Raw genomic sequence first — 144,179 nt, forward strand, 5'->3', positions numbered from 1 at the left:
AAAATGGAAACGTTGTATGTCTCGTACATCTAAGTCCTTCACAAAATGTCTAAATCTTAATTACTATAAGTATTAAATTAGTCTTTCTTGGTTGTCGTGCAAAACGTATTGAGCGAGGAACATAACTTCATAGAGATAAGAGCCATTTGGCCCATCTGGTCTGCCCCTTCTTCTACCAGATGAGCAACCTCAAACCTTACCTAATTTCCTGGTGGCATTAACCTCTACAGCGTCTTCTGGAAAGACAACGCACTTTTCCACCACCCGCTCTGCGAATGAATGAATAACTTCTAACCCTTCTGACACTCCGCGGTCCACGGCTGCTTGACTTAATTGTAATGTCTGCTTTGTGTGTCCATTAGATTATTAAAATACAGGGTACTGGCCACACCAGACACAGCTAAGCAGTAGTGATTACGAGAGTGTCGGATCTAGAAGAATCAGAAGGTCAGAGAAGAGGAGGAAATGGTCCAAAACAATCTTAAGGTTCTCCTAGGCCAAAAGCAACGTTATCGACAGTAGTCTTCATCCTCAGAATTCTTAGTTCCACCACAATGCCTATGTGAGGCTTCATTCATAGACCTCGTTCTTTAGTACCCGGGGTAGGGTACGATCCAACTAAATCTTGGGTGCATCCAGCTAAGCTCAACCACTTCTTTCAAGAATTCTCCTGGCTTGAGATTCTCAAATTCAACAATGACTCGGGAGCCCAACTTCCGAGGAACATCATTTTTTTTTCGGTGGGTGTTTTTAATGAAAAAGCAGCCGGTTGATAATTCTTGGACTATGCTTAAGATATTTCCCACATAAGGCCTTCTCAAGAGTCTATCACCAGCCAGTAATCCAGGTCAGGAGAACCCAACGTCATCTTCAATGCACACAAGTTTATTCCGTAAAATTTACCAAATCGCTGGACAGAAACATGGATACCCCGCAGCGGGACTTCTATAGTTCACTAGTCCAGTCTAAGACTTCATTTATAGAATTCCTGGAAGGACTTGGGCATTTCTCACCAATAGGAAAGACGTTTCTAATGCTGAATTTATGAGTTAAGTTGGTGGAACAGCGCCTTTAAAAACACTAAACCGTTAAATATATACATGAAAAGTAAGCATTATTTGTAGAGATAGCACTAACAGACATCAGATGTGTGTTAAAAATATACAAATATATATATATGGGAAAAAGGCCCATACTGAGTGGTTTTTAACCAATACCGTCCTTTTATTCCACCACAAAAGCAGCCACCTGCCTCATACGGCATTCCCATGAATCAGACGCACCTGGGCGACTCCTATCTAGACAAGAATAGAAACTCACGTTAGGAGGATAACCTCTGGCCGCCAAAACCGTACACAGTTTCTTCCTTGCTAACTGAAGTCATCGAGGTCTCTGTAAATCAGAGGTGGTCAACAAACGGCCAGATATATTATACCTCTCATGCAGCCCCTTTAAGAGTATCGCTTGCACGTATATTTTAATTGATTTACACATATAGATTTTTTTTATTTTATTTTATTTTTTAATTAAAACTTGCCATGGAGTTTTGGAACATCAGCTCCCGACTTCTTGATGAATTCATCGTGACGCTGGGCGCTAAGCTACGGCGGCTTTTGCCGGCGAGCTCCTTTATAAATGCTAGAAGCCCCCTGCCCTGTGTTTAGAAAGGGGGGGGGATATGTTACTCGTAAGACTCAAATTGCTTTGCAGGAACAAAAATAACGGGCCATTTAAATAAATTAAAAAGTGTAACTTTAGACATGGAAGCATTTGGCGTTCCTATGGCCATCGGGGAGGGGGGGGGGATTATTGCACCGTCCGTTATCTAGGTGAGAGAGCGCAGAGCGAGAGGTCCCGCAGCGCAGGTTATGGGAACGAGACCCCACAGCCAATCGCGCGGCTATAAACGTGACCTACTTATCTGTATTGAGACATACGGAATGACGCATCCCATTACAATCACTTTCTCTGCCGCAGCCTTATAGGGGACGTATGACGACGGGTTCGGTGCTGGGACCGGACAGGCGGAAAGCAAACGCATCGCTCCAAAACAAGCCTGGCACGCATGCCCTCGCAGCAAGCAAATACCCCGACGTGATTCCCGACTAGACTGCCACAAAGCCCCGGCGCTAAGCAGCACTGCGAGACGCCCCGCGGCTTCACTGTGCACAGAACACCAAGATAAAAGCACAGAGAAAGCACCGGAGGCTCGTATGAAGCTTTATCGCAGTCATCCAGCCTTTCGTGGGTTAACCTGTCTGCGTCGCCATCGTAACAGCCCATTTCACAGACTGGGATATACTGGTGCGGGGTCAGCCGGTCGCCCCCGTCATCCGCCGCAAGACGCAGCAAGAGTGCCGCGTATAGATCTAATTTAACACTCAGATTCAGGCTGTTCATTAGGGGTGGATTTAAATGGCGCCATCATGTTCCGCAGCACTGTACAACGGGACTGCATTGTAAAAATATACAATGGTATCGGCCGTTAATATCGTCACGTTGCATGTAGATAGCGTACGTATAGATGCACATTAACCTAAACCTGCAAGCCTGAAGATGTAATATCTCACTGCAAGACGGGTGACACCCCCCATCCCGAGATTAACGGAACGAGGTCCCCGACATAAAAAAAAAAAAAAGCTACAAGAGAGGAGGTTAAATAAAACAAGAGTCATCGGGGGGTGGGGGTGGGGGTTATACCAAGATATTACGTCCGCTATACTGCCGGACGCACATTTATTATCCATAATCCGACCGGTGTAATGGGATCACCATACAAGTGTTCGGGTCTGCTGATCCAGCGATGTAGCCAGGAGCCATGCAAAGCTCCGACCTTACATGCATTAATATATTATTATTCCTCAGGAGCAGGGATATTTTAATGCTATTTTATTTGAAGCTGAAACATTTGAATCACTTTCGGCAAAAGGTTATGTCATTACAGCCATGCATGGATTCCGGTAGTCGCTGAAACGAAAGATCAAGCTAAGAGTTTCAAAAACAAGCCGCTGAAAATATAAATAGGCTTCTATTTTGTCCAATTCCACGCACATCATAATTGTTACATGCGCTACTGGTAGGAGAGTCAAATAGCTTCTGACATCATAACCTGGTTTCATCAAAGAGTTTGTGACAAAATGCTGCCATCTAGTGGCCGCCTGCGAGAAGGCAGCAATAAGAATTTAATATAATAACCCCAAATTCTATTTCCAGACCACCCGACGATTTTTTGGATCTGAAGCCCACAGGGGAGAGTCCAGGCTGTACTGGTACGTCCCAATGGGCTTCTTGCCACAGGTTTTAAAGGAGGTACTGGTGCATCCTAGGGGTACTGAAATGGTTAATTGCACTCTCTAGCATTTCAATTAAATACATTTCCGCAGATCTGTCGCTTTATTCTTAGCTCTGAAGTCTTAATCACATAAGAACAGCACAGACACTTTTAATAAGCTTTTTAAAGTTTCTGCAGCAATGCCTGTTTTTGTGTCACGTGACAATTAAGCGTTCCCTGAACAATTATATAGGGTGTAAAATGTTACACGGATTAAAGAATTGTTTTTGGGAAGGGCTTGGGGATTTAGGAACTGCTATAAACGTGTTTCCAATTCTGCATTTGATATAAAAGCGTAGAATAGTTGGAACGGCGCATTGAAGTTTCAGACCTTATGTACACAAAAGCTCGAGAGTCGGGCAGTAGCGGAGTTTAAATGAATGTAGCGCGGGCTGAGCTGGTACTATTTTTCTTGTTCTTCTACTTCGAAGACAAACTTAGAAGTGGTTCCTCTTGGCCAAAGTGGTAGGTAGTGCTGGCTGGCAGTATGTATGGAGGAGCAAAGGCAGTCGGCTCCTCTGTCCATCGTTTTGTCTTATCCTTCCAGAAGGGTTCCTAAGGACCCCCAATATGCTCACAGAGGGCTCAGCATCCGTAACATCCAGCTCCAAAAGCCAGTCGCAGGGTAATGAGAATTACAGAGGCCCGGGTGGTCTTTTCTAGCAAACATACACTGGATTTCCATTACGCTACTACGTTGTGGGTTAGTCCTGGGGTGGGAAGGCGATGGAATGAGGGACCCAAGGGGCTCAAGGCTTTTATTATTATTATTATTCCTGCCATAGTGAAGAATTCTTCATGAAACCTCCAGAGGTTGATGTTGATGACATTGTCCATGTTTTCCATGAAATGAGCTGAGAAGGACCACCTGTTGTCCAACTACTACCACCCAACGTTGTACAGATAATAATAAATAATAATAATAAATCTCCCGTGCTCTGCTTCACTTGTTAATAATAAAAAATGGCCGTGGGATTTATCAGCATTTTCATTATTGGGGTTGGAATCTGTGTTGGGTATATGATGGCACAAACATTGCTCGCCGACACCCAACCAGCCCCTCACTAGCTGCATTCAACTGGAGCCAAGTCCCTTTTAACGGCCCTGCTCAAAGAGCTTACAATCTAGAGGGCTTTAGGGTGTATCACACAATAGGTAAAAGGTGTAAGTGTCGCTGTTAGGGATGGAGCAGCCGCACTGGTATAATTACCGCAGGAGAGGGCCTGGGGAAGTGAGCTAAAGGAATATGGGGGCCGTTAATGTGCGATGTTGTAAGCATCCTTAAGAAGTGGGTTTTGAGGGATTTTTGGAGGACGGAAGGCAGGGGGCGATAAGCCGGTTTTGGTCCATATAACGCACAAAATGTTGTGTTCTCTTGAGACGTGCCATAATTCACAAAGTAAACCAGCGCTGAAGAGCTGTGGGGGCTTCGCTTAAAAACCGACCAGATAAAGGCTGAAGAAGCACTTAGCTGACAGAGCCCGACATATATTTCAGGTTATTAAAAGGTGAAAGGTAGTTCCGTCTAAACAAGAAGCAGCCAGGAATCTACAAAACACGTGCAAAAATACAATCCACTAAGAAAACGGGGCCGTCGCTTTCATTCATTTCACGTTCTGCATTTACGCAGAGCGGGCGAATGAATGATGGCATTTACAAAACAAGGTAATCAAAGGGTTAATATACTTCTCCCCCAATGCTGTTAAGAGGATGATTCTTACCTTCGACCAGTGCTGGTACTTTGGCTCCCTGATCTGGAAGACAGACAGACATCGTTACAGAACACGCCGCTCGTTACAAAAACAATTAAAGGGGATGCGTCACAATATCCCACGAATATAATGGCTGCTTTGATGTTCCGCGTGTCATTTAACTCCGCCCCCCAGCTGCCTCGGCTGAAAGGGAAGTGCTCGTGCGTACACTTCCTGCACGTACCCAGTAGCCGTCCCATTCTACCCAAAAGGGACTAGCAGCAGCCAATCGCATGCATACTATCCCAACACTGACGTTTTGCTAACTTGCATGCGATTGGCTGCTGCTCCGGGAACTTATACTGAGCGTGTGCAGAAAGTCTGGTAGACACAGGGGGAGGAGTTAAAGTCTCATTCTTTTAATTACATTTATATAGCGTCAGCAGATTCCGTAGCGCTGTTACAATAGAGGGGGGGCAGTGTAAATTAACAAATCAAATTACACAAATTGACAATAAAATGAAGACACACTGGAGCAGAATAGCGACAGAATGATATGCATGGGGCAAAAACGCACGGCTAGATTTGGTATATTTTTTAGAATTTAACCCCTTCTTATGTCAGCTACATGGGCTTCCTCCGTGAGCTTTTACGCTATTATAAAAAATAAATAAATCACAGCCTTATCCTAAAATGTGCTGCAGAAATCCCCCCCGCGGCTCGCGTTAACAGCCCATGGCCGAAGCTCATTCACGGGTCTGATTATACGCGGCGGGGGCCCTCATCCCTCGCTCCGGTACCATGCAGATTCCACCGGGCGCCATGGCAACCGCAATTTCTTCCCGCGCCGTGCGTGCAGCTACAAACCGTGGAACAGCGAGCGGGAACGGATGCGCCGCTGAGCTGAATCGCACATCAAAGGCTTCGTATTAGAAACGCAATGGCTTTATTAACCCATCGTCGCCCAGCATCCCCGCATCTGACTTTGCCTGGATAAAGAATTAGGTTTCTGAAGGCAGATTTGCTAATTTTCCGATTTTAAAAGCAGTTATAGTCTATTCCTCTTATTCACAAAAGCAAATGTACGTGTATGCATCAAAGCAAAAGAAACAGAGCAATTGATTTTATGACATGTGATGTCACTTCCGGTATGGGCTGCAAGGCAGTGACATCATATTTAACAGTCCTTTGATTCTTCGTATACATCCCAGTCAGATAGTCTTTATTACCCCCAAAATGCTGCGCCAAGGCCACTATGTCAGCAATGGGGACCAGCTCCGCGTAGATGGGAACCAAATGCCATTAAAGGGACTCTCCATCCGTCATGTACACGTTAATGCATATGATGGCTGCGTGTTCCCTTTAAATTGTCAAGGTGCCCCCCCCAGGCAAATATGCGTTTGCCCCTTCTCATAACCCCCCCCAGCTATTTTATGTGACGGAGGTGCGTCCCGCCAAACATTTCCCTGTGTGTGATCTATTAACCACCAGTAAGCTCCAGCGCTGACACTGTCATGGTATTTAGCCAGAGCCGTAGCCAACTCCTTTTCCGCCCGAGGCAAGAATGGAAAATTGTGCCCCCAGCTATTTTTTTTTTTCTGGGGGAGCAGAGTGGAGTTATGGGGGTTAAAAGGCATATCATGGAGGCAGAGTGGCATATAGGCAGGCATAAGGCATTTCTGAGGCAGAGTGGCATACAGGGGGGTTGAAAGGCATATCTGGGGCAGAGTGGCATATAGGGGGTATAAGGCATATCTGGGGCGGAGCAGCATAATGGGGGTTAAAAGGCATATCGAGGCGGCAGAGTGGCATATAGGCACATATAAGTCTTGTATTCAGGCCTTTTCTTTTCTAAATTTATATTCAAATTTTGGGGAGGGTCGTCTTATAACTGAGCAAATACGGTATTTACTTTCCTTTCGAGCACAAAATGTTTTTGTAAACTGCCCCCAGAATCAGTGACATCTTTGTCGCCCTACATTAACAACATAGGCTAATGAGGATCTGCTGCTTTTCCTAACCATTACATTTTGCATCTCACTACATAATTGATTAACACCACATTAAGTTAAGCAGTTGCCGGGACAAACCATCTGCCAGGCAAGAGGGACAGGAACAAAGAGGAAAATACTTCATGGGGAGGAATAATCTTGGTTTGCAGTATAACAACTGATATTGGTTACTTTGTTTCCACTAAAAATCTTTGGAATTGTGCAGTACAAAAGCACCGCCACTAGATGGCAGAAGACGGCAATCTATTATCATTCATTTATTGATTTATATAGCGCCATCATATTCCACAACGCTGTACAATGGGACTGTGGCTTTTTCAACATCATCCTACAGCTCCATACACTAAATGAACCCATGGAACGGTGTTAAAATAATTTACTATACAAATCTATACCTGTGGGTAAAGGGATCTACATGATTATTTCTCCTCGTTTAAAGTCTTCTCTCACCTCCTGCTAAGTTACCGGGTGACCGGTTAAGGCAGCCGTTGCAGGGGCTTCTTCCGCATCCAGCTACCGATCTTAAAGCTGTGACAGAAATCCGGAAGCGTCAGAAGAACACGAAGAAAGGAGAAGAGCTGGCATTTAATATCAAAGATGGATTCTACTTCTATTATCGATCAGAATACCAAAAATGCCCTGATAAAAATAAAAGTAACAGCCCGCATATTCTTTAAAGGGACACTTCGGGGGCGCAGGGAGACCCCTGAACAACGCAAACAAGTACTTTGTAAATACTCTCATATGCTTTGTTCAAATTGAGAAGGAGGAGGGGATTCTTACCATAGGGTGAAGCTGCATAGCTGCAGCTTCCAACCCCATCCATGTCACAACATTCCGCGCCACTGATTGGCTGCTTCTAACCCCCAGAAGTAGGCATGGGCCACCCACCTTACAGGAAAAGCCACCTCCTGGGTGGCTTCAGAGCATCGCAAGGTAGCCACACAGACCTCTAGTGATTTTGCGTCACCCTGGGGTGGTCGGGGGGGGGGGGGGGGGGGGTCAGAGAATCTCCCCAAAAGCCCTTTTTCCTTACTGCCTCGCAAAAGCAGGACAGCGGGGCTGCTATCTGGGACTGAGCCACAAAAACCAGGACTCTTGGGAGATATGAAAGTGCTGTACCCCTGTATAAATTGATCAGCACCTGAAAAGAATAACTCTTGCATTTAAAGTAATTACATTTTAGGAATTTTACAGACACCGTGTGCTTTATTTATTTTTTTGGCTCACGTTTTGCATATTCGACGGCTCGATAAGAACATAAAATCACAAGCGTGCCCTATGTGCCGACGCTTCTTTATATACAGCGTACAGACACAAAGGTACCACCGAGACAGACGAGACCTACAAATAAATAAATCTGAACCCCGTCTACATTCCTGGTTTCAAACGAAAAAGAATTCCCGCTAGACGACCTTCCTCACGGAAATCAAGGTCATGCTGTGATTAGAGTGAAATTCACATACTAAAATCCATACTTAGCCTCAGGCAACCGTCTCTATCTCACGGTACGGCGGAAGGAACTGAATAAAATAATCATCAAGTAATAAATAACAGCAACAAATAATCTTTTATGTGAAAATGTGTTCTATTTTACATCTCCCTTATATCGTCGATGCCATAATCTATAGGTGCCCGGCGTTCACATTAATTCGTTATACTGGAAAGCGTTGGCTATATGGAAGCATCGGTGAGGGTGGGTTTTAGGGACCCCCAAGGAAACGCTCACAAACCCATCATCCGACGTATCGCAGCCCCCTACGCAAGGACTCGGAAGTCCAGCCGCTGGGAGACTTTGGCTGCGTAATGCTGCCCAGACGTGATTAATTAGTTTAACGAGTACAAGGCGCTCGTAGACGTGAATTAAAGACAGAAGTCTGAACCCTGTATAGGTGACAAGTCGGGTATCTGACCGGGGCTGGCCCAAGACCTCACCCAGTAAACGCTGTAACCTCGTACTCCTCGCTTACCTTTCTATAAAGTGCAGTCAACTTATAGCCTCCTATTACCCTCCTCTACCATCTATCGGCCCATAAACAGAGCATACGGCCCAGCGAGGAGGAGAGCGCTCATGCGCATGGGGCAGAAGGAACCTAGACGTGGCCTCCAAGACAATGCGTCCTCCTCTTAGCCAAAGTGGCCATTGATCCAAGTACTTAGCAAGCGCAATTCCGAATGTACAATGATATTTGTCACATGCGCGACGGCTTAGTGTCCCTTGGCCTGCAGGAGATACTTTCTGCCACCGATTGCCAACCAAGACTGCTGCCAAAAGCGGCCAACAAAGGAGATGGAGCATCTTCTAAAGATTTTATTGGGGTGGGTGGGGGTAATAAAATAAAGTAAAAACGGGGGCATCTACTTTTGGAAAGGACTGAAGTGCAGTAAGGAAAAATCCGAAAACAGTGGCACAGAACTTGAGTTTCCATGAGCTGTACGATGGGAGGTCAGAAATTCAATAATCAATATCTCGGCAGGCATGTCTATCGGGATTAAATCCCCGCTTCTGTACAGAGTGTAAGAAATCCACGCATGGAACTCAAACCTTCCACGAGGTCTCCAGGAGAGGGGGACCGGATCCCCGCTGCCGGTTTATGACGCCGGGTAACTGCTCTATAAAAACCGGAATTCTCTGAACTATTAACAGTAAGACAGCTGAGCAAATATTTACCAGTAGACGAGGGCTCCTTCAAGTGGTTCAAAGAGGTCCACTTCACAAGACGACGGCCTGTGGCAACTCGTTCCTGAGGGTCTGGAGACAAAGAACACAAAGCAAACGTATCATGAAACCGGGACGTTCATCGAAGGCTCAGAGAGAACGCGAGGCGGCTTCCTCCGGCAAATCCCATTCTGCCCAATAACCCAACGAAAGGCTGCTCGTTTCCGCTGCAGAGGACACGCGTCTTACCCTCGTATGTTTTGGGGAGAGGAAAGAAGGGACCCCGTCCCGGGTTGCTAGTCCCAAGCATTTAAAGGCAGAGACGCACGATCATGACAGCGCCGTTTAGTTTATCGCTGCCGTCCCCCTACGGTCGCATTCTGTTTGCGTCTCTTCGAAGCACCTCGACGGCCCCGTTAACCTGTTCCACGCTGCAGAATCACGTCCTGAATCCTCCCACGGCACCAGAACAAGCAATCAAGCGCCAGGAAAATAAAAAGTGTTCCAAAGCGGGGAAATCAGAGTTTTCTATAACTATTATCTATTAAAATACGTTTTACAAATATTGCAGCTTTTCCATAATATAATGTACTCGGGCCGCTGCGCGTCAGCCATTGGTACGAGATCTCACTGGTATCAAAGCCCCAATCTACTAGGCAAACCCCCCACCCTACTCCTTATCATACTGCCTGTGGGAAACAATAGTATTGCTCAGTCTTAATCACCAGCTGGATGCTTTTAGGTGCCGCAAGGCAGCCTTTGACAAGCACAGCCTGGAGCCCTAGAATTCACACACACAACTAAATGACGGGTGAAAGCCGCAGCACATACAACATGTTTCACGGTTATGACATCATTCATCATTTAACTTTTAATACAGAATCTGAAGCAGCAAACTGAAAGCATCAATAACCCCTGCGGGGTCACAGCAGAGGCGCCATTATGTTTATTTATTAAAGAGGGAGTCTGCAGGAGAGTTGCAGTTGTATTTCGCTAGCTTCACTGTACAATATGAAGAGCCTACCGCAGCGAGCTTCTGCTACGAGAAGAGCTGGGACGGCCCCGTATAATGCATATTACAATCAGTGATAGCGCATAGACAGGCCAGCCCAGCCATTAGAGCGGAGAATATTACCAGCGACAGCCTTTTATAGCGAGGTTAAGGAGTTGGAACCTCAGCCGACTTTTAGTTGTGCTTTTTCGAGGTTCCTTTCAGTTATCTGAATTTCAGTCAATGCCCAGAGCCACCAGCAGGCACAGGCGTCCCCCTACAGACATCATGAGTGGACACTCAGTCGCCCACCTGGCTCGGTGCTCTTCCCGGACTGTACCGTGTAACATGCTATTAAAAAGAGCGAAATTCCAAAACGTGGGAGATGCCAAAACTCAAGTGAGATACGGGGTAAAAACAGGCAACCCCCCTCCCCCCCCAAAAAAATAAACCCACATTCCATTCTCTGCAGGAAGCATCTGCAAAAAATCCATATATCTAAAAGGGACCCTCCGGCCGTCACATGCAAGTGAATGGCCCCTTTAAATTTTCATGATGCCCCCATTGCAGAATCCCCCCCCCCATATGCATTTGCCCCTTTTCTCTGCATGTAAAGCACTCTCCTCCCGCCAGCTCCTGCACCCGCTCCGGGAGAGCTGCCGACGCTCATACATACGCGTGGAAAACACCCAGTGATTCAGAAGAGTCGTCGGTGAAACCAAACCATTCCTTTAAACGCAAAACAATGAACCATTTGCTGTCATCCCGCAAGTACCTATTATCTGCTCTTTAATATCAGAGAGGCAAACCCGGCACCAACCGACAGGAGCCTCACGCGTCCATCGGCGTCCGATCACACGTGAAGCGGGTATGCGGGCAGAGATGGCACAGGCAAGCGGTTTGGGGACAAAGATGGCACTTTGACATGCTGCTTTGCAATAAGACAGGTTCTTGTACACCATACTTGCTTCTGCGGTCACGCGCTGCACATGCGCAGTCACGGAGGGACATAAATTCATATTTTTATATTTGATTTGATCATTTCTACAATATATTTATCTGTGAACATGCGGGGCAGTAATTGGTAAGCAGCTGGCCAAAGATTAACCCACCATGTTTTCTTACCAATTACCCCACTCTTGACTTGATACTCTAAGCATTCCCAGAGGTCTCTGTTGCAGGGAAACTTGAGTCTTTGCTCAATCCTGTTCTCCGCTCTGAAGTAAACGATTGCATGCGCGGGAAGACTGCATATTTCACGTGGTAAAGGGGGTAGTGGCCGGTTACACGGCAGGGAGAGCAACTCTACAAAAGTCTACCGAGTCAAGCACCGCGCTCACTTCAGAACCAAACACGGGTCTGCAAGACTATATCACAGTCTAAGGAAGAGACGTCTTCCGGCCAAAGCCCCCCCCGGGCATAAGCCGGCAGGTCTGGGGGTCCGGTTATAGGCATTCTCTCTCTAACTCCTCCCTCCGCTGCCTCTCCTGAAAGCAGGCAGCGTACCTCAGTATGCTCCTTCCTTTTGTACACACAAAGTAGCAGCAGCCAATCACATACATTCTTTCTGGACGCAGATGTTGTGCTAGCATACGTGTGATTGGCTGCTGCTTTAATGACCTCTATTGGAGTGCTGCTGCAACGTGTGTGCATACTAACGCTTAGAGGAAGCAAGGGGTTAAAATGTTTGATTTTGTAAGAAGGCCTTGCAAAACGGACCAGAATGGGGGAAGCAGATTGTACAGCGCTGCAGTATATGTTGGTGCTATATCGATCAAAAAATAAAGCCACCAGCCACATTTAAGTAACACAGGGAGAAAAATAATACAAAAAGTATATAAATACCAGAAAAGCGAGAAAATGATGCTCTGCGACACGCTCTAGAAACAGAATCTGCCGGCGGATCAGAGCCGTTCCCCCAGTCTGGTCGCCCGTTCCTCCTGCTATAAAAAGACTCAGACCTTAATCAGTCGTCTTAGATTCAGGAGCCGTATGCCTATTCCATGCATGTTTAAATCCCCCTCACTGTATTACCCTCTACCACTTCTGCTGGGAGGCTGTTCTACTTATCTAATCGAATCAGATCCGTTGGCCTCTCTGCCTCAAACAGAATCCTGTTATCTTCTCAGATCTATTAGATGGCCACAAACCGTGGACATAAAGTAAATAGCTCTTCCTGTGTTACTTCTCATTACGCCACAACATCATGTTCTGCAATGAACCGGTTACACAAGGAGCGGCTACAGAAGACGCCACAAAAGTCACTTCCTAAACGCTCTTTGTAGACAAAAAGAATTTAACAGCGAAGAGGAACTTCAACACAAAGGCGTCTATCGACTAAATGGAGTTTGCAGGAGAGCCGTGGTTTCAGCTCCATCACTTACTACGCATCAGAAAGGGCCAACGCTGGCAGGCTCCTCCATCGTGAAGGGCCGAGCCGGCCCTGTCTAATCCATATACAGCATAACCCCACTGATTTACCTATGCATTATACGGGGCCAGGGAGCCTCTTCCTGCAGCAGAAGCTTATTGCGGTTCAGGGGGAATTACAGGTGCCCTGACCCACAAGCACCGCAAATTACTCTCCCTATTGCTGTGAAAAGGGTTAAAAGAGCAATTCTGTATCCACCCTATGCAAGGGTTTCACCTGCCCCTATCTATAAAAATGTATATATAAAAAGCTCATAAAAGATCACTCCTAGCACCACCGAGTGACCAAACCTTTACTCAAACATTTTAATCAACATTCAGAAATATTGCTAGAAAGGCTTAATTGTCACGTGACACAAAAGTGGGCACTGATAGGTTGTTCCTATAGCAACTGAAAAAGCTTTTTAAGAGGTCTTGGGCTGTTTTTAGGAGATTAAAACCTTTAATTAATTAAAACCTATGTTCCTGAGAGCGCCATGAATGTTTGTACGCGGTGCAGCGCCTCGAAACGCTTAGCCAACAAACGTGGCTGTTGTCCGCTTGCTGTCAGCCACCACAACTCTGAAGATCCTCTGCTGCGCCCCCTCAACCCAACCATTCACGCTATAATTCCACTTCTCCAAATCCAATCCCATAACACTCACCCGAGTGCTCCGGACCCCTAGTCCTTACATAGTTACATAGGCTGAAAAAAAGACCTGGGTCCACCAAGTTCAGCCTTTCCTATATCTTAATTTTTTTGCTGTTGATCCAAAAGGCGGCAAAAAACCCCAGCGTGGCTCTTTCCAATTATGCACTAACCAGGAAAAAAAATTCCTTCTTGACCCCAAAATAGTCAGATTTCTCCTTGGATCAATAAGCTGTTTCCCCCATAATTAAAGATTATATCCCTGAGCGGCATAGTCCTTGGTGATTGGCTGCGCGCGGGGACAGGGGACGAGCGGGGCGGGGTTAAGGGCAGGGGACGGGCGGCGCGGGGATGGGGGCAGGGGACGGGCGGCGCGGGGATGGGGGCAGGGTGACTCTGGCCTGTGACACTTCCTGATTTTAAGACATTACTGCTCATGCAGACGCTGAGAAAAAGGAAGTCAAAAGGCCTGTATGAGGAAGCATCGCAGCAACTCCTTCCCAGAAGGGCTCTGCTGCGATCAAACATTCTGTGACGCATTAATAACCAAGACCGGGCAAACCGCACGCACGTCTTACTGTACAGGGGGCTACGGGAGCCCCCTGTACTCAAAGGGTTAAGAAACAAAATCTGCCAATAAGTGAGCCGGTGCATTACCGGACGGCCGGAGACCCCCGCTTGTGCCTTAACAGAAAAAACCATTGCAAAGCTTCCAACGCAATGTAACTGGCGCTGCAGCCACTGTGCTCACGCATCACAGCATGACATCATCGGGTCTCCCTAACGGGTTTCCGCTCTTGTCTTCCACACATTGGCCTCTTTGCCCGCTGCCCAGTTCTTTGGGTTGTAGAAAAGACGTTTGATGCCAGAGATACTCCCTGCGCTTCCGAGAGGAAAGCGTTCCTATTGAGTCCAATGGAAGCACTTTCCGGCCACACAAATTTTTCCATCATTTTCTTGAAGGGGGAAAAAGTTTAAATACGGCCTTAAGGATTGTAGAAGAAGAAATGCAAACTCACGGAAGCTGGCCAGGTTCGGCCCTTTATCACGCAGTCAGTCTCACACATTATATATTTATATTCCTTATAGACAAAACACCACGGCCAAGAAATAAAGCGATCGACGGCCTCCATCACACCCCTCCCCGCCGACAGCAGAAGGCGAGCGCCGGTCGCGGTCTCGTTTAATCATCGGGACGTTCATTCCGTGGGTTCCATGATGCATTTTCCTAAATAAACACCGAAACAGGTTGATAACCCTTCATAAAAGTTTGTTGGGAACACAAAGCGGGTACTGATAAGTTGTTGCCGTGGAAACTGAAGCATTGTTTTAGGCGATTAAGTCGTCTGAGGGAAGAATGAAATGACGCGCCTGCCAAGGGCTTGGTTCGTTTTGTATAAGTGGAACGGCACCTTAAAAGATCGCCGGGAGGTTTTTGTGGTGTCCATCTTTGCATTCCATGGGGGGGGGGTTCTACAGAATCCCCTCATTTGCATTTTGCCCCAACCCCCCCCCGCTACCTTCCATGCCAGCGAATAGATCTCCCTGCCCATGATATACTCGCCTCCAGCTCCAGCGCTGCATCTTAACCAACGTTACAGACCCGTGTGCAATACTTTCCTGCCACTGATTGTCTGCGCCAAGAATTGTCAAACCACGGAGGAGTAAGGCACCTGCAGCAGCAGGGCTGCATCTTCTACCTCAGGTACGTATGTTCTCATAGGGTACGTCTTTATTTCTCCAAACCGATTCTCCGCTTCTGTACGTTTCCCCTAAACCTCCGTCTCCATACAGAAAGCGCCTGTTTAACAGCGTGCAGCCAATCAGGGATTTACAAAAAAAAAATTTGGAGTAAAAAGCAGGTTCTGCAACCCCTGGGGGCCAAAGCTTTGATGTAGAACGGGCTGGAAGAAAGCTGCAACCCCCCCCCCCCCCGCCCCCCTAATTAAATCTAAAGCATAACTGATCAATATTTAAAAAAAAAAAAAACACGTAAAAAGGCACAATAAATACAAGAAAACGATGCAAAAAATATGTTTTCAGGCAGCTGCATATCAGCCATTTGTTCTCGCTCTGTTATCTGACCCCCGATCTACGAAACAAACACCCCGACTCCTTATCATACTGCCTGTGGGGAACAATAGAATGGCTCGGTCTTAATGAACTGACTGGAAAGCCTATGGATGAACGGACTTCATTAGCATCGCCATAAAGCATGAGCTCAGTGTGGTGATTGAGCCGGGAAAGTCACCCAAAATATCACATGACTGACAGCGATGGCCGCCTCCAGGTCACACAAACACTGCACCCTCTCCAAATACCGGCACCCGGAGGAAATAGGAGCAAAAAAAAAAAAAAAGACCGCAAAAGATTTTCTTCAAACAAATACACAAAAATAACGGATCTCTCTCCCGGATACCAAAGCGCAAACAACGCAGGTTTATCCCAAAAAAATAAAAAACATATGTGGGAAATTCATGTCAGAAAGATATATTTGAAGTTTATTCCCACTGATATTTCATGTTTTTTGTACAACGGGGCGACTAGATAGAGGAAATTGTACAGAAATAGCCGGTAACACGCGGGCCACGCCGGGTAGGACCGGTAATAAAGCCGCGACGGGCCGTGTGGAGATTCACAGAGCGGGAATTGGCGCCACACGTATTACAAAATTGTATTTATTTTTAGAAACCTGTGGGTTTTTTTGTGTTTTTTTTTTTTAATAAAGATAATTTTCCGCTGATTTCTTTGCTCGCGTGCAGATATCCGCGGGGGGCTCTGTAGCCGTAACACCCCGGTTCATCTCGCTGCAATCCGGCCCTGAACCCTGCGCATAGATTTAATGGAAACATAAGAAACAAACACGTCAACGCCGGGCTGCGGAGAACCGCAAAATATTTAGTATCAGAAGATAAATGTTTATTTAAAGGGGGCTTCGGTTTAGAGACGGAATACCTCCGCTCGCTCTTTCGGGGGGATTTCTAGCCGCTTGCCGACCCGCATCTCCACGCGGAGGTTATATCACATCATTCTCAAAAAAAGCTCACATTTTATGTCACATTTCCACCTCAATCACGATTTAAGGGCATTTCCTTTTTTTTCAGTTGTCTCCCCCTTTTTTACAAGTTATTAAAGAAACGGGTTCCTTCGGATTGATTGTAACCCCCCGCCGGGTCTCAGCCTGCTCTGCGGATCAGCTCGGCTCTGTCTCTTTAACTAACGAATGGAAGGAAAGAGTAATAGATAAGCGGAACAGCCTCCCAGCAGAAGTGGTAGAGGGTAATACAGTGAGGGTATTAAACACGCATGGGATAGCCGTACGGCTCCTGAATCTAAGACGAGACCGACGACTGATTAAGGTCTGAGCTTCTACAGCAGGAGAAACGGCGACTAGACGGGGGGGGGGGGGGGGTCACAGCCGAGTCAATGAATGAACAAGAAAGCCCACCAAAGGGTTAAGTTTTTCTCAATTCTCCCCATTTCTGCCGTGGAGTAATCAGCGCGATCGCCTCTAGAGAATTCTGGAGAAATCACTGTCCCAGCATATCACGGACACGTAACACGGCAGCTACACGCAGGACCGCGTCCCAACACGCAGGACCGTAGCCGAGGGGCGCGAGCGCAGGCTTTTTCACCAGAGAAAGTATTCCGATGAGCCCTCAACGCCACGGATCCCAACGCACGCAGAGCGAAGACCACTCCACAGCGTTACACACAGCGAGGGCCAGTGACTCACACGCTGAGGCGTCCCTTTTAATAAATATATATATAATCCCATATGCATGCGCGCGGAAAGTAGTTTCATACACATTCGCTGTTCACGGGGGGGGGGGGGGGCTGTCATGTTATTCATAATTCTGCTGGGAACCCAATTATGCGACAAAGAAATTCAGGGATAGGCTCTTGCCATAGAAACTGGAAAAAGCTTCGTAGAAGGGATCAGACCTTTAGGGGCAGGAATAAAACGCGGAAACGGCACAAAGAACAGAAAGCGGGGTGATGTACGGACCCCCAATCATCAATACTGTGCAACTATAAACCACCCCGCAGCATAAAGAGACCGAGGAGGCTTCCAGCACAATGCGTTCGGAGAAACACAGAAGGTAAGAAAGGAGGCAGCTCCACGTATCTACATCCAAGCCCCGACCCCCTAGTTTTAGATGATGATCTCTGCTTCTAACATTTCTCCTCCTTTCGAATAACGCCCCCCCCACCTAGTCTTATAATCGAGCCACGCAAGTTCTTTATGGGGGGGCAGGTAACCTTTAGGAGTAGTTGCAGCTCCCGATCGGCGGCATCGCCTGCGCTGCTCCTCGTTATTTTTGGCTACTGAAATCAATGGAAAGGCTTTCTGCACGTATACGTATGTTAATAACCCTAAAACTCAACATGCAAGCTCCTACTTACCGGTAGGGAGCCGAGGGGAGGAATAAGCAGCGCACACACTAACAACCCTCGGCCACCCGTGTAAACACAGCTCTGTACCGCCAGCTGGATTTCCCCGCATGTTTGCTCCGGTCTGAGGACTTCGCACTGCAGGAGCAGCAAATAAAACCACAACGGGGAGCGGCAAGCAGCGACAGCCCGCAGCCAAGCGATATACGGGGTGCTGACCCTTGGCTACTCCTCTCACCCCCGATTATGCATTTATTATAACATCTTCGCTCCAACAACATCCAAAATACCGAGGAAAAGCTCGGATTGGTAAAAAAAGCGCCAGACTGAGACGGCAGGAAGGGCCGGACTGGGGACGGCGTCATCGCGCCCACCAGCTGGACACGCGCAGCCGCAAGTTATGTTTTAATGCTCATGCCCAGTGTGCCTGTCCGAGCCCAGCCACAGAGCTACCGGCGCCTCCATATGTTAAAGGAAGCAACTTGGCCTACAAAAAAAAAAAAAAGGGAGCTGCAGGGCAGGAGTCACCCGGGAACCCTCAATATGTGTAAAAAAAAAAACAAAAAACGGTATTACGACACAAGCAAACATTATATATACTATACAAGTCTGGAGTCGCTTAGAAATTTTCTTGTTCTTGAAAGAAATGCGGATTTTGTCCATTAAAATAACTTGAAAAGGATCAGAAATCCAGCGCAGACGGGGTTAATGTTGTAAATGACTATTGTAGCTGGAAACGGCTGATTTTTAATGGAATCTCTTCATAGGCGAACAGAGGCCCTTTATCACTCCCATCACTCCTGTGTTCCAATGGCACTTTATCACTCCCATCACTCCTGTGTTCCAATGGCCCTTTATCACTCCCAATACTCCTGTGTTCCAATGGCCCTTTATCACTCCCATCACTCCTGTGTTGCAATGACCCTTTATCACTCCCATCACTCCTGTGTTCCAATGGCCCTTTATCACTCCCATCACTCCTGTGTTCATATGGCACGTTGTGTTCCAAGTTTAAGTTTAAAAGGGTAATTGATGGTTAGAAACCCTTTTGTAATTATGTTACAGCCAGAAATGTCCTCGTTTTCCATGAAAACAGCTGAGTGACCCCAAACTTTTGAGGGGTAGCGCAGGTACCGATATCCCGAAGGCTTCCGTGCCCGGGGGCAATGATTAATGATGTCGGGTGCTGGGGGTACGTCGCTCTGCGCTGGTGGTTAGAGGTCCTGTTAGTCAGAACATGTGGTTACGTCTCAGCAGCGCTCTGACAGCTCAACATATCTCCCTTTCTCTGATATACGTGTAGAAACTTGCGCGGAGTAAGAGCCGCACGATCTGTAATTTCAGGTATGAAGAAGAAAAAAAAAAAAAAAAAAAAAAAAACTCCATCCACGTCATGTACAGATATTACAGAAAATAACACAAATTCCTGTCCTTTGCACATTGAAACACCAGGGGATTAGTGCTTTCTCCCTCTCACCGCTGGATTAGGGTCTGTGTTTCATTATGTGCTATACGGAGTTCACCAAACCCGGTTTTATCTCGTTTCCCCCCAATAATCTCCCTTTATCTGCAGACCCAGAGGCCGCCATCTCTGTCAGTCATGTGACATTTGAGTCACTTTCCCGGCTCAAACACCACACCGAGCTGATGCTTTATGGCAATGCTTACGAAGTCCGTTCCTCCATAGACATTCATTAGTCACAGGGTCCAGACGGGTAATTGAGACTGAGCTGTTCTATAGTTTCCCGCGGGCAGTATGATAAGGAGTTAGGGGGTTTGTATAGTAGTTTGGACGCTAGATAAAAAATCCCCTTTAAGGTCTCGAATAGCACAGTAATTAGTATAGTTTTTTTCTTCCAATTCCCCCCTTTTTGTTAAACAGAAAATATATATTATTAAGATCTTGTTTTCAAAACTAATTTTTATATATATAAAAAAAAAAAATCTGAGCTCTGAAGGTTTATAAAATAAAATTTAAAAAAGTTAAAGCTATAGAGTACACATTAACCTCCCATTTCAGGAGACGGGGGGGGGGGGGGTTATCCTATATAAGGACAGTATAGCTTCTTCATTTCTCCTCCTCAGACACAATACATAATCCACACGAGATTTATTCATTAACCCACGAGTGGCTTTGGTATTTACAAGCGCATTCCCCGGATCACAACGTGACGCCAGACACGTATGTTAACGTGAACACAAGGAACTGGGAGCGGACAGCGGGTCGCACTCCTATGATCTCAGCGAGGGACCCTAACGAGTGACAGCACACGGGGTTTGGAAGAACCTGTTAAAGGGACCCTCCACCCATTATATACCCTTCAATCCTTTTAAATGATTATCTTCTCCCCCCTTGCAAACACATAGAGGGATTTAGCAGAATCCCCGCCGCTGGCAAGAGTTTCAGGGGGTCATAGAAGACCGGCACACAAAGCGGTCCCATTGATTCCAATCGTAGATATCTGCATCATATTCCATTCCAGACAGAGACCACCAGAGGACAAAGTTGCTTGTTAGAGGGGTCTAACACCAGCTATATATATATATATATATATAAATATATTCATATAAAATCATTACGCACAAGATATTATCTCCCCATCACTGTGCATTAACCGCTAAGTCATTATACCGGGTACTCCGGTCTTACAGAAAAACGGAGCCAGGACCAGACAAAGAATAAAAATTAAACAAAAACCCTAAATATTAAACACAGAGCTGTTACTGATCACAAACAAAGCCAGTAAGAGAAGCCAACCCGGCGGGTCGTTGTCTGCCGGTCATAAAGCCGGGTCACCGACCAAAGCTTGTTTTTATGCTTCCGTGACACATCATCACATGTAAAGAAAGCACACGGAGGATATATATATATAGACACACACACACACACTTGTATCGTCGGATTAGGGGGGGAACGTACGGCTGCGGTTGCTTAATAGGTAAATAGCTCTAGCGTGCAGAGGAACGGCCGCCGGCCGCCGCTGTAATAACCACCAGAAATAATAGGTTGTGTTTACACAGCGTCTTTCAATTAGCATGCATGGCGGGCTCTCAAAGGCAGAGAGGCTTCCCGACCTGTAATCGGGTAATAATAAGGCAGAGGCGAATTAAGCCATTTGCCCGAGATCACACGGGAGCCGGCATCAGGACACGGCAAGCCCCAAAAGCCACCGCCGCTGGTCTGCGCTTCATCCGTGTCAACGACTCCTCCAGGGTGAAGGAATAAATAAAACGGCTCGCGACGCGTTAATCTGACCCTTTCACTGCCGCGCCAATGAGCTTTACGCGCCCCATCCTACAGTGACATGTCCGTCGATTTAAGGGTTAAACGGCACAGACGCTTATTTATGACTCGTATGAATGTGAACGCGCAGCATCGGGGATCTGGAATGCTGAAACAGTTAAATATATATGGGGGGGGCTGGTGATGGCTAGATGGTCATGTTAACCCTCTCGGTACAACCCTCCCAGAGGAGAGCCCAACAGACAGCGGAAGTTTGGCCATCGACAGGTTAACGAGGAAGACATTTTAAAAAAAAAGAAAGCAAAAATGAAAGAGAAATGGTGTAGGTGTGGGTGAGCATGACGGGGGGGGGGGGGGGGGGCGCTCGTGTGATTTACGGAAGAAGCTTCTTGGGGGGGCCGTCTGCAGAAGCCAAGGTCACAGTGAGAAATGGATTCCCCCCCCAGAAACCAGAGAATGCAATGGCTGGCGGGGAGCGTGAAAGGTGAGGAGGGCCGCCATCTAAATGAATGCGGGGTTGAGGGGTGAGAGGTAATGAAAGCCTAATTACGGCAGCAAGTTCCCAGCTCAAGAGGTGGATGGTGGGAAAGAGCGACATGAAAGGAGAAGTGAACAGCAAAGAAGGAACCAGCAGAATAGGATGTGATCAGCACCAGGCCAATAAATCTCAAAAGGGGAAGAACTGAAATACACCGACGGCTCACGGGCAGTTATTATGGGGGTATAAAAGGGCTGGGTTGAATAAGTTCAGCAGTGACAGCTTTGGATCAGGAGGGATTAGGGAAGTGGAGGCTTTTGGGGAGGGAACCAGCTAGAGGAGTCCTGATGGACCCCAAAAAACAGTAATGGGTAACATCCTCCATCAGGGTGAAAAACGAAGGAACAGTGAGCTGAGGAACATGGGGAGGAAAATGTGACCCAAGTGATGCATCCGAGATGGAGCTGGTCCTGGGTCCGGTGGTGGAGGAGATGAGAAGGGGGGAGGGAGAACCCCTAGGATTTCCACTGAAGAGGAAAGGGCAGAATGATGAATAGCGAGGGGAGTAGGAGGGTATGAAGCAGGGGTAAAGGTGGCCAGATGAGACATGCCTCGGGCAGAAACAGGCTATGTTGCCAGAGTTGAGTGCCGATGATGGGCCATAGTGAAGAGACGTGGTGGACATGCACTGACATGATGGAGCGCACATACCTTTACTTTAACAAAGGAGGGCCAGGGGGCCATAGAAACAGAATTTCACGGCAGATCTGCGGGAGGGCTGGGGGAAACATTGTGGTGAAGAGATGTAAGATGGCGTGAAAGGTTTGGGGTAAAAGCTTTCGGAGGTCATTAAGAGAGGCAGAAATGCGGATGGGGACACAGGTTAGGATGGTGGAAGGACCTGTTGATTAGGAAGGGTGGATTCAAAAGTGACTCCAGGGGCGAAGCTACCGGAAGGTGATGACGATGGCAGAAGTGAAGATGAGGAAGGTGTCAGAGGTGGGACAGTGCGGGGGGGGGGGGGGGGGGAGGATGGTGTCTGAGGAGATGATGGTGCCAGGGGTGATGATTAAGGTAGGAAGGGACCCCAGGTGAGGAGTTGTGATTGTGGACTGATGGGGTGAGAGATGAAGCTAGTGGGGGGGTGAAGCTGGTGAGGGGGAGAGGTGAGGCTGAAGGGGGGGGGGCTGAGGACACGGAATCTAGCAGCGCTGAGGGCGGATAGGTGCAGAACACCATTATTTGGGCAGCCATGAGGCAGGATTACAGCCATAGGTATGAGGGAATGGCTGAGCAACAAGCAAAAGCTGCACAGTCTGTGTGGTCAGAAGGCATTTGCCTGCGCGGCCCGAAGTCCTCTCCCTCTACAGTCCCCGAGGTGTCCCCTCACCTGATGGAGCGGCCCGGACGGGGAGGCAGGGTCCTGGGGCCTAGTGCCGCTGCAGCATCTCCATTCACTGCTTCCTCCTCATTGAAGCTCCCGGCTCTGACACACACTGCAGCAAGTGGGGGCGGGGCACATACATCCCACTTCCCTCCCACACCGTCAGACTCCGCCTTCCCGACCCTTACAGGAAAAGGGGGGCGGATGGCGGCAACTGCAGTGGCTCTCCGATTTAGCGCACGACTTCCGGCGGACATCTTGTGATTGGCAGTGAAGCTAGAGACTACCAATCTCGAGCGGTTAACTGAAGGAAGTGAAGCTGGCTCGGCCATATTGTGAAGGGCAGAGAAAAAAACATTGAAGAATGCTTTGAATTGGACCATCTTATCACCTTACAATCAAATCTTTCAGCTGTACAAGCCATGAGACTGCAGCCTGCTTATGTTATATATGCATGTACCATATACAGTTCTGGTGTTTTGGTATACATACAATGTACTGTATGTGATATGTGTGTAATATGTTATATATTTTCACGTATTTCTTCTCTCCACAGGATGGCGGTTAATAATTAGAGACAGGGCCCTTAACATATGGATTTGAAGTCATTGTCTGTGTGCAGAGAAATTACATATTTCATGAAAAAGGTGATTTTAGGGTGACAGACGTTACCTAACCGTCTTTGGACTATTTTGTTTTATATTTATTTATGGATTTATGTAGCGCCATCATATTCTGCAGCGCTGTACAATGGGCAGTGTACGGCCTATTACCTTTTCTGAACCCTGAAGACCCCATCACTTGTACTGTACATAACGATGTCAATTTCCAGAAACTAAAGGGTCGTAGTCGAGCTTTAAGGAAATGAAGAATTTCACCTTGCCCCAAACAGTCTCATAGTGCCAATCACTGGGCATGCGCACAGAAGTCTCATTATACCCCTGGGGTCCAGTGCTGGCCCAAGGCAAATATAAATAAAAACCATGAATTATAAAGTAACCCTGAGCCAGTTTGTGACATGACTGCTTCGTGTGGGTAATTATTCTCCTGCCCTATAAAATTATTCTAATTCTTCGCAGCCCCTGCCGCTGGAAAAGCATACAACCGTCAGGTACGCCGGACTAAGCGATGTAACTCAGAAACACGTCTTTATTCTTCTGGCTTTTATGGAGAATAAATGGTTTGCAATATCTATAAATACCTGACAGATGGTATATTTTATTTGTTTTTAACTCCTAAAGTCCAATGACGTGCCAGGCACGTCACAGAAAAACGGTCAGCTAACGATCGATGTCGAGGCATTCAGCAACACCGAAAACTGCAGCAATATGGTGTGTGTGTAAGCATGTTACTATGTGTGTGGGTTCGTTAGTGTATGTGTGTATAAGTCTATTAGCGTGTGTGTTAAGTACTGCTGTGTTACGAGTCAGTGTGTGTGTTATATATATAATACATACACTTTCTGGGCTCCCTCCTTGTGGGATGCTGATGTCGGTGGGCGGTCCCACTGATGTCACGAGGAAAAAAAGCCCTTGTTAATGGAGAAGTGGGCGTGGAAAGGGGCGTGTTCCCACGACAGGCAGTTTCCCGTTGGTGACCTGGAGACCCTGAGAAGCGGCACTTCACCCAGAGTCTCCGGCCAAAGAAAGTTTCCGGGTACTCTTCCACTGGCGGAACTTCACTTTTCCTTTAGAAGATACTGTTTTCTCTGAAGTCTTCTATACAGATTTAACCCCTTCCAGTAGACTATTATATATTATTATCATTATGTTTTATTTATATAGCGCCAACAATTTACATTGAAACAAATGGACGTGGAGTGAGGTTGGGATTCTATGAGGATTTATAGAATACTTTTAGTTTTTACACCAACAAAAATAATCTGCAAATATTCATTAATAAGAATTATGAGTAACAGGTACATGTATTAACTTCTCAAATATTTAACTATTTCATTCCCGAAGCCGTCAGCAGTGTAAGCGAGGTTTCAGGATAAGCGGGCGCTTTGGAACAGAGAGGTATGGAGCTAGGAGCCGGTGATTTATAGTTCAATCACAACTGGTTCCGAATCATATAAAACTCATAACTGGAGCCGGCTCGGACCGGGCGACCCCAATGTGTTTCTCTGACCCGTACCATGAGCAGAAATCCCTGCATGAGAACAGAAGCAGAGGAGGACTTTGGCTTTTTTATTATACACTATTATTACACACTATTATTATCACTCATAACCTCCGCCATGATCTCACGGTGCCTGTGCATGATCTGTAATGCATACAGACACCCCTGAAATCCCTGTGTCTTCCATTGGGATGGAGGGAAGAGAGTTCGCTCTACATTATGACGGACTGACCCCAGTGAGCTTCTGCTGCAAGCAGAGCTTTGGCTGGCCCTGTATATGTATAAATAAATCCAGTGACACATAGTTACATAGGCTGAAAAAAGACATGCGTCCATCAAGTTCAGCCTTTCCTATATCTGTTAATTTGTTGCTGTTGATCCAAAAGAAGGCAAAAAAAACCCCGGTTTTGCTCTTTCCAATTTTGCACTAACCAGGGAAAAAAATTTTCTTCTTGACCCCAAAATGGCAGTCAGATCTCTCCTTGGATCAATAAGCTGTTTCCCCCATAATTAAAGATTATATCCCTGAATATTATGTTTTTCCAGGTATCCATCCAGTTGCATTTTAAACGTCTGTACAGACTCAGATAAAACTACCTCTGCAGGCAGAGAATTCCACATCCTTACTGTCCTTACTGTAAAAAACCCTTTCCTCTGCCTTAGACTAAATCTCCTTTCTTCCAGTCTGAACGCATGACCACCTGTTCTATGCATAGTCCTGTTTATGAACAGATTTCCACACAGTGGTTTGTATTGGCCCCGAATATATTTATATAACGCTATCATATCCCCTCTGAGGCGACGTTTCTCTAAACTAAACAGATTTAAATTTGTTAACCTTTCTTCATAACTATAGTGCTCCATTCCTTTTATTAATTTTGTAGCCCGCCTCTGCACCCTTTCTAGTGCTATGATATCCTTCTTCAGAATAGGTGCCCAAAATTGCACAGCATATTCAAGGTGCGGCCTTACCATTGATTTATACAGAGGCAAAATTATATCTTTATCCCGCGACTTGATGCCCCTTTTTATACACGACAACACCTTACTGGCCTTACCAACCGCAGACTGACATTGCACATTGTTGCCTAGTTTGTTGTCTATAACAATTCCCAAATCCTTCTCATTTGTCGTTACCCCTAATTCACTACCGTTTAGGGCAGACCTGGGCAAAGCACGGCCCGCGGGCCACATCCGGCCCGCTGAATAGCTCGGACCGGCCCGCAAAGAGTGTCCTGGTGACTCACCAATGAGTCCGGTGTCCCCCCCCGCCCCGGTCACTTACCTTAAACTCCTGTGTTGGAAGCGTTTGTCTCGGGTGCCGGCGCTTTACGCTGGGCGCCGGCATATGACGTCAGACGCCGGCGATCAGCAGTGAAGCGCCGGCACCCGAGACAAACGCCTCACGCTTCCAACACAGGAGTTTAAGGTAAGTGACCGGGGCGGGGGGGGAGATCCTGAGAAGGGGGGGTTAGGGAGTTAGAGGGGAGATACTGAGAAGGGGGGGTTAGGGAGTTAGAGGGGAGATACTGAGAAGGGGGCTTAGGGAGGGAGGTCTTACTGTGTGTGTGTGTCTTACTGTGTTTGTGTGTGTGTGTCTTACTGTGTGTGTGTGTATCTTACTGTGTCTGTGTGTGTCTCACTGTGTCTGTGTGTGTCTTACTGTGTCTGTGTGTGTCTCACTGCGTCTGTGTTGGTCTTACTGTGTCTGTGTGTGTCTCACTGTGTCTGTGTGTGTCTTACTGTGTCTGTGTGTGTCTCACTGTGTCTGTGTGTGTCTCACTGTGTCTGTGTGTGTCTTACTGTGTCTGTGTGTGTCTCACTGTGTCTGTGTGTATCTTACTGTGTCTGTGTGTGTCTCACTGTGTCTGTGTGTGTCTTACTGTGTCTGTGTGTGTCTTACTGTGTCTGTGTGTGTCTCACTGTGTCTGTGTGTGTCTTACTGTGTCTGTGTGTGTCTTACTGCGTGTGTCTTACAGTGTTCATAGCTTATTCAGTTATTGTAATAAATATTTTAGCCCATTTTTTAGCTCAAAATATTTTTTCCTTTTTTTTCTCCTCTAAAATCTAGGTGCGTCTTATCAGCAGGTGCGTCTTATAGAGCGAAAAATACGGTATGCACTCCGAAGCCTTGTTCATTTTGTTCACTTCTGTGCTGTGCTAATAGTTATTCAGGCCTTACTTATTCAAGCACCTCTACCAATGACGTAGGCTTGAATAACTTTATTAAACAGCACATAAGTTAACAAAATGGACAAGGCTTCGGAGTTTGTAGTTTGTAGAGGTCTGGCCCTCTAAAACCATTCCAATTTCTCATGTGGCCCCATGGGAAAATTAATTGCCCACCCCTGGTTTAGGGTGTAGGTTGCTTGTGCATTCGCTACCCCGAAGTGCATAACTTTACATTTATCTACATTGAATTTCATCTGCCATTTGTGTGCCCGGCCCCCCAGTCTATCTAGATCCCTCTGCAGCACTGTAATATCCCGCTCGCCCTGTATAACTTTACCTAGTTTAGTGTCATCTGCAAACACAGAAACATGACTTTCAACGCCTACTGCCAGGTCATTTATAAATATGGTGAATAAAATTGGTCCCAGAACAGAACCCACTTTTGACCAGCTTGAAAATTTACCATTTATAACAACTCTCTGTTCTCTATCTCTAAGCCAATGTTCTACCCAAGAACAAGAACTTGCATCTAGACCAATTTCCTTCAGTTTGAATACTAACCTATTGTGTGGAACTGAGTCAAACGCCTCGGCAAAATCCAAGTAGATTACATCCACTGCAACACCCTGATCGACACTTCTACTTACTTCTTCATAGAATGCAATTAAATTAGTTTGACAGGACATATGTTTCATAAAACCATGCTAATAATACTGTTCTTCCCAAGGAATTCTTGAATATTATCCCTAAACAGCCCTTCAAATACTTTAACAGCCACAGAAGTTAAGCTCACAGGTCTATGATTTCTGGGCACAGAGTTTGAAACCTTTTTGAAAATAGGAACCACATCTGCTTTCCTCCAATCCTCCGGTACAATTCCTGAAAGAAAAGAATCCCGAAAGATTAGGAACAGAGGTTCACTTATTTCCTGACTCAGCTCCTCGTACTCGTGGGTGAAAACCGTCAGGCCCCGGAGCTTTGTTAACATTAATTTTCTTTAGTTGCTGCAGCACCTTGTCCTGAGCCATCCACTCACAGTCTGACTAAAAATTTTTCTCAGTGGTCCTATGTATATCCATTGCCATAGGTTCCTCCTTCATATATACTGAGGAAAAATAGTCATTTAAAGTTTCTGCTTTTTCCTGGTCCTCCTTAACTAGCACTCCCCTCTCTGTTTTTAATGAACCTACGTTTTCATTTTTTGTTTTTTTAGAATTTATGTACTTAAAGAATTTTTTGGGGTTAGTTTTGCTCTCTTTGGCAATCACCCTCTAATTTTCTAGTTTAGCCCATCTAATCACCTTTTTGCATGCATTATTGGCTTCCTTATATCTTATATAGGATGCCTCTGATTCGTCTGATTTAAATGCTATAAAAGCCATTTTCTTATTTTTAATTTAACGTCCCCACTAAGCCACATCGGTTTCAATTTGTTTCTTTTATATTTGTTTCCTAGCGGTACATGCTGAGAAGTGTACCCTGCTAATATTTGTTTGAAAATACTCCATTTTTCCTCAGTATTTTTATCCCTGAAGAGTTTTTGCCAGTCAATAAGTTGTAAAGCTGCCCGTACATCCTCATACCTTGGAACTCTCTAAATGAGCTGACCCAGAGAATCTTGAATTATTAACCCTTTAATAATAACATGACAAGATCTACTAAGTTTTATTTAACCTACTAAAGGTTGCAATTAATTTTCTAATCCACATTCCCGGGAAGCGAGGGGGCTCCGGGCTTCAATATAGGGGACATAAATCAGATTATCTCTACTTACTGACAAGTCGTCATCTTCATAAGAACAGTCGTTTAGGTTTTGGTAGATTGCATGAGAGACGGAGAGATAACGTAGCTGTCATGTGCATTAAAGTGATGGCCGGAGGGTCTCTGCCCCGGACAGATCAGATCCATTTACTAGGTTACATTGGCCAGTGAAATGCCGGAATTTGGATTAACATGTTAAGTGCCATAGGGACAGCGAAATGTATTGCACCCCCTCGTAAAGCCTTTAAAAGTAGCTTCATATTTAATATTAATATTTAGTGCCGCAGCTGTGTGTAGGAGGCTTCGTATCTGTCTCAGCCGAAAGAGGCGAATGCAGAAGCCCACCACGCGATTATGAGGAAAAGGGGGCCAAACAGACATTTAAAGGGACAGCTCGGCTACCATATGCATTCGTGGCTATAATAACCGCAGTGTCCCTTTAAAACACTTTAAAAAAAGTGTACCCTGGTCAGCAGAGCTCACACTCTACAGAAACGCGGATGGAGTTTGTGGAGGGGATTGAATTGTGCGGCAGGCAGGTGATAAAAGGGTCGAGGCTTCTGGACTTCTACCGCGAACATTCAGCACTCCTAAGCCGTCTGTGGAAACCGGCACTCTAGAAATGCCTGGAAAAATCACAGTGAGCAGTCAGGCGCGCTGCTCGATCAGCCCGCGGCCTCCGGAGCGTCTCTGTTTATTTCATAAAGAAGTGCTGACTGCGGGATAAGCCTTTCTGGAGCGTTATCTGTTCTAGAGCCGCACGTGACGCCGTATTTAGTGCTGCCTGCGGGTATTACGGCTGTTGTGTTTACGGCAGACTGCATTGCTTTCCACTTTAAAAGAGAAAGCGCAACTTATAAAAGCCGGCCATTAGGGCTACCTTAACCCCTTCATGCCCAGGTTTGCTTTTTAGCGTAAATGCCTGTTCTGTATATGTACGCAGGCCCGGGCCGGCCATATCTGCGAGAGCGGTAAACTGTAGCACCCGGCGGTGGCACTTATACCGCGAGACAGCCGATGACCCTAAAGTGCCTGGAGCGCCTCTTTATCCCCGCTCCGGCCCGTATGTATATCGTTATTTATTTAGCACTAATTATCATTATTGTTGTTATGATTATTAGCTTTTATTTATTAAGCACCAACAAACTACGCATGGTGGGCTTTTGAGGTCCCTGCTTGTGAGCTTACAATCTAACGGGATAAAATATAGGATGGAGAGAGCTGAAGAGCTCCTAAGGTAAGAGGAGAGGTTTTTGCGCGGTATAGTGAAATGCACATTAATACGGTTGACTAGCCATTTATGGCTATAGCCCCATATTCATACGGAGCCCCCCAAAAGCTTATCACCTAGAAGGGGTCCTACTGACAAAATAAACAATAACAACAAGAAACAATAATCTTATTTGGGAACTTTCTGGGTATACCGGACCAATATTCCATTATGCACTGCGATAAAGGATTGGGGGGGGGTGACACTCATCTCTGCTTTGGGGGACGGCGGCCCAAAGTTGGTACTGTCCTGTATGAATCGAGACGGTTGTGAGGTACGACGCCGGTAAATAGATTTTGTTTGGTCACTAGCTATGGTGCACGTTCTCAACACTGGCTCTAGAACATTATAAAAGTAGTTACTAATATCACGCCAAACATGGAAGCGCACGTATTTAACCGTATTAGACACACATACTATTTTATATTATTATTAGAAATCCTAATATATGTAGAGAATATTATCTCATACAAAAATGTAAAAAAAAAAAAAATGTGCCGAGTAAGCAGTCTGAGAATTGGTTTTTATCCCTTAAAAGCTCTGGCCGTCCAATAATATCATCGCTGGTCCCATGTCAGGTGCGATTGTAACCAAGACATAAAAATGTAAAGAAAAATAAAATAAAATAAAGAAATGAGAAAATATATAGAATAAAGGGCCTGTGTTTTGTTTGTGGAAAATGCTTCGGTGTGGATAATTCTGTTGCGTCGCCATTGATTACGTGCGAGATCAATGTGTTTACTCGATCCATACACTCGCTGCCTGGCTAATACCCCAGCGCTAAGCAGAGCCGGCCAGCCTAAATTATTCATCACCCAGGGCTGCTTCGGCAAGCAGACGGGATCCTAGCTTCTTTCTAATAATCTTACGGAATCGATCAATTCAGAGTAAAGCATAGACGTGGTATATAAAATAGTATATTAGAAAGAAAAGCACATTACTCTAGATTGTAAGCTCAAAATGGTTACGTTATACACTACTTGGTAAGTCTGTTTGTCTATTGTACAGCGCTCTGGAATATGATGGCGCTATAGAAATCAATAAATAATAATTACTCATTCTCTCTTTTTTTTCTCTGCGTCTCCTCATTATTTATTTTGTTTTCTTACAACCCCCAGGAAAAATACAGCAAACCTAAGAACGAAATCAATACGTAACAGCTGTCTCAGCAGACAGACACTTCTATTATCATCATTATTTATTTAGGAAGCGGAGGATACTGGCCTATAGACGCCAGAGCTTACGATCTAAAGGGAGGGGAGTACCTGATACGCAAGAGTTAATATTGTTTAGGGCGATGCTGACAAAGTTCATATAAGAACCATAAAAATGATCCAGTCACTTCGGAAAAACAAGCATTTAGATGTTTAGAAGCAAACAGAAGACCAGGGTCCCAGAGTATTCACATTAAGGTATCTTGGGGGGTTACCCTGCCCTTACCCCCCTCTGGCAGACCTCCATCTCCAAGAGTGGGAACATATGGGGTAATTGCAGATATCAAAACCCCCATGCAAGCTACAACAAAACTGTTCTAAAAAAACACTTTTTAATTAAAAAAAAATATATATATTAAATTTAAGTTTGGAAAATTCAAGACATAAGAAGAGTTAACTAAAGATTATCCCGGGTATTTATTACAGAAACATTCTAAGGCACAAGATCTGCAGGATTCTACTAATCCGGAACATTAACAAAAACAGCAACTTTGTTGCCAGGCCACAGGGAGGATACATGCGCGGTAACATAGGTAGAGATTTGAGATGTGAGGGCCAAGCAGGGCCAGTTGGGTTCAGAGCTACACTTGGTCTAGCGTGGTGCTTCTGCTAACACATGCCATTAAGAGAAGAGATTGTCCATCTATCTAGAACCATACGGGTTTTGGACGTCAGAGGAAAGCTCGACAGATTCATCGTGTCCTTCTCATGGCACTGAGATTTAATATTTTGGGTGTTTTTTTTCAGGGGTTTAGGATTGAAGACATCACCGTTATTGCCATATTTTTTAGATTTTTCATATCCCAACGCTGTCAATGAGAGGCTAATATTTGACTCTAATACAACTGGTTCACACTATGAGTAACCCTTCCCAGAGTGTAGAACGGTGTTAGTTCCTCTCCAAGCTCTTAAACTACTCTTGTATTGATGTTAAATAAATGTATTCACGTAGTTTCTTGTTGAAAACCTTTCTGCGAAGCCTCTCATATAGTTCCCTCTGCTCTGGCTGCCTGCCAGTTTTTGACCCCCCAGTCCACCGAATCCCACATTTGCTTCAAGGTCTTCTGGTTTACAGGGGACTGGGACTGGTGGTAGGAGGCCATACTGCTGTGATTTATTACATATAGGAGGAGGGCTCTGTTGCTAAGCAGCTCAATAAATGCTTTATAAAGTACCAGAGTATTAAGGACATAGATAAAAAGGATGATTTTGTTAACGTGTTTTTACATACCTGGGAACTTCTCAGCTCCGGCTACCCGGACGCGGCCAGAACTGCACACTGACGTCGGTGGGCGGTCCTGCTGACATCGGTGGGGAACACCCCCACGTAAAGGAAAAATGGGCGTGTCAGGACCCCGCTCCCGTGACCCGGAGGATTCGGGTCATGACCCGGAGAACCGGAGGAGCAGCGCTCACCCAGCTATCTCCAGGTCAAACCCGGAGAGTTCCCAGGTATACTGATACGTCACGTATCTGGTGATATTATATGGAGGTGGGCAGCACCTTTAAAGATGAGCAGGAACTCAAAACTCCTAAAAGACAAAGTACAGAGACGGCCAAGGTGGTCTTACAGTAGGATTTAAGCTTTCAACATTAAAATCTGACTTTTTTTTTTTTTAGCTTATCAGGAAAGATCTCAATATGTTCGGCTCGGAAATATTTAAATACTTAAAGTGATTTAATAGAGTAAAGGAGGAGAAGTACCCCTGTATGGCGAGTCCTATAAAATTTTTCACCAAACTTGGGGTAGTTTGACGTAGTGGCGGGCGAAGCGATTTATGGCCGTATAGTGTGACGGGATCCCCGATGTTTATGCCGCAGATCTTTGAACGATATTCGCTGGGCATGCGTTGAATTCTTGCTTCGTTTTGTGGATTTATCGGTCATTATTATTCTAGCGGCATCTGAATAAATGGGAATCTCACTTAAGTCAGGACAGTTGGAAGGTATGATTATAGGGCGCAGGGATATATATGTATTATTTCCCAGTTGTACTTTTAAGCATCTCCGAAACCAGAAGCTGACATTCTTTCTCCTTCTCTTTCTTTAACGAAACTAAAACCACCCTCCAAAGCCAAGAGCAACAGACAGAGAACCGCAGTCTGCGATCACTTGGTGCCAAAACCAAACCAGGCAGCCTTTCTGGAATAAAGAGGATCGTCGGGAGCACAGAAACCGTGAAAAGAATCAAAAGAATGCAAAAAACGCGAAAACCTTACAAATAACCGGGGAATGCAGATGTTTGACACAATTTACTAGAAATAGATCAACATTTTACATTATTAATAAAATCTTTGTCATTCCAGTGATTGGGTTTTTTCATTACATTACAGAAATCGGGCCGTACGTCTGTCTCAGGGGGGACACGGCAGCCACCATGCGTGTCGGGCACGATACACGCTACATGCACAATATGTCTTTAACGCATACGATGCCCTTGCCCCCTTTAACTTGTCGTTTTGCCCCCTTGGAAATGTGCGTGTGGGATATTTATAAGTGTCGGGCAGCACAGAATGCGTACAGACGATGCATGCATTCTGCCGACCGTATGATGGACGTTCATCAGATCGGTTTTATATTTCATTTTGGACAATAACGTTTAATCAGCGAGATTCCTGCATATTCTGTCCTAGGAGTTTAGTTGTTAGACTTGTGGTTAACCCCCGAGCTTCCGCCCAGCCACGGAGTATGTGTGGGTAGGTTAGTGTGAGAGTCTGGATGTCTGTGGGTGTTAGTATGAGTGTCTGGATGTATGTGTAGGTAGGCAAGTGTGAGCATCTGGATGTCTGTGGGTGTTCGTGTGAGTGTCTGGGTGCATGTGTGTTAATATGTATGTGTGAGTAGGTTAGTGTGAGAGTCTGGATGTCTGTGGGTGTTAGTGTGAGTGTCTGGGTGCATGTGTGTGTGTATGTATGTATGTATGTATGTATGTATGTATGTGTGGGTAGGTTAGTGTGAGAGTCTGGATGTCTGTGGGTGTTAGTGTGAATGTCTGGGTGCATGTGTGTGTGTATGTATGTATGTATGTATGTATGTGTGGGTAGGTTAGTGTGAGTGTCTGGATGTCTGTGTGAGTTTCTGATTGTGTTAGTGTGTGTGGATGGGTGTATTAGCATGTGTGTCCCTCCTGAGATCCATCATACAGGGATACATTATTTATCCTATTTTCACAGCCATATACCTTGAAATTTCACCCAAGCACCATGTGACATAACTTTGGACTCGCTGGATGGCTTTGTCTGAATTCATCACCCAAGTCAAATAACCAAACGTTGGAGACGGCCCCACTTTGCCTAAATGCAGTGAATGCTATGCCTCAGCGCTCAGGGGATTTAACCCCTTCCCTGCTTCAGGGGTCACTTGGGCAACAGGGCTTCTAAAAGTAAGATAACTTGACTATATAAAGAAAAGGTTAGGAAAAGTTACTAATAGACACAGAGATTGCAGAAATGACATCATGGATCAGTTGGGGGCAAATATAAAAGCCCTATAGATATGCAAAAAAAGGGTTTACAGAAAACTGTATTTTCCCTTTTTTAGTGCATTGTTTCCAACTGATAACCTGTGGTTAGGGTAAAAGCAGAAGATCGTCATTCCGTCGTCTGTTTATTGCCAGTCTATGCACTTCGACCGGGCGCGGGGACGGGCTGCATGCGCAACGCGCCCTCCGGGGCCCAAATCGGGACAAAGCACTTCATCCTTCATTAAACTTTTTGTGCAGATTTACTGAGCAAAAGAACAGAGGTTTCAAAATAAAAAGCCTTGTCCGGCGGAGGGGAAATCGGGCCGACGCGCGGGTTCGAGATGTAACGTTTACACAACAGAGCGTACGCGGGGATTACGTAATCGGAGGAAATTGCAGAAAAAAAGAGCCGGCGGTAGAACTGAAATTGAAGATTTTCTTTCTTTTCTCGATGGTAAATGCAGTAGGTTTGGGGGAAAGTTCTACGCGAACAGAATGCCGGCGACATAAGAGAGACGGGTGAACTTTTATTAGACTTTTCTACGAAGCAACAAACATCGGGTATCAGTAGACTTCGTCCTGAAGGGTCTGGCGCATGCCCAGAGGGATGGAAGCGTATACCCCGCAGAACGAGCAACGCGCCTTATCAGACGGAGCCCTAATCTTGTGGCCAGAACATATTCCGCGTTAACTGCCAAGAGTTTGTCTCCTGCATGTGACTCCCTGCCGCCCCGCGAGTTATTACATCACACCCAACGATGCCTATCAAGTGAAATGACATTAAAGCATTAACCCCTCCACGACCATTCATATACAGATTGTAAGCTCCTTTGAGCCGGGCCCTCCTCACCTGTTGTCTCTGTAAGTCAAATTGTTATGTTACATACTGCTTGTTATGTCCTGTCTACCTATTGTACAGAGCTACGGAATTTGATGGCGCTATATAAAAGAATAAATAATACTATATAAAACATACATTGTATTGGTATATGGTCTGTCAAACAAGGAGATTCTGACCAAAAACCCTTCCAATGACCAATCCACCCTGAAACAGAAAAAAATAAACTCCTCCCACTTCATGACCTCGCGAAGCGGCTCCATATGCAAATAAAATAATGGCAGAGAATAATCGTGATGTCATAGAGACAGAAGAATCAATATTGTTGCACTATTGATTTCTTTGTAATGATTTTTTTTTAGAATTGGGTCAACATTCACAGTGTTTGGGGAATTAAATAGATGCCCCCCTCCCCGCCCTACAGGGGTATATACTGTACATTGCACCAGAGCTAAAGCAGAAGTACTAATTAGAGCTTCTTCAAGTACCACGGGGGGGGGGGGGGCAGCAGACACCAATGTAGTCTTAGCAGAGCGACCCCTGTTCTGGTGGGGTTAGACCCCCGGCTCTCCCCGGCCAACTACTGAATACCTTCCTACACGCAAAGCCCTGCCCCCCCCAACCAATCCGATCGCCACGTCCAAAACTACATATAGAATGTTATTAATGTTAAAATTAACGATTTTAATGCCAACCACAGGGGATCTTCAAAAACAAACACACCTATATATATATATATATATACATACATATACACCTATACACACACACATATATATATACCTATACACACACACACATATATATATATATACACCTATACACACACACACACACCTATATATATATATATCTATACACACACACACCTATATATATATATATCTATACACACACACCTATATATATATATATCTATACACACACACCTATATATATATATATCTATACACACACATATATAGGTTTTTTGTCTTTATACAATATTTTCGAAACACTTTTTATGCAGTTTACGTAACATTTTAACTGCCAAACGTTATTGGTCGGTGAGATTTAACGTGGAAAAAATAATCCCAAAACGAATTGAACTTGAATTGACTCCTAGGACCGTTGCCTCTATATATACCATGACGTACTATGGGGTCTTTAACCCTTTCTCATCTCAGCGGACGCCATTTCTGGGGCACATTGTTGACTTTTTTATTGGCTTTTCATAGTAGAAAACGACAAATGACATTGGAAGTTACGTTATGGCCGGTCACCCGCAGTAGGCCTAATGTATGTAAAGTTTAATCCCGCTATTCTTTTGCTATGGCGATAAGACCACTTTTATAAACTCACAGCGTCTGTAACGAGGACCCCACATAAAATCATGACTTTAAATACAGCAGCCCCCCTATCTGCCCCTCCGAGCTCTGCGAACCCCACTGGACCTTCTGCTGCCCCCTTCACCGCCCTGGCAGCTGTATTTGGTTATTGATTATGTTTTATATTTAATACCCATCCCTAACATGTTCAATCTCCCACATTGTATTAACCTCTACCACTTCCGCTGGAACGCAGCTCCATTAATCTACTACCCTCCCATATGCAAAATCAAGTTATTTGCCAATCTTTGCCAAGTGAATGGGTTAATAATACCATAGAAGGCATCAGAAACAAAACATTACACTAACTCTTTCAGTGCTGGATGGAAGCGAACCAGCGTCAGATCTGTGTAGATGGGATCCCCTGCCAGATCCAACATAACACCGTACCAACGACACCAGCCAATGGCCAGCGGCAGCCGCCGGCCCCCCAGGACCGAGCCATCCACCGCATGCAGTCGCCCAGCCGCCCGCGCCGCGTGTCACCCGTGTATCACCCATCACGCCTTCTCGCTGCACCTTTAGTTTTATAATTACACGTCGCCGTGTCAGCGTGACATCACAGAGAAATATATAGTAATTATGGCATCAACCGCGCCCACATAAGAGAGAAGGGCGTGCTGAATATATGCCCCATTACTGAGAAGTCGGTAGATAAGTGGAACAGCCTCCCAGCAGAAGTGGTAGAGGGTAATACAGTGAGGGTATTAAACATGCATGGGATAGGCATACGGCTCCTGAATCTAAGACGAGACCAACGACCGATGTTCCATCTAATTTGTCTTAGTTGGCGTGCGCAGAAAATTTGGGCTGCGCAGGTGGCTCGGCACATGGCTCATTACGCTGACGGCTCCACCTGTTCCAAACTCGTCTGAGGAGATCCTGAAAACCTGCGCCATACACAGAATTCCCCGTCCTCAGCCTCTCCGCCAGAAGCAAATCAGTGACATATACTGTGTGATGTAGTTAAATCAACGAGATGCCCTGTATTATATGTATAACGAAATCAATAAGCTGGCCCTGTATAATGTATAATTAAGTCAGCCATCAAAAAGCCAGCTCAGCCCTGCTTGCGGGAGACGCTCAGCGGGGTTGTTTTTTTAATCTGCAGCTAAACGGGTCACATCATCACTGCATTCGGATTTATGTAGACGCAGATCGGCCCCATTCGGCCCATCCAGTCGCCCGTTTCTCCTGCTGTAAAGACTCAGACTTTAATCAGTCGCTGGTCTCGTCTTAGATTCAGGAGCCGTACGCCTATCCCATGCATGATTATTCCCCTTACTGTATTACCCTCTACCACTTCTGCTGGGAGGCTGCTCCACTTATCCACCACCCTCTCAGTAAAGTAATGCTTCCCTACATTCCAGCTTCTTGTTCTAAATGCTCTCCTCCTTTGGAATGGACGTCCCTCCCATAAAATTATTTTAAAATATACCTTCTTCCAACAAATGCTAAACGCCGGCGTCTGAATCCCAGCTTCCGCGGTTAGAATGTCTACCTATTGAAGCGATGGTTCGGAAGTACATTCTAAAAAGTAAAGCCAACACACATAGGGTTAAAAAAAAACAAACCCGTTTTACATTTAAAGCCCCCCCTTATGGTTTAATAGGTGTTTTAGCTGCAGGTGTTTGCGGGGGAGGGGCAGATATACAAATTATCTGAAGATTGTAAGTTAGGAATATCGCTGAAAGGTTAAACATTTTCTTCCCCATCTAAATTGTGCAATAAGAAGGGCTGAGCTGGCCCTGTATAATGCATTGCTAAATCAGCAAGATGACCGTTAATAATAAATAAAAACCTCTTCCATATTAACTATACATTGTACGGGGCCAGCTCAGCCTTTAAAGAAGTTTACTGGGGTCAACCGTTAATAAAGCAAAGTGGACCAGAATTTTAGATCCTACAAAGCACAGTCTGGCTGCCCTGAGCATGTATAATTCATACACACAACTGATTGACATATAGTTCAGATTATACATGCTGCCCCGCACGGGCATGCCAAGGATTGCTCTTTAGTAGGTATGGCAGCCATAACTATTACTTTAGGTTAAAATAATATAAAATAATAAATTATAAGTCCATCAAAGTTTAATGTCGCTGTTGATCCAGAAGAAGACAAAAGCCCCCAAAATCATATTTGCCCCTAAATCTGCCCCATGCATGTTTAACTCATCTCACCTGCGCTTCACATGATGTATGATGTATAATGATCTATTAAATAATACGCCCCTTATCAGAATTCCTGATCACAATGACAATCAGCTGGGATGAATGCGGCTCATGCTTTATAAACCCCCAGGGCTGGGAGCTGCCCTGCTGGAGAATAGGAGAAAGCTGAAGCGTGTGGAGCTGCAGAGCGAAGGAGACCTTGGGCATCATGACTGACAAGTGCAATCAGAAGCCTCACCTCAATGTGGTCATCATTGGGCATGTGGACTCGGGGAAGTCCACCACCACTGGGCACCTCATCTACAAGTGTGGGGGGTTTGACCCAAGAGCCCTGGAGAAGGTGGAGGCGGCTGCCAGCCAGGTGGGGGGGTCCTGTTACATTGTAACTGGTTAACGGTGTCTTTATATTCCCCAGGTTTGGGTAAGAGTTACCATTAAGAGCTACTGTTTGGGGTTATTTAATCTGGAGCTGGTGTGTAAGGGGTGGTAAAGCCTTCCTGTGTGTGATAGGAGTTGACTCTAAGCATAAGGGGTTAAATTAATGTGTAGCTTATGTAATTCTTATTGGTCTGTGGGTGCACAAACTGGTGAGACTGGCTTAATGGGCTGGGAATTTAGGTTATGGTGGCTGCTCAGGTGCTTTACACCTTAATTGCCCCTGTCTGTATACCCCTGGGGTGCCTCCGGTGCATGAGCTGATAAATGCCCAAACCCTACAAACCCATGGCTGGCTAACGAGCCAGAGAGTTATAGTTTGACCTGTAATAATTCTAGGTAATCTGCATATAATCCACTACTGCTTGTGTCTGGTTCCTTCACTTGTTGTGTACCCTTGGGTAGCTCAGTGGCCTGTGTTTTTGGGGTGTTGCGTACCTGCCACATGCTCTACTTTGGGGTGAAAGGTTGGTATTGTAACATAAATGAGGCTTCATACCCTGTACTGGGTCCATGAAAGCTTTCTCAACCCTGCCTTCCTAGTTTTGCTTCATGGGAGTTGTGCCGCTTGTGGACTAACTCCTTTACCGTTCTATCATGGAATCGGGGGAACATGTATGTTCTAAAAGCTCCGCTGGTTATCTCTACAAACCATGTGATGCCCGTTCTCGTTCTCTTCAGATTGGGAAAAGCTCATTCAAGTTCGCCTGGATCCTGGACAAGCTGAAAGCCGAGCGAGAACGTGGAATAACGATTGATATCTCCCTCTGCAAGTTCCAGACCAACAGGTTTACCATAACCATTATCGATGCCCCTGGACACCGGGACTTCATCAAGAACATGATCACAGGAACATCCCAAGTACGCCTGTGTCTGGAACGCGTTGGGTTTGTAACCATGGAATGAACTTCTGGGAATCCTAAGTAACTGTAGCCTTCTTCTTCTAGGCCGATGTCGCTCTTCTCGTTGTCTCCGCTGCCAGTGGAGAGTTTGAAGCTGGCGTGTCACGAAACGGCCAAACCAGAGAACATGCGCTTCTGGCGTACACCATGGGGGTCAAACAGCTCGTCGTGTGCGTCAACAAAATGGACACGACTGACCCTCCGTACAGCCAGAAGCGGTTTGAAGAAGTGGTGAAGAACGTGACCGTGTACCTCAAAAAGATCGGCTACAATCCGGCCACCATCCCGTTTATCCCAGTGTCGGGGTGGACAGGAGAAAATATAGTGTTGCCAAGCCAGAAGGTACCACTTTTCGTAGAGCAACTAAGTTCCAACTTTAAAGAATATTCAGTCATTTGCATGAATTAAAACTTATGATTCGATCCTAAATTAAGTGCGTAAGGAACGATTCTGACCACAATTATCTAAATTACCTTCCCAGATGGGCTGGTTCAAAGGTTGGAAAGTAAAACGAAAGGATGGCTTCACTAAAGGTCAATCCCTTCTCGAGGTCCTGGACTCTCTCGTTCCACCGGTGCGCCCAGCCAACAAGCCGCTGAGACTGCCTCTCCAAGATGTCTACAAGATAGGTGGTAAGAATTCCTCCAACTGTGTAACCTTAAGTTACTTAAAAAGGTCTCCTTCACGATTTGGGTCAGGTATTTTTTATCTATTTGACTCCCCATGTGGTAAAGATTTCATGGAATACTATCGGGTTCTAAGAATACTTGGTGCCTCATCACAATTGTGGGGGGAACTGGGATTAAGCCCATCGTGGTGGTCTATCAAACGGTACGTTGACCTGGTAGGTTCAGGAAACCTTTGCTGGGAACATGTTGGTCCTGATTTCTTTACGTGATGTGGGATATATTCCAAGGTAGTGACAGGATGATACCAGGTATGCTTAGAAAGTGTGGGTCCTAAACTGCTATGATGATCCACAATTGGGGGCCAAATATGTCCTTCTGATGGCTGGATCTAAATATAATTGCCAAAACTAGAGGGCACCCTCTGTAATGGGTGTATGTGTAGCTTATCCGAGTATGAAACCTTATAGCAGCTGAACTTCAACCTGTCCATGTTTGTCCAGGAATCGGCACGGTCCCGGTGGGAAAGATAGAGACTGGGATTCTCAAACCTGGGATGACCATCTCATTCGCTCCATCGGGCTTCACTGCAGAAGTGAAATCCATAGAGATGCATCATGAGCCGGTTCAGACGGCGTTCCCGGGTTACAACATTGGCTTCAACGTTAAGAACATCGCTGTCAAAAGTCTGAAACGTGGCAATGTGGCTGGGAATTCAAAGAGTGACCCCCCTACTGATGCCTCCAGCTTTACTGCCCAGGTACCTCATAGTCTTGGGTCTAATGTATCCTTTAAATAGTGCGGCCAAATCTAACCTTGAGTCTCCTTGTGCTGCTCTAGCTGGGAAATGCTCAGGTGTAAAATAGAGCATGGTAGCCACACACTAGCAGCAAACTGCACCAAGGACCCTCCATGCTCAAAGCATGTGATCTCCTGGATAGCCACAGCATGCTTTCTCCACCATTGTTGGCAACTGGGCACCACCGCCATTAAACGGCTTGAATGGTAGCGCCAGACTACTACAGTCTGTATCTGACTGCAACTTGCTTAGAGCTCCGTTGTTGTCTTCTGACTATTCTAGGTGATCATCCTCAACCATCCTGGGTTCATCAAGGCTGGGTATTCGCCGGTCATAGACTGCCACACGGCACACACAACGTGCCAATTTGCCGAGCTCCAGGAGAAGATAGACAGGCGGTCTGGTAAAAAACTTGAGGACAATCCTTTAGCTCTGAAATCTGGCGATGCCGCCATTGTAAGACTGAAGCCCATCAAACCCTTCTGCGTGGAACGCTTCTTTGATTATCCACCCCTAGGTCAGTGTCTCTCATAGGGAAACCTGAAAAGCTGTCTCGAGACTAGCAACCGTTACTGAGCCCCAGGTTATTTGGCTCTCATTCTTTTATTTCTTTCCCAGGACGGTTTGCTGCCCGAGATCTGAAGCAGACCGTTGCCGTTGGGGTCGTGAAGTCTGTGGAACGTAAAGCTAGCGCAGCGGCAAAAAGGCAAGCGCAGAAACCGGTGCTGGTGAAATAAGCCATATCCTGAAGGGCTAACGAAGAGAAGCCCAACGTGTTTAAAGCCGGGCTGGCTATCCTTATTTTGGTTCTTTCTAGAAATTCTAAAGGCTGGATGTAGTGACCGGTGGGAATTACAGCCGGCATCATTGTTTTCTGTAAGCGGGTACAGATATTTAATTTGATGTAAGAAATCTCCACATTGGTATTCTACATGTTTGTTTATTTCATTCAATAAACACTTATAGCAAGAATCATGTTTCCAGTCTTCGGTGCACCTTTTCTTGAATTTCTTGAGTTGTAGTTTCAGCAGATCCACGCCGATAGACTTTATGAAGAGCCAACCATATTGAGCTTCTGCGACAGGATGAGCTTGGCTGGCCCTGTATAATGTATACTTAAATCAATGCAATTTCTTCATTCTACTATACTGAATTCTGCATTGGAGGGTCAGCTCTGTCATTCCCGTTGGAGGAATCTAAGTGTTGGCCCTTCCAACAAAATGGTGACAGGAAGGCATTAGAACTAAAACTCCTGCCGCTCTTAAGACTAGATAACGGCCCCGTTTATTAAAGAGCCTCTGATTGGCACGGTGGGTTTCATGTCAATTATATGGGAATTTGGTCTTGGATTGAGAAAGGAGTTTACTTCTCGGCCATGCAGGAACAAATGGTGTTTCTTGAGATTGATGCCAATGACTATCATGGCACAAAATGTCGGCTTTCGCTTCCTGCATCTCACAAAACGATCTATCGTAGCTTTAAGTCACAGGCACACGCATGTACAGCTGCATTCAGAAACACGCATGTGATACTCCGGCCCTTCATACCCTGCAGCCTCAGCAAAAACCACCAGTGTCCATCAGCCAGAACAACCCTCCTACAGGGCAGATCGTCGATTTGGGCCAAATCACTCGTTTCACATGCAGGTGACCCGCTATCTGCCCCTCCGACCTGGTGCTGATTACCCCAAAAATCTCATTCTTAACCTGAGAACGGTTGCCGAGGATATGAAAGTCATGCCGGGGTATTTGATCAGAGCCTGAGTGGATGCCTTTATTTAGAACCCCAGCCTTAATTAAGGATTCAATTTAGCTGGAAACTGTCTCCACTAAAAGACTACACCAGCGCAAGACTAGATTGTAAGCTCCTGTGAGCAGGGCCTTCACCTGTATGTCCTGTCTACCCTTTGTACAGCACTGGCATATTTATGTTATACAATCCAATAGCACTTGCTGGGTGAGTTGTAATGCCTTTATAGAATGGAGGTCCCTGCTTGCACAAAGGTGTACATAAATATCTAGGCAACGTACTTACACTCAGCCATTTATATTATACAATCAGGGGCTTTTCCAATAAACTCCCTTTATTACAGCATTTAAGTGATCTAGAAAGCAAGTCCTTCAGAGGATGGTGTCGCCCTCTTGTGGTTATCAGACAAGTTCATCTGAATAATTTCTTTGGCATTAAGCACAAACAATAATATAAAGCATCAGGATCAAATTATTCTTGCAAAATGTATAAAAAAAAAAACACATATAGAACTAACATTCCATACTATCACAAAAAGATTGTAAGCTTGCGAGCCGAGCCTCTCCACCTAATGTATCTGTTTGTCTTGTCAGACCCCTTGAATATATGGATTGTATTAAGCGCTGCGTAAACTGTTGGCGTTATATAAATAAAAGAAAAAAAATTAAATCCAAGATTTTTTTTTAAATCCCGTGATATTTGTTTTATATAACTTCCTATACATCACGCCCTGCTTACCCGCTGCGGTATTTACATAGCGCCATCACGTTAGCACTGAAATGCTTCAAATCGTACAATGTCACATTATCCGTCACTGCAGAATAAAATAAAATAAACTTCTGCGCTTTTAATTTAATCAAAAATGAGATATAGAAACAAACTGAGCTTTTTAACCCCTTAATGACAAAGCCCGTACCATGTACGGACTCAAAATGCATGGTTTCCAATGGGTTTAGGGACTGCCCGTTGTCCTTAAGGGGTTAATAATATACCGTATTTTTCGCTCCATAAGACGCAGTTTTTTTCCTCCCAAAGTAGGATGAAAAATCAGCCGCGTCTTATGGAGCGAAGATGCAGGCAGGGAGGGCAACGATATACCGTATTTATCGGCGTATAACACGCACTTTTTTAACTAAAATCCGGAGCTTAAACCCTACCTGCGTGTTATACGCCGATAAATCCGGGGTCGCGGCGGCGGCGGCGGCCGCCAGCAGAGGAGTCCTGGATTTCTGCCAGTCAGGGGGGCCCAAGGGGTGCCGAGCGGTTGCTGAAGACAACCGCTCGGCAACTCTCGGGCCCCCCTGCCTGACAGATATACAGGAATCCTTTGCTGGCGGCGGTGGCCGCCGCCGCCGCCACCACCGCCTGCCTCAGCGCTTCAACTCCTGTGTTGGAAGCGTTTGTCTCGGGTGCCGGCGCTTTACGCTGGGCGCCGGCATATGACGTCAGACGCCGGCGCTCAGCAGTGAAGCGCCGGCACCCGAGACAAACGCCTCACGCTTCCAACACAGGAGTTTAAGGTAAGTGACCGGGGCGGGGGGGGGGAGATCCTGAGAAGGGGGGGTTAGGGAGTTAGAGGGGAGATCCTGAGAAGGGGGGGTTAGGGAGTTAGAGGGGAGATACTGAGAAGGGGGGTTAGGGAGGGAGGTCTTACTGTGTGTGTCTTACTGTGTGTGTGTGTGTGTGTGTGTGTGTGTGTGTGTGTGTGTGTGTGTGTCTTACTGTGTCTGTGTGTGTCTTACTGTGTCTGTGTGTGTCTTACTGTGTGTGTCTTACTGTGTTCATAGCTTATTCAGTTATTGTAATAAATATTTTAGCCCATTTTTTAGCTCAAAATATTTTTTCCTTTTTTTTCTCCTCTAAAATCTAGGTGCGTCTTATCAGCAGGTGCGTCTTATAGAGCGAAAAATACGGTAAAATGTTCATATAAACGAAAGCCTCAACTATTGCTGTTATAGATATAATTGTAATCTCTGTTGCCCACATTGTTTTGTGCTACTTGTGATGTCCTGTTTATCCATTGTACAACGCTGTAGAATGTGGTGGCGCTATATGTATCAATACATAACATTTCATAATAGATTAAGCGATACCGACCCCCCACACACACACACAAAAAGCAATCTCCGTTGGTTTCATGTAATTTTAAAACAATTTTATTAATTTTTAATACGGAATGATTAATAAAATCAGCTCTCGACTTTGCACCAAAAACAGCGTACGGTACCATGAAAAACCGAGCCAGGCGATAATTACCCAAAACCTCCGTTCACCTAATTTGCAGTTTTCCCGCTGGGTAACGTTTGATATGACACGGCCGCTGCGTATTGCTGATATTCTTGCAAATAAATAATTCTGGATTTTTTTTTTTTACGTTACTTTTTTTTTTTTCCCATGCAAAGTCTTAAAAGACGGGTTATGTTTTGGTTTTATAACCGGAGCCAAATGAGCATTCTATGAATAAAAACTGAAAACTAATCCAATGTCTCCTCGCCTCGGCTGTTAAAAATGTACTAGGAACTATAAATATATATTTTTTTACATGCAGAAAGTTTTATGTGCATTAAAAACAATAGTAAGTATATTTCCTCAAATGGATTTAAAAAAAAAAAAAAAAAAAGTGCACATTAATTAAAAAAAAAAAGCAGAAAATTACCAGCGGCTAATATTTAAAATAAAAAAATAATAAAAAAAATCTAGTGATTGTAACACTGTCAACATGACAAGGAAATTAATGTTTTTCCATTAAGTGGATTCCCCCACCCCCCTGCTAGCTAGAACATTTACCACAGATCAAACACATCAAGGATCCAAGACATTTCACGATAGTCCGCCTAGGGCCGTAGAATCCGGCAACAGCCCTAGGGGCCTATTAACCCCTCGCTTCCTGCCACAGAGCTAATAATACAGCGTTAAAAGTATTTCCATAAGCTTCTATTTGCCTAACAATATACATAAAAATTCAACTTAACTTCGAATCTATGAATAATTTATGGTACAGATTAAATTATTTATAAAAAAAAAAATAAAAAAAAAACACTAAAAAGAAAAAAAATACACTTTAAAAAAAATATAAAAAAAAAATAAAAATGTACATAGGCATAGTACTTGAGCTATTTATTTGGGGGGAGGTCTGAGGAGCTTCCCCGATCGGATCCAAGCCGGAGATAAGTAATACTGTTGTCTATTTCACAGAATTCCCTCGGTTGGTTTCCTTTTGACGGCCCAAGACGAGAGTACGACTAGTTCTGACCCTGCTTGAAAGGCAGGTTTCAAGTATTCCGGAACGGTCCTTAGAAACGCATGCATAATGTACACAGACTAATATCGTTAGCGATCGCTAGTTTAAGGTCCGATGAATCTAACCGGAAATGTCATTTTTATATATATATGTATATATTTATATGTATATTTTATATGTATATACTTCTGATAAAAGAAGCCATTAGGTAGAAATATATTTTCTTTCACTACTAGTAGCAAAGTAATAAGGATGTCGCTCAAAGGCAGAAAAACCTCTTCCCCAGCAAAAAAACAAACAAGAACACGCGGGCACATCGATACGACCAATACTCGAAAAACTATACCTGAACTTGCCTTTTCTTATTAACTTTGTTGCTGGCGGGTTTGCAGCGCCCGACGCGTCCTTCCGAGACACGTCTTTAAACTATAGACGCGGACGCCATTAAGGACCGGAGTGTTAAAGGTGCTCTATAAAGTAATCTGTATTAACCCTCTGGAATATAAATATAGATTAGGAATACTGTATTGGGGGGGTTATAGGCTTTGGGAGACCATATATATCGGGCAATATCCCATTCTAGCACGATCTGTATGCGGTACCACACGGCGAGGACCCAAAAGACACAGGGTCGTTATTTAGTTTTCTCTTTGATCCGTACACTTGCTTGTTAGGATTTTTAATTCGGACGCTGTTTAGGTAACAGAGCCCTTGCAGTCTGTCAGGCGCCAAAGAGAAGTGCAATTAACACAACGTTAAGCTTTGCTTACCTCCCCGGCACTCGGGATATATATATATATATATATATATATATATATATATATATATACACACACATATATATATATATATATATATATACACACATATATATATATATATATATATACACACATATATATATATATATATATATACACACATATATATATATACACACATATATATATATATATATATACACACATATATATATATATATATATACACACATATATATATAGCGCAGAATGAGGCAGCAGGTGCTTGGATTGCTGGCATTACATATACGCAGAGCATGAAGACGTGAGGAAGGAATGATAGGAGTTTTTGAGCCCAGGGAGATGCCCTCATCCCCATCAATGACTTTCTTGGGATCTATTTTAATACTGGCAAAGGCAGAATATAACATGGTACATTTACAACACGTATAGAGTGCGGCACACTATGTAGGTATTGGATGAAAGCGGACTTTGTAACAGCAGCGTATATACAACATGGACCACAGGAACGCGAGGAAACACAGCCAGAAGCTAAAACAAAGGAGGACGACACGCGGATCTATCTACTCTGACAATATGTGGACGAACGACACCGGGAAGACTCCTTTTCTATCTGGATGTCCTTCGACGTGGCCGATCTAGAAGAAAAGAGAAATCGGTTACACGGGACGCTCAGCGAACCAGAGGAGGAAGCTGGGAGGACCGTACTCGGCATCCGGCGGTACGTACCCACCACTCCTGGTCCTCCTCGCCGGTAACTATAATCACTTCTCCCTCTACAAACGTCAGCTCGTCGTCGTTGTCCGCCTGGCAATCATAAATCGTTTTCACTCGTTTCAATTTGCCTTTCCCCTGAAAAGAAAAAGAAACGTTAATACAAATAAACGATAAATAAGGCTCATTGTCGCATATCGTGAATTAAAAAAATACATGAAAGGGTTACTGCGCCCATCATTTTTAAAGCATGCGATAGCTGAGGGGTCTCTTTAAATTCATGCGGGGTCGCCCGTTACAAATGCATGGGAGTATTTATCTTCAAGCAGCCAATCAGTGGCAAGAATCACCGGACCAGGGAGGAGACAGGAAGCTGCAGCTTCTCCCTAAGGATAAGTACCCCAAAAATAGCTTAATGTGCATTCCGGCAGAGTCATTAAACTGTCCCTTTAATGTTTGGGCTTTCAATGGTCTGTGACACCAGTTGATAAACACAACATTTTTTTTTAGATTTGACTCATTGAAAACTAATTATTCCTCCCAAAACAGCAAAGATCACAGTATATATATATATATTTAACATATTTAGTCCCTGATCTAATATTCGATGTCTATTCACACTACAAAGTATAAAAAAAATCATAATAATACATTTAACAAGCTTTTCTGGATTAAAATGCGGGGTGTCAGAATTCCTGTAGTCAGTGGCAGCTTTAACACCGTAACAAAAATGTTTAAAAGAGGCCATTCAAAAAAATAACAAATATGGTATAGTCTGGGTAATGTGGAGATTATCCCCTTATAATTTTAGGGTGGAATGGTCTGCGGCTCCACTTATGGATATGAATTGCTCTCTCCGGTATGTTAATTAGCAGATCTGTTATTTCCGCCAAAGGGTTAATAACGCAGAGAAGTCCGTTTACTAAGGGGTGAGTTGACAGGACAGTCGTGGTTTCAGCTCCTTGGTTTCACTTTACATTATGAAGCGCAGACCCCAGTGAGCTTGGCTGACCCTGTAAAATGTATAGTTAAATCAGTGAGACTTCTTCAAGGTCTCTTCTCCCATTGAACTACACATTACACAGGGCCACAATTATTAACGTGGCACGAATGCGACATGATTAGAGAATTGTTTCTAGAAAGTGTACTAGGAATAATATCAATTCATTCTGCAGAGTAGGTGGGATGATGCCTTCCAGACAATCCACCGATACCCAGCAGAGCAGGGATCGTAGAAACACACCGTGTTGATTTTTCTGGGCAGTGGCACGGGGGTCTCTGGAAGAGGTGGCGGACCATCGCTGGAAGGCTCCCGGACCTGCTTCTGGACGGGGCTGTGGTCGGCCGGCTGAGAGTTTTGATTCCCATCCACCGGCTGAGAGTTTTGGTGAATCTCCGGAGGATGAGGTTTGGGATGGAAGTCTGCCACAGGCGCCTTGGGCAATATGTCACCCAGATTGGGCTTAGGTGGGAGATCTTTCAACTGCGGCTTCGGAGGCAAATCCCCGAGTTGTGGTTTAGGGGGCAAATCTCCTAAATGCGGTTTAGGAGGCAATTCTCCCGGCTTCGGTGGGAGATCTCCGGCGTGGGGTTTCTGGACGATTTCCGAAGGCTGGGGTCTCTGGACGATTTCCGAAGGCTGGGGTTTGGGTGGAAGATCGGCAAGTTGTGGCTTCTGAGGCAAATCTCCAGATTGTGGAGATTTCTGGAAGATGTCCGTTTGCTGGTTGTATTTGTCCATCGAGAGATGATGAGTGGTGTCTATTTTTCTAAGGGCCACTTTACAACAAAAAATAAAGAAAGAAACGTTAACGTCATTATCACAAACTGTCTCCCGAAATAAAGAAGACATTTATTGTCTCTAATCCATGTGACGATACATTCTATGTAAGGAGTCGCAACAGATCACACGACTCGTTCTTGTACTCGTTCTATAATTTAATATTTAATAATATAAGATCTGTTATTGGAAGTACAAAAAAGGTTTTATGTTGATTATATTATATAATGGAGGTATTCCATTTAGAATCATCACTGCGTAACTAGGAAACTCAACAGATAACGCATATACCGTATTTGCTCGATTATAAGACAAGGGTTTTTTTCCAGAGCAAATGCTGTCTGATTACAAGACTAAGATCCAGATCCCCCGCAGCGCTGCAGGGACCTGGATCCCCCTCTACGGCAGCCAGTGGAGGTCTGTGCGATGCGCGCAGACAACCCCCGCTTCTGCCAGGGAGGGTATAAGGGCTTTCTGGAGGCAGAGTGGCATATAGGGGGTTAAAAAGAATATCAGGGAGGCAGAGTGGCATATAGGGGGTATAAGGCATAACTGGGGGGGCAGGTTGGCAAATAAAAGGAAGTTCTTTTAAAAAAAAATAATTTTTCTCAACCATAGTTTTTATTAAATATGAAAAAATTGTTAACAATTACTAATAAAACTTAGTTTAAACAAATATTCAAATTTTGGGGGGGTCGTCTTATAATCGAGTAAATACAGTATATATATATATATATTACTCAACAGCATTATTTATTATTAACACTCACCCTGGCGACATTACGTGGAAAGTCTACATAGCCAAGACTTACCTTTTTGAGGTAGTTTTGGCAGAACTCTTGGGCCCAAAGCAGTCTTTGCGCTACCGGTGCTAAAAAATAATAATAATCAGATAAATAAATATTTTCATCATTTAGCTGCTTAGTCTATTTTCATCATGATTTCCGTTGAGAAGGTTAAAACCCCTAAACATCTTTTCAGTAGATCCGTCACGAGAGTAAATAAGGACCGCAAAGTACTTTATCTGATACGATCTGCCGCATCCGCCGCTCGTCTTCTGGGCCCCGAGAACATAAGCCGGGGCTGTAGGTCGGTTTAGTAAATGAATTCAGTTTCGCTAAAATCTGTAGACGCGACCCCTTCCCTTAAAATACTTTTTTAACAGGGCTGGTCCTATCATAAAGATCAACTAGGCGACTGCCTAGGGGCTGAGCCGATAGGGGCTGCCGCCATGAGGGCCTTTCCCCTGTTAGTGGACCCTGGGGAATGCAGAACGGAGGGTGTGGTAAACATAGTTCGCCTATGGTATCAGAAAGCCTAGGGGCCGGCCCTGGGCCTTATATACAAATATCATTAAGTGCAACAGATAAGTTTCTGCTTAGGGTTAGCTGTCTATTTACCTTCAGGGCCATACTCCGTGTATCACCATGACATTATTATCGGAAACATACACCCCGTTACACGCTATATGAAGAGTACACCAACTTACCTTGAAGAATGAGACAATCGTTCAAACTTATTCAGGCTCTTTTCTCCCGTGTCATTGCCTGGTGATCAGAAAAAAAAAAAGAAAGCTAATTACTGAAAAGCCTGTAATTTCCTTCCATTCCACGCAGACCACCAATGTTCTGGTGACATCTAGGCACCAATGGGTTAAAATGAATACATCGGTACAAAGAAGAAAAAAAAAAAAGAAGCAAAAAGACAGCAGCGGGAAAAAAGTAATCTCAGCAGTTCCTGATTTAAGCTGTTTCTCGAATTGATGACTATAATGCGAAAGAGATTTTAAAAAATGCAATAGATTGGGGGCGGCTGTAATTTCTTTCTGTGCTTTATATATGTATAGATACATATATATTATATACATATATATATTATATACACACTGCCGTTCAAAAGTTTGGGGTCACTGGGCTATTTTCATGGAAAACAAGGAAATGTCTGGCTGTAACATAATCACAAAAGGGTTTCTAACCATCAATGACCCTTTTAAACGAAAACTTGGATCAGCGAACACAATGTGCCAATGGAACACAGGAGTGATGGGAGTGATAAAGGGCCATTGGAACACGGGAGTGATGGGAGTGATAAAGGGCCATTGGAACACGGGAGTGATGGGAGTGATAAAGGGCCATTGGAACACGGGAGTGATGGGAGTGATAAAGGGCCATTGGAACACCGGAGTGATGGAAGTGATAAAGGGCCGATGGAAGTGATAAAGGGCCATTGGAACACGGGAGTGATGGGAGTGATAAAGGGCCATTGGAACACAGGAGTGATGGGAGTGATAAAGGGCCATTGGAACACAGGAGTGATGGGAGTGATAAAGGGCCATTGGAACACAGGAGTGATGGGAGTGATAAATGGCCATTGGAACACAGGAGTGATGGGAGTGATAAATGGCCATTGGAACACAGGAGTGATGGGAGTGATAAATGGCCATTGGAACACAGGAGTGATGGGAGTGATAAATGGCCATTGGAACACAGGAGTGATGGGAGTGATAAAGGGCCTCTGTACACCTATGAAGAGATTCCATTAAAAATCAGCTGTTTCCGGATTTCTGATACATTTCATGTTATTTTAATGGAGAAAATCTGATTTTGTTTCAAACACAATGACGTTTCCAAGTGACCCCAAACTTTTGACCGGTAGTGTGTACCTATAAACAATATTTCCAACTTCAAGCCCGCTAGCTTGTGTTTAGGATAATGAGCAACTCACGCCGGCTCGGTGTTCCTAGTACCAAGCTACAGCAGCCGTGGCCCCGGTAATAAACCGACTGCCCCGTTTCCATGTGTTCTGGATAATCAGGCATGACGAAGGTGATGACACACGCACACAGACGGAAGGACAGACATGTATAAGAGCGACAGAGAACGGCGTCTCTCTGAATGAAAGTATCTTCTAGGAGCGCAGAAGAAAAATGGTAAAAATCCGTACATTTTACCAACCTCTATTAACAAATTTAGGAGAAAAGAGAATAGTTTATCCCATAATTATAAAAATATCCCCAGCGTATCGTCCATGTGAGAGGACGGATATCTGATACGCGTTATTTATCTCCCAATGGCGCAGTCACGAGAACACAAAAACAAGAAAAGTTGGCTCTCTGTAACCAAACGTGGCTAATCGCAATGTTTTTTATCCGTTCTTCATCCATCGGCTTGGACAGAAAGAATACCGTGCAGTATGAAGTAAAAGAGGAGACGTCACCCCAGATCGTGGCCGGAAAGGGACAGCGAGGTACGTAGCGTATAGAAGGGGGGAAAACACAGAGCAGAGTCACAGATTCACACCTCGGCAGGAGAGCGGATCCGCTGCGTTTCAAAAACTCACCCCAAGAAACCGGGCCCTTACTGTGGGGGCCGTGCGGCAGCGGGCTTGGTGGGTCGGAGAGGGTTCGTTTGTGTCCGGGGGGAGGGGGAGGTGGTTTCTTCTTGGATAATGTGGAGTTGCCACTAGGGGATTGGGTGCTTATAGGGAGGGTTGTTGGAGGGCCGCTCGGAACTAGAAAAGCATACAAAACATCTTACTGATGCAGGGTGAGCAGCACATCACGCCTACCCACATTTCCCAACGCATTTCACTCTCTGTCTTGGGTGGGCAACAGAATGACGCCAGACCTAAAGTTTAAAGGGAAGCTTGTAACTCCCAGGCGGTCGCGTAGAAGGGCTCCGGGCTTCAACAATTCATGATGAAACCACATCACTTATCTTTTTGGTTAAGTAGTAGAGTTATTATTATTTATTGTTTTATATAGCGCTATCAAATGCCGTAGCGCTGTACAATGGGTAGACAGCACATAACAAGTAGTATGTAACATAACAATTCGACAACAGGTGAGGAGTTGCGGGTTAACGACTCGTCAATGAGACAGGAGCCTCCGCAGAGTGTTTCCCATGGAAATATTCAACACAGATTATGGAGGCCAGAAGGGGCTTCAGATGGCAACATCAGATAAATAAAGCAGCGGCTCCTTTAAGAGGAAGATAATCCCCCCCCCCCCCCCAATGCACTGAATCCAAAATGGAATTTGAAATATTTAAATTGTATCGGGTGAGAAAACGTGAATTTACGTCTTTATGAGACTCTTTTGCTCAGGAGCAGATGGCTTCCCTGTTCAGATAGGGACCAAGTTCCTCTTAAAGCCATTAGAAAAGAAGGTCAAAGCTTTTAACTATTTCAGGGCGAGGGGAGAACGACTTTTTGTCATTTGGTGACTTGCTTTGAAAAAATAAAATCTCTTCCAGCTTGTGACAACGCAGAGCATCGCCCTAAATTCGTGTTTGAAAATACGTTAATAATTTTAACCCCTTTAAGGACAATGGGCGGTCCCTAAACCCATTGAAAACAATGCCTTTCGAGCCCGTACATGTACAGGCTTTGTCATTAAGGGGTTAATGATACATTCGGAAATTAGTATTTTCGCCAGTACTTTTATGTGGATTTCTGCATAACGGAATCTCAAAGGGAGAAGCCTAACAGGTTTCGAACACTAAATGGGGGTCTCATAAAACATAGTAAAACATTAAAGCATGAATAAATGTATCTATAAATTAACGTGATTGGCATTATACCCATTTAAGCACATTTTGGGGTTTTTTTGTATATAGTGTTGGATTAATGTTTTGAAATAATCATCATAATGAATAAATTATAATTATGAAATCATAATTAATAAATACATATAGCAGGAACACGCACCTTTGCCTGCATTTCTCGGGGGCAGCGGAGGGGCATCTGTTATAGGAGACGTAGGGGAGTCCGTGCTCGTGGACATGAAGATCTGGTTGGAGAAGGCTCCGTAAGACAGTCGCTGCTTGTCCCGCGGGGTACTGAAACCGGGCAGCGAGAGTTTGTCTTGAGGAGAGATGCTGGACGAGTGGCAAAAGCTCTGGGGTCTTGGAGAACGTTCCTTCTTAATGGGGCTCGGCTTTGTTGTTTGAAAAATAAAGACAGAAAAGCTGAGGTCAAGGACTGCGACGAATTACATTTACACAAGAAGATTCCTACGTCAAATAATAAAATAACGACAGTACAGTAACGGACCTTTACACCATGCCCCGGCCACTCGGCCCATCTAGTCCGTCCATTGCTTTTTCACAAATTAAAGAGAAACCCACCAACCTTATCGTCTAAATCATCGTCGCTCTCGTCGATCTCTTCTTGCCGTAGATTCCAGTCGTACTCCACGTGGACGTGAGGATTCAGTTTTCCGGCCAAGGCTTGTGAAAGCTACAAACACACAAGAGTTACCACTGGGGTGCAACAAGGCCTCCACGGCCCCTTAACTACCCCTTACTGACGATGCTTTACCGGCACAATACAATAACAGACGAGTCACTTTAAGACACTTAAAATATGCTAGCGTTTTTTTATTGCATATTGAAGCTAAAATGTAAATACTGCGTTGAGTCGTAGGAAATGTTGTACAAATAAAGCATTTACTCACCAATTCGTCACACTGGGCAGCTTTTAATTTCTTTGCAAGGTCAACCGCGGTCTCGCCAAGCTGGTTCACTGTTTAAAAAGAATAAAGTCATTAAATCAGAAGTTACCAGCATCGCAAGTGTTAAAATCTGATGTGAGATCTCATGTATTAAACATGTTAAGAGACACCTCCACGGTCTGACCGACGCACAACTTTCATTGTATGACGCCGAAGTGAAACAGGAATGAATGAATGAATGAATGATTATTTAAAGGAAGCACCACGATGCTTCTCCCAAAACATGGCACGCGAGCGTCCGTCGGTTCTTTGACCGAAATATGTTAGTAAAAAAACATTCTTCTAATGTACTGAATTTCCCATAAACCAAGACAAGTAGGGCCAGGATAATTATTATTTTCTGAGTAATAATCTGTGTTCTAGAAAGAATGTGATTTTTTGAAGGGTGCCGAACCTTACCGATCTCCATAGTTGGCTTTCCCTTTAGGAGCAGTTTCAGGACCTCGGGCTTGTTATAGATGCAGCAGTAGTGGAGGGCTGTGTTGCCTTTTCCCGTCTGCTTATCTACGTTTCCACTGTCACGAAAAAAAAAAAAAATAAAGCCGATTAACAACACGGCGCGCAGAACGGGAGCCGGTAATTCACGGCATCTCAGATCGATATTCTCTGTATACGCAATCTATTATTCACAAGGTGAGCAAGAGTAAATATATTTTGGCCAAATACAGAGAACGCCCGCCGTATTCCTAATCCGACCAGCCATTAAAGGAAGCTTTTTCAGTTTCTATGGAAACAGCCTATTAGTGCCTGCTTTTGTGTCACATGACATTTTAGTGTTTTCCGACAGAAAATTGCTACATTTATAGGTACAAAAGTTTGCACTCAGTGACTTGATTTCAGTTAATAGTAATAATAATGCTAATAATAATAATGATAATTCCTAACAGCCCACCAGTTTTGTACCAGGAAGTCAACAAGGGGAAGGCATGCGGGGTCGGCAGTGCGGACGGCGAAGTGAAGGGCCGTTTCGCCGGGTTCCTGTAAAACACAAAATAACAATAAAGCTACAATTAGAGGCAGAATCAAAACAGCTCAAACCCCAAATCTAGATATTTTAAAATTGGCGCAATTATTAACATAAGAGACAAATAAATCAACCCAAAACTCTACAACGGGTCTCAGGGTCCTAAGTACTTAAATGAACAACTATCATGCATATTATGTGTCAGTCCTGATATATTATCATGTATGTATCACTTCTCATGCATACCGTAAGGCCCATGCTCTCTGCTCTATGAAACGTACGGCCTTGAGAATGTATTTAGTATGGAAGATGCATGGCAATAATATTATAACTGCGGACGCCATTATTTTAATTATTTTGCCTAAAAGTACTTTTTCAGCATATTTCAGGACAAAGCTATGAGACTGCAATTAAAGACCATAGTATTCCAGAGAGGGCTTTACATCGTAGGAGAGTCTCGCTGAGTTACCTGTCCGGATTCCGCCAGTGGTTCGCTTATCTCTACTCCTTCTGCGTAGGCTTGGATTAGTGAGAGTACGTCTCTGGACTTTACTGCCTCCAGCAGCTCGCTCAGTTTTTCTGCCCCCGAAGCACACGACTTCCGGGAGAACTTGTGCTCCACGTACTTAGCGGTGATATACTCCTTCCGCGCGATCCTGCAGAAGATTACAAACAGTATTATAATATATCGTATTATTTATATAATATATAGTATTATTTATATAATATATAGTATTATTTATATAATATATCGTATTATAATATATAGTATTATTTATATAATATATAGTATTTATATGATATATAGTATTATTTATATAATATATAGTATTATAATATATAGTATTATAATATATAGTATTATTTATATTATATATAGTATTTATATGATATATGATATATATGATATATAGTATTATTTATATAATATATAGTATTATAATATATAGTATTATTTATATAATATATAGTATATGATATATAGTATTATTTATATAATATATAGTATTATTTATATAATATATAGTATTATAATATATAGTATTTATATAATATATAGTATTTATATGATATATAGTATTATTTATATAATATATCGTATTATAATATATAGTATTATTTATATAATATATAGTATTTATATGATATATAGTATTATTTATATAATATATAGTATTATTTATATAATATAGAGTATTATAATCTATAGTATTATGCTTCTGGAATATTATGGAGCAGCACGTGTTAGTCCTGGTGCTCCAGGCGTAGCGCTGTATCTGTTACCGGTACCAAAAGGTAACTTGTGACAGAACCAGAACCTGGCAGCCATTCACAACATTTCAGCCCGTCTCATTTGCCTATTTTTTTTTTCTTTCTTTGGTTTATTTGGCTCTCTTTTGCACTTATTACTCCTGTAGGATATGGGTGGTAGGGGTACATCCAAAGGTGCTGTGTATGTATCTATACTAATGCAAAAAAAAACAAATAAATCCAAACCAAAATAGCAAATAATTAAAAAAAATATATATATAAAATATATCCCTAATTCCCAAAGTGCCATTTCTTTTGTTACGGTTTCTTGGGGCTCCAGATATTTTTGTATCTCCTTTTAATGATGGGATGGGGATCCCTGGTCTACTATGACTTCCCCCCTCGAATGCAAAGAGCTGGATCCGTGGCCGTGTTCGTCGGACCCACCCATGCTCCAGACGTACGAGGAGAAGGAGAAGAATTTTTAACCCAACCTTATTTGTGCGAACAGGAGGAGGAATGAACGGTCCATAAACACGGAGCGTTATCCATCACATATACACGGCGCCGTTACTTACATGTCACTGGAAGGGCTGGGTTTTGGTGACGGACTCGGTAAATTCCCTTCCATAATTTCATTGAAGCTATTGTTTCCTACGTTCTTGGCCAGCTGCAAAAAAACAGAAACATCGCTCGCTTGTTTTTTGTTTCATTGAAAATGTAAATTTCTACGAGGTCTTCGCCAACACGGGACTCAAAAAAAACCCTAAAACTTCTACTTCTTTTTATTAAAGGATTTTGTTTCAAGATCCGGAAAAGTAAATGACTGTATCGTGGGTATTTTCCCCCTTTTTATTTTGTGCATTATCGCATATTCTTGGCACCAAAAATGATCAGAACGTCCCACAAAAGCTGATAAAAGGGACGCTGGGTGAAGAAATGTCACAAAAACACAGAGAATCGTGGCCCTCAACTCCACGCAGAACCGAGCATTACTCGTTTCTGGTTCTGCCCAGATATCTCGATGGGTTCTAGTCATTCCAGAACATTCAATTAATTGCCCCCCCTCCGTTCTGCTATAGACTTGCTTGTGTGTTTTGGATTATTGGGTGGCTGCATGATCCCGCTGCACTTCATGAGACCAGATCATCCCTGGTTCCTTTATGGCAGTTCTTTCCGGGTCCTGAAGCAGCACAAAACCCCCGGCCCAGGACACTGATTACAGGCATAAAACGCAATGTACATCTCTTGAGGAGCATCCAGGTGCTTTTTGGCAAACTCTGGATGAGCGTCCGTATTCTTAGAGCAGTGGTGTCCTCCTCGATATTCTGCCATGAATTCCATGTTGGCTTTCAGTTGGTCTTTCTGATGGTGGCGTCACGAGCTTACGATGGGGGCTCCTTGGTGGTTTAGCATCTCCCCCAAACCATCCCCATTTGGCCAGTATGGCTCAGGGGAACTCCAAGTAATTGCCGTGTAAGCCCCTTTCCCGGCTGATACGCGGCGGCTGTTTTCTGGGGGTGTTCAGGAATATCTTTACAATGTGGCTTGATGTGGCTCTAGAACCTTGCGCTCTGATAACCATAATCTAATGGCAACATTAGTGCGATTTATGTCGGGCAGGGCTTGGCCTGAATCAGGCCCTTATACCAAAGGCAGTTAACTCCTTGAAAAAAATACCGAGAGGTTTATAGGGGGGCAACAACCTCGTCACATCTAAAGACTACATGGCTGATCGCCCAGCTTTGGGGTAGGTTGTTCTTCCCGACTTCTCTATATATTAATACAAAACACAAAGCGATCCGACCAAAAGCAATGTTGAATACACGCAATGTTTTCTTGAAGTGTTGTTTGGATAGAAGCGTTAAACACCAACTTATTACAGCAACATCTGAGCTTTAAGGCACACATTTCATTGTGTTAGGGAAGAATAATGCACTCACCAAGAGTTCAGACGTCCCTAATTTATCCAGTTCCAGAGACTGGATCCTAGAAATGTGAACCCCCATCTCCCGATGTATTCCCGAACACTCTATACAGGTTAATATCCCAAGGTTTGTCGAGAGCCATGTTGGGTCTGGGGGAAAAAATAGGAATCATTCAGGCAACATATACAAGCATTGTGTCCCTTTAAACGTCCAGAAGAGAAATTCCTAATTAGAATCCAGCCAGCAGGGGGCAGCATTGAGCTACGCGCTTAACCTATCTGCTGGAGCCTAGAACTCGCGATGACCTCATATTTACATATTATATGCATTTTCTAATTAAACCAGGGACGCGTGTAGTGTATACAGCGAGGGGGGGCGTGCCGCTACACGGAAATCCGCAATATAATAGCTGATGGGGCAGGGGCTTCCTTTTGGCCTTTTCCTGACCCGAGAACGTTTTTCTGAAACAAACAGGAAAAAAAGAAATAGACACGAAGAGTCCAGAGACACGCGGCACCCGGAGAATGTTTTAGGGGAAGGGGGCGCTACATATCTACATCGAACACAACGTCATAGAATTCACATAGCGTCTTTAGATCTGAATACTTTCGATAAATTGAAAATATTTAAAGGTAGACTTCAACCCCACACTGATAGCGACAAAGTGTCCCGCTTTTACCGAGACAGCCCTAAAAGTCAGAAGTCCTTGGACATTTAAAAATGTCAGGAGGAAACGTACCCGGCGATCCGCAGTCGCAGCAAACATCATTTCCGGGAGTTTTCTGAACCTCGTCGATGATGGCTTTGGTCAGATCCTGCAGGCTACTCTCGCCGGTGCTTTGCTCTCCCCGGAAGGCCATGTTGAGCGCTTCTTCTTTGCTGTTTGTTAACACAGATATCCACCTGTTTGGGAAAAGCAGAGGTTTCCGAGGGTTAAAGTGACAATTTTCATCCTTTTCATCGAACTGTTCCCTGAAATAAAGGCGACGTGGCAGGACTGCACCTTTAGAAACTGCCTTGGGGGGGTAAAGGTTTTGTGTTCTACAGAGTTTAGGATGATAGAGAAAAGTTCTTACGCTATATACTCCTGTTCATCCTCCGCCTGGAAGTGATACGTCCGGTTGTCTGTTAGAAGAGAAGAAAGCAGAGCGCGGTTACAAACGCTTCCATCCTAATTTGCAATTTAAAGCTCATTTTGTGCACAGTGATGTCATTTTTACCAGAATACGGCTGGACATATCTATAGGATATTATATTGCTGTGATTTATAGCGGGGGGGGGGGGGGATTTTCACATACAAGTCAATCCAACGTACGAGGGGGACGAACGAAACGCTTGGAGCGGCTGCACTGAGAGAGTTTCCCGGACACTTTACCGACAATAAAGAAGCACAAAAACAACCGGAAACGAAGGAAATAACGCAAAACGTACGCGAGATGAGATCGAAGCTTTTCTTTTCGTCCGCGTTGGGTTTTACTTGGCAGGTAAGCAGGCTGAGTTTCGCAGGCGGCCTGTTAGACTGGAGAGATGAGAGGACGTTAGGCACCATTTAACTAAATACAGACACATACGGCACACCTGGCGGTAGCTTTTTACACTACGGCCCTCAGCCGGCGTGGAATTCCCGTGACGTGAAGCGCAGGGAACCTTCGTTTTATCGCGATGGAGAAAACGCCGTAATCAGAACGTCGCACAAGAGTCGATCCCTGCCTATTTTTAGGGGTTTATCCGCTGAATCCGATGTTTACAGACGAGTCGTGGCTTCAACTCACCAACTTCACTCTGTATTACGAAGGGTTAAGCCTGGTAATTTAGTTCTGGTTAAAGGGCTGGCCCTGAGTAATGCATAGAGAAATCAGGGAGACTCAATCCAATGAAACCATACATTAGACAGGGCCAGCTCAGTATTTCTTTTTTAAAGGGTCCAAAGCCCCCCCACAGAAAGAAATCCCGCGAGCCCATAAAGACACGGTGTAGAGATACGGGGCATTTTCGGGGATCCGTTCTGTTATTAATGCAAAATAAATATTTTAAAACGTGTTATTGTGCTAATAAAATAGATCCTAATAAAGCTGTGTCAAGGAGCCCCAATGGACTTACAGTGGAAATGCTAGGCAGCACACGCTTCTGTTTTGGTGACCTTTTAATTCAAACCCCGGTGGTAGCCTCAGCTATGATTAAAGCCATAAGGATTTGAACCTGCGTGCCGCCGGCGGTCTCAGGACACATAGCGGCATTACATCAAGCTCCATGCTGACCATCTAGACCAGGGGTTCTCAAACTGTGGCCCTCCAGCTGCTGCAGGACTACATCTCCCATAATGCTCCTTCAGCTAAGGGGCTGGCTGAGGAGTATGGGAGATGTAGTCCTGCAGCAGCTGGAGGGCCGCAGTTTGAGAACCCCTGATCTAGACGGTCACTAGTATTGGAGATGCATCCAGTGTCAGGGGCCACTGATAAAACTTTGGACCAGTCCCATGTGTATAAACAATAACAGCAACCCAGACGCTACGACTGCCGCGACCAGCACCTGCCAAAAGCCTTGATGCCAGCCGGTGACGACTACGATGCCCAGCACGCTTGCTATGTTTACGGGAGTGGGAGTCCACAGCAGAAGCGACCCCAGGGGTCTGCCATCTCTGGTCGGACGAGGCATGGGATGGATCCCCTTAAGGACACGCGCGGGGGAAAGGGAGCAGCTGTTCGGAAAGACCGCGCTCCCTCGTCAGAGCGCTCGATCGCTGTCAGTCGTAACAGCGTCCCTGTCTGCCAACTCGTGGCAGCTGCTGATCTAATCTAGCAGGAATATCGTGCTTTGTTGATGGCTGTGTGTCATCCGTTCCATCGAGCAGATTCCCCGTACTGTCCCCCCTTTATGCCGTAAAGAAAATGATCCGGTCTGACTTTTGCCCCGTAGGAGCCCAACAGAAAATGCTCTCGGAACGATGGCTTTTCATCCAAGGAGGAGTGCTGTAAATATATATATATTGAGCAGGAAGAATGGGGGGCGCTGACTTACTGTCGCGTGAGAGATGGTAAGTATCCCGTTCTTCACCATGCATTTCCTTCTCTGCCAGACCTTCCGCAGCCTGAAACCAAAGAACAGAACAACACCGTCATCCTCATCCGTGTTATCAGCGCACATCGCTAGGAAAAGACAGGGTTAAAACGACGACTTTATTGGTTGATGGGAAAAGCCAAATATGCAGCAAAACGTGGCATTTTCATCATTACGGCGATCTATCACATACCTGGTGGACAGAAAAAAGATATTTTCATCCTCTTTTAATGAATATATAATTATATACAAGCGATGCAGCCCCGTATAATGTTTAGTTAAAGCAGTCATAAAAATCTTACTGATACAGACTGTTCAGAAGTTTGGGGTCACTGAGAAATGTCATTGGTTTTCAAAGAATGGAATCTCTTCATAGGCGTACAGAGGCCCTTTATCACTCCCATCACTCCTTTATCACTCCCATCACTCCTTTATCACTCCTGTGCTCCAATGGCTCTTTATCACTCCCATCACTCCTTTATCACTCCCATCACTCCTTTATCACTCCCATCACTCCTATGTTCCAATGGCTCTTTATCACTCCCATCACTCCTGTGTTCCAATGGCCCTTTATCACTCCCATCACTCCTGTGTTCCAATGGCCCTTGCAATTATGTTATAGCCAGAAAAAGTCACCCCCAAATGCGCGTAACTAGAAACCACAGGGCCCTGGTGTGAAAATTGCGATCCAGGCCGGAAGGGCCCTTTCTTGATTTTGAACTGGTACGAGGAGACACGAACAAGGGGTCGCACCGGGACCCCGTCGCACCTGCAACCCCTGTAATTACGCCGGTGCCCAAACCTTTGAACAGTGGTGTAATTATACAGTTTACAGGGCTCACTGGGGCTGGCCCTTCATGATGTATAGTAACTGAAATGTTCAACTCTCCTGCAAACTCCCTTTAGAGAAAACCCCAGCAATGCTTGGAGAACACAGACTCTCTGCACGGCTGGAGCGGCGGTTCACAGGATAACCCCGCTTGTCACGGACCGTGTATGACGTAAGACGTTCCCCCGGGCGGCGATTAGAGTATGGGGGCTAGAACACCGCGCAGCACATACCCATCGCTCTTTTTCAGGAGGTAGCCTTTCTTCTCGCTGCCGTACTCCTTGTTCCCCTGCAGCTGGTGCATGCTGTATCCTCCTTGCTTGCTCTGGGAATCCTGGAGACATTAGAATCAGACGTTAATCACGGCCAAGCATCTCGTAGGAGCTCGCGGTAACGGCTGGCGGCAGGGATTGCTTCCGCTCGGCGAACGTGCGCGGCTTTAACTCCGGCAGGAGGAACCTCGCCATTTACCGAGGGGTTCAGCATAACGTATTTACTAAACCAAGAGGGACTACATAACAAACCCCCGGTAAGAGACTAAAGGAAGCTTTTCTCAATGCCGTGAAAGTTCCCTAATTCCTTACGTTTGCACAGCCATAAGGGAACATGTAACAATCCTGGCTGAGAGTCATGGGAGTTGTCAAGCGACTGCAGCACTGGGACGGACACCCCCCTACTGTCACATTCTAGCCCTGAATCTGGATGTGAGCGACCTTTTTCTATTTTAATAGTGTCAATGGCGGCAGCTAGCGTCTCGGTGTTGATGGCGTCTCGTATGGCGTGACCGCCGTCGTGTCAGTGTATGGAGAGGTCAGTGTGTGTGTGTGTGGGGGGGGGGGCACGGATAATGGGAATCACAGTCATCAGCGAGAAACATGGATAGTGTAAACTTACTCTCCTAGACTTCGTTCAGGGAAGGCAAAAAAACACAAGGAGAGAAAAGCAGAACATAAATTAACACAATCGCAAAGACTCTTATAGAAGCGTACAGCGGCGCACACTACGGGCACAAGCGGGCTGGCGGGGGGGCTATCCTCTGAGCCGCCATGAAAACACTTTAATTACATAGCGCCATCATACGCCGCAGCGCTGTACACTGGGTATACAGGACATAACAAGCAGTGCATCACATAGCAGCTTGGACTTACAGAAACAAAAGGTGAGGAGAGACCCGCTAAAAGGAGCTTACAATCTAGATGGCGGCCGGGGGAGGGGGGGATACGTTACACATATTGTGGGCATTTATATAGACATTTTTACATCATTTTATAAATAATAGAAGAAGAAAAAAAACCTTTTCAGTTTTTACGGCAACAACCAATCGGTGCCTGAGTTAGTTGTCACGTGACAAAAATCATAAACGATGCAAAAATCTTATGCGGTTAAAGAAAAAGCTCGTGATCAGCGAGCAGAGAAGCCGTCGTGTATCTGCGACACGGCGTAAACGTAACGCACGGTACACTGTATCACAGTGACGCTCAACGCACCTAAAGGGTTAACCAAGCGGCCGGTTAACGGTGACTTTCATCCGAACCGCGAGATAACACGTACAGGGTTAAACAACAAAAAGCGATGAATCGCACGGCGAGTAACGAAACGTCTTTAAACGACACTAAATTACTCGGAAAACGTGTTATATTCTTTTACTTTTTCCATCTTTAAAGGGATTTGATATTTAGTGGGAATACGCAAGAGGTTAATCCACAGGCATCGTCCTAACAGCTACACGGGACGCTATTCCGTCAGCCTAACCCCTCACATAGTAACAAAAGCGAAATCTTATTGGGTTTTTTTTTAAATAAAATTCTTTAAAAAAAAAAAAAAAAAAAAGCTTTTAGGTTTTAATCGAGAAGAAGCTGCATCGTCAGGAAGTCCACGGAAGGAATTTTCAGAAGCTTTACAAGAAAGAACAAGCAGCGCGCTTAAAAATAAAAAAAAATATATACATTTTTTGAATTATTTTAGCTGAAATTCCAACTTGTTTGAACAAATTCATGAAAAATGCTACCATGACCTTATTCTGAAATAGAACTTTCTATCTTTACAGTTATGGCCGCGTGGAGGTGGAAAGGACGACGGGCATTTGGACACATATGGATTTTATTAAATACCATAAAATACCATTACATTTAGGCCCCAAGGCCATGTTGCCCCCTATATATAATGGACTATAGGTGTCGTCAGTGGGTACCTGGTAGTGATCGGGTCAGGGAGACTCCAACACCCTCCAACCCTGTAAGAACAATAATGGGGGGCTCCTGCACCCCAGCGCTGCCAACACACCCCCTGAAGTTCAAAAGTTTGGGGTCATTTGGAAATGTTATTGTTTTTAAAAGAAAAACAAATTTTGTCCATGAAATGGATGAGAAACCCAGCGCAGACGGGGTTAATGTAGTAAATGATTATTTGTAGCTGGAAAGGGCTGATTTTTAATGGGATCTTTCCTTAGGCGTACAGAGGGACCCACAAACTATTAAGGGACGACGCATTTCAATCACCCCCACGACCACAAGCTGTGAAGAGGTCAGCCCTGGTATAAAGCGACGCACCCAATTCTTCTTTAGTCATTTATTGAGGGCCGCGCACTGATGTGCTTCACGAGTTATTTTTAATTTATTTATTTTTTTAACATTTTTTTTTCATAGATGCCTAGTTTGAGGAGTGTTTTGTCTAAGTGGAACAGCGAGCTTAAAATGTTCCATACACTGAACGGTATGGTGAATATTATAAGCTTGATAATAATAATAATAATGACCCCCCCCGGGGAACCCCGCTATATAGGATGATAGGCACACACTGAGCGGCCAGGGTGGCACAACACTGGCTGCCAGGAACCACGTGTAACTACACTGGCTACCAGCATGGTACAGCACTGACAACTCCAAGGTGTGATTGTGCGCTAAACTACCCCATAGGAAGCTTACAGCCCCCAACTACTCTGTGCATTACATGTTACATCCACAAAGACCTTTTCCTTGTTTTAAAGACGGTGTTCCATTTACTCGGCCGCACTTAACACTCCTGGGGGGAATGCATTAGAAATACGCATCGCATGGTACTGCGGAATGCCCAAACCCTTACGTAGAAACATCAAAGATTGAATCTGACGGGATATCAGACGCACCCGGCCCCGTCTAGTCGCCCGTTTTTCCTGCAGTAAAGACTCAGACCTTAATCAGTCGTTGGTCTCGCCTGTCCCGCGCATGTTTAAATCCCCTCACTGTATTAACCGCTAATATAGTTACTTCCTAGTGTGGATACAAGTGTCTAGTGGTTCCTCGGGGGAGTGGCAAAGGACATTGTAAATATATCTGCCCTTAATACGAAGCAGAGCATAGATCCAATTGTTAGGAGTCTGTCAATGGGGTCATCAGACCACCGTGACAGCCCACGACTCCCTAAGCATTTTAATTACGTGACTAACGCTCACACGGGATACTTGGCGGTGATAACCGTGCACGGCTGGCACAATACACTAATATCACCAAGCAGAATGCCCACTCGGCCTGTCTGTACCAAACACAGGCTGAACCGTGCTGGGTCTGCGGCACCCGTGAACCCCTCATTATTAAATCCCCAGATACAGCGAGAGGCGGCAATCGCGGATCCTGACCCAACAGTATTGGAGACTTGGGGAAAATCTATGAAAAAGATCCGGAAGTAAATGTTCTGTTAGCCGCATCCTGAAATACCACCTACCTCTTTCTGATCCAGCTGGAGAGAAGACTTGATGAGATCCCGCAGAGCCGTCAGCTGCTTCTTCTCTTCGTCTTGTGTTTGCTTTATCTGGAGGTTCACAGAGGTTTATTTTATAAATATATATTATGTGCCATCATATGCCCTCACTTTATAGAGACGCTTTTCACTTTCAGTCTTTCAAATATGGGAGGCATGAAACAGATTTAGATACAGGTGTTACCGCTAAGGTGGGCAGTGCAGCAATCAAACAGTTAAAATAAAACCACTGCTATGCAGGCAAATGGCATATATATATATATATATATATATATATATATATACACATACACACACACACACATATACATATAATATTTATGTCCATTAGCTCACTGGTACTTTGCAACCTGCATTACCAATTACTAGTTTACTCGGGAGTAACAGACAATTAACCCTTTCTATCGCTCGCTCTTTAAATTAATTAAAAAAAAACATTTTTAGGGGGTTGAGAATTGTAGAGCTACTGCAAAAGACGAGAAAGAGTCTACCGGTCGCCAAAAAAAAAAAAAAAGGATTTTCTTGGTAAATGGCGACTTACATTGTAAAGGTCCGCGGCCAGCTTCTCGATGTACTGCTTGAGTTTATCAGCTGTTTTCAAGCCGTCCTGGAAGAAACTGGAATGCAAAATGACCTTAAAGGGCCGTGTATAAAATATACATATATATACAGCAGGGGGGGGGGGGGGGCATGTTTTCCCGGGGCTGGGGATGATAAATGGCGATCATAGATATTCCACATAAACCTAAAGACTGGATAAAAACGACTAAATCTACGACTGACGTCCTCGCTCGCCCTCAAAGAGATCGGCGTCCATACGGCGGCAGAAGACATTCTCCTTCATGCCGTCCGATGCTGGACTTGCTACATTGTAGGGGATCCACATTAATATAAAGGACCATGTTTCCGATCGATAAACCCAGCATGTATTTTTAACATATTTTGGGGATAAAAATTGTTAAAGCCAATTTGGTCAGCACGGGCCCCACTCATACGAAATATAATAATAATAACACAATAAACAATGGGAAGGCCAAGATGGGGTGTATATATATCTATATCTATATATATATACGAGGTTACCCAGTGCTGAACATCGTATCAGTTCATGTGTGTGTATATATATATATCTATATATACACACGTACACAGAAATCATACATTCATTGGAAAAGTGTTACATTAAAAAGACCAAAAAAGGGACTTCTAATGGCGCGTTGTGGAGCGCTGTGGCGTTATTACACTTCCCGGGTATCCAGGGTCGATGGTAATTGTGTATGAAAACAGCTCTGAAAAGAGAAGCGCGCAGCAGGAATTATGATTTTTAATAAAGCGTATTTGGAAGAGGACGCTTTTTACCGGAGGGCTCGGAAAAGTTTTGTCGGCCGATCTGGCAGCGGAAGAAAAAAAAAAAAAAGCTTTCCGTGGAAGTCAGAAATATAACCACAAATCTCACGTAATATTGAAACGGTTGTCACAGCGACAGATTTTATAAGTATTCGAGGGAATGTCCGTTACAGATCCATCTGGTCGCCCGTTTTTTCCTGCTATAAAGACTCAGACCTTAATCAGTCGTCGGTCTTGTCTTCGGTTCAGGAGCCGTATGCCTGTCCCATGTATGTTTAAAATCCCTCCAGGGCCGGCCCGACAATGGAGCCGAGTGGGGCAAACGCTCCAGGCGGCACTTTTGGACGGGCGGCACTTTGCCGCCCCAAGCCCTTTTTTTTTTTTTTTTTTTTAAAGCGAAAGAGAGAGAAAGGGGCGCCGAGTGGTTTTCGCTTACCAAGCTGTCAGTACCCGCTCGGCGCCCCTCTCTCTCTCTCCTCTGCGGCGAGTCTTCCTGTTCGGTGAAGATTTCCGGCGCTCAGCATTACAAGCCGGCACCGAGACCGAACAGGTAGACTCGCCGCAGGACTGCTGAAAGGTAAGTACAAGGGGGGGGTAGATAAGGGGGGGGGGCGGCAGGGACGGAGGGAGAGGAAGGGTAGATAAGGTGGGGGGCGGCATTTTAAAATTCGCCCCAGGCGGCATTTTGCCTTGGGCCGGCCCTGAATCCCTCACAGTATTAACCTCTACATCTTCTGCTGGGAGGCTGTTCCATCTGTCTACCACCCTCTCAGCTTCATAAAGCAGCCTATATTACCTTGCAAGAATGCTATGTGGCTACGATCAGCTGGTATAAAACGCACACGCCAATAATAACATGGAAAGAGCACTTACTTGCACTGAGCGTGATAATACTTTATAAGATTTTGGAGGAGGTCTACGCCTTTTTTCGTCTTGATTTCATTAACTTTAATGAGATACTGCCAAAAAGAAATGGAAAAAAGAAGAAGCGTTGGTTTGTTGGTAATTATACAGTGTACGGGGTTTAGCGTTAATTGAATTTCCATGCGGATAGTTATTGGGCACCGATACAGAAACAATAGGATGATCCGTGAATCGTTTACGTTACGGGGAGACGGCCTCTAATCTGATTTATAAAGCTTATTATTAAAGCTGCTAAAAATCTGGATACATAAAGCAGCCCAAAGAGTCTCGAGTGTCCTTATCTTTAAAGAAATTGATTTGAAAAGGGGCGCTATATGATGTCATAGTTATGAGATCATAAGCCTGTGAGCCAGACCCTCGTTACCGAATGTATCGGTTTGTCTTAGCCTGTCGGTTCTAGTTCTGTCAGACCCTTTGAACGCAGGGACTGTAAGAAGCGCTGCGGGAATAGTTGGCGCTGTATAAATGATAATAATGATAATAACAAGGCTCTTTGTGTAATGATTATAGAGCGCGATGTTCTGTATACAGCCCCCCGGCTCGAAAATCACCGCTGCTGAAAATGTGGTATTCCATGCCGTTATTATTGGGGCGGCACAGAACATTGTGCAGCATGGAAGGGGTTAAGTCGACGTATGAGTTTGTGTCATTATTTTTACACACAACGTGCGCAGCTACTCACTTCACACATCTGCAGCTGGAACAGCCGGCGCTCTTTCTCCATCTCCTCCGCGATCTCCGCGCCCGTGATCTCCGTGCGGATCATCCCATGTTGCTTGGCGTGCTCTCGCTTTTCTTTCTCGATTTTTGTACTGAATAGGATAAAAAAAAAATAAAAAAAAAATTGCTCATTTCCATCCAAAGCGAGAAAAAGCTGCATCGCGCAATCGTCACAAGCGCCACCTCCCGGGACCCGCCGCAAGAACACAAAACAATCAATGATCTAAAGTGACCGCGTGAGCACCCAATGGAAGCAACGATTTACCGGACGGGGTTAAACTTAACTTGGAAATCCGCTACATCAATTTTGCCTCATTAATATTTTTTTTTTTCCCGGGAACACTTAACTGTCATATGAATCAGAAGCCAGGCACTGATAGGCTGTTGCCATATAAAAAGTTTAATCTGTTTTTATTTGATTAAACCTTTTAGAAGAAATAATGGAACGGCACCTTTAACAGGGTTAAGATCATTAAAGGGGATCAATGGCGCCCCTCTCCGCGCATGCCCATACGCATGAACATACGAGGCAACAGGAGACTTTGACCTATACATTGTGCTAAAAACGTGGGTCTGGGGATCGGCGATGATGCAAATTGCGTACGATTTAGAATTTATAGCAGTTTTGGCATTAACGAGGCTTACAATTTGGTCTCGTAATCCTTCCAGGCTTTATCAAACGGCTTCTTCAGGTCCTGCAGAAAGAGGCGACACGGAATGAATGCGGAAGCCGATCCTTTACGGACATTTATCCATTCCCGGGGTCTATCGGGAACTACCCCAAAACGCTCTGTCACTTACCCCTTTCACTCCTTTCAGATCCCCTTTCAGAAGAGAATCCAGGGTAAAGATGACATTGTGGCTTAAACCCTGAAGCTGTCGGGGAGGAAGGAAAACAAAATCGACATAAAAAGAACGTGAACGTACGTGGCCTGGCAGCTCCAGAACCTAGTGGGTTAAACATGCCCCTTACGCTTTCTCTTCCACCCATGGAAGGACCCTAGTCCGGAGAGCTTGCACTCAAATACAACGCAGCGAGACGGCTTATTACCATGGTTACTGCGCTGTGTTAAATAAGCGCGGGCGGCAGAGAATTCACCGGATTTGGGTGACTTACCAGGTTTTTCAGTAACGTCGACAGCTCCTTGGTGAGAGTGGAAAACTTCACAAAAGCCGTGCCCAGGTCGGGGTTATCGCGGCTGAGGAAATTGCTCCCGAATTTATCCAGCGCATGGGCGTAGTTCTCCTCGTTCTGCACGTGATCTGGAAAACAGAAAATAACGCCCCGCGCGTTATTATTCCGCCCCAAAGAAACCACGTCTCTGAAACAGGGTCATTTGTGTCATTTAGCCGTCAACAGAGACATGTAGTCAAGGTAATTAACATGTACCGGCGTGTGGTCACGTGACTGGCTTCGGTGTGTCTTCAGCCAATTACAAGGCAGCTTAAAACGTAATCACGTTTATGGATGAAAACATAGAAACGGGAAGAAAGTATTGGCCCCCGCGTCTGCTCAAAAAGGGGCCACTTTTGGCCTGTATTATATACATACATATTATATATATATCCAAGTCTCTTGGGGGCCTTAAAGTGCCCCCGTCCACACTTTTTCAGGGAAGGGTTTTTACCGTCACGTGACTAAAAGGACACCAAGTTCGTTGCCATAGCAACTGAAAACATCTTCCTTACTGCCTCTGCGTTATTTCCGTGAGATGAAACCGTCAGATAACACGATAAAGGGACAGATCTGCGCGTGTTCGCGTGCCGGAGAGCACAAAGGCTTCGTTAAATGTTACGGGGGGCCCTTATAACACCCGCCTGGGCTGTAACGTAAAGGCATCCACAGGAAGACGTGGAGTACATGCACCCGTTCCTCCTCCTCCGGGCTGATTTAAATGATGAATAAAGGCCGGAAATGTCCTGAAAATTATTATGATTCCATTTCATTTATTAACCGTCATGATGCTCTATGCACGTGCCCAAGAACCTAGCGTGACGGCGTGGAACATCATGGAGGACGTAGCCCCCGGACGTTCTCCTTCCCCACGCCGGGGGTCCTGCGCGATAACGCCATGTGGTGAAGAAGACGTGTGAACGGAAACCTTGAGTTTGCAATGAGGGATCGTGCAGGGATCAGACATTGTGGCACGACTCGCCACCCCCAAAAAATACTCGGCAACCACATTGTGCAACTTTTTTTTTTTTACATTTTTTTAATACATTATTCATACTAAATGTTGGATTATACGTCTAAAAGTGGAACCAGAAGAAAGCTCTATTTGTCCTTCAAATTAAAATAGGGGGGGGGGGTAACAGGAAATCCGAGTCTCTGGTCCTGGGTGATGCCTTCTATTGGGCCGATATAAGAGGCTTTAGGGGTCTCGGAGGTCCCTCGGATTTGTTTGTAGGCATCGGATTAATGATTAGAAGTTATGGCGAGTCACACTTTTCAGTTATAAAATATTTTTAGATCTGGTTTGCGCATCATTTTCACAGAAACCTAAAACCGAGCTTCGGAGAGCGATGGCGAGAGCCAATCATACTCTGATTAGAGAGTGGCGGATGCACAAGCAGTCCAGGTGGGCCAGATACCATCCATACGCTCAAATAAGGGCTACGGAACGACCGCCAGCAACGCACCCAGAGAGGTACATCGTGCCGCCAGCAACGCACCCAGAGAGGTACATCGTGCCGCCAGCAACGCACCCAGAGAGGTACATCGTGCCGCCAGCAACGCACCCAGAGAGGTACATCGTGCCGCCAGCAACGCACCCAGAGAGGTACATCGTGCCGCCAGCAACGCACCCAGAGAGGTACATCGTGCCGCCAGCAACGCACCCAGAGAGGTACATCGTGCCGCCAGCAACGCACCCAGAGAGGTACATCGTGCCGCCAGAGGTAGCAAACCATCGTCCCATCTCGCTTACAGACGTATAGACTGAAAGCCGTCATAAATACGTTAATTCATCCAGATCACGTTGGCTTTGTCCCTCGTAGGACTTCCAGTTAAAATAGTAGAAGAATTATAAACGTTCTGGATGGGGATCCTCTACTGACAATAGCTGCCGATTGCTGAAAAGACACTCAACAGGGTCAATTGGTGTTTCTCAACGACAACGCTGATGGAGTTTGGAATACAGGGTTGGATATACAGAGCAATTATGTCTCCGTATGACCATCTTATGGCCCAAATATCTGTGTGGGATGGTTGACGTTGAGTAATGGTCCCCGTCAGGGATGCCCACTGTCTCCACTCCTCTACATTCTGTCTATAGAGTCCTCCGCCATCATTATTAGGAATAATGTTCCTATCAAAGGCTTTATATCGGGCTCGGTAGAATCAAAGATCAATTTATACGCAGATGATGTCCTAATTAAAAACATCAATCCGGCTACATCTCTGTATCATGAGGGAAAATGAAAAGTATGGCGCAGTTTCAAATTTTAAAAAGAATATATAGTAAAAAACACATATAATGGGAATAAATATAGAGACTGCAAACAAGAGATTACCCAAAAGTATGAGGTTACCCGGGTCAAAAGAGAACTCATTTAGGAATCTGTATAATTAAGGGTATCTCTAGAATCATGGAGGTAAACTTCATGAAGCTGTTGAGGCAGACGAACCATCTATCGAAGGAGTGGAGACGGGGGGAGCTCTCCTGGTGGGGTGGGATTAATACCTTGAATGCGTACATTGTCCCAAAATGGCGCCACTAAATAGCTGGTTAGCGTTGATCCGATCGGGTTTTATACTTTTTATTTGGCAGGGTAAGAGACCTAGACTAAGTCAACAGATTATGGCGCAGAAACCAGCAAGCAGTGGTTTAGGGGCACCAAGGATTAAACTACTATATCTGGCAAATAAATTGGTGCGTGACCACAGACTCCAACCAGTCTCTGCCCAAACTGAGACTTCATCCAACACAGAACGAGAAGGAACACGAGGAATAGAACCTAGTTTGCTGCTTTTGCTTATAGGAGGGTCAAATAGAATTACAAAAACAATTGAAGAGAACATGATCTTAGAACAGACCCTCCAAAATTGGAACAAAAAAATATATATATATATATATCAATATACAGAACAAGTTACCCGATTTCTCCCCAGTCGATATACTAGAAGTAACCTGGAAGACTTAAATCTCAGGTCTTGAAAACAACGTGGAATTTCTCTGATTAAACAACTATTAAACGGAGACAGGCCGACGACCTTTCCCCAGACCCAACAAGAATAGGACCTCCCAAGTAAGGAGGTATTTAGATATCTCAGGATCAAACATTTTTTTTTTGACCCAATACACGGTTTCCTTGCCGAAAAAGTTAGCCAGAATTTAAAAACTTTTTTCAACGGAAAGAGTCGAAAAGCCGCTCTCTAAGGACATTAGGTTTCTTAGAGATCAGAATTCGACCGAGATAGCACACAATTTAAATCTACTTGAGACCCAATTGAAAGTCTCCCATAGATGGTATCTAGGTGCCTACTAGAATTGGCAAAATGTATCCAGCAAGTTCTTCGATGTGTTGGAGGAGCTATAAGGCCGCGGGTTCATATTTACATACGTGGTGGAGACGTGAAGACATGGTATGGTCCAGTGCCTTTAAGCTCATAGAGGATCCGACCGATATAAAATTAAACACCAGCCATACCCAAACTCTCCTAAAAATAGGAAATTTGGAAATTCCGGCAGGACTAAATTCAGGCCGTGGCGCTGACCTAATATTTTGATTAGCTAACTGAATATTGATATAAGATTGTCTCTTAGGCGACATCCTCCGCCCCGGGGGGGAATAAACACGTCTTAATCTTGTTTTCTTATTTATTTCATGTTGAATTTACTCTTCCGATTCGTCCTTTGCTATTACGTTGTTATACACAATGATATCTGAAGCGTTTTTTTGTATCACGTTATTTTTGTAACCATCATTCAAAGCTTTCAAATAAAGATTTAAAAAAAATTTTTTTTAAATAACTCAAATTTAATTAAATAGATTGTAAGCCCTTTTTTTTTTCCACAAATGAGCAGCACCCATGACTCTTAGCCATGCTACTGATGAAGATGATGGGAGTTGTAGTCAACAGAAGCAAGGGCGCCAGAAGAGCAAACGTCTGGCAACTTCTGGCCTTCCTGGGGCAGGTAAAGTCACGTGGCCCCCATTACACTCTCACACTAACACACAAACATGCTTAAGTGATGCTTTTTCAATTTATTTTTCTTTTTTTAATGCATTATTCATACTAAATGTTGCACTATACATCTAAAAGTGGTATTTCCCCCTGAAAATAAAATGATGTAGAATTCGTATGGGTTCAGTAAAAATGAAGAATGAGGAATCATGGATTAAAAAAAATATATTGTAAAAACAAAAAAGCTCTTGGCTTTTTTTTACTCAAACAAGGAATTAAATTCTAGTTTATTGTGGATTTATTAAAATATCTTCTATATTACAAAAAAAAACCAAAAAAACCCCATCTTCATATCTCACTTAAGGAGCATACAGGCTGCGCGCAGAGAGGAGCTTCACTGGAGAGGATTTTTTTGTAAGGTAAGTAACTAATAAGGAGTAACGGGGGGTAACGGGAAACCCGAATGAGGTACATCGTGCCGCCAGCAACGCACCCAGAGAGGTACATTGTGCCGCCAGCAACGCACCCAGAGAGGTACATCGTGCCGCCAGGAACGCACCCAGAGAGGTACATCGTGCCGCCAGCAACGCACCCAGAGAGGTACATCGTGCCGCCAGCAACGCACCCAGAGAGGTACATCGTGCCGCCAGCAACGCACCCAGAGAGGTACATCGTGCCGCCAGCAACGCACCCAGAGAGGTACATCGTGCCGCCAGCAACGCACCCAGAGAGGTACATCGTGCCGCCAGCAACGCACCCAGAGAGGTACATCTTGCCGCTAGCTATGATGATATATACAATAAATGTTTAAATTAATGTTGTTATTAGTGATGAATTCTACCGGCTCCCCTATTCCTCCCCGCTGTAACGGGAGCCCGGCAGGCCAGAGGGCCCCCTCGCCGGCACAGTTATACACTTCTCTAGGGAAAAAGGTCTCCCAAAGAACCACCAGTCATGGCACGACACAGCAGTCTCTTTATTGGGACCGGGCATGGTTTACACTTTACCGGGGGGGGGGGGGGGGGGGGAGCACAGCAGGAAACAGGAACAGATTAACAAACAACACAACGGAGCATCCGGACAATCTTCATGCCGCTGTTTGGCCACCAAGATAACTCCCGGCCCTTTTCCGCCAACACTCCCGCGCGGCTTCGGATTTTTTGCGCAGATGATGCGTTACGGCAGAGAAATCCAGTCAGACGTGTAACGCGTCTCCCCATCACGGGAATACCCCGCGTGCGGAGGCTTTTTTGGTTTTCTGATACTGTGCCAATTTAAAATACCCCCCTTTTCCAGAGTTTTTCTGTCATGAGGGGGGCAGCCTTTGTACAGATGGGGAAAGAGAAGACCCCACGCCATCTTGTGGTTTGGGAGTCTGGGCAGTCTTTCCCCTCATAGAAACGAGACGGCGTGTCCCCGGTACACTTTCTGGAAGCTCATAGAATCTCACCCCGTGCCCAGGGGCGCTTTGGGGGGACGTACGGTCTGAAACGCAGTCTGCCATCGAACAAAAGAACGGATCCGGCGATGCAGACAAAATGTGGGTGACCGCTAGGGGGCATTGTCATTAAAATGGAGATATTTGAGCTCCAGTACCTGAACCTTTTTTTCTTTTACAATGCCCATCATTAGGGTTAAAGCCCCCTTCAAAAGGGTCAGTGGGGTGCCAGGCGTGATGTGTGAACCCTTGCTCAGCCGCCAGGCACTGAGCAGCATAAATGTTAGTTTGAAATGGCAGTTGGGGAGAAAAAAAAAAAGAAAAAAAATTAACTGTCTCACTGCCATCAATACTGCGCGTGATGCCAGGAGTGGCAGTGAATGGGGGTAGTTCTGGGACCACCATTTTGGGGGTACCCGGCGTTCGCCCGATTCAGGTTCCATTCGCCTCATTTTAGGTGGAGGGGGAACCCCGGCACCAGCGTCAGATATCGGCTCACTATGCGAATCCGTAAGCGTGGCTTCGTCAGACCCAGAACATCACAGGCTTCCTCAGCACTAAAAACGTGCCATTTTATCAAACTTAGCCTCCATGGCCTACTCTGACCCCAATTCTCTCTAATTACCGGCCAACCCAAAACCTAAACATCCAAAATCAGCTAAAATCTATTAAAATGTATTTTCTCACTTTCTAGCCCACTCTGTTCCCATTTCCCACTAGCCACCCACCAACTAAAACCTTATTCAACCCCAACTAAAACGTAAAGTGTTTTATGGAACTTACTCCCTAAAGAAGACCTGAGCTGGCCCTGATAATGTATAATTCAATAAAATAAGGAGATTTGAATGAGATGCGGCCAGTAGTGCTCATCCTGCAGAGGAACCTTATTGGGTTTAGATTTTATTATAGTATAGTGCAGTCATGGTGATAAAACACGACTCTCCTCCCAACTCTCCGTTCAGCGAATAAAGCCCAATGAAGCTGCTCTGTGGTGTACCGAGCCTCACATAAATAGCCCCAGCCTCACGGAGACAGAAGGATAAAGTGTTCGCAAACGGTTCGCAGAACTTCCCAGCCACCGTCTCGGAAGTCCGGACAGCAGCCATTACTGAAAATATAGACATGGACCAGGTTCATGCTTTACAGATAATCTCTGATGATTATCACCCGTGCACAACGGTCCTAATACACGCAAAACAAATGCCAGTTCCTTACATTCTAATGTAGGCTTCATGTAAGGGGTGCAAAAAATTCGAAAAAACAGCATGTCGGTGCCATCTTAGCCCCCCCCCCCCCCACAGCTTGCTTGTGTCTCCCTCCCTACGTGCAGGCTAATCCTGCATGCTGGAAATGGATGTGATGTCACTTCCTGCATGCTGGAAATGGATGTGATGTCACTTCCCGCACGCTGGAAATGGATGTGAGGTCACTTCCTGCATGCTGGATCAGACATCAGACCGATCAGATGATCAGGTGTTGCCCGCAGCTTTTAAAGGAGCGGTCACAAGGGCTCCCCAGGCCCCCCCTAGAATGGAGGGCCTGGACCCAGTTGCGGCCATGATTGTTTCGGCCCTGTTTTAGGTAGAAAGATGTCAGCACAATGTCCAGACTGCGTGTTTCATATTTTAGACACCAGCGTACCTCTATCTATATGTAAAGTAGTATATAACGCCGTACTGGCAGGGCTTCTCTCACTAAACCAGCAACTGATCTAACCCCAAGACCAGGACTGGTGTTCAGTGCGGATCTCTGATGGTTTATGCAAAATATGAACCAACCTGCAATCCCTATTAACCCCATTCTGACACAATATCTAGAACAAGGGCCTTCCTATACGCCCCAATGATCTTTCACAGTCAAGCAGCCAGCAATATGAGGGATAATTTAACAGAACGCAGTAACGGACCCCACTGGCGCCTTATTAACCACGATACGATGGAAATAAGTATATACTAGACTGAGCTTCCACACTACGGATCCTGCATTCTGAAGTTCTGGGTCTGTCAAACCTTCGTGACCTTTATTTCATTCCTTCTGACCCCCGAGGTCTATGGAAGATGTTTCTAATGTCCCGTTCGTCACTACAGATTAATAATCTCCTTGTGGTTATGATTGTTAGAGTTAGGATTATTTTTGGTGTTTTCGTACTGTTTTTATGGGTTTGTATCTTGAATTGAGTCGTCCGCACGCTGCTTACCTTGCCCTGAATTATAAATTGCTTTCACAGATTTCTTCACTTTCTGTAGCGCGGTCCGATCTTGATCCAAGGCCTGGAGAAGAAAATAAAAAGGTATAAATATACAAGAAAATAATGCTAACCACATTCCTACAGCACAGACAGCCGGTCAGAAATCCCCTGTGTGTGTGGATCCCCCCGAGAGACCCGCTGGGGGTGAGGAAAGGGTTAAATGCATTTGGCCATTCTCAAAAGGGGCAACCTGAAAATGTAAAGGGCCCACGCCGCTATCGTATGGATTAAAGTGCATGTGATGGCTGAAGTGCCCCTTTAATGAATATTTAATTTAAAATTAGCATTTTATAGTATAATTAATAAAAAATGTATGGAACCCACACAGAAAACGCACATCATTTGTTAAAAACAGTTTTTAGGTCGGAGGGGGCAGCCGAGGTTAATGAAGAGAAGAGCCGACAGCGGGAAACGGCTGCAGCATTTAGTCGATCATTACAAACAGCGGCGTTAAAGAAAAACATCGGCTTCGCGCGAACGGGGCGAGAGGAAAGCCACCCCGTAATGAACGCTTTTCACAGGGCCGCCTCGCTTAACGTAATAAGTGCATTAATAGCAACAATCACCGCTAAAGACACCGGCGCGGGGCAAACCGCTATAACAGCAACATTACAGAGGCGGGGGGGCACGCGGCAGAGAGCACCGCCACGGACACCGCCGGATAACACGGAGACGGAGACGGAGACATGTATACCGGGTCTACAGCACCATAGCAGTCACTAAAGGATCCCCCATATCATGTGGAGGAAAAGAGAGAGGAGACGGAAAGAGTTAAACAGCCAGAGTAACAAAGTAATCTGAAACATATAAATGTATGAGTATTATATATACGTATATACATTATATCCATGTATACACATTATATCTCTGTATATACACCTCTATGTCTACAGTACGCGTACCTCTGTCTATAGCATGCTTACCTCTATGTCTATAGTATGCTTACCTCTATGTCTATCGCACGCTTACCTCTATGTCTATAGCATGCTTACCTCTATGTCGATAATATGTGACTGCGTACCTCTATTTCTATAGCGCGCGGACCTCTGTCTGTGATGTGTTAATGAATCGGATCACTGACATGGATAGTTATGGGAATGGGTAGCGCCATCATATTCCGTAGCGCTGGGTAACGTCCACTATAAATGAATACTGTTTAAAGAGATACAAGGGATCAGGGTGCCGAGCATCAAATATTTTGAGATTTTTGTTGCTTTAAAATGTTTTACAGACTTTGAATAATTATTTGTGGGATATTTCAGGCAGTTTTAGGCATTCAGAGGCTCTGGGAATGATGCTTCTTTTAGTTATAAAGGTACAGTGTTCGGTGGAACAGAAGCTTTAATATGATTTGCGTGGCCAGAGAGACTTCACATCTCCCACGACAAAGGTGGCGCAAACCGATTCACCAAACTAAATCCTTTATTAGACAATGAAGGTTTATTATATATAACATACGGACCGTTCATAGAACATTCTATACCAAAAACTGCTAAAATAAATACACGGGACAATCAGGGCCGCGCGATTCTAAGTGTAACGAGCCCCGGGAAGCGGTTGTGTTTATATTTGGCTCGGTTTCCAGGCTAAGACAGATTGCGATGCTTTTCGCATCCAATTTCCAAACATATTGTTGGTGGCGCTTATTAAACGGCCGTCTGACAACAAATCCAGAACGCAGGCGACGCATTCCGCTCCGCGCGATACTCCGGCTTTCTGTGCACGCGACACACACAAACCACACACACAACACACACACAACGCCCACGTCTGCACAGAGCCACCGCCACAGAAGGGTTAATTCAGCAAACCGGCGTTAAACAGGTAAATGTGACGCGGTCCTCCGGGTCCTCCTTACAGGAGAAACTCACTGAATCTTCTCAACGGAGAAAAGAGCTGAAATCTATAGATAAATTATACGCATACATATTACATATATATATATAAAAAACACACTCGATGGCATTAGTGAAAGCGGAGAAGGAGGCATAACGAGAGACAGAAGATGATGATAATTGTAACGTTATCCGTGTCGGCAGCCGGGCCGGCGTTGCACAGATCACCCGGCGCAGCGTCTTGTTTTTTTTTTTTTCTATACGTCTCTCCAGTTACACGTTAATGTATTCTGTGGTGCTGAGAGCGAAGCGTTTCCATGGTAACTGAAGGCTGCCCCCTGCACCAAACAAACGTCCGTTAGAAAGCCCCTGGGCTGAGCGCACAGACGTCGCGGTGAATCTACCAGCGCGAGTAACGAGCTCACCGGTGAAACCATCATGAAAAAGGGGCCGGGGATTCAGCCATCATAAACCACATATCTACCCCCCACAAGCAAACGGTTTCACTGCTTTATATAGCGCTATCCTATTCCGCAGTGCTGTACCATAAATAATCAAATACAAATACCTATCTGCAAAAGGTGCAAGAATCTGAACCAGACCCCCCTCCCCCACACTGCTGAAAACAAATCTATATGAACCGACCCCTCGACCGCTGTGAAAAAGATCCGCTCACCACTATCACTATGTACCGCAGCGAGTCCGCCTGCCGCTAAACGAGCGGACAGAGAGACGGATCCGGACAGACCATCATATCGTCAGCACAAAGCTTTGCAGGGCTGGTGAAAAAAGATAATCGCTGTTATAAGTGATCGAAGCGCAGGATTTGGGGGGCTAAGAGGCTTTCACTGAACGGGGGGCATCAGGTCCGAGGAGGAGGGACTCCCTTTAGACACATTAACTATGGAGGGACTGTTGTGTCGTCACAGCATTCATAGTCACTTCTGCCGGCTGCTTTAAGGGAGAGTACTGGGTTATTACATCAGAGGCGGGAGAGTACTGGGTTATGACATCAGAGGCGGGAGAGTACTGGGTTATGACATCAGAGGCGGGAGAGTACTGGGTTATGACATCAGAGGCGGGAGAGTACTGGGTTATGACATCAGAGGCAAGACTGTCTGGGTTATTACATCAGAGGTGGGAGAGTACTGGGTTATTACATCAGAGGCAAGACTGTCTGGGTCTTGCAAACGCCGGCCGCTGAACTCTCTCTAAAAATAATTGTGCCCGTATGGTAGTTTTTCGAATGATTTTAATGCCGCTGATGATGCAAACGCGTTCTCGCAAACAGTCTGCATGCAGTCTACAACACAAATGATCCTTTATCCAGTCCACTAAATTACATTCATTACGTGAACATTATCGCTCGGTCCTAATCACCCCGCCGGACACTATGACTAATAAAAGTCTACGGAGAAACGGACTTCATTAGCATTACCATAAAGCATCAGCTCAGTGTGGTGTTTTGAGCCGGGAAACAGCACGTACGTGCGCGCGTGTGTGTGTGTGTGTGGTATATTACTGTATACAACATTGGGGGGTAATTACTGTACACAATGCTGGGGTTAATGGTCATGGAGATTTTTCCAAGCGCCGTCACCTTTAATTTCTAAACCCAGTTATTTGGTTAAGTTTGCATATATATATATATATATATATATATGTATTGGAGTCTAAAATAAAGAATTCCACATTTTTATTTGATAGAGAAGTCAGTGGAGAACGAAGATCATTCGGCAGCCTGGCGTGTAACTGTGGCATGCATGTGTCGCGGAATGAATTGCGATGTGATGTCGTGGAGAACGAAGATCATTCGGCAGCCCGGCGTGTAACTGTGGCATGCATGTGTCGCGGAATGAATTGTGATGTAATGTGGTGGAGAATGAAGATCATTTGGCAGCCCGGCGTGTAAGGGTGGCATGCATGTGTCGCGGAATGAATTGTGATGTGATGTCGGTGGAGAATGAAGATCATTCGGCAGCCTGGCCTGTAAGCATGGCATGCATATGTCGCGGAATGAATTGCGATGTGATGTCGTGGAGAACGAAGATCATTCGGCAGCCCGGCGTGTAAGCGTGGCATGCATGTGTCGCGGAATGAATTGTGATGTAATGTGGTGGAGAATGAAGATCATTCGGCAGCCCGGCGTGTAAGGGTGGCATGCATGTGTCGCGGAATGAATTGTGATGTGATGTCGGTGGAGAATGAAGATCATTCGGCAGCCTGGCCTGTAAGCATGGCATGCATATGTCGCGGAATGAATTGTGATGTGATGTCGTGGAGAACGAAGATCATTCGGCAGCCCGGCGTGTAAGCGTGGCATGCATGTGTGGCGGAATTAATTGTGATGTGATGTCGGTGGAGAATGAAGATCATTCGGCAGCCCGGCCTGTAAGCGTGGCATGCATGCTCTGCGGAATAAAGTGTGATGTGATGTAGCTGCCATCAGCGAGAAATGTCAGGCTGCCAAGATGAGACAGTTATATCTTGTGATGTTCAGCTGCAGAGGCTGCCTGACATCTCTTTATTCCCGTTCCTTCAGGAGAGTTGGCAGGTGTACGTCGCTCGCATATAATCATCTGTTTGTTAAACTAAACCCACAATTTGCTAGAAAGACAGAGCGCTCGTTAAGATCTCTGCTCACCGCAGAATAGTGAAATCACTCGTCGCCGCATGTCTAAACATACCTTCCCATCGCTACGCCGAAGGAACAAGCCAATGAGTGCTGGATTAGGGGCTGCGTAGCATTTCCTTATAACGATGTGACATGTAACGTAGATTGTAAGCTCTATGGGGCAGAAACCTCCTTTACTAATGCATTCATACCTACTGCACCCCAGTAAAAAGGTCTGTACCTACGGTACTTATTGTATCCCCCCTTTTATTACCTGTAAGAAATCTATCTTTGTATTAGTTACTACGCACGAGTGAAACACGAGCGCACAGAACGTCAGAGGCTTAGAAGGAATGGAAGGTATATAAGTGGAACAGCCTCCCAGCAGAAGTGGTAGAGGCTAAATCAGCGAGGGGATTTAAACAGGCATGGGATAGGCATTTGGCTCCTGAATCTAAGACAGGAGTTTTAATCTTTACAGCAGGAGAAATGATCAGAGCGTGGAGGGATACGGCTGGGAGTGATAAGTGTCTGGTGATGTAAGACGCTGCAGCTGGTAGAGACTTTGTACCGGTACGGCCTGTCGGGTGAGCTCTCTATTCGCACCGAGTGATGATTTCTCAACCGTTTATAACCCATTCTTTAAGGATTTTTCCAAAACAGATAATAATTGCGTATCCGATCTTGCTGAAACGTTGTGTGCTGGAGACTAAGGCACAGAAGAGGTTAAAAGACCCCCCTCTGGATGGGGCAGGGCCGATGCGGGAGATTCTGAAGATCTCCCGGAATACGCGTTATTTGCCGGGGGTATCGTGTATTTAACATACTTCAAAAACGTAATTCTAGACAATATGTATTAATTACACCCTCCGTCCAAACCGCAAATCCTAACACGTAACCTCATCGGCGGCGCAGCGGAGTGACCTTGTGTGCGGGCCGCAGACGTGAGCTCGGCAAGCTGACAACGCCGAGCCCGCTTCCCGGCAGCTAGAGGAAGCGTCCGCGGACCCGCAGATAATCCCGCTCCACGGAGAAAGGGAGATCGGGGACAGGCTGCCAAAACACATCAACTGAAGTGGAAGCGGCTTTGTGCGGAGAGTCGGCTTCCGCAGACCTTGAAAAGTACTTGTGAGAGCGCTCTGCGGAGAAGCATTATCCACATTATCCACTATTCATAAAGCGCAATCACCGGGGGCGTATTCACTAAATGGAGAGTTGGCGGTTCAATGCAGTTACTTAATTTTTCCAATATGATGGGCCAACCCGGAACAAAGGGCTGAGCTGGCCCTGCATATTATATAAGTTGGGAGGGGAGACTTGGAAGAATTTCCCTGATTTAACTATACATTATACAGGGCCGGCCAAGCGTTTTTCCCTACAGCAGAAGTTCGCTGGGGCTGGATCATTCCTAATGAACGGTGAAGTCATGGGACGAGGACACAGCTCTCCTTTTAGTAAATAAACCCCCAGTGCGTCTGGATCAGATTTCATGTGCTGGAAAATAACCAGACGATATGAATATCGGAACGGGCGCACAGGGGCCAAAGCACGAGATCCAGAAAGAGAGCGTTGCAGTGTGAGAGAATGAAGGAAGGGAGCGCTGTGGCGCAAGAGAAGGAAGGGAGTGCTGCGGCGCAAGAGAAGGAAGGGAGTGCTGCGGCGCAAGAGAATGAAGGGAGCGCTGCGGCGCAAGAGAATGAAGGGAGCGCTGCGGCGCAAGAGAATGAAGGGAGCGCTGCGGCGCAAGAGAATGAAGGGAGCGCTGTGACGTGAGAGAATGAAGGGAGCGCAGCCGGTGGCTCGTAGGCACACGCTCACCCGTTTGTACCGGGTATTGTGTGCACTCAGAAGAAGCGCACACTATGGAATCTGTTTGCTTACAAGCGACAGCCGCGGTTTATTCTCCAGGCATGTTCTAAACCGTCCCGAGGAGAACTGGAACGAGCCCCGCAGCGAGATGTATCGTTTCTTCGCCCCCGCAGGGGGGACAACAAGAGCTTTTCGTGAGAACAAAAACTATTCTGAAAACCCTGCAGCTTTATTTACCGCAGTAAACAGACACAGAACTCGCTCCGGTAGCAGCAAGGAGGACAACAAAAAAGGAAAGAAGCAGGGATCCGGAGCAGGCGACCCGCGGATTCTCAGACTCGGCACTTTTAGGTTTATTGTTTGTACTTTTTCAAGAAGCTCTTTACTGGGTGGCGTTTCAATAGAAACAGAAAAAAAATCTGCAGGTTTCCGTGGCGAGGGAACTTAAAACAGAAATACTCTGCGGGTTCAGGGGTGAAATTAAAGCCAGATGTGCCAAAAGTGCAGAGACATTTCTCATATCGGTGCAACGAGAGAGCCGGGCTGGGATCTGCCTACGCAAGACCACAAAACCAATTGCTTGCAGTAAATGTGCTTTCTGCCGGATGTGTACAAAATACGTAGTACGTACAGTTGCCGTATACCCTGCGGCAGCTCTCGATGACGGGCAACTGACCTGTATGCAGTCCCATATCCTCTCATTAAAGCTGCTGTCCTGCATTCTATGCTGAATTTAACACTTTCACAACTAGAAGCGCCATTCTTTGCACTGCTGAGCACAATTCTTAATAATAATAATAATAATAATAATAAATTATTTAATCAAGTAAAAAAAAAAAAAGAGCGATATTTGGAGCGGCTGTCAGAAAGAAACATTCCATGCAAACCACGGAAATTGTGGTAAATGTAGCGCTCGGCGTATATTATAAGACAGGGCGGTCCTGGCGCTGCATGCCGTTAGTTGCCATAGTTACCGTATTTGCTCGCGCATGTGCTGTATTGTCACTACCTGAGCTGGCCAGGCCAAGACTTCCAGCGGCCAATCTAAGCTCTGAAGCTCCAGCTTCCCGCTAAAGGTAAGCATTTCTTCATTCAGGTCAAATAACTCCCGTTAAGGTACATTCATTCGCATTCTTCATTGGCGAGACGGTCCGGTACATTAAACCGTCCCTTTAATTCTCATCTAGAAGTCCCTGCGGAGGTATTCCCCCGAGTAGCTGACAGCGCTGAGCAGGCAGGCATTACTTCTCCCCGATATAAAAGGGAAAACAGGCAGATATTTATGGCTTCTCCTTTATCTTTGTTAATGAAGCACATAAATTACTGGGGGAGATTATTGCAGAGCGCGGCAATATCCCCGATTACTTTCACTGCTACGGCTTCACGCCCCGCGGGGATCTTTGCAATCTTCACATAACTAGCAATTTTCAGATCTGTAGAAACACATAATTTTCACCCAATGTGAATGTATATTTTTTTTGTTTCAACAAACCCTCCCACTGCGTCTACAAAAAAAAAAAAAGTGTTTCTATTTAAGCCCAGAAACACAACTAATGATCAATAAACAAAGCGCTGCTCTTAAACTACATGCTGATCCATTTACACAAAGCATTAAAAGGGACAACCCAGCCCTCATAGGCACTTTATTCATTAACGTGAAAATATATATTTTTTCTGCATTAAGATCCTCTCCGTGCGTTCGTTCACTTTCCTCACCCACCGGGTATTTGCACGCCGGCCAGATCCAGGGCTGCATCTTACGGGTCCCCATGGGCACGTGCAGAAAACTCTCCCACTAAATGCGATCAGAATGCTTCCCTGACAGTGATTGGCAGCCAAAACTGTTATGAATCAAGGGAATTTCGTTAGCAGCACCTTAATTCCTATGGAAGCAGTAAGAGTGCACTTAGTTTTTTACACATGGCTTCTCCATTTTGGCTTTATTTTTGTTGAATAAATCAGGACACTGTGTAATATGTCATGTGTTGCTGTTCATCTGAGGTTGTATTTACCTAATCTTTAGATCTGCCAAGGAACAGATGATCAAGTCCCATCAATCATTAGACTTATAGTAGAACATTCCTGGAAAATCCATGAAGACCAACTCTCCAACCAAATAACTCTTCCGTTCCATCAGTGGTTCCGTAACCAAGTAGTCAGAAAACGGCATGTTCATACAGGAGGTACGCACCATTCCACTTGTTCAACATTGTTATATATCATGTTACGCAGTTTTCTAGGTCTGGGTAAAAGAAACGAACGTCCTCCAGGGCAAAACGAGAGACATCTCACCTGTGGTTATCTCTTCCCGGTTAAACATTTTCTAGGTGAAGAAGTATGGCACCTGCCCGGGAAGAACTAGTGCCCAATGTAACCTTCCATAAATGATTAGATCGGAGCTCGGGGTCCGCAGGTGTAGCTCTTATGAGAGCGTCCAGAGGTCTGGCGTGAAACACCATCTATCAAACACGAGCACGGCAGAGACGGAAGCAAATAGGAGCCTCGATAAGAGCTGGAGTTAAATAAAGCCGCGAGGGATTTTATGTAGACTTTTATATGACTTTAAACCATCAGGTTAAATTTAGAAATTGTTGCCTGGTGGCTTCTGCGAGCACGGCCTCCCCGACCCACCGCAAAAACACCATCTACGCTCCAAAAATAACACCCTATCTACGGGAAGCAGGAACACGCTTACCAAGCACATTAAAGACATCCACGGTCATTATTTCACCTCGGGCCGTTACACAACGCGTTTAATGACATCATCAAAGGCTCCGGGTTAAGACGTCAACGCACGGAATCTATAGGTCTATACATATAACTCTCACGTACACAAACACTTTTGCATCTGAAGAAGCATGGCAGGGTGCTGGGTTGTATAGACGCCTTACAGATCTCCGGTCAGATCTCACCTAGAGTATTGGAGGAAGTTCTGGAGACCCCCATCTTTAGAAGGATATCGACACAGTGGAAAGAGTCAGAGGTTTAGATGTAATATAAAGTTCTAGTTTACTGAGAGAGTAGTAGATAAATGGAACAGTCTCCCAGAGGGGGAGGATACTACACTGAGGGAATTTAATCATGCATGGGACGGGCATGAAGCTATCCTCACTATGGGCCCAGACTAAGGACGGATAAGGGTTTGAATCCCTTACATCAGGAATGACGGGCAGACGCTTTCTATGTGTTTATGGCACCTACCGCCCGATAAAGTTACACAGGAAGTTACTTCATGACATCAGCAAAAAGGAAGCAGTAATCACACCTCCTGCCTGTTAACTGTACGCAGGATGGGGGCAGCCACACGGCGGAAGAATGAAACACATTTGCTGCCTGCTACTCCTGGAAGGCCGATGGGGCCACAGCGCTATGGCGGCTGGGAGGAGGAGGCATTTAACAGGTTAACCCGTGCAGCCAATTAAATCCCATTCGGAACTATTTAAAACACGACTAGTTTGGAAAGTCATTTAATCTTCAAGGACCAACACAACGGGTACACCGGCCCCCATAATGACCCAGGACTGATTTAGGGGCCCAGGCAGTTACAGTGTTTGAGACTCAGTTCTCTATAAGGAGAGAAGAGCTTTCCATCCTAACGTGAGGATGCCTTCTCTGTCTCGCTTTATGGCGCTGTGTAAAGCGCATTCCGCATGACATCAGACAGCTTCCTGTAACTCGGAGACTTTCTCGGTTTCATCATCATTATGTAAAGCAGCAGAACATCTCATGTGCAACACGCAGAGGGACCATGAAAAAAAATGAATTACCGTATATTCCCACGTAATAGCCTCTCTACCACTTCTGCTGGGTGGCTGTTCCACTTATCTATCACAATGTAATAAATAAATCCCACAAAAGCCATATTTTGAAGCAGGATGAACTATTTAAGGTATATAAGGGTGAGAAACTGCATGCACACAACGGCCTCCCAGATTAATAGGGAAAGGGGCAAACGTATACGGGGGGCTTCCCATTTAAAGGGGCTTCATGCTATCATAGGCATTTAGGTGTATATGACGGCTGGAGTGCCCCTTTAATGGTTGGCCCTCTCCCCCTGCATTGCATGAGCCCACAACTCACGGGGGCAGCACAGGGTATACCCAGGGGAGAGGGGCAGAAACCGCAGGATTTATCTTCACATCCGACATGACACTTCTGCTTTTTGCATAAGAAAAAACGTAACGCTGTATTCACTTACAGGCCATGCTGCAACGATGTCACCGCACCGGTACTCAGAGGGTTAACGCTTTAAAAGGGAATGGAGAAAGGTACCGTATATGCTGACATATAAGAGCAAATGCTCTGAAAAATATCCCTCGTCTTTAGAGGTCATCTTCTTATCAGACCTCAAATAGAGGTCTGACTACAAGACTAAGATGCAGATCCCACGCAGCGCTGCAAGGGGACCCGGACCCTCCTCTTCGGCAGCCGGACACACAGGAGCTGAAAAGCAGTCAGGCCTTCTGCCAGGCAGCGACTTAATATACTTGAGGGGGCAGAGTGAGTGTAACCCTGGGGTTGTTCTCCGGGGTATCAGTGTTGGTAATGGGGTAAGTCCGCTATTGCTGGTTGAGACAGCTGCACAAACTGGGCATCCATTGCGGAGGGAAGTGAAGGTTAACCTCTGGAGGGAGAGAACAGGGAGGAAAACTGAGGTCTTGCGCCCAGATCCTGTGGATGGAGCCATAAGTCGGGGTTCAACGAACCCCAGGTTGCCATGACAACCAACAACACCTTCCCAGCACCTAGGGTAATAGGGATCGCTGTCACCACTGGTATGACTGGGTTCCCCAAACATCAGCACCGCCCAACCCTTCCTCGCCATGCCGCGCTCAGTCCCCGCAGGATGCGTGTTCCCATCTAATGTGTGTAAGAAGTATGTTACTGTCTGTGTGGGTGTGTTAGTATGTGGGTGGTAAGCATGTTAGTATGTTAATGTGTTGACATGTTACTGTGTGTGTTAGTATCTCACTGACCCTTGTGTGTTAGTATGTATGTGTGTAAGTATGCGTGTGTGTGTAAGCATGTTAACATGCGTGTGTTAATTATGATGTATGTTAAGTATGTTTGTTTGTGTGGAGGGATGACTCCCGCTTCACTATCTGTCTGATGGATGAATCTGGGTTTGGCGGATGCCAGGAGAACGTTACCTGCCGGAACGCATGGAGCCAGTTGAGGAGGAATAATGGTCTGGTTTTCAGGGTTTGTGCCCCTTAATTCTAGTGCAGGGTAATGTTAATGCTACAGGATGCAGAGACATTTTAGACAATTGCCCACTTCCAGCTTTGTGTAAACAGTTTGGGGAAGATCCTTTTCTATTCCAGCATGACTGCCCCGGCGCACAAAGCAAGCTCCACATGGTTGGGAGAGTTTGGGGTGGAAGAACTTGACCGGCCGCACAAAGCCCTGACCTCAACCCCATCGAACACCTTTGGACTGGAATGGAGATTGTGAGCCGGGCGTCTCGTCCAACATCAGCGCCTGACCTCACAGACGCTCTACTGGGTGAATGGGGAAAATTCCCACAGAAACACCGTTATATCTGCAAAGGGGACCAACTCCATATTAATGTCTGTGTATTTAGAATGCGATGTCCGACAATCTCATATAGGTGTGATGGTCAGGGGTCCACATACTTGCTCGTATAATGTAGGTACGAAAGTCTGGGGATTTTTAACACAAGTCCCAGGAGATAAAAAGAATGTCGGCGTGTTCTATATATAATATATATAGATATCTATGTGTGTGTTCTATATGTGTGTGTATCCCTTTACACATATATATACGAATAAGGGATGAATGCATTCTTTTGTTAATCTTCACCTGTAAGGGATGGAAGTTATTAGGAGAGAGCGGGCAGACGGCTGTTGTATGGCATAGGAATGGAAATCGCACGGAATGATTCGCGGGGAGAAGGAGATCTAAGGAGAGGGTTTTATTTTTAGGTTCGATTGCAGGATAAATACAGGCCCACTACATGAAAACGCAGACGTCCGAGGGATATATCGGGTCGGTGGGTGATGAGACCGTCCACGTGGCGCGGCTGTACGGGAACCTGTGGGTGAGCCCTGACGCGCATGCACACATACAGACACATTGGGGTCCAACCTTTCACAACGCTGACCCCTGGAATAAAATACTGTGACTGCTCCTTTACGGAAATGTCAAATTATTTTGCAAGTATTAACCCTTAACTGCCACCAGCATTTATTTGAGTCCTGCTTGAAGCAGCCAATCAGCAGCGGGGAAGCACTTCAGTGTAAATCAATGGGAGCACTATATACGCATGTCACATCTCCTGCACAGAAAGTATCGGGAGCGGGGGGCACAACTACATATGGGAGGGATCCATGCATTTGCAACGGGGACACCACAAAAATGTAAAGGGATCACGCAGCTATCACATGCACATAGCGGCTGGAATGTCCCTTTTACGCGGTCTCTTTGTATGTATCCTATCACGTGATGCATGTAATGAGAAATTGAAGCCGGCCGCTCCTCTGGCGCTGGAAGGGTTAGACACGCCATTGCTATGTATGTAGGTCACTGCGGGGTAGAAGTGCCTTCTCATAGTTTCCTATTTCTGGAAATTTCCCCGTTCATTCTCCCACAGGCAGAAGAATTCTCATTCATTCAGCAAGCCGCATTTCCCCCCAAGGCGCTGACAGAATGCGACACCTTCGCCCGGCACGCAGCTCATCTGTCATTTTACATTTTAGACACATATATTATTTTACTCAGTATCACCAAAAAGCTGCTATTTACTCTTTCCCACCAAAACGTCGCCAGCCAGAGATAAAAGCCGGCTGACGAACCGTAATGTGTTGCCGGGCTGTAGACACCGGTTGCTCACCGTGGTTAATTGACCTTTTTATGTGTCAGGAACCAGAAAGTAGACTGCGTCAAGTAATCTTGTGTGACGGGAGGACGCAAAAGGCTTACCATCTATTTCACTCTGCCCAACGCAGCCAATCACTGCGCAGGAAAGCGATCACAGCCAATAAAATGCCCCGTACCTTTCCCAAAGCCAAGCCGTGCGCTCCATGAGAAAGGAGTCTCTGGGCATCGTCTTCTCTCACGTCTGCTTCCGCCACGATCTACGCCACGGACGGGAGAGTCCCTATAGAAACCATTCTGTGTTTCTGAGTTTGGGGGGGGTTCCTTCTGTTCCCCAAAACCCCCTGCAGGCCATCCTGATATATTGATTCGATTTAAGAGCCGCCTCTGCCTTGAATTTAACCCCTAAACTAGTTGGTTTCCATCCATAAGACTCCACCAAAATCACTAACGGGAAGTTACATTGTTATGTGATGCTCTACTTATTGTTTACCCATTGTTTGTACAGCGCTACGGAATATGACGGTGCTATATAAATCAAATACTAATAATAATGTGAATTCATGTCTTATCCCAACACGCTGCGTCACTCAGACTCGCAGAGACCACCAGCGTAAGGGAGGGTGGGAGCCACACTCGTTCCATTCCAAAGGACCCCTGCTAAACTCTTCTTGCCCCGGACCCCACAGCCTGGAAGGGAAGTATTCTGTACACTCATAGTCTAAGACTATAGGGCTGTGTAACGCTAGGACGTTTTACTTCACAGAGAGCAGTAGGTGAGTGGAACAGCCTCCCAGCGATGGTAGAGAACAATTAAACACGGTGGGATAAAGTTTGAGGGTTTTTTAAAGACCTATAACTCCCATGACCCTTATAGGTAACATAACAGCAGGGGTGACTGGCAGATTGGATGGGCCAATCAGTCCTCTTGTTTTCTGAATACCGTTTAGCGGGCGCTTCTCCTGCCGCCCCCCGCTCTTGCTGTAACAGGGGGCATTGTCTGGTAATTTGTTCCCAGGCCAGAGAGCCGCGGCAATAAAGAGAGCCGGGAATTTCAGCCGAAAGGCTTTGTCAACGACCCTGCTTCTGGCTGACCGAACACAATGGGAGTTGTAATTCACCATCATGTGCGAGGCACACGGCTTAGAGAAGACACGAGATATACACGTCAAGGATCAACACACTAATATCCGGAAAGCATAAGCACCGGGAGCATGTATGGAGACGGCGTTCCTTACTGTGTTTAAAGGGACGCTTCCCCCATCCTATAAACGTTAACGCATACGATAGCCGGGTGGTCCTTTACATTTTAGTAGTGCTCCTTTCACAAATGCATGGGGGGCTTCTGCCCATCCCCCACCTCCCTGCTATTTCGCATGCGGGAGACGTGTTCTGGCGAGCCATGCAGACCTCCGAGCGCACTCACAGCAGGCACTTGGTTTCGGGGGTTATGACCTCGGGGTCTTATTATCCATTATTTTTAATGTATTGTGTTTTTGATAGATTTTTCTTTTACTTTGGGTGGGGTTTTTTAAATTCTTTCAAATAGTTTTTTTTGGTCCGGTCCTTCTGTGTGGATGAGAATGTTGTGCGTGCGCCCGCGTGTGTTTGTGCGCCCGCGTGTGTTTGTGCGCCCGCGTGTGTTTGTGCGCCCGCGTGTGTTTGTGCGCCCGCGTGTGTTTGTGCGCCCGCGTGTGTTTGTGCGCCCGCGTGTGTTTGTGCGAATAGAGTGTGATCTGCCTATTCTGTGTTTTCATTTCAGAGAAGGTGAGAGGGAGAGTGCTAAACACAAAAGCAAAAAAACGACATTTGAAATAAAATCTCAATTCTTACGGCTGAAGACCGAACTCATATCACGGTCGCTGACCAGAAAACGTGGGAACGATAACCCCGACGGGTTCCAAAATCTGACCAGCAATACTGCAGCTTCCCAGTAACCGCTGGATGTAGATTTAAAGCTCACGGATCACACGCTGGACACGGGAAGGACACGCAGCGACCTCTTCCGTGATAAAAGGCCGAGTCGTGCAGGGAGTTCGTGGAGGATAACCCTGCCAAGCCATGCTCTACAGTCACTATATGGCGTCCGCGCGGCCCCCTCTTATCACATGAACCTCACAAGCCAATAAACCCAATTAGCTCTCTAATCCTCGTCGTTTTGCTGGGTAAATGTTTACTTTAGATTACGTCCTCAAACAGCGGGGCCGTTCGATGCATGCGCATCCCCTCGCTTATCAATAATAACCTCCAACGCCAGACGCAAATAACTCTGACTCCGGAACGCGGATCCATTCCACAGCAAACCCCATCGGTTCCAACGAGAAACCCACAGACGACGACGGCCGGAGGGCGAGACGTCTTTATAAAGGAAGAGATTTCTGCTTCTTTTAATTAGAAATTGAGGCTTATCTTGTACCTGTTCATTTAATATCATTATTGATTCTGTTTAATTTATTATTTATTGTTTTATAAAGCATTTAATGTATTATTAGTATTTTTTTTATAAGGCGTTTAATTTAATATTAGTATTTATTGTTTTATAAAGCATTTAATTTATTATTATTTATTGTTTTATAAAGCATTTAATTTATTATTAGTATTTGTTTTATAAGGCGTTTAATTTTATATTAGTATTTATTGTTTTATAAAGCATTTAATTTATTATTATTGATTGTTTTATAGAGCATTTCATTTATCTTTAGTCTATATTGTTTTAAAAAGCGTTTAATTCATTATTATTAATTGTTTTATAAAGAATTTAATTTGTTATTAGTATTTATTGTTTTATAAAGCGCCATTAAATGCCGTAGCGCTGAATTTGAGCATTTACTCATCTCGGTTCTTCGGTGGGTAATCATTTATCATCTTACCCCGTTTTGGTACAGCGGATATTTTTGGGCATATTTGACCAGCCCCATTGATGGTGTCCAGAGGAGGCTTTGAATTGCAGGAGAGTCTCGGTGTTAAAGGACAGTGCAGTCCCGCTGATTCAGCTCCTTGGTAAGTATTATAGCCTGAAAAAGTAGATAGGACTCGCCAAGCTTGGGGTACTTGGACTTAGTGAATGGGGTAAGCGATATATGGCCATATAGTGCGACGGAATAAAATTGCACACGCTAAAGACGTGTTATTGTATTAGAACCATTCAACTCCTCTAGGCGGCCATAAAATCTCCAACCAAATACTCCCCTCCTGTTATATTAACCTGTATAGCCAGGTACCCCAATTTAAGGCCTTTACTCAGCACTGCGTCAGCACATATCCACCGCTTAGTCGCCAACGTCCCAGGGTACAGGGAAACAAGGTGATGTCCTGAGTGGTAGATGAGTTGAACATCCTCCCAGCAGAAGAAGCAGAGTTAAATACAATAAGGGAATTTGACGTGCGTGGGACAGACATATAAGACTCCTTAATCTAAGACGAGACCAACGACTGATTAAGGTCTTTACAGCAAGAAAAACGGGCGACTAGATGGGGAGAATGGGGCTGATCTGCCGTCAAAATTAGGTTTCAGTGTCTAGCCATATGCCAAAGCCATACGATAATATCCATATAACACGGCCCTGTGCTGTTTGATCCACAAGTAAAATATTCAATAATTATTTGGATTAAAGCGATAAATATCCGCTTGGACAATGCAGGGCATCGATATAAAGGGTTCTTTCGTTTTATAGCAGATTCCTGTATGCCCAGGAGGAAGATAATAATAATAATGTTCCCTATAAATTGCGTAACATACCCCCCATATTTATTTAACGAGTCCGCGGAGCTGCCACATCACGACTATCTGTCTGCGAACTTCTTTTCTAACAAAGGACGGAAGAAAAAGCCAAGACCAATAACGGAATTTTTGGGTGTAATTACGTGACTGGGTTTGGAGGCTGGAATGCCAAGCGCTTGGTATCTTCACAAAGCAACGAAAAAACAGTAAAAAGCAGTGGAAAAGTTTAAAAAAAAAATGTAAAAACCAGTGTGGGGTCCTGGTTGCCAAGCGTGGAAAACGTTTACTTTCATCCAAGCTCTGAAACGATGAGATTTCCTGTTTTTAAGAGAACAGGCAAAAAAATAAAAAAAAGGAGTCTATGGTTTAACACCGCTGGTCCGGGAGGAATCATCCGGTATCTTTCAAGGTGGTTATTGTACATCGCTCTAGCATATGATGGCGCTATTTATGGTATCTTTCTTCAATCGTGACCCCGGCAGGAGAGAACATGGCAGGAAAGCCGGAGCGTTTAGAAGTGAAATATCAGACGCTGAAATAAAACATTCGCTATTTTACTGATACCCGAAAAAAGGAAGGGGGGGGGGGGGCATGGCTGCCCCTTTATCTCATCATCCTCATCCCAGCTGGCCCCCGGCAACCTACCGAGCGCTATCTTTCTACTCCTTTAACAGACATCACCAGTCTGCCCCACTGTCTATTCCCCCCCCCCCCCCGTGTATTGGAATCACTGTGCTAATGCAGCACACGCTAATCCATTCTCTCAATAATATCGCCCCCGATCTCCGGGCGAAGGGGCAGATTCTCCCGGTCACACAGTCTGACTCCTTTCTATCCCCCCACGCTGTGATCATATCCAAGACTCCCAGCTGGTGCTTTTCCTATCAGTATGTTATGGCTGACATGGCCCTGCTTGAACACAGGTGACTCACTTAAGTGTGTCTTTATATAATGACAGCTAAAGTATTCTATGAGGGCCGGTATCAGAGCCGTTTGAGTAACCTATTTGGCGAGATGCTACACAGACTCTTCACAATGAGCTATTTAAGGGTTAAGAAATCCAGAGTCTCGGCGGGCCAACAAACTTCGAACGCTCCCAGGGATGCAAAGCAGGGCATGGCAAGCAGCGGCAGCATTCACCAGCAGCTAAAGACACAGGTGAACCTTTCCCGTTAGGCCGCGGGCTTGGCATGGTGAGAGTGGTAGTTTTTAAAACCATGGGAGGGCTAATCGGCTACGGAGTGCAGGGGGGGGCTTTTATGACCTATTGATGAAGGTACGGTTTGTTTAGGTGATCGCTCCTCTTTAAAGGGAGGTTTTGGCTGCACTCCCCGAGTTTGAATGAAATCATAAGACCCGCTGTGACGGAGCGGCTGCCGCTCGCAGAGATTTCCATTTCATAATCTGTTATTCCGCTTGGTAAAAAAGCTTCTAATAAGCACTTTCTGTTCTGATGACTCCATCCCGTGACCCGGGGTCACAAGACCCAGCAACATCCATCAACGCCAACTCCCATCAGGCTCAGCCAGCCGACACGGGCGAAGCCAGCCCTAAAGCACCAGTTAAAGGCACGCGGCTCGGGGTCCGCAGAAGAGACCGCCAGAGCGGACATGACATCTATCACGCAGACAAATCGCAGGCGGCGCTCAACTAAATGGCTTCGGCAGAAAGGAGCGAGCGGACGACTCTGCCCGGTGACGGAACGAGATACACCACGGGGCGCCAAATGAGACGACGCATTCAGTTACTGGAGATTAACCCCGTATAAGCCTGGTAATGTAAGCTTTTGGGGCAGGAGGATGAGCAGAGGGCTGTGAGGGGGAAATCTAAACATTTAAAGGGACGGTACGGCGTCCTTCACAGCCTCACAAACAATGCGTATTAAAGTGCGTCTGCCGTGCAGAATCCCCCCACGCAGCCAATCAGCGAGAGGAATGTGTTCATTGAAACCAATGGGAGCGCTTTCTGCGCATGCTGGCACAGGGGGCATTTGGGGGATCCCACAGAACCCTGTTATGGAATTACAAGTACAAGGAGGGGCCGTACACTTAAAGGGGCCACTCGGCTGACATCTGCATTAAAGTGCATATGATGGCTGGAGTGTCTTTAAAGGGCTACATCACGCCAAACACGGCATTCACTCCATACGGATACATTAATATATACACACACTGTGATGAGGACACACACACACACACACTGTGATGAGGACACACACACACAGTGATGAGGACACACACACACACACACAGTGATGAGGACACACACACACACACACTGTGATGAGGACACACACACACACACACAGTGATGAGGACACACACACACACACACAGTGATGAGGACACACACACACACACAGTGATGAGGACACACACACACACACAGTGATGAGGACACACACACACACACAGTGATGAGGACACACACACACACACAGTGATGAGGACACACACACACACACACACAGTGATGAGGACACACACACACACACACAGTGATGAGGACACACACACACACACACACACAGTGATGAGGACACACACACACACACACAGTGATGAGGACACACACACACACACAGTGATGAGGACACACACACACACACAGTGATGAGGACACACACACACAGTGATGAGGACACACACACACACACAGTGATGAGGACACACACACACAGTGATGAGGACACACACACACACACACAGTGATGAGGATGGCTGCAGGCCGGGCCTTTAAAACACATTTCTTTTAATGACTTTAAAACAATAAAAAAGTAAAATTGTGATTTTTTTTGAAGCCGCGGTTGTTACATTATAACGGGGGGGGTTATACGTTCCGACGCATTTAATCCCGGGGCATGTGACGTGACTTTGCAAGCGGCCAGAATTCTGTGTTACCTCCGAGACGTCCCGTTAGCCGCCGGGACTATTGTATTATAATAGTCAGACTGTGGAAGAGGAGGGCAGCTGCAGCAGCAGGGCTGCATCGTCCGTCGGGTGAGTTTATTTCTTATTTATTTTACTGTATACAGTACTTTAGTGCACATTCCTTTGTGACAGTTATACGAGTCATAAAAAGACAACACGTAGCAAGGCGGGCACATATATGCATGCACACGTATGTATCATTCCATACATTGGATACATTCCATACGCTGGAATCTACCTAGACCTGCCATGAACCTGCGCATCCGCCTTAAACATGTATAAGAAAGAACTTTAACTCTTTGCATTATTTTCTGCTGTAAAAAAAAGAATTAAATAATAATTGGTTTTTAAGTGTCTGGCTGCTGTGTTGAAGATAAAGCTTCGATACAATGTATTGTAACGCGACCCGCGCACTTCGAGCCCCCGGAGCGTGCGACGGATTCCATCTGCTCTGTTTACACATTCGGGATCCTATTCCAAACACCGCCACGTTCCGTAAACACGGCGCTATTAACGGGCAAATCAATGCACGCCCCTAAATAAAACCGCAGACGGCGGCGAATCAGTGACTCCGCCCCGTTACCGTGGCGCTGTAGGGAGCAGGCGGGTGAATGAAGCCGCTCCACGTAGACAATGTCACGAGTTAATAAAATCCGGAAAATGCTAACTCAGCGCCGGGTCGAACATCGGCAGCCGGCGGCATACGGGACAAATCTCTTCCACGGACGCTCACAAAGATCTACGGCCAGCACGCTGCATGTTTCATAAATCAATAGCCTCATCTGCCCTTTTACCGGGTATCTCCCCTCCCCCGCCCGCCGTTACAGAATTACACACCAGCAGCATCCATTCCGTGCATCCACAAAAGCCACGCTCACTAGGGATCATCACTACTGGTGAATTTTCACGGTTTACACCTGATTTCAAGGCCCCCCCCCCCCCCAATCTCAGAGTCTACGGGCAGATAAGCCGCGTCACAGAGATTGATTTATTTAATAATTGCGTTTCTCGCTGTTACATCACCAAAATCCCGGCTTCGATATCGGCGACGTACTTTAGGGTTAATATCTGAAGCTTCACGTCGCCAGCGGGATCACAAAGGCCTGACAGAGATGCCATAGGAGTCTCCATTCACTAACACTGCCCCCTACCTCACACTACAGCGCGGCGTATTAACCCTTTGGCAGCCACTAACTGAACGGGCAAAAACAACTGTATTAAAGAAAATATATGGGAGCCACAGATAAGCCGCTCCTCGGAAGGGACATCCCCCGACGGTCTCTGCCCGTCACATCCGCTCGCCGGACTACATTCAGCCCGTCTCTGGTGGGAGCCGAGCCAGAGGGGGGCGTCCGTCAGAGGGCCGCCGGCTGTTTTTCTTGGCCGGGGTGTACAGGAATGATAAGCGTGGCACGGGCCACGCACCGGAATGGCCAGGCTTCCTCCCGTACAAATAATTAATAGTTACAGAATTTATGCTTAAAAAAATAAAACATTGTAGAAAAATGTATCCAACCCCTCCGGGTCACAGGGAACTCTCCGAAGGCCATAATAAAAGGTTTTTGGGGTTTTTAGCCATCATGGTAACAGCGGCCACAGCTTGCACTTTTAGGGAAACGACCTCAAAACATCTGAATGTTTTTGTAACGGAAAAAAGAAGGAAGAAAACCAAAAGGTCGCGTCGTACTCGCTGCGGTTGGCAGGCGGCTCGCTCCGCTTGCACAATCATCTGAGTCACTCTCTTAGCGTTTTGCAAGCAAGCGCTTCCATGAAATGTACACGGCAGACGGGTAAACCGATGCCCCGCGGACCCCTGGGGCGGGTGGCGATGGGGCAACTGCCCCATTTGGGGGGGGGTAAGTTAGGCTGCGGTGTACATTGAGCAGTTCGGGCCAAATGCCATGTTTTCAGACACACGGCATGCGCAGCTCCGCATCATCACGTCTTTAATCTTCTGCTCTGTACACGTGGATCTCCGCATCAGCGTCGCCCTGCTTAGCGTCTCATGCTCCAGCACAGAAAGAGTTAAAAAGCAGTTGCGCAAAGCAGGGAGCGATCGCCTTTGACTGCGATCCTCATCATCCTCCGCTCAGTCACACGCACCCGTCCCCTCCGCTCACCTGCCGCGCTTTATCCGGCTTATCTGCGACGCTCTCACGCGCATAAGTCACACGAGTCACCCTGTGCTACGCAGAGCGCTACGGAGCCGGCCGCACAATAACATTAATCAGCGCGGGGCGAGAGACCCCACTCAGTCTCTGAACGCCGGGCGGTTACCCGAAACTTCATTCGTGCAGAAAACGGGGGGAGTTTAGGAGGCAGACGTTCTGTGCAGGGAGCCACGAAGGGGTTACGTGACAGAATTAAAGGGACAGTTTATCCAAACAGTCCCACGATGAGCACCGAATCAGCATCATTACTGATCCTTTAAAGCAGTCAGGGATACGGTAATATGTATTTTTTATTATAAGATTGGGGTCACTCGGCTGTTTTCATAGAAACCAAGGAAATTACAAAAAAAGGTTTCTAACAATCAATTAGCCTTTTCAACTTAAAACTGGATCAGCGAACACAACGTGCCATCGGAACACAGGAGTGATGGGAGTGATACAGGAGTGATGGGAGTGATAAAGGGCCGTTGGAACACAGGAGTGATGGGAGTGATAAAGGGCCATTGGAACACAGGAGTGATGGGAGTGATAAAGGAGTGATGGGAATGATAAAGGGCTATTGGAACACAGGAGTGATGGGAGTGATAAAGGGCCATTGGAACACAGGAGTGATGGGAGTGATAAAGGAGTGATGGGAATGATAAAGGGCTATTGGAACACAGGAGTGATGGGAGTGATAAAGGGCCATTGGAACACAGGAGTGATGGGAGTGATAAAGGGCCATTGGAACACAGGAGTGATGGGAGTGATAAAGGGCCTCTGTACGCCTATGAAGAGATTCCATTAAAAATCAGCCGTTTCCAGCTACAATAGTCATTTACAGCATTAACCCCGTCTGCGCTGGATTTCTGATCCATTTCATGTTATTTTAATGGACAAAATTAGCTTTTCCTTAAAAAACAAGGAATTGTCTAAAAGACCCCAAACTTTTGAATGATGGGGTAACACTCAGCCATCATGTGAATTATGTGTTATGTGTTCCAATGGCCCTCCCATCACTCCTGTGAAACGCACGGGGGGGCACGCGATATGCATTTAACATGAAAAGAGGGCGAACGCGCGCGGCTCAACCAGCTACACGCCTGTGTTCTTACAGATCGGAGGCGCTCTCGTTAGATAGTCCTGGTCGCCGGCATCTCTCCGTACACATCCGGGAATATAAACCGAACGCCGTCTCGCAGCACACGCCACGAACCCCGCAGTCCCCGCAAACATGAAAGTGTCCCCCCCAATCTATAACACAACCTTGCAGATAAACACGTTACACGCGGTAACGAGTCGCCGGTCTCTGCGCCGACGCCGGTTACTGGCACGACACGGATCGCTACCGGTTACACGGGAAATTTCTCATCGTGGGCTTTATTTTAACTAGTTTGTGACCAGGGGGAGATGTAGCGGGCTGCTGATCACACGAGGGCTGACGTGTGCGTGTGCACAAGCGTAAATCTATCACACCAAACCAATTCATGGCATCAAGATTCATCAGTCGTTGGTCTCGTCTTAGATTCGGGAGCCGTATGTCTATCCCATGCATGTTTAAATCCCCTCGCTGTATTACCCTCTACCACTTCTGCTGGGAGGCCATTCCACTTGTCTACCCCCCTCTCAGTAAAGTAAAACTTCCTTCTGTTACATCTAAGCCTCTGACTCTCTAGTGTCAGATGACGACTCTCGGAACGTTTCTTCTGTTCTCTGTTAAACCCCCAATGTATCCCCCGTGTGAACCACGGGCCGGCTCTACACGCCACGTTTATCACCATATCCATGCAGAGTATCCACACACAGGGCACCGATCCCCTGCTGCCTCAACATACAAAGATGATAAATACACGCCGACGCCGTGACGACACAATAGATCAAGAAAAAAAGCCGGGACACCTGTCCTCAAGCAGCTATCAGACATCTATTCCCATCATCCTCTGTGACGCGAGAGACCCTCGCGGGGGAAGAACACCTAAGGGGCTGCTGTCCGACCACAGATTTACCAATACAATGAGGCTTCACGTTAGCATCCGTGTTACAGCACACGGAGTTCACACGCACACGCTTCCCCCGGGGGGGGGCACATACCTCCTCCAGCACGGTGACCGAGTTCCGGCAGCTCTGCAGCCTGGTGGTGAAGCTGGACGTCGTCGGGGAATTATAGTCCTCGGTGGTCTCGGAAATAAACTCCGACACGGTGATCTGATCCGGCATCCTGGCCATGGGGAGAAAAAAACACGGGCATGTGAAACGAGGAGCGGCGGGGGGGGGGCGGGGAGCGAGGGAGAGACGGGGACAACAAGAACTCAACAATGCATCGCACAAGACGGACATGGGAGGAGAGAGCAACAACACGCCACGAGCACACCGGCCACACATGACCAGTTGCTGGGGAGGAAAAATCAGCCGACAGCACTCAGATCTCTTTATTACATTTTATTGTTCGATCCGCAGACAAAATCAGCTTAAAAGACAAAGAAAAGATGAAAAGATTCCGCCATCTCCCCATGTAACAAACTGACACATGAACATTCCACCGCGGCGCCACACGCTCACGTATTACACATATCTATCACACTCATACGTGTAGCAATCCACGGGATTCCATATCCAGACACACGGATGCGGGAGGGAGAATAGGGGTATGCAGCCCGGCACGCGTGGGGTTAACGGCTGCCGAGCGCCCTTAATGCGACGGACGGTCTTTTAGTACAAAGAGATAAAGGTGACGTGAGCCGCTTCCCGTGTGCGGGGCCCACACGTATGATGCCGGAGTCCCGTGCCGACATGCTTATGAAAGTTTGCGTAACGCGAGGATCCAAATGAATCCCAGACCCGGCCAGCTAAGCACAACCATGTGTGCCTCATCTACATGTCACGCGCATACATGGCAGCGTGCCGATAGACACGCCAGAAGGTAACGGGACAACCGAAACTCCAAAGACACAGGCCGCCGCACATGCAACATACGAGCCGCCACGTGACAGGCACCCCGCTGCGTACACACGCATAGCTAATGTAAATGGTGATATGTATGTATATATGTGCATGGATATGCACAAACCTGCATGCATGTGTACGTACAACAGCGCCACAGAATCTGCAGGCGCTATAAACATTTAATGTAATGTAATATGCGCACATATGTACACACGTGTCTCTATGTGCTGGTCTCTCCGCCAACGTGAACACATAATAAATGTATTTCCAATGCCAGCCGTTAACCTGCCCCAGAGGGGGTATTTCTGCACTTACTGCCACCCCTGATTGTATCCCCACCCGTACTCTACTACTACTTAGACTGTAAGCTCTGCGGGTCAGGGAGCTCCTCTCCTAATGTATTCATACCCACCGTACCCAACATGTAGACCACAACACAGCACTAATTATTCCTCCCCTGTATCATACTGTACAGCGATAAGTACATCTACAAGCACTCCGTAATTATACACACATACCACTACGTGCCAACACGCGTGTAGCTGCACTGTTGGCATATACACATGGCTAATGTATCCGCATTCCTGGAATGCCCTTATGGCACATACACACGCCTATTCACACGTACATCTACATACAGAGGTCATACACAGGACAATGGTATGTATCAGTGTAGTAGCAAAAGCACACATGTTCCAACGCACGCCTATACATCACATCCTGACGGGTATCTTATGTATGTGTGCTACTGAAAATATAACACGCATACAGACATACATGATGAACCCGTGTCACAGTAGAACACATCCAAGTACATGATGCAGACAGAACCCGTGACAGCTGGATGGCAAACATTTTAAACATACAGAGAAAGCGGATATCACATTACTCACACATATCAAACACATGTTACATGCATGCAAAAAACATTAGAAATAGCCGCATAGCATGTATACATGTCAGACAGACAAAATGCAAATGACCAGACACGTGTAACATGCGTGTAAAGTAATCACATGGGGTTTAAGGCCACACACGATATTCAGACTGATGCTGCACACATAACATGTGACACATACATGTTTATCATATGCACGGTACCCTTATGCTGCATGATATGTACTGTGAGACACACACGTCAGTCACACACATGTAGGACACACACATGCCAGTCAGTATCACACACATGTCAGGCAGAGGGTGACATACATGTCAGTGGCTGCTGCTCCCTCGCAGTCAGTGTCCGCCGCCTCCTCCCGCTCCGTATAGCCGGTACAGCGCTGAGTATATGATCCTCTTTAACCCGCTGCCTGCCTCATGCCCTCCGGGAGCCGGACCATCCCCAACCGAGCAGGCGGCGCCCCGGGTTCCGTGCGTGTGAGAGGAGAGGCCGCCCCGGGCTGTGTGAGTGCGAAGAGCCGCCGCTGTCTGCTGGGAGTCCCGGCGATGGCGTCCTCAGGGTCTGCCGCCTGCCTGACCGGGAGCGCGCACCGCGGGAACCAACACACCGGGGGCGCGCACCGCGGCACACAGGGGCCAAGCGCCGCACGCGCGCGCCCAGCTAGAGGTGAGAGCTCGGGGAAGCGCGTTCCCGAGCATCTCATTCCCTCTCAGCTCACATACGCACTGCAGAAGCCCTGCGCCGGCCCTGTACCCGCACTGTACCGGCCCTGTACCCGCACTGTACCGGCCCTGTACCCGCACTGTACCGGCCCTGTACCCGCACTGTACCGGCCCTGTACCCGCACTGTACCGGCCCTGTACCCGCACTGTACCCAGGCTGAACGGGCACTGCAGCAGCGCTACATGCACCTAGGTTGCACGCAGATTATACCAGCCCTGCACGGACGGGCACTGCACCAACACTGCACATGCAGACTGGGCAATACACCAACACTGCACCAGCCCTGCACCAACACTGCACCTACCACTGCATCCAGGTTACACCAGCCATGTACCCACCACTACATGAGCACTGCACCAACACCGCGTCCACCGCTGCATGAGGCACTGTACCGGGCGGCCAGCACGGGCCATATACCAGCTAATGCCAGGCACAGCGCCCGCCATACACTAACATACATGAACCCAGCTCGAGGACCGCGCCAACACGTCAGAAGCCCAGTGCTTTCTGTATTATAAATGTACCCGGACCAGTGGGCACAGGGCGCAGTACACCGGCAGTATACCCAGACCGGTGGGCACAGCGGGGAGAACACCAGCAGTATACCCGGACCAGTGGGCACAGGTCGCAGTATTCCCTGCAGCTCAGGGCACAGTATACCCGCACCGGTGGGCACAGGGCGCAGTACACCGGCAGTATACCCGCAGCGGTGGGCTCAGGGCGCAGTATACCCGCTCCGGTGGGCACAGGGCGCAGTACACCGGCAGTACGCCCGAACTGGTGGGCACAGGGCGCAGTACACCAGCAGTACGCCCGAACCGGTGGGCACAGCGGAGAGTACACCAGCATGGATACATACTCTGGGTATGGCAGCTGATCCCATCCACGTTCTGCTGTAGAGTTTCTGTGCCCGATATATATATACTGCAGGCATTAACACCCTAAAGGGGCGCGTCAGCCATCTTTACTCCTTAATATGATATCTGAGGGGTCCCGTTTGGTGTCCCCTTTGAAAATATTTGGGGGGATTCTGCAGACGACCCCCAGCTATTTCCCGTGCCGGAAATACACTTGGCTGCACACGTCGTTACACGTGATATACTTCCCTCCGGTGCTCAACAGACCCCGTGTGCATGCGCAGAAAACACTGCCATAGATCTCAACAGGATCACTTTCCTGCCACACAATCATTAGACCATGGAGGAGGCAGGCAGCTGCAGCTTCTACCTAAGAAATGTGCATGAATGTGCTGAGAAAGAGCTTTAATGCGGTTGTCTCTGTAAACCCCTGGAACAGCCGGATTACTCCAGGGCCCCGGTGCTCCGGCAGGTCCATACCCCTCACCTGCCCCACGAAGCGGTGGTCCGTTGGGGTCCCGCAGCTATCGTCCTCCCTCACTGCGCAGAACGCTGACGACTACATCAGCAGCAGAGGACTCGGCGGTCACCGCTTCAAAAGATTTAAAGGTGAGCAGGCGCTGTAATGAAAAGCCAGTAGGATGCTGGGCGAGATGTCACCGGCGAGGCCTCATTTAGAATACCGTGCCCCAGTTCTACAGACAGAAGTAAATTACGCCAAGCAAGGGCCACAGGTGCAGTGTGTGACGCACCTGGCCGCCGGACCTGGGAGCCTCCAGCTCCCCGGAGCCCCTCCCTCTTCGGCTAATGCAATGGTGTTGGTGGGTGGAGACATCATCTGTGGGCAGAGCTGATGGCATTGGTGGGCGGGGCTGGCCCCAACTGCTTCATATGCCCACTGGTAGTGGGAGGGGAAAATGGCAGTGGGCGGGGAGTGGGGCATCTATAAATGCCACTCCCATGGGCAAAACCCGGAGCGTTCCCCGGTACGCCGGCCACCTCGTGGCCCTAAACCCCAATGAGTAGCGAGGGGCACAGCACGTTGCCCACTCAAGGGAGATCAGAGGTTCTTCCCAAACGGCTTATGACAGGTAGCTCTGCGGGACAGTGCCTGACTATCAGGACTAGAAACAGGACTGTTGGCAGGTATGAAATCTATATTATATATATATATACAGCCCCCAGAATCATGAGCTTATCCGTAAAAATTAAATATTTAAACGGCGACAGGAGGTGCCAAGCGCCCCGCCACAAATCCAGTTACATCGGCGCAAGGACAAAGGGCGCGCCGAAGCCAGGGGCCGGCGAATATCCGGTTACGAGCCGGGGCAGTCATGCCTTTAAGTGAACTCATGCAGAACACGTCTCTCATTAGCCGTCTCTCAGAGCCGGAAGGCCGTCTCGTGCCGGAGACCGCAGCCATCGCATCAGCAAACTCTCCGCTTCACCCGATGCGAAGCAACGAACGCGATCGCCCCGGCGCCTCTCCTTCACGACGTCCTGAAGCCTTTCAAGGGGCAATAAGGGAATAAGCGATATATATATATACATACTGTACGTATATATATACATATTAAGGGGTGCTTTAATATATATTACAGCATTAGAAACATCAAAGCTTTTCAATTCCCCAAAACCCTTTTCAGAAATCATTAGAAACAAAGAATCTTTTCTCCTGCTGTAGAAGCTCAGACCTTAATCAGTTGTTGGTCTCGTCTTGGATTCAGGAGCCGTATGCCTATCCCATGCGTGTTTAATACCCTCGCTGTATTACCCTCTACCACTTCTGCTGGGAGGCTGTGCCATTTATCTACCACCCTCTCAGTAAAGTAACCCTTTGCGTGCCGGGGTCAGGAGATTAATAGAACGCTGACATGAGCCATGTGTTGACTTGGCTTCCACCAACGACAGCAGTATTATCATTAATAAAATAAAAAAGAGCGTTTTACTCATCTAGATTCATAAAGACTTTCCCTTTAAAAAACTTTTACCCTCCGTGGGTACAAACACTAGTGGGAAGGGGCAAGTGGATCTGCACGCTGCTGGCAATACTAGCTTTCATCCTTCGCACCTCAATAACCGGATTCCCGTTAGAACATCCACTGATGACACCGTTATAGCAAAATAACAGCATTTTATTACGGCTGTTTATGTAGCAATAAAGAAGAAATTTGGTAAAAGATGATACCTTTATTGAGTGAAGGATAGTAGATTGCAAGCTTTCAAGGTCACTCGAGTCTCTTCTCCAGGCATATTATTTGATGGCGTGCAATATGCCTGAAGAAGGGACCTAGATTGTCTTGAAAGCTTGCAATCTATTAGTGATGAAGGCATCATGTTTGCCGAATTTGCTCTTTCTCCGGCCAACGGTGCAATTCTATACAGGTATCAATAATCCTCCAGGTCTCCTTAGTCTCGTCCTTCGGTGACTTCGATTCCAGCAGATGGTGTATTGACTTGTGTGTTAACATTAGTAATCGGATCCAACCTCCTGCTTGCTGCGTCATCCTTCTGGCCGCCGCATCTCACTGTTTAATGAATCACCCCCTCTCCTACATTTTTGTCACCCTGCGCCTCTTTCTTTCTCATATTAATTACGCGCCATCGCTTACATTACCATTTATTTTAAATCAACCCGCAGCTTAGTGAACCTGCCCTGAATGCATATATTGTCGCGTTAGCCTTCTCATGGGCTTGGACTATATCCAGTATGTGACAGCACTAAATCATTTTTATTTATAATTTATAAATAAAAATATATAAATATACCGGTATATATTAATATATATATATATCCTACAATATTATCTGATATATTGTTACATTTATTATTAAATATATTATATATATATATAATTATATTATAATTGATTTACATCTTCTGTGCTTTATAATGAGGTGGACAAAAGTGATGTTGAAACCTGTTACTATTAATTAAAGCCAAGTTCTTGTCGATGGTATTTCTTCCTTTCACTCATAAAAGACTCCATGTCATTGGCGCACGATGTGCAATATCGCTTTACTCACAGAGGCAGAAAAGTAATAATATATGTGATATAACATATATGATGCACACGCATATGCCATGACCCCATTGTTACCTTCATGCTTCCTCTATTTAAACCCAGCCAAGGAAGTTTTATGCGCTCAGCTTGGGTTCCTCCTGAGAACCTGGTGTTGGTTGTGGGATGGCTGACCTCCGCCGTTGACCTTCTCTGTTTGCCGCCTGCCCTGACCCAATTGCCTTATATGACTGTCGGTCCTCTGATCATTTGGTATCTCGTATTTGGGTTTTCTTTAAATAGTTTATATCTTGCATCGCCAATGGGGTCCAGCTCCAAGCAATATTGTGACATCACTGGAAGTCAAGTAGGTTCTGATGAAGGAACTTGCATAGAAACATAGAATTTGATGGTAGATCGGACCCATTTTCCCCATCTAGTCTGCCCATTTTTTCCTGATTCCTGTAAAATTCAAGAGGGTTGTGGTCAGACCCAACACGGCATGGTCAGGGCAGGACCACCCACCATATCAACGACACAGACCTTCATTGACTCTACAGCTCCTTGGAATGGTCAGGGGAGATCAGAGAAGATAAAAAAGCAGGGCAGCTGCTGGGGACAATGTCCGAAAAACCAAGACTGTCCCGCGAAAACCGGGACTCTTGGGAGGAACGATAACGGGAGACTCAAACTCCACCGCAGCTCAACTTTAAGCCAAGAGATGACCGAGCACAGTTAGTTATATCGGCAACTCAGCTGGAATTTTAGTGAATAGACCAGTTTAATGCTTGGTCTTAATACAAATTATTACAACTTTGCTTGATTAAAATATTTTTTGACTCAAAAATGGAAATGGATTCTAATCATTATTTACATTCAGGCCTTTGGGCACAAAAGGGTATTTTTTTGTTACTTTGTAGCTGTATACGCTAAATTGAAAAGTTTCTAAAGCGCATGTCGTCATTTCCACTGCCGGCCGGTATTATGTTAGCGCTAATGAATTCCCTACTGCTAGCGAACTGGAAATGCACCTGGATTTAACGACCTACCGATCCCCCGACACTGCGTCCCGGGGGTAACGGCTCGCATTAATCCAACGCCAAGGCGATACCGGCAGGGATTCGATTACCGCAGAATTAAATAACTACCTGCTGCTGCACTGCAACAATAAATGCGTGTTATTAATATGTTTTACTTAATACTTAACATTCAATTAATATCAACGGATAATAAACGCAAGGAAGAGGAGGATCGCGACGGTCTTCCAAAATCAGCTACAGAATCCCGCGTTAATTACACCAGGGAATCACAGTTAACGAGGAAGACGATTTATTCATTCCCGCTCCTTAATATGATCATCCGGCCAGCTCCTTCATTTTTTATTTGATAAATTGGATACATTACGTTTTTTTCCCCATCCATGGTGTGAATGAATGTTAGTTCTGGTCATCCGACGCCCCATCGTTTCTCGGTGTGGTCGCTGTGAATCATTTGTCACCCACAACATCCATCGGAACCAATTCAACGAAAGCCGCTTTTCATTGTCTTTAAGATTCCAAATGAATGTTGCTCCTCAGAAGAGCAGATACAATATATCCTTGTCTTTTATTTCGGCCCAGTACAGGGCCGTGCTATTGTGGGTGTAAATGTCCCGTGTGCTGTAGATTAATCCCAGAACTTGGTCCCATAAAAAGTCAGACTATCCCTCTTCAAGTCGGGGTGATCCCACCCAGTCTCCATCATGGGTGTATGTATATCTCCCTAACTTCACGTGAGATGGTCCCGATTCTTCTACTTTTGCCGCCATTGAGGATCCTTGGATGGTTGGGGCAGCTCAGATTTCAATCGCAGCTCCCATGTGACCTCTTGGTGACACATTGAAGCTGTGCGTCGGGATATGACATCATATGTATTTCACTACAGTGAAAAGAGTAAGGTCCTCACCCCTAGCCCACCACCAACCCACTACTACCCCCGACAAACACGTCGTGTGAAATGTTGGGGTATGATGTATGTAACCTCCTTAATGCTAGCGTGAAAGCCTTCCGTTCTATAAACAGCACTGGTGGTGTCTGGGTCTTCCATTAATATTTTATATTGTTTTTATACTTCTCCATAGGTGCAACAATAAAGATAGAGTTAATTAATAAAGATTTAAGAGTTAATTAATATCCACCTACCCCTTGAAAAAAACATAGAAAAAGCACAAAAAGAGCATTAAGACAACTTGGGAAAGAAATCTTTAACCACGGGCTCGATCGGCTCATTTCTTGACCCTCCTTTTCCTCAGTACGAAAAGGGTTAATAGAAATTCTCTTCCCCGTAAAAAAAAAAAATACATTTCAACATAATTTTGTTCAGCCAAAAACCATAAAAAAACTACTTTCTTTTTCTTTTTGCATTTTTGGCAGGAAATCCTGCGATTTATTCCTGAAAGCGAACGCAGGTTTTAATGTATATAACATGTGAAGGTATTTATCTCGGGGATAATGCTGGGTGGATCATTTTTAAGGAAGAACCGTAGAATATCGGATCTGGTCACCTATTGGAGGCTCAGAGGGATGTCCTAACTAACAGGTGCATGGCACTGTTTCTACTTCAGTAGCACATGCGCAAGGCATATGACACAATAATGAGTGTTTGAACCCCTTAAGGCCAATCGGCAGTCCCTAAACCCATTGAAAACAATGCATTTTGAGCCCGTACATGTACGGCCTTTGTCATTAAGGGGTTAATATAAAAAATCCCAAAATTTTTTTAAAGGTTGCGATTTGTAAGTAAAAAAAACAAGTAGAAAGACAAGTCACGTGTTTAATTCTCTGACTCATTTCCTGTAATTTCCGTTTTGTTCGCGTTGTAAGAAATTGAAACCTATAATGTCCACAAGGCCAGCTGCTTCCTGCACCTCCAACACCTCAACCCTGTGACACCCAAAGCCACCGGCGCTGATGCTCATATCTTCTGCCCTTGGCACCCAAGCAAGGCCGGAAGTCTCTCTCTGTGCTCTCTGGGGACGCTAATCTTTCATAATACCCCTCTCTTCCGGCATTTCATTCAAGTAACTTTGTATCCTTTTTTTAAATACATTTTAATACTCATTAATAAAGTTTGGGGTCACTTAGAAAAAAGCAGATTTGTCCATTAAAATAACATGAAATAGATCAGAAATCCAGCACAGACGGGGTTAATGTTGTAAACAACTATTGTAGCTGGAAACGGCCCTTTATCACTCCCATCACTCCTGTGCGCCAATGGCCCTTTATCACTCCCATCACTCCTGTGTGCCAATGGCCCTTTATCACTCCCATCACTCCTGTGTTCCAATGGCCCTTTATCACTCCCATCACTCCTGTGTTCCAATGGCCCTTTATCACTCCCATCACTCCTGTGTTCCAATGACCCTTTGTCGCTCCCATCATTCCTGTGTTCCAATGGCCCTTTATCACTCCCATCACTCTTGTTTTCCAATGGCCCTTTATCACTCCCATCACTCCTGTGTTCCAATGACCCTTTGTCGCTCCCATCACTCCTGTGTTCCAATCTCACATTGTGTTCGCTGATCCAATTTGTTTAAAAGGCTAATGGATGGTTAGAAACCCTTTTACAATTACGTTACAGAAATGTCCTTGTTTTCCATGAAGTCAGCAAAGGGTGACATCTCGCTGTTACAGAGAGGACCACAAATATACCATGGAAATGAACTGCCAGACACAGACAGGAACACCACGCTTTACGATTAAAATAGCACCACCTACTGGTGAGCCACAGACCTCCAGCTCTTTAGAATGTTGGAAGCTGAAATGGGTTTAGCTGATAAATGTAGCAATAAGAACCGCCACAAAGGACAGATAATACATTCCTACAGGGTGAAACGATGTAACATAAAGGGGAGTGATACAGTCAGCATTTTCCCCCAGAGATATTTCAGATTTTAGGGTCAGCTTGGTCAGAGTTGTATGCTTCGCTAGGATGACGACGTACTCCGATAGCACGTGGAGACATTTTCTTAAAACAGCAGTTATTGTTACTTATTGATTTATATTGGCGGTCATGTCGAGGAATGCATCACAGAAAAACGGACAACAAAAGGTAAGGAGGGCCCTGCTCAAAAGACCTTACAATTTCAGCCAACCCAAAGCACATTTCAAAAACAAAATGCCCAATGTGTAAAAAAATAGTCTCATTCAATTCAGAATGCATAACGCACATAGAGGGAGCACAGAAAGGATCAAGTAAATTGTTACTAAACCCTCTGTTAGCCTAGTAGCTGGAACTGCAAGTAAGACTCACAAGACTCCAGACAGTGGCCCAGAATCTTTAAATCAGCAGTTGCCCTCTTTGCCAGCCCTCCCCTGGTTCCTCATGCACAGATTGGGAGGTCAATATACCATTCACTCCCCACCTGGGACCATCTCTCGGGTGAGTTTTGGTCAGACGCACGAAGGGCATAATGGATGTTAAGAATTGGCTAATCGTATAATAATATTAATGATTGATGATGATATATTGTTACTACTTGTTTGTTCCGTCGTTCGATATGACTGCCGGTGTCACAACGTACCCCGTACCACAACATCGGCCGTAAAAGTCTGCTTATAAATTTTGTGTAAGAGAATACATAAAGGGAATGATTCATTAGAAAAGGACCTGCTCTTTCTGGCAGAACCCGAATCCCCGCAGTATTCCTGTTGCCCTGCAGTCATCTGCTGAATCACGATCTAAATGAACGTCGCAGAGGATGAGGCGGCTTCTCTGGAGACCTCTTTGGCTAAGTACGTGTAAAATACACAATGTACATGCACGGCATGGGGCGCTCTTAATGTCTTAATATCAGAGCTTATGTTTCATGTTACCCACAATGTCAACTCTAAGTGGGAGTATCGATTGTTGCATCACGCCCTTGTTTTGGCAAATTACTTAAATTGAATAAAACTATAGATGTTGTAATACTTCATCTCCAGACGACGTTGAGGCTTCACTGCCACCGGAGAGTTCCTGGACCATTTGAAGCCTTTATGGAGAGTTACGTCTGGAGTATCACAGTTCAAGAAACTAAGTCCCTCTTGTGGTGTCACCTCAAGCACTGCCACCAAGAGGAAGAAACCTCAGGTTGGAGCTATCCATGGAACTTGATGACCTGCCAAGTATGATATGATTTTGATATGATTCCATCGGTGGGATGAAATGGAATGTTACTCGATATATGATTAATACGCGAGAGACCGTCAGGTAGAAGTAGAAGAAGACACTTAAAGTGAAGAACAGGCCAAGGTTTAGATGCAGGAGAAGACAACATGAACATAAGGCCAGGGCTGTTAACAGACAATAATAATAAATAATAAATGGTCCGGTTTGGTAGCAGAAACAGCAGCAGAACTTCCTAACTGCCCGATGGAAGGTAGAATTGCGCAAAAGCTATCTGACACTTGGACAGACCACGGTATCTTTGGCTCCACGTTTTTTTATGCTTCTTCCATTAACATCTTGGAACATTTTTATAACTCGCTGTTATGCCTTAAAAATATTAACGTTCAGGTCTCCCCAGTTCCAGCCCTTTTTTCCATAAAAACGGGCAGAATTCATATTTGGTTATGCCGTCTGGTCACGCATATCGGGGTCTGTCGTAATGTCATTGAGATCCCGTGATTAGGACGTCCTCAGCAAAGGGTTCAATCAGAGCAATCATCGAGTGAAAATGTTGAAAAGTGGTCTTATCACCATAGCAACCAATGGAATTGCCAATCAGCCGGAACACTCCATTGGTTTCTGCAGTGATAAGACTTTTTCATACGCAGGGTCCGAATATAGCCCCCAAGCGTCACAAATTTTACGTGGCCACGCTGGATTTGAGCACAAATCAAATGTACACAACCACATTGATCTCACATAAAAACGTTACTCACCGAGTCCATAATGAGTCTCTTGACGAAAAACTGGAGAGCCTTGAGGCGGAAGATCTCATGACTCCGCTAAAACCGTAGAAATATCACCTGCGGAAATTAAAAGAGAGGCTCGTTTCACAATAATACCGAACGAGAGCAATTAACTGCTTTTCAAGGGCTGGTCCTTATAGACCGAGCGGCAGAATTATGGGAACTTAATTACACAGAAATGGGTTATAATTATTTTTCTCTATCTTGTTTAAAATCTCGGCCCAATCTCACGGAGAGCAGGTCTAGATTTTGGGGTTTATACCCTATACAAGTAACGGACGTGATTATATACAAGCCAATCGAACAATATGTATGATCTTACTAAAAAAAAGATATTATAGTACTGATATTAAGTGCATCTATTGTGTCCTAGACAGATTGTGTCTCGTAGGGCACCGGACCCCCTGGCCAGCCACTCGGACCACCTATGATTGGCGCACATGCCTACCTGGGAACTCTCCAGGTTTGACCAGAGTCTCCAGGTCAGTTTGTCCATTCTACGTGGCATTGTGACCCAATGACGGCTGTGAATTTGTAAGAAGACAAATATATTTTCGGGAGAACTCTGTGAACCCCCTCATCCCCAACAATCATTGCAAGCTTCTAAGAAAGAAGGGGCATCAGAGGAGGACGGAGAGACAGAAGGATGTGTGTCCAAAAGTGGGGCCGTACCTCCTATAGAGGGACACTTGGAAGGTACGATGTTGGGGATTTGGGTACAAACAAGCTTATCTCTCCCAAAAAGAGGGGGGCATATGAGATACACTTCTTTGAAGGGTCCCCTGCCCCAGAGAGCCCACTCCTTAGGATCTGCCCCCTGCAACCTAGCTCTGTCCACTCGTGTGCATTTTGAGCCCGTACATGTATGGGCTTTGTCATTAAGTGGTTAATTTACGGCGGGGGCTTTTGTCACGCCACTGAATCTGTACTTAGATATGAATCGGAGATGTTCCTATCCTGCACTGAGACGCATACATCCCAATTGTCCCTCATTAGGAGGCACAGTCCCCCTTTGGGAACTAAAGCACTTTATCTCTCTTTCCTCCCCTGATGTCTTTCCTAGAAGCTCAGAATATTTTCTGGATATCAGCGTTCTATGTGCATTTAAACCGTAGAAACTGTGTTTAGAAATGAAATTGCATGAATAAAATATATCCTTCTTCTAAATGCATTGTCCTGTTATGTAAATAGCTATTAACAGGTCACAAAGTGTTGGTGGAGACCTGACCCTGGCCTGACCTCTAACCACAGACCCTAAAACCAGTGTCCCTCGTGATCATTTCAACTGTTGGGAGATATGAAGACGGCTCAGAGCTTTGTATGACGTATCAGGCAAATCCGCAAATGAGAGCGCGCATGTAACAGAGGGTCCGGAATCCAACAGCGACACGCCATGTGCCTTGTATGAACTGGTGTATTTACCTTTGGTTCTGCCCCTGGCCTGATCCAAGGCAGCACCCCCAGCCACCCCTCTGTGGCTGCCATCTTCACTACGGGCATACCTGGGAACCCTCACTGTCTGACGGGTTTTTGCCCCAATCTCAGGGTCTCGGAGTAAAAGGGCAGATTCTCAGGGTCAGGAGCTGACTCCTTCCTATTCTACCCCGCTGTGATCATATATAAGACTCCTGATTGGTGCTTATGTTATGGTTGATACCCCTAAGTGTACTTGTATAATGTCAAGTCAAGGTTTCCATGAGGGCCGGTATTAGAGACGTTTGGTAAACACAGTTGGCGGATCGCTACATAGTACCTTAACGATGGGCTATTAAAGGGGTTAATATTTCAAGACGCAGAATTCCCAGAGTACTTTGGGAAACTTTCATGAATTGAGAGCAGGGCTGTTTTCAGACATGCCCATGTAGACATGGTGTATTTTATTTAGCTCGCTGTAGATGCCGATTCCCGGGAATCTCCTGGTGAATCCCTATTTCCTTGGGTCTCCGGGTCAGTTTTTTCTTCCTCCAGGAATGGATGCAGTGATTGGCCACACCCGCTCCCCCTATTCCCCACTCACTAATGGCTATCTGGGACTAACTCCACCCTATATGCATGACTAAGCCCTGCCCCTTTTGTGAAGCCACTCCCTAGAAGGGGGAGAGCTCTGGATAGCCTAGAAATTCCCATTTATGACAATAGCCTTAAAATACATCACTTATGTTCTTTTTTGATTAAGCAGAATAATAAATCTGAGACCAACCCAGCCACACAATATTATTTTAGCTTAGTTGCATGTAAAGCCACTGGTGCGCTTAAGGATTTTACGCTTCGTTTACACCACGACTGGATCCTTCCTATGTTTTTCTAAAGCATTTGAATCATTGAGATTGGTGAAGCAAACCGATAAGGTGCCAGCGTTAGCCAAGTGGGGGTCTGGCCGATCCAGCACGTCTCTCACGGAGGGCGGCTTTGCGGATTCCAATATTTTGGTAAATTACAAAAAAATAATTAGAAAATACAGCTTGATCCTCCCATAAATATTATAGCGGGATCCCGAATAAGGTGCTGGAGATAGGAAGTAACTTTAGGAGAGTGTCCAATAAAAAGGACAGGCGTCATTAAGACAACGACATCTAAGCAGAGTAGACTCCCTGGGTTTAATCCAAGTATAATCAGGTTATTCGGTATTACGCAATACACATTACTGAGCCGATATAAAGGAGCGCGCTGTTTATTCACAGAGGTCCGTCGGGGTCTTTCGGTAACGAGCCTGTAATGGATGCGCAATAGCTGAAAAACTCTGGATGAAAAATGTATTATATATAACAAGAATATTCAGATTTATACAGAATCCAGCATTGGTAAATATGATATTTTTGTGTGGGTGATATTTAAGGATTACATTTTGCTGTTTCGAGTTATTAATCTTTTCTTTTTTGGAAAAAAGACAAAATCCTACAAATTCCTCTTCATTTTTTTGTTTTCTTATGGAACAATTTGGCAACAATAATGGACGTGAGATAAGGAGCCACCGGCGTGTTCTGGAGCATCGTGTAAAGAGGTGATGATTATGGTCCAGTGTTGGAATAGCGGTTCTTTCTTTGTTGAGAAAACTCTAGAAAACTCCAATCCCTCCAGAAAACTCATAGGTAACCAATAACCATCCGATCACCAAAATCTCTCTCTCTCTCTCTCTCTCTCTCCATAAAACACTGACGTTAACCATATGATCCCAGAATCTCTCCAGAAAAGTAATCAATAAGGATCTCATCATTGGAATCTCTCCAGAAAAGTAATCAATAAGGATCTCATCATTGGAATCTCTCCAGGAAAACCCACTGAATGAGTCAATGACCATGTGGCCCCACTGAATCCCCCCAAACAACTCATAAGCAACCAATAACCATCCGATCACCGAAAAAAAAACTGATGATCTGGCCCAGAATCTCTCCAGAAAACTCATACGTAACCAATAAGGATCTCATCACCAGAATCTCAAAAAAAACACCAAATTCGCCAATGACCATGTGATCCCACAGAATGTAACCAGTAACCAATAGCCATCTGCTCTCCATCAACCAACATGTTATCATCCAGAATATACATTTATTAAACATGGAAACGTAGAATTAGGCAGCAGTTTTTCCCTCCTGTAAAGACTCATCTTAGAATCAAGATAATGCATGTTTAAAGTCCCCTTGCTGTAATAGCCCAAACCACTTCTACTTGGAGGCAGTGCCCCTTATCTACCACCCTCTCAGTGAAATAAGTACCTTTATTTCTTTTAAAATATCTAAAACAAACCCATTTGCATACTTCCCCGTCTCTAAAGCCAGTTTCACCCGCACGAGCCGCTCCCTATTTAATTTAATTTCTTTTAATTTCAGGGATTATAGCGGATTTCTAACGTTCTAATTCCACCCCGCGGCTTTCTTTTAGGCCAAGGGGGTCATCTAAGGAAAACTTACCTGTGAATAGCAAACACCTTGATCCACCTGCAGTACTTGGCGAGAATATAGGAAATAGGAAAATCCCTATTTTAACAGTATTATTATATAACGCTATATAGTTCATCACGCTTGTTTAACCCTTTAAGGACCAGGACATTTTAAATTATTTTGCAATATTGCTATATCACGTGCCCCCCCCCCATGTATTTGTAATGGGGACCACATGAAAGTCTAAAGTGACCCCTCAGCTGTCACAGCCACTCAAGTGCATATGATGGCTGGAGCGTCCCTTTAATAACCGTTCTGCTTAACGTCTGCACCTTTCCTTACAGCGGCGGTATTCCCGTCCCTGCTTGAACACAGGTGACCCTAACTGCAGTACGGAGCACAGGTAAGCGGGGGTGGGCGGGAGGTGGGATATATGTATGTGTGTTTGTATATATATATATGTATGTATGCATGGATGTGAGCAGGTGTAGGTGTGTGTGAGCATGTATGCGTAAGTGGGGTGAGATGGAGTGTGTGTTAGTGAGTATGAGAAGTGTGTTTACATATGGTGTATGTTGGAGGGGGGGCAAGGGGCAAAGAAGGCACAGAAGTTGGGGGCCCCGGGACCATTTTCACGCCAGGGCGCTGTGGTTTCTAGTTATGCCCCTGCAATAGCGATACAATTTGTCTGCCAAATACGCGCCCAGCAATGAAAGGGTTAATAGCGGTAGACTCTCAGCTTCTGCCACTTTAATGTTCTTGGGGGGTCATTTACAGAGAAGTCTTGGATACACATGAATCGGGGGGGCTAGTATGAGTCTGCTCCGCGCATGGAGAACGGGAAGGAACGCAAATGTGTTTTTAATCTTTTTTTTTTTTTTTGCAGAAAGCTGGAATTTCAGCCAATTTTTGTTTAACTGTTAAACTCCTGTTGTTTTAAAGAGTCTGGAAGGCAGCAAAGCAGTAAAATCCCCAGCTCCAAACATTGATCTAACGTTTCCAGCTGTCTGACATCTGGTCCGGCCTCCTTTCATCTGGACTCCTCTATGTATTTCTTCCCACCCTCCCTGGCGCATGAAATGTTTTATTAAAGAGAGAGAGAGAGAGAGAGAGAGAGAGAGAGAGAGAGAGAGAGAGAGAGAGAGAGAGAGAAAGAGCAGAAAAGGACTTCCTCTGTTCTTGGTTTTCCTGGCTAGCATTTCCTGCCCTGACACATCGCCGCACAGTTCTACACGCTAATATTATCTCAAAACGCTCCTTTCTTCCGTTTATAGATGATTTTTCTAAAATTAGACGCTAAGCATCAGAAGCCTTAACTCCTTCAGTGCCCTGCGCTTTACGCCAGCTATATAAATGGGTTAAAAAAACAACAAAGTGCACCTAAAATACTCTCATTTTTAATAAGGAAAGGTAAATAATAGAAATTGTTCCAACATAGAACTTATGAAACTTATTTTACTCTGCTGAGAGGTTGATAGCAGCAGAGATTCATAGAGATTAGTAGAGAAGTCCCTAACTCTTCATTATGGATTTTAATTTTAGCGCCCCATGCCCTTACTCTACTAATAAGTGGAGCAGACTCCCAGCTGAAGCGGTAGAGGCTAATTCAGTGAGGGAATTTAAACATGCATTGGATAGACATACTGCTCTTGAATCTAAGACAAGACCAACGACTGATTAAAGTTTGGGTCTCAGTCCCCTAGCAGAAAACATTGCAGACATACCTGCTTGCACACAGGTGAGCTAACAGAACTCCCTACTCTATTGCCCTGCTTTAATGTGTTTTATTAGCATTATATATATATATATATATATATATATATGAAAGCCAAGTATATCAACCACATGTCACATATAAAGAACTTTATTTAGAAGCCACCAGCCCATATGGCCATCACCATTAAAAACCCCGACACCTGACCTATACACCATTTATAGAAATAATGAAAAGGAGAAGGAGACGTCAACGCAAAATACACCAAAAACGTAATTTCAAGAATTCGTTGTATGAGCGGCCCCCCGGACCTCTCTGAGTAAGTACTCCCTGTATAGCTCAGCGATGCAGGGAAGAGAAAAGCTTGGCTAAGCACTATGGTCAATTACTGCTAATAGATGTGTATGGTAAATGGCTATGGATGATTTGAAAGCTGGGATACACTGTCAGAGAGCTCAATAATAATCCATCATTATGCCTCGAAAACATTAACTCTTTGGGCTTTGCTGAGCTAGCCACTCAAGGGTTAAAAAAAAGAAATAATAAATAAATTAAAAATAAATATACAATAAAGAAATTATTTAAATAAATAATAATAATAAAAAATAATATATATATATATATATATATATATATATATATATATATATATATATATATATACTGTATATATGCCAGAACCCACCAATTCAATCAGGCTGTGTGCACATAGAAAAGTCTGTTTAAAACATTAAAAAATATATATAATTCTGCATTTAAATCAGTATTTTATATATTTTATATATATTTTATATATTACAAGTCGTCGCATGTAAGGCTTAGAATTGTAACAGTGTATCCAATACGTATCTGAAAATTCCAGTCCCATCAAACATTTAAAACTATCTAAACAAAAGAATTCCCCTTTCTTCGCTTTATAATGACTTGCCCCCCCCATCTGCTGCATTGTTCCATCTACCTATATCTATACAGTACCGATTAGCACTTTTTTCTTCTTCTTACAGTAAAAAAAAAAAGGACATTTTATCAACCACGCCTTGGCTTGTTAAAAACTTACCAAAATAGGGTCAGAACACAATCCCCTTCCAAGTTGACGCCACTGATTTAAACCCATTATTCCATGATATTAGAGGGGAGAAAAAACACATCCGCAAAATCAAGAAGAGCGGTTTCTGCCAATTTGTAATCCCGTACAATAAAAAAAAAAAAGTAATCGAAAATCCTCAATTGTGCAAAATCCAGATCGTTCCTAGGATGGACGTCTTTGGATTGCATCCATTGAATGTCCCGTCCTGTGTGCACAGGGGAAGAAAGCAGGAAGGGAAATGAAGCATGTGAGCGGAGAGAGGGAGCGAGAGAGAGAGAGAGGGAGAGAGGGAGAGAGATCCTGCTTTTTTGGAAAGCCCTGGGGTCGAAAACAGGGATTTCAGGAAATCTGCAACAGGAAATGTGAACGCTTCGCACGCATTCCTCATTCGAGAGCATCGAACCCACGTCCTGCTGATTCCGCACAGTCCGTACCGACACGCTATCCGCTCTGCCTTTCAGCAGCCGTGCCTTAATCTATTTAAAAAAATACTTCTTATCGCCTCCAAATTCCTAATCTTTCCGGTAGAGAATCTCATTGTTTTAATTCTTCAATAAAGTCGAGCGATCGTATGCATGCAATCCAGATTGTAAACTCTTGGGAGCAGGACCCCCGTAAACTAACGCATCGGGTGGTCTTAGTCTGTCGGTTCTAGTTCTGTCAGATCCTTCGAATGTAGGGTCTGTAAGAAGCGCTCCGGGTGGGTTTGGCGGAGAGGCAACCGCAACCCTTGCCAGGCTACCCCTAAAACAAATCTGGTTGTGAGCTTGGTTGGACCCTTTGGAAATAAAAAAAAAAAGTATTTCTTCGCTTAAAGGGGCATAGAAAGACGGAGCGGCCTTTCAGCAGATGTGGCAGACGCTACTTCACAAAGGGTGTTTAAACATGCGTGGGGATAGACATACGGTTCTTAAATCTAAAACGAGACCAACGACTTAATACGATTAAATGAGATTTACTGCCGGGGAAATTAGGCGGATCATGCAGTCCGTATTCAATGGGAATATATAAATAAAAAGTGATTTTAGTGCAAAGATTTCAAAAATTGTGTTGTTTTTGTTTTTTTTGCTATACATTGCAATACAACGGTCCAATGAGTGGAACCCGTTCATTGGTTTCCATGGCAACAAAACAGCTTTCAAACTTCGTAACAGAATCACTTTCTAAGCATTACCCGGCTGTCTGTTTCTGATTGCCCAAGAATTACTTAAAGGGGCGCTCCGGCCATTAAATGCACTTTTAAGGCATATGATAGCTGTGCGGTCCCTTTAGGCTTTTGCGGCGCCCCCCCTTTTTAAAAGCAATGCGGGATTCTTCACCCCCCCCAAGATGTTTTCTGTGCAGAAGACGTTTTCAGCTGAACGCATCTCCATGCACGTGGTATACTTACCCTGTTTAGACCCTGTGCACATGCGCAGAAAGCGCTCCCATTGGTTCGTCAGACCATATATATATATATACTGTCCCTTTAAGGTATAGGGAAAATCAAAACAAAATTATACACTGTATGTGAGCTTGCTATCCAGCCTTGGGGTATTTTTACACAACGTTCCTGGCAAGAATGGTGGGTTATGCTTGTGAGCTTACAATCTAAAGGAAATCAGGGCTCTGCCTTCCTGCGTTGTACTGTGACATCCTAAAGACTGATCAGCAGGCGGGGAGATCAGAGCGAGAAGAAGGGAAAACAAAGTTTCAATAAATGAACAAACCAACAATAAATAAATGGGGAAAAAACAGTTAAAAAAAATAACACACCGGTATTTATAAACAAGTAACACTTTGGAATGACATATATTCCGGCGTCGTAGACCAGCGTCTGGCAGGGATTGGATGGTTTGTTTTGTTTTTAGGAGAGGCTGCCTATCGGTCAGTGACTGATCAGCAGCACTCTCCCTTCCTTCACTGGAGTATATATCCGAATTCAAACACAAAACCTACAGTGGAGGTTAGAGAATGTGCTACCCGCTACACAAAGTTTGTTTAATTGCTTTTAGTAACACATATTTGGCTGTTTAGGCCCATTTTGAAAACCACATACTTCATGGTTAGCATACCTAAGGGTTAAAAGGGCCCTCTGATGTCATTGTGACATCATAGATGCAGAGACCCTTCAAAGACCCCAACAGGATCTGAGAGAGACTAACACACATGAATACACACTCCCATACATGTAGGAATGTGCTGCATATATTTCAAGGGTTAATATGAGACCCTTCAAATATTAACCCCTAAATGTACATCTCAAACATTCTAATGCAGCAGCTTAATAATGATGGAAACCAAACGGTTCGTTCTAAAAATGGTCATTTTTAAATTAACCCGGGGTCTCCGAGCAAACCCCAAAAAAGCCCCCAGGTATGCCTGTATTCAAGCAGGGACTTCGGCTGCCATATAACAGGGAAACAGGCAGCAGTTGGGAAGCTCAGGTATAATGAAGTCAGAATAGAATGAATAAGGAGACAGCTTCAGATGGTGTGACCCCCGAGAATTTGCCCCCTGGGTAAGACTGGGGTAAGAATGTCCCCAGATATAGACATTAGTGATTTTGGACCCTCACGTTTATTTTTTTTAACCTTTAAGTAATATTTACACATTTATTATTATTATTATTAACACAAACTAGTAACGGCAGATGGACTTTCTTTCAAAATACTGTTGGCGGTGTCCATTTCCTTTTCTCCTATAATGTGTCTTCCTATTTTGGTGAAGGAGAGAGGATTAAATATCCAGACAACTTCTTGTCAATAAAGATGTTTTTAGCGGGAAAAACAGGAAGTGACACATTGAGACAGGAAGTTACTGTCACGTTACAATGTTTATTGTTTCTAAACAAAACGTACATAAATGCGTAACCGACGGACAGGGGTGGAAAAAGTCAGTCAAGAAAGAGAGAGAGGAACCGATGGCGAAAAAGCCAAAAAATAAAATAAAAACAGGATATATATAGGATAAAAGGATATCTATCTATATATATATATATATATATATCTAGATATATATATATATACATATATATATATATATCTATATATATACGTATATATCTATAATATATAGATAGATAGATAAATAATATATATTATATCAATATATATATATGATATATATATATAATATATAAAATATATATATTGATATAATAGATATATATATATCGATATATATAATACATATACAAACTTGTGTGTATATATATATATATATATATATATATATATATATATTGAGATAGATAGATAATATATATATATATATATATATTAATATTATATATATATATATATTGATATTATATATATATATTGATATTATATATATATATATATATATATATATATATATATATATATTGATATATAAGACGTATACAAAGTTGTTGGATACATTTGTAACATTGACCTGAATAATCGTCAAATAATATCTAATTCTTGTTATCGTGATATTATAAGAAGGAGTTAAAGCGTCATAAACCGGCATGCGATATAATAAGCTCATACAATTATTTCTCGCAGTATGGCACGGGCGCTAGATTTAAAAGCACAGCAGAGAGGAAGGCATTTTGGAAGCCTATAAATAATAGCAGGCTTCTGGCTCCCTCTGTCAGACCTCATTAACTCAGCATCTGCCATTAGCCAGACTCACGTCCCGAGGATTCGCCTGTGCCGGAGCGACCCCGCCAGCCAACTGGGTACCAATAAATCACCCATCTCTGATTTAAATGCAGGGTGCAAATTGGATTTTTTACCGTGCCTAGCTGCGCTCTGCCGCGTGTTATCGCTTGTATTGGAGCCACCGATTATTCAGAATAATTAAAAGTGAAATTTGTACAACAGGTCTTAGACTTGGATTAATTGGTTCGTTGTCTGTCCACATACTAAACTACGCAGGTTTTATATATACATATATATATATATACAATACGGTGCATTATATATTATATACCTGGGAACTCAGGGTCTCAGGGTGAAGGAGCAGATTCTTAGGGTCGCACAGTCTGGAGCTGACGCCTTCCCATTCTAAACTCCAGGGAACGTATAATCGACTCCCAGTTGATGCCTTTGATACCAGTATTTTTTTTATTATTATTATTTTCTTATGTTTATTTAATTTTGCACATAAGGTTAAACAGCTTGAGCGCAGCGTAGGGTCGCACAAGAAACAGAGGGTTAAAGAGAAAAATAGAAAAAATAAGAAATACATGATATAATATAACAGGTATTAGTGTGAGACAAAGTACTTTTCACCGCCATAACTGCGTAATTTATTAGATATCACAGGCGGCGGGTGGCGGAGGAGGGCAGGCAGACCCTCACGGGTGATGTTGACAGATTCTTATACGCCGGGTTGCCTTGGACAGAGGGGCTATCTTGAGTTTTGTGTGTTTACGTCTATGTTCAGATAGCTTAGAGGAACCACGGTGTTTTCTCTCATTTCTGGATGTTGTATGTGCGGAGTTCCATTGTCTCAACCCAGGACACCTCCTCCTTCTAAAAGTGTAAAGTAGGAGCAGTAGGGAGTATGGCTCCACAGTGCCACCGAATATGACCCATAGTCCCTACATTCTTCTTATATCTCCAGCAGGTGTTGGATCTTGTCAGTATATTGTAGCTATTTTTTGTCGGGACCTGATACTAACAAAGAATGACCTTGTGATGGGTCTACAGGTGATTGCTACACCTGGACACTTCTATGTAATGGGTGAACTCTCTGTTGAGTTCTTCTTCCAATTGGATCATGTATGGGAGCTTGTTGGGTAGAACATGAATAACGAGGGAGCCACAACAGCAAGAGATCACATCTTTCAGCCCTTTAGAAAGAAGTCGATGCCAGACACCTTGTCCAGGGTAGGTATTTCCTTCATGATATTGTCGGCACTCATGTACGTGAATAAAACTTTAGGAGAGAGCTTGAATTCCTTCCGAGGGGAGGGAAAGGTCCTCATCTGTCCATTCACTACATAGGATCTTCATGATGGGCCATTAAAGGGTTAATATCTCAAGAGTCAAAGGGTCAGCACATTTACAAAGTAAATAATAAAAAAGTAATAAACATCATAAAAAGAACGTTTGCTTAAAAAATGTGGAGTATTCCCCAAAAATCCATTAACCAGAGGTGAGCTCCTATGAATATTCCCACCTCCCCTCCCATTTGTGGAAGAGCCTTTTGACTGTGCCCTAAAATATTACTCCACTAAATATATTACTCCACTAATTCTTCTCTCTCTCTCTCTCTCTCTCTCTCTGTCTCTATCTGTCTCTCTCTGTTTCTCCTTCACTCATCCTCTATCTTTGCCTCTCTCTGTCTTCTTCCTCCTCAGTTTCTCTCTCTCTTTCTTACATTCTCTCTCCCTCTCTCATTCCTTCTCTTTCTCCCTTTAACTCCCTCTGTCTCTCTTTCATTCTCTCTCTCTTTGCCTGCCTCTATCTCTCTCCCGCTTTATCTGAGATATACAGTATTATACCTTTGTTTGCCTTGAACTGTACCCTGCGTCCGGTCCCTCACCCAGTTGCTGTCCTTGATACTTATCCATTATTGTATAATGTTTCATTCTGCATAATTAAGGCAAATTGCTACTGCTTCTGCATATGTCTTCCTGTGCATGCATTTTTTATCACTTTGCTTGGACAAGCCCTTTTAATGCAGTATGTATTTGGTTATATTACATCGCTGCATTTTCCTCTACCACCTCTGCTGGGAGGCTTTCAAATAAGCTTCCCCATTCCTGCAACTAATGCCTCTCGCTCTACAACCCAGCACCCTGCGATGCTTTTCTGTCACTGGCAGAAGATTGTCCCCAATGCTATATTCTGCCTTGAGGATTTTTACATCCCAAGTGCATTATTTTACATTTATCAACATTAAACTGCAGCTGCCAGACTCACGACCATTCTTCTAATTTACTTAAATCATTCGCCATTTGACTTATTCCAATCGCAAGGTCTACTCTGTTGCAGACCTTCCCATTCCTTACCATTAAGACCTTCTGTAATATTACTAAGAAAAATATGAGTAATTACTGATCCCCGAGGTACCCAACGTCCTTTCTCCAAGTATACACCATTAACTACAACCTTCTGCCTCCTATCACTCAACCAGTGCCTTATCCATTCAACTATTCTGACATCCAAGCCCAACAACTGCAATTTATTTATGTTTTCTTTGAAGGACCGTGTGGAATATCTTACTGGGGATTATTAGTATTATTTTAGTTTCTCAGTTAGTTTGAGAGGATCTCCCCGTAGTAAAACCTGTGCCGTTTCTGCTCACGCAAACCGTCTGGTTCCAGATATTTAACACGTCTATCCTTTAGTAGGGTTTCCATGCTAAAGGATAGGAGGATAGAAGGATAGGAGAAAAGAAGGATAATAGGATAAAAGGATAAAAGGAGAGCTTATGCTGTTGGAACTTCCCAGGGATGCATATGTCTTTAAAACTGCCATATGATGTATTACAGAATGTTACAAAATGTTACCATAACATACTTTTATACTCTAATTAAGAATATGAAATGTATAGTTTTTGTCTCGTTGTTTATAATAGTACCAATATTTCTTAACATGTGTCCAGCTTTACTTCACATGCCAGTACATATCCAAGGAGATGAGCCGTGTTAAGCATTACCGATGATGTATAAGTGTGCGTTAATGATTGTATCAATAAGTTTGTCCCACGGTGGAAACCTTTTAGGTTTGCTGGTCTGACCGACAGATAATAAATTATTCACATAATTAGTAACAATCAATATTAATGTTCAAGGAAATGGTGGATAGATCCACAGTAGATATCACGACGTGTAGCGTGGTTATACCCCGGGTTATAGTTTCTGTCTTCTCTCCGGGGGTAGATATTGTCACAGGTATTGTGTCACGGTCAGGCCCCAGGGCCTATAACTAGTTGTTTAATGTGCATTCATTAGTAGAGTTGTGTATTCTGTAATAAAAAAGGACGTTGCTTGTAGTTATATCTGAGACGTTATATATGGCAACAGAAATAGTTTTTATGGATTTGTGGTAAGTTTTAATGCAAATCAGGTTTTTTTTTGTAAATGAAGAGTTAAGTGCAAGGAAGGGCCAAGACAAAGTGAAGCCCTAACCGTGCCGTCTGCTAGTACCATAGTTATTTTATGGGCTTCTTGGGCAGGGCCAAGTTTTCCCTAGGATTGAGGCCTTTAACACGTACCCCTAACGATGTCATAGTGACATCACAGAGGTCCTAAGTTTATTTATTTATTTATTTTTTCCTTTTTTTTTTTTATTGTTTTATTTTCTGCAAGCTATGCATATTGAGTTCCCTTAGAGCAGGGGCGTCCAACCTGCGGCCCTCCAGCTGCGGCAGGACTACATTTTCCATCCTCCTCAGCCAACCCCTTAGCTGAAAGAGCATTATGGGAGATGTAGTCCTGCAGCAGCTGGAGAGACGCAGGTTGGACGCCCCTGCCTTAGTAATATTTACCTTTAATATCTGTCCAATGTATCTATATTCTTCTGGAGTTGGGGTCTCTAGAACTGTACACAATACTCTTAGTGAGGTCTGACCAGTGGCCAAACCTCTTCCTGCTACCAATGCTACTGGCTATACAACCCAGCACCCTGCAACACTTTTTCTGCCCCTGTTACAATTGCTCAGTGGAGTCCATGTTGTTCTGTTAACCCTTACATGGAAGCATTTTAGAACCTGCCCTATGGGGTGAGATGTATACCTGGGAACACCCAAGGTATGCTTCACCGAGGGATGGGGCTAGCTTTGTGTAAGGGTGAGGCTACCCCAGAGGGCCATAAGTGGGAGAGAACAGGGTGGATTGCAGGGTAAAGTGGACATAGAGTGGACGTGGGCACACAACAATCCTCTGCCTAGCGGAAGAAGATACCGACCTTGTGACCTGGGCGAACAGAGCTTTCATTATTAAATCCTCCTTTTACCTAACCTTGAATTCCCTGAAGTGCCCCGAACATCCACCATCATCACCAAAGCTATCCAGAGACTTAATTAATCAAAATTTTAGATCAAAAGGAAATTAAAGAGGACGGGATAGGCTTTAAACAAAAACGGGCAGCAATAAAACAGGCAAAAAAAAACACTATAAAACGATGAACATGTGTTTCGCAAAAAGATTATACTAATCAATCAAATCAATGTCAAAAAACGATCGCTGCGTGTCATTTCTGATCTTCATATTTACAAACATGGTTTTAAATAAACAATAACACGTATGCAGCCTAACGTGAGAAACAGCCAACACGCTAACAAAACATAAACAAATGCACAGCATACAAGAAGAAATATCGACGTTGCATTCTATATCAGCACGAAGAGATGGCGGTTATATATTAATACGGTATCGATGCTGATACTACAGGATAGCGTGTCAGCCACAGGTGATAACCGCTAACGGCACGCAGATTAAACACATACATGACGTGTGTTGGTGCATAAAATAATGTTATAAAAAAAAAATCCCGGAGAGGTTGTGATAACCATTTCATGACCAGAACAGTGCATTGCTGTGTAATGTCGGTTTAATTAACATTTCCAATGTTGGTGTTTGATGTACCCACACAAAGCATAATTTTTTCCCCAAAAAAATAAGGTGTTCATTTGAAACCATAGAAACGTACACAGATACAATAATTGTGAGTGGTAGTATGTAAAAAAAATAAATAACGATATTAAAACAACAAAATGATTTGCAATTTTGCTTGGAATTTCTTCTACACAGTAGTTGCCGCTGACAAACAAAAAATGACCCAATTTATGAACGGCAATACAGACATAACAGACATAACATTAACCCCATTACAGACATAACCCCAAATACATATTTTTTTTTTTATAGGTAATACTAGGGCAATTATTATTTTTTACATTTATTTTATTTTTGCACGGTTACGGCAATATGGACAGAGAACCCTTTAGGGATCTCTCATACATCTAATGTATAGTGATGTCACAATGGCATCACTGAGCTCACTGTATTTCTTTATTTTATATCTTATTTTTATTTATATGTCATTAAAAAAATAACCTTTCTCCTTTGTTTGAAAAAGGGAGAAACATTGTTTCTCACTCTCTTCCCTTCTATCTCCGCTGCACAGATATCACACTATGATCAGCAAACAAGGCTGCATATAATGCATAGAATCAGCCAGCGGGGGGCGCAATCAGTGATCCCAGCAATGTCTAGACAGGTCTGTCCTGTTCTCCAGTGACCTTCTAGTGAGTGTCATCAGTTACCCCTACAGAAAGCAAATACCTGATCCTGAAAGTGCAGTATTTATTTGGTGCCCCACAACTATAACACCCGCACATACTAACACGCAAACTTACTTTAACCCCTTAATGACAAAGCCCGTACATGTATGGGCTCAAAATGCATTGTTTTTAATAGGTTTTGGGACCGCTCATTGTCCTTAAGGGGTTAACACCCTCTCACTCTAACACCATAAAGTTACATCTATGTATACACTCTATCTCCTTCTTTTCCCTTACACCACTAACCCTTGGCCCATTCTTGACACCCCCGCACACACACACATGCTGACACCAAATACTAACACACTCATGATAACACTATACACTTCTATACTAAGATTATTCCTATTATTTTTTATTTCCATAGCACCAACAATCTACACAGCAAACAGATACATTAGGTAACGAGGGCCCTGCTTGCTAGCGTACATACACACGCTAACACCATATGTTGACACAGACTCATAAAAACAGCTTACATTAACACAAACACACTCTAATACCATACAGTAACACACACAAACATGCTAACACCACACTCATGCACATACACACTCTACCCCAATAAAGGAACACATACTCACTCTAACACCATTTATTATTAAATTATTATATCAGAAAGTTTATACTAAAAAATACATTAGTTCTGCTAGACTATGGGTTAAAAACGCCAGAGCCACATCTTTCAAACCAAGCCAAACGAGGCTTTTTCAATACTTTAATTTTTTCATGAAGTCAAGAGGATGCCAATAATAATTGAAATGCTGCACTTCTTCCCCAGATCATATTTCATCTCTTCCAGCAATGTCGCCGCATACATCAAGGATAAGATCATCCAAGAGCCGTCGTGGACTGTGTCAAGACTGTAAATCACAGGGGCCACATACACTGACACAGACTAAATAATCATTAGATTTGCTTGCTGCAAAAAAAATAAATAACATGTTGTCCGCACCATGAATCCGAGCCGGACTGGTGATTTTTCACATTTTTCTCTATTTTGTCAATTTTAATGTCTTGATGAATATTTTCACTATGGATCTTGCTTACGCTTTATAAATAATGGCGTGTAATGAGCTATAAGACAATATCTGCCCCGTGTGGAACCAAACAGTGTTAATACATTCCGCCTATAGTAAAACAGCCAAGTGTGAAGGATCATAGACTTTCATAAAAATTTGCAAGAAAATTGTGTGAGTGATCTCAAAAATTTCCGTTACAGCTCCGCTGGTTGGATATAACATACTGGGAAAAGATAAGAAAATATTAGTGTTTGCCGACATATTTCTCTTAATATAACCCATCAAAAATTATAATTAAAATAAGGTTCATAAAAATAATCGTCACCTGATGTAAAAGATTTAGAAACCTTTGAAATGCTAAACCTATTTATTACAATAAAGAAAATAGTGATTTCACTCTGTGCATATTTTCAATATTTTCCCAATATTTTTATAGAAATATTTTTTATGTATTAATTGCCCACTTTATGATTTTAGTGTGCACTGGGGTTTTATGGACATAAAATTGTAATGGTATGGTGAGATAGGACCCCAGATGGCGGAGTGGGCCAGGCCAACCAGAAAGTCAGAGAACCAATCGGGTCAGACAGGTAATCAGGATAAGCCAAATCAGAATCCAGAGACGAGGTCAACAAGCCGAATCAATACCAGACGAGCAGGAATCAGGAGCCGAATCAGGAGACAGGAACGAGGTCAACAAGCCAAGTCAAACCGGAGCAGTCAGTAACAATCTAATGCGCAAGCAAATAGCAAAAATACACCAACCAAGGGTGACCCAGAAGAGGAAGTCCAGGTTTAAATAGGGACAGGAGGAGGTGTGTCCTGCATTAACGAGGTCACCTGAGGTTATAAGAACACGTTACACATGTAACGTGTAATATTATGTTTTGACCACACGGTGGCGCTACCTGTTTGCAGCGTGGTCGGCCACGCGGTGAAGACGCCGACCGGGTAGCGGTGGTACTCGCTGCCTGGGAAGCCGGCCGAGGAGGAAGCGTTTCGGGACCGGCCACGGCGCGGGACCGGCCACGGCGCAGGACCGGAGAGGCAGGTAAGTCCTTACAAAAATACTACATGGAGTGGGTGACGTCCTCTAACTGATCCTCCAATCGTGGGGACAAGACTTCACTGAAAGTTCCATTATTTTGCCCTAACTTGAATTCAATGGAATATGGCGGTGCTTTCAGTGACGTCATCTCCCCCGGTTGGAGGATAAGGGAAAGGGCAAGAACCGACATTTTGTTCCCGCTGGGTTGTGTTTGGAGAGATGCAGAAGAAGATAGAAGATTAAAGAAAGTAGATAGAAAAGAGAAGATAAAAGAAAGAAGATGAAGAAGATGCGGAAGTGGAACTGGTCGGCAGAAGCAGAAGTGGTTGGCAAAGAATGTAGGGAAACATTTTGAGAGCATGAGAGATAGAGATAATGAATGGGAATGAGAGTGTAAAAGTGTGAGAATGAATGTGTGTACCGGGCAACAAATTAAGAATACCCCTAAATTGCCGAAGCAAATTGGCAGGGAACAAAATTCTTTGCCCGAAAAAGAATGGCCCAATTGTTTTTGGCCCATTTGCACACGTCTAGTGTATATACAACAGGTCACATTTAATGTCAGAAGAACACCACACACCACAGCAACTCTAGTGTTTTATCAGGTTCAGTTAATAAACCCATGGTATGGTAACAGCGTTTGAGGTTGAAAACTGGGCTGTATCCGTCTTGTTCGTTTGACGTCCATATTCATGAATTTATTTTACCAATCTTTTTTGACCTCATTTTAGTCTTTCACTCTAAGGACATATCCTTACTCCTCAAAGAAAATGTTGAGCCAGAAAAAAAATAATTTCTTGTATTTCTCCCTGAACTTACTGTTATAATTTTCCTAAAATATATGGTACAGTTTACTTGTTTACACCATGATTATATACTCGCTGTGGATGCTTCCGTTAAGAGTTATACAAACATACAATTTTATGCGACTTTTCATCCTCTTTAAAATGTTGTTGGCACGAGATAAATCTTAAAAATGGATAGGGATGGTTTCCAAGTGTGGAAGTAAAAGCAGCTCTCCATGAATTATGTCTTGGTGGCGCTCTCAAGAGATTCCCATAACCACAATCATTCAGATCAGACAGGCCATAGGGCAAACAAGGCAAATGCCCAGTGGGCCAGTCCCCAATGGTACCTCCAAAGTATGGCAGGTGATCGCGACGCCCGTTGGATAAACACGACCAAAAGCAGCAAAAATGTAAGAGCATAGCGTTTGGCCATGTGTACTCAGTGAGCGGCCATATGTACGTCATTTTATCACCTGCAAACCTTAAAGTGCCAGGGCCGATTTGGCCTACGTCCAATGGCGTAATTATATAGTTAAGCCAATAGAAAGTCTCTAAACTCTAGAGGAGCGCTAACTCAACAAGTTTTCAGAACGTTGCCAATCTTGCTGCTCCGTAATGGACATTGTTATTTGCGAATGACGGTATACCTAATATTTTAATTATAAGAAATCAATTTTTCTTCCAAAACGATAATCTATAAAATGCGCAGCTCTCTCTCTGTCTCTCCTCTTTCATTCTCTCTCATTCTCTCTCATTATCTCTATCTCATTCTCATTCTCTCTCATTCTCTCTCTCATTCTCTCATTTAAATACGGCATGCCCCAGTGGAATGTACCGCGAATAGGTCATTATCTATCGAATCACCATAGATACAGCCACGTCTGCAACAAAAACGCATTTAAGCGAAGAAATCCATGGCAGCTCTTTTGCTGCGTCGGCAGTTTGTTTCCATGTGCGGTTTAACTCACAACATTTTAATTTCACTCTTGAGTATCACAGACAATAAATCTAATTTATTTTTCTAGAGGTACAAAACTCTCCTTTTCGACCCTTCTATTTAATTATTTGCAGTATTTAGAACCCTCCCATCGGGGGAATTAATGGTAATAATGTAAATCTATTAAATTCACTTCATGTTCCTTATTATGGTATTTTATTGTACATGAAGCTCTCAAGTTAATTACTGTATGGTAATTATATTGTCTAAGAGTACACAAGTTAAATTAAGAATGTGCTATTCGTAAATGCATTTGATTGGCCCATTAGTTAATCAGTTGTCTGGAGGAGATGGCCTAAATTTGATATCAGGTCTATAAGGTGATTGGATAAGAATCATACCTGGGTCTCCAGGTCACGCTCCTCATACTCCGAGCTAGGGGAACCGTGTTTAGCCAATGCTCACTCCCAGCCCAAGCCACCTAAAACTAACCATGGACCTTTTGTGGCTAGTAGACTTGAGCACGGCAAGCGAAAATGATTTGGACAAAATGTTGGGTTTTTTTGCTGCGTCAATGCCGCAGCTCGGACAAAGTTTGAGGGCTTTTTTGATTTAGAAACAAAATTTGGAGGGGTATTTTTAAAGAGGGAGGTCCCTGCCACCTTCTGGACTCACATTTCACTTACAGCAGCAGCAGCAGGTCAAGGTTTAGCAAGAAATCCAGACTCGAGTTTGCATTGCAGGACCACCACCAGCAGCACTACAACAATGGCCTGAATTTAGGGCCTGAATTTCTCCAAAAATGTGAAGATTTTGATGATTTGATCCCCCAGAGTAAGAAAGGTGATAAAGCAGCAATGGCAGTAGTAGTAGGGCAATGGGCAGGCACTGGCAGATCACACCCAGCCCCATGGTACAGGTCTGAATTTCCCAGATATTCAAAAAGATCAAGAAGTGATCTCCCCAGAGTAAGGAAGGAGGTAGAGGAGCAGAAGTACGGCACCGGGCCTGACAGTGTCACTTTATTTCCCTGCTGCTTTGGCATGACCCATAAAAGGAAAGTCTCAAAGTATTCTAGGGTAGGCTGGTGCAGTGAATGTCTGTGCCCTACCTGTCCCGGGAACCAGTCACGCTCCTCAGGAAGCCTTGTTGTTGACGCCAATGCTGTCAGTTGCCCTTGAAGCAAAGCTGCACTGTGGTGTGTATGTAGGGGTTGGTTCAGAATTGGTGAGACGTCCTAAAACATTTGTAAACACACAATTTGTACCTTGCAGTGCGGACATCTTGCACACTCTCAAAATTATCCTGCAGTTTACTTTTTGGCTGTACACCAGGCAGTATAGTAGTGGTAATAGTGTTTTTTTTTGAGTGATGGGAGTGGTGGCGCCAGCGCATGGTCCTGCACGAAAGACGATAACTCCAAGTGAACCAGGAGGATACGGGGAGCCCCATGAATGCTGGCATGGTACAGAACCTCTCCCATGCATATAACAGAAACCGAGCCATCGCCATCTGCTCCAAAACAACTAGATGAACCTGTTTTCCTACGCTATAAATGGCCCGGCTCTGAAAGGGTACATGAAACCTTTTCAAACGCTCCTGACCAGTATGGCGTTAAGGATTACATGCCTAAGCTTACTACCAGCCTGCCTATAACTTACTAATAACCCCCCCAACTTACTAATAACCCCCCCACACACACACACAAAAAAAGGCTAAAACGAATGCAGCCCGGAAAAGACAAAAGTCACACCAGGAGCGCATACCCCCAACTGCTCAACTAACTACAATATAACAGAAAATGACAGGGGGAAATTTCCACCATCTAAGCCAATTCTTTAACGCCTCCTTAACCATTCTTATTTAAATCCCATGAAGTTAAAGCCCCCCCGAAAACAACTATAGAAAGCCACAGTGGGCAACAACAACGTGGGTTCCATACTGCGGTTATCATGCCCTTCCATTCTAGTTCCTTCCTTCTTTAAAATGTTCTTTCTAACCATATTAAGTACCTAAAACAATGTACTTTAATACGCATTCATGTTTGGTGAAGCTGTTTGGGGGGGAAGTAAACTGTCCCTACGATATAAAACCATATAACGGCCAGTGTCTGTGTCCCCAACCTCTTCCGAACCCCTAGGCTATAGCTCAGTTTGCCCTATTCTCCCCGTAACCAATCACCTTATATTTCACATTATAGTGGTCCTGTTGTATGATGATATTTGTTTTGTGTGGAGCGTGGGCGCACCCTACAGGTAAAATGTCTAACTGCACATTCACTATTGTTTTTTTGTAATTTAAGGTGATTATTATCCCCGATTATTATCATTTATTTATTGAATACAGTGTGAATACAGGAGTTAATGCTAGATGGTTAGTTTGTGACAATATTTGGGCTTTTTATATTTTTGGACGCCAAAGATCCCACAGAGGGGCACTTTTGTTTTAAGGGGTACGATTAGAGATGTGGCCAGGGGCAGGGCTGTGCTGAGGCTTTTTATGTAATTTTGTGACTTATTGTTAGCTATTTATCCAGATGTTCCCGAGACCTCTGATGTGGTACTGTAACCGACAATGCAGGTATAAAGAATAGGTAGGTAGGAACCCCAGGTACAGAGACAGGTTAACAAGCCTGGGCAGTCAGATCACTGGAAGCACATAACGAGGTTTAGGACAGGTCAGAGTCACCAAATCCAAATCACAAATGCAGAAGGTGAGGACACAAAACTAGCCGGGTCAGAACCATAGTGTCAGGATTCGGCCCCAGCCCTGCAAACCTTTAAGAGGTCTGCCTGGCATTGAACTCCTCTCCACAGCTTGCTGCTTTGTTTACTTGTGTGTCTGTATTTTATGTTCATTTGCCCGTTTTCCCTTATTCATCTGAGGATCTCGGTTCCTCTCTCCTCTCCCCATGTTGGGATATCCTATCCTTGTTTAAAAGAGAAGCGTCTGAGGATCTCGGCTCCTTACTCCATCCCCGGTGTTCCTTGCCTTGTTCCCTGTCCTTTGTGGCGTCCTGTGCCGTGTATGTCTTGTCTGGTTATGTTTAGAATGCGTGTTCTGTGTATTCTTTATGTTCGGCTTTGTTGGTTATGCTTTATTCCGCTCCCGCCCTCACCCAAAGCCTATGTCATTAACACACCTGGCCTAATCAACAGGCTTTATATCCCTGCCTCTCAGGACCAGAGGGGTGAGTTCATTCAGTTACTATAGTCCACCAACAAAGGGTAGCGGGACACTGAAGGTCCAGTGTTTAAATAGAGAGTCCTGATTGAAAACAAGGTAATCCTAGGTTACAGAAGGTCAGCCAGAGGTTAACAACGTCATGTACATGCGCCCTTCGCACATGCAACAGACATGCAGTCACATGGTCGCGCACTGCAAGTCAAGTGGATCAAATATTGAAGGGACCTTATACGTAACCTGGAATCTACAATGGATTGTACCTCAAATTCTTCTTTGGAATTAACAGGATAAACAGGAGCTTTGGTAAAATTATTACAGATCAAAGGTTTATTAGGGAAACATTGAAGGTACGAGGAATATGAATTTATGAGGTAGGTCTAGCACATAAGTAACTGGATTCATGCATTTTAGAATATGGTAAGGTCCTATATATCGAGGTGCCAACTTCATGGATGGTACAAGTAGAGGAATGTGACGTGTGGGCATTAGCGGGGGGGCAGAGGGGGCCATGCCCCCCCTATTGAAACGGCCCCTTTTTTTGTGCAGCCGTGATAGACGCGGAGGAGAGAGAGGCGCCGATCGGTCGCTCAGGAGTACGTTTTCAGCATTCGTTTGGTGCCTCTCACTCCTCCGCGAGGCCTCGAATATTTTTTTTTAATAAATTTTGTTTTGAATGTTATAATCAACTATTTTCCCCCCCACTTTTCACCACTATATCCTTTATCCCATACAGCACCTATCCCCTCCACAACACTACCTATCCCCCCCCCACTATAGCACCTGTTCCGGGGGGGGGGCAGTGGCTGTAGTGGGGGGAATAGAGGCTAGTAGTGGGGGAACAGGGCTAGTGGGCACCTGCCCCCCACTACAGGACGGGAGGGGGGCCCACTATTATATTGTTTGCCCAGGGCCCACCAGAGCCATGAATTGGCCCTGTATATTGGCAGCAGGAGCTAATATTTATATATATATTGGCAGCAGGGGCTAATATTTATATATATATATATTGGCAGCAGGGGCTAATATTTATATATATCATGCATATCATGTAAACTGATGACCTGTAATGAAAATGGGGTGGAATTAGGGTGACCACATTTTTTTCTGCCATTCAGGGACACACTATGAAGCAGGTGAGATTACACACACAGGTATGTGTGTGTGTGTGTGTGTGTGTGTGTGTATATATATATATATATATATATATATATATTGCACACACTGATTTAGATATGCACACCATCACATACACATAAATAAATTTTATATATATGTGTGTGTGTATATATATATATATATATATATAATCTCACATATACTATTATATATTAATTATTAAGAAGTCTTGGAAACCACGTTGATTTCAGATTTAATAATATACATACAATCATTACAGACATGACTAGATATAGAATGTTAACCCCTCTAATACCAGACATGAGTAGATTCAGAGAATTAACTCCTCTATTACTAGACATTACACACACAGTCACACGAACAGACAAACACAGTCTGACAAACACAGTCACACAAACAAACACTGTGACACACTGACAAACACAGTCACACACACACAGAGTCAAACACACATACCCGGTCCTGGAGTTGGTGTGAAGGAGGGACTCAGCCTATGAGGAGAGGCTTCTGAACTCTCAGGCAATCAGGAGAGTTGAGAAGTCTCTCTTGATTGGCTGAGACCTCCTTTACTCAGACTTCTCATTCCGGGGCAAGGCATTGAGGCAGCCTGGGACCCAGGACTTAAAGTCCCATTGCGGGACTGTCCCGGGCAATCCGGGACATGTGGTCATCGTTGGTGGAATGCACCATTTTTGATCCATTATAGTCAATAAGGTAGTATAGTTCCAACAGAATGTGGCATCAGTAGAATGGTATGAAGCTTTGACTACCATTGTTGATCATCTTGGTGTGTTTGTGCGCAAAGTCACGTGACATTATTTCTAGGCACACGCTGCAGCTCCAAATTGCAGGACTCGGCTGAGTATCATTGGTCAATAGGTCATATGACAGCGGACTTGGTTTTTAAAAGAAATTGCGGGCAAGAGAGCTTGAAATAGATTTATTTTACCCCCCCCCCCGTGGACACCCAGGTTAGCAAGACATTTATGGTGTTAGTGTGTGTGAGCATATAGTTTCAGCGTTTGGTGTTAGTGTGTGTGAGCGTAGGGGGTTAGTGTGTATGTGTAAGTGTTAGAGTAGGTGTTAGAGTGAATATGTGCGAGCATGTATAGTGTGTGTTACTGTACAGTGTTGAGTGTCAGCGTATAGTATCATAGGTGAGCCTAGAATTAATGGCCTGTGTATGTATGCATGCATTAGCATCTGGTATTATAGTGAGTGTATGTGGTATTTTGTGGATTGGGGCACTGAAGAAATACTGCACCCAGGTGCCATTAACCCTCGGCTCACCACTGCATCACAATGCTCAAGCGCAGACACCGTTTAGAAGGGGATGTCAAGAAATGATCAGTTCTGGGTGTCCAAAGCAATAAGTATGTCACTGACCTTAACTGGACAGCAAGGTATTGAACGATACACAACTAATGCTCCGACAGTGTTGCAAACCAGTTTTTTGGGTATCTGATTAGACCACAGGCGTCCAACATGCGGCCCGTGGGCCAAATGCGGCCCGCGAGACCTCGAGGTGTGGCCCGCGTAAGATCGGCAGCCAGGGCAACCTGCTACAACAAGACCCGTGCTACTTACCAGTGGGAGGGTCTTTTGTACTGCAAAGAGGAAGCGGAACCCAGCAGAGTCCACGTGACATCACATGACTCTGCTCCAGTCCTGCTTCCTCTGTGCAGTACCAGAGAACGCAGAGGGAGGCCGTGCCCCCTGCTGAAGTCTGTGAGCGGCATCGATGAGCTGCAGTGCAGGTAAGGGGGTGGGGAGGGTGTTTGAATGAGTATGCGTGATTGAGGGAATGAATGAGTATATGAATAAATGAGTGTGTGTGTGATATTATGGATGTGTAAGTGCTGGACCCTAGGCATGATGGGACTGTGATTGCTGTTAGCAATCACACTCCTATCATGCCAAGTCAGCCAGTACATGCTGAAACCTAGCTAGCTGCCCCCCTTGTGTATTGATGCTGCCAGAAATATGGGGTCTGCACATCACTTACAGCCACCCTGTACCAGCATGTACTGGCTGACTTGGCATGATAGAAATATGATTGCTAACAGCAATCACAGCAAGCACAGTCCCATCATGCCTAGGTACCAACATTTCATGGTTGCCTGCCTGGGTATGATAGGAGTGTGATTGCTGTTAGCAATCACACTCCTATCATGCCAAGTTCTATTGCTATTTTTTTTGTCCAATTGTGGTTTTTAGTATTACCGTATTTGCTCGATTATAAGACGAGGTTTTTTTCAGAGCAAATGCTCTGAAAAATACCCCTCGTCTTCTAATCGGGGTCGTCTTCTAATCAGACCTCAAATAGAGGTCTGATTATGAGACTAAGATCCAGATCCCCCGCACCGCTGCAGGGGACCTGGATCCTCCTGTCTCCCCCCCCCACACTTACTTACCGGTGCTTCCTGCTGTATTGCCGGGGCAGCGGGTTGACGTCTACGCGATCCGCGTAGACAACGTCCGCTGCAGCCGGAAGGAGGTGTGGCTAGCAGCGGGGGTTGTCTGCGTCCGTCGCGGATACCTTCCCCGACTGTCAGAAATCAGAGTTCCCCGCACAGGTGCCGGAACTCTGATCTCTGACAGCCGGGAAAGGTATCCGCGACGGACGCAGACAACCCCCCGCTGCCAACTCCACCTCCTTCCGGCTGCAGCGGAAGGAGACGTCAACCCGCTGCCCCGGCAATACAGCAAGAATTTGGAAGCACCGGTAAGTGTGTGTGCGTGTGTGTGTTAAATGGGGGACATAGGGCATTTCTGGAATGCCTTATACCCCTATATGCCACTCTGGCACTTAGGGGGTTAAAAGGCATATTATGGGGCAGAGTGGCATATAGGGAGTTATAAGGCATTTCAGGAAGCAGAGTGGCGTTAAGGGGGCATTTAATAGAGCACTCTGCCTCCTGAAATGCCTTATAGAGTGCTCTATACAATGCCTTTTAACTCCCTTAATGCCACTGCCTCCTGGAATGCCTTATACCTCCCTATATGCCACTCTGCCCCATAATATGCATTTTAACCCCCTAAATGCCAGAATGGGATATAGGGGTATAAGGCATTTCTGGAGGCAGAGTGGCACATAGGGGGTCAAAAGGCATACCATGGGGCACAGTGGCATATAGAGGGTTAAAAGGCATATCATGGGCCACAGTGCCATATTGGTGTGGCAAGCCTGGGGGCAGATGTGCGTAACTGGGGGACAGGTTGGAAAATACAAGGAAATAAAAACAAAAAAAATATTTTTCTCAATCATAGCTTTTATTTAAAAAAATTGTTTACATGAATTAACATTTACTGGTAAAACTTTTTTCCTTTAGGGTCGTCTTATATTCAGGCTTTTTCTTTTTTTCCTAAGTTAATATTCAGATTTTGGGGGGTCGTCTTATAATCAGGGTCGTCTTATAATCGAGCAAATACGGTATTTTTAAAGGTGGGGGGTCATTTTCGGTTTTGGCTTAGTGAATGTTTTGGTCCAGAAGTTTCATTTTGGTGCATCCCTAGAATAAATAGAACTACTTCATTTTTAATTATCCTGAATTTGTAGTCACAACACTTTCTAGGCCCAGAAATCAGTGAGAAGAAAAGTAAAGGTTTTGTGTCATTTACTTTATTTTAATCTGCATATTTTATTAAAGGCCATATTTTCTCACAGTGAAAAATGAGTGCGGCCCTCGCACGTATACAATTCTGATGAAGTGGCCCGCTGCAGAAATAACTTGGAGACCCCTGGATTAGACCCAGGACCCAGACTCCTGAAATCGCTACTCCACCAACCCAAAATATTACTAACCACCACTTTTTTAAAGCATTTAACCGGTTTATTCATGTATTATAAAGCTTTGCTGAACAACCTACTTTTATATAAATAATTTCAGATTTATTTCGGCTCACGCTCTGCTTTCCCTCTGCTTTCAATATTCATTGCAATTTCAGTCTTTTATCTGACCTGATTCTGTCTTTCTGATGACAGAACGTAGCTCAGGGAAAAATATGGATATTACCCATTGCCCTTCTAAACCCCCCTCCCTCCCCTTTGTTTAACACAGTCTGGACATTTATGTTAAAATATACAAACAGAGAACGAGACCTTTAAAACTTTAAATATTCTTGCACGCTATTGAGTTGCATCTTTAATTCATGACAATTTGGCCACT

At 44.9% G+C, this 144,179-nt stretch overlaps 2 protein-coding genes across 6 annotated transcripts; one reads left to right on the forward strand and one right to left on the reverse strand.

The window, feature by feature from the left end:
• Window positions 1–39,829: 39,829 nt before the first annotated feature.
• On the forward strand, window positions 39,830–43,120 carry LOC149305685 (elongation factor 1-alpha). Its single transcript, XM_089477340.1, has 7 exons — window positions 39,830–39,982; window positions 40,738–40,917; window positions 41,004–41,300; window positions 41,440–41,590; window positions 42,088–42,344; window positions 42,666–42,900; window positions 43,002–43,120. The coding sequence occupies exons 1-7, from the start codon at window positions 39,830–39,832 to the stop codon at window positions 43,118–43,120; spliced, it is 1,392 nt and encodes a 463-aa protein (XP_089333466.1).
• A 5,577-nt stretch (window positions 43,121–48,697) lies between these two features.
• Window positions 48,698–103,822, reverse strand: LOC149305686 (arf-GAP with SH3 domain, ANK repeat and PH domain-containing protein 1-like). Of its 5 annotated transcripts, none has more exons than XM_089477607.1 (29): window positions 103,697–103,822; window positions 79,659–79,731; window positions 72,013–72,158; window positions 71,697–71,771; window positions 71,541–71,590; window positions 70,858–70,987; window positions 70,125–70,210; window positions 68,446–68,521; window positions 67,869–67,955; window positions 64,403–64,503; window positions 63,302–63,371; window positions 61,715–61,802; window positions 61,360–61,408; window positions 61,023–61,186; window positions 60,299–60,432; window positions 58,934–59,025; window positions 57,574–57,760; window positions 57,033–57,118; window positions 56,540–56,655; window positions 56,084–56,151; window positions 55,759–55,866; window positions 55,336–55,564; window positions 53,968–54,138; window positions 52,118–52,175; window positions 51,441–51,499; window positions 50,512–50,627; window positions 50,092–50,412; window positions 48,864–48,986; window positions 48,698–48,772 (listed from the first exon to the last, which is right to left on the reverse strand). In XM_089477607.1, exons 1-29 carry the CDS (start codon window positions 103,820–103,822, stop codon window positions 48,698–48,700), a joined length of 3,264 nt encoding a protein of 1,087 aa, XP_089333733.1. The 5 variants fall into 5 exon arrangements, with proteins under 5 accessions (XP_089333733.1, XP_089333731.1, XP_089333732.1 ...); XM_089477605.1 differs by adding an exon at window positions 65,064–65,072 and having other exon boundaries at window positions 50,092–50,627; XM_089477606.1 differs by having other exon boundaries at window positions 50,092–50,627.
• Window positions 103,823–144,179: the final 40,357 nt, after the last annotated feature.

The sequence above is a fragment of the Sceloporus occidentalis genome, unplaced genomic scaffold (genome assembly GCF_023333645.1).
Source record: "Sceloporus occidentalis isolate IW3139 unplaced genomic scaffold, rSceOcc1.0.p SCAF_11, whole genome shotgun sequence".
Lineage (NCBI taxonomy): Eukaryota > Metazoa > Chordata > Lepidosauria > Squamata > Phrynosomatidae > Sceloporus > Sceloporus occidentalis.

Excerpts from the sequence above, each read along its gene's own strand:
- LOC149305685 (XM_089477340.1), top strand. The coding sequence starts at position 39,830 with ATGACTGACAAGTGCAATCAGAAGCCTCACCTCAATGTGGTCATCATT. Across the intron at positions 39,983-40,737 it reads TGGAGGCGGCTGCCAGCCAG|ATTGGGAAAAGCTCATTCAA; the intron begins GTGGGGGGGTCC and ends CGTTCTCTTCAG. Across the intron at positions 41,301-41,439 it reads TAGTGTTGCCAAGCCAGAAG|ATGGGCTGGTTCAAAGGTTG; the intron begins GTACCACTTTTC and ends TTACCTTCCCAG.
- LOC149305686 (XM_089477605.1), bottom strand. The coding sequence starts at position 103,822 with ATGCCGGATCAGATCACCGTGTCGGAGTTTATTTCCGAGACCACCGAG. Across the intron at positions 60,433-61,022 it reads CTGCGACTGCGGATCGCCGG|ACCCAACATGGCTCTCGACA; the intron begins GTACGTTTCCTC and ends TTTTTCCCCCAG. Across the intron at positions 50,628-51,440 it reads GCCAAAACTACCTCAAAAAG|TGGCCCTTAGAAAAATAGAC; the intron begins GTAAGTCTTGGC and ends TTTGTTGTAAAG.